This window comes from Zychaea mexicana, assembly GCF_025766255.1.
Source record: "Zychaea mexicana strain RSA 1403 chromosome Unknown BDB00scaffold_6, whole genome shotgun sequence".
Classification (NCBI taxonomy): Eukaryota; Fungi; Mucoromycota; class Mucoromycetes; order Mucorales; family Lichtheimiaceae; genus Zychaea; species Zychaea mexicana.
In genome coordinates this window covers 36,877-158,772 of record NW_026516669.1, presented here as the reverse complement: position 1 = coordinate 158,772, position 121,896 = coordinate 36,877, and the positions used below count along the sequence as shown (strand labels likewise).

The window sequence follows — 121,896 nt, the reverse complement described above, 5'->3', positions numbered from 1 at the left end:
AAGAATTTAAATTTGATTTTACAGTATCATATTTCCATAGCAATTCTGGATATATTTCGGTAGCCTTCCGCATATTAAGCTGCTTCGTAATTAATTGATATCCAAGTAACTGTTGGTGTATTTTTCTGGTCTTAACTTCATAATTTGGATCCATATTATAACAAATATAATCTTTTCCTTTCATACAGTAGCTAATGGACTTTTGTGGATTACCACCTGGTTTAATATTTGGAGTAACACCATCGATAGTAAAGAATTTACGTGCTGTTTTTGTGTCGAACCGCTCATTCATTTGTATCCATATATGAACATGTTTCTCACCAGTTTCTGGTGCAATTTCATCACATGCAATTGCCTTTTCAATTCGATAACCAATACGTTCATGTTTTATATACCATTCCATGATTTGTTCTTTTATTAAATGGAAGTCCTTACAAATATATGTGAACAGCCCTTTAGTGTTTTGGAATCGGAATTCTTTGCCGCCCTGCGAGGAATCTGCACCAGAGGTGTTACCCTCTAACATTGCATCGGAAAATTGAGGATTTGAGGATTTGAGGAATTTTGCAAAAGCCCTAATCTGTCCCATTATTGCAGTACGGTTCTCGTCCCTTACTTCCTTTGTTATGTTAGCCTTTTTGAGGTCCTTTTCGAGTTCGACCCTTAGTTGGTCAGCAATTGTTTTTTCACTAACATCTTAATGATGTTCAGCAAGATGCTTTGCTCTTTCTATTAAGAGCGTCAATGTTATTCCTAATATAGGAATAAAATCAGCCATAATGGCAATAAATGTGAGGAGGTTCATTTGGTCCATGTTGTGTTTTCGTTGGGGTAGTTTTGTTGGAGTGCTAAAAAAAATATAACAAATATATTTTGCTTTATATTCTGTGGTATTATTTTTATATTAAAAAAAAAATTCAATTTTTATTTTTTTCAAAAATTTAAATGTATGCATGCCAAGACATTCATGCATGAATTATTTCAATAAAAATGAATTTGGCTATCCTGATATATCTTAGCTAATAAGTCATCTAGGGTTACTAGATCGTATTAAAATCATCATAACCATGGCTGGTCCCCCTATGTGTTATACAGTGTTGATCGTATGGTATCTTCTCGCTTGACTACCACCTTGCCGTCGTGTTCCTCCTGCAATCCACTGAGATGCTTCATTTGGAGATCCAGTTGCACCATAAGATATGCCAGTAAGTCAACAATAGGAAAAAATTTGCTTCTGTGATCATCGTTGATGGGAATCTCCGCAGTTCGAACCTCCTTGTATTTGTATTTCAAGTCTTCACCCAGACTCATCTCAGAGAGTATCAGAGATGACTTTACTGTTTGGACGCCAAAAGCTTTCACCTTCCGGTATGTGCATAGACTTCCGTTGATATGCTTTCGGGCATCTCCTTTGAGAATACACATTAAACTGTGCACGATTTTCAGCGTGTCATCAATTGCATGTTGATGACTATCAGATGCATGCCCACCAGATGCTTCCAGCACCAGTCGTTCGTCATTGTTCTTATCGTACCCCAGTCCATCTACAAATCGCAGTATTGCTTTGTCGAATTGGCCAGTGCTAACCATTACCCGTGCTTGTTGAGTTTGCTGCCTTAAATAAGTTTCACACCAATTGAAGCAAAGCAAATCGGTATGATTGCCGAACGATTTGAAGATCGGAGCGACGTGATTTATCAGGAAAGCTCGTTCGCTGGAATCTGAAAAGGGCGCCTTCCAGGGATTGATGCAATTACTGGCAAAATCCGTCAATATGCATCGTATGGCTTGTAAGAGTTGTTTTTCAGTTCCCAACGCCTTTTTGCTGTCGTAAGTCCAAAGCCATTGCAGTAACTGTTCCAGTGGTTGGTCAATGGCCTCGATCAGCATGATATGTGTGGTTGGGAATTGCTTTAACATCTGGAGTTCGGCGTGCTCTGCTTTGTCTTGCCACAACTCTTCCAAAAGGTCCTCCGGCAATAGTTGGTTATAGGGAGCGATGATGGTAGCTATGGATGCCAGTGTTTGTATTGTCTTTGAAGTTATCCGTGGAATTTCAAGCTCGCAAAAGCTTTGCTGGGCAGACATGAATTTGAAAAGGTTGTTTTTGCTATTCACAATTGGCAGTGGCTCGTCCTCTTCTTGTATTTTGCGTTGTTTCTTCTGTGTCGGCTCATCTTCAGTAGTTGGGTGTGCATGCTCATTTGAAGGATCAGAGGCCTTTTCTGAGCTCATGTGTGACTCGTCGACATGTGCTTTAAGATCGTCAAGGTCCACATAGTGTGCTAGACAAGAGATACACGCGAAATGGGTTTCAACTGCAGGATGCGCCGTGTCGTTTTGTTGTGTAATGTATGTATACTCGTCCGTGTCATAGCAAGATCGGCCTTCCTTATGCGCGGGCAAAGAAGCATCATGCATTAAGGGGTGAGTCTTAGCAAAATGATTTTAGCAAAATGATTGTTAGCTAAAAAACTATAAGTAATATAATTTTTAAATAATTATAATAAATGATAAAATTAATTTTTTGTTAAAAAAATAATTTCTCAACCCCTAAATAATTCTTAGCTAAGATGATTATTCTCAATCATTAAGTTTAAATCACTTTAAGTGGCACAACGGTAGTGAGTAAATCCCTTCTCTAGCCAAGGAGCACTTGGACGAAGGCTAGCTTGACTGTGAAAGGAATAACTAAAATTAATTTACTGTTTACAGTAAAATTAATTATTATGGATTGAGCCTCATTTTGAGAAGGTGACCTTTCAATTTGGAAGCTTCGGAGAGAGACTTTCGACATATGTGGCAATGGTACCGCAATGAAACAAGTGTTTTCGTCATAGTGATGCATAAAAGCTATCCATCAAACTCGCTCCAAACTTGCTCCAAACTCGCCCTAACTCTGCTAAACTTGCTCCAAACTCGCCCCAACTCCGCCAAACTCGCTCCAAACTCGCCCTACAGTATTTTAACTTACTACTTCAAGCCGATCTCTTTTTGCAGGCACCGATCCCAATAAGTATCAGCATGTTTTATCCAACCTTGGCAATCAGCTTTAGTAACTGTATTGCATGCCTCAGCAATGCGTGGCGTGAGCATGTCAGATTTGTCGAGTGGGTTGCATCTAATATTCTTCTTGATCTTGGACCAGCATTCTTCAATGGGGTTCAAGAAAGGCGAATATGGCGGCATAAACAAAGGTTTATAGCCGCGCTTGTTGATAGTATCCACGACAAAGTGAGAGTGATGGATTCTGCAATTATCCATCACAATATACATATTCTTCATATTACGTTTATACAGGATGTCTATCACTGACTCCATAACTAGACAATGTGGTATGCAGTAGTGCCTTTCTTGAGTTTTACTGGTTTTACATCGGTTTGATCACCAGCTTTTCTTTTCTTAGGAGCCGACTCTGGAAACTCCTTCTCAATCTTGGCAGCATCACTCTTCTTTAATGGTTCCGCCTTTGAGAAGCAGATCGTCCCAAAGGAAGATGTACAGCCCACTATGCTGATATTTACGCCCTTTTGGGTGTGTACCTTTACAACTGCAGGATCTCCAACTCTTGACCATGCACGGCCTCTCATTAACTGTGAGTGAAAGCCTGCTTCATCAACAAACACGCAATTTTCTTGAAAGTTGACACCGGCAGCTTTCCACTGACCAACAATGTCGAATCGCAGTTGAATAGTCCTTGGGGCATCGCGTTCCAAAGTATACTTGGTCGCCTGCTTCAATGAGATCGCACATTTTTCCCAAATATGCTTGTAAACACCAAGAATAGATACTTCAAGCTCTTCAAAATGCTGACATAACCTTTGTTTTGCTTCCACAAGAACAATTGAAGGATTATCATTAAATAGCTTGATCAAAAAAGCTGTATGTTCAAGAAACAGCTTTTTTGGCTCACGCTGAAGTTGCTTCTTTACTCTTCCAGGAAGAACTGTGCCAGAACCAGCGTTGAACTCGTCCAGTAACCTGTAAGCAGAGCTACAAGGTATACCACACTGCTCTGCTGCTTTCGGCGTTGTGAGTCCTTCCTCTTGAACTAAACCAATGAATCGCGCAATCTGGTCTTCGCCGTACTTTTTGTATTTTTGCGGTGTTGTGATGGCAAATTCCTTAAAGTCTTTAAGAAGACTGTCTACTGCTTCGTCTATTGCAACCGGCTGTGTTTCATGTTCAGGAACAGTGTCAAATTCGACGAGCATCTCAAATTGGCCATGCTCGATCGCGAAATCCATCTCATCTGAGCTCTCATCGTAGGTTGAGATGGGGCTCTCATCAGGGTAGCAGTGAATGAAGTCCATTAGGTGTTAGATGTTAGACGAAAAAGATCTCAATAAATTGCCAACAGTCTCAAAAGAAATAAAGCGCGTCTCAAAAAAAATACATTGCATGTCGTACCTAATACAATCTCCGTTGACTCCGTTTCGACTTCAGATGTGGTAACTGCTCTCGGAGCCACGCTTTATTTTTCGTTTAAATATCATAATATAATTCAATCCCCTATTCCCCATATCTTTCGAAGCCACGCATCGGGGCAGTACTATGAACAATATCAACAACAATAACAACAATGAAGAAATCAGAGAGCTATTGGATCTCAGCAGACGCCTCAGACTCCAAGAAGGTCAATCAGAACGCAGAAAAGATAAAATTGAGCTCCCCGAGCAAATCCTCGAGGATTTGGAAGAGTCTACCCAGACTGACCTGTGGTATAACATTACAAAATACAAGTGGGAAGTCCAACAATACGAAGGAGGCAGCTGGACAAAACCAGGAGCTGTCAACTAAGTTTTCGTCAAGGACCTTAAGAGACACCAGATGGAAACCTATCAAGTCGTTACATCACTATACAAACAATCAGAAAGGCTCAGAGTGGCAGCAAGAGCTGCTACCGAAATTTTCACTGAACTACAACTCGTCCTGGAAAGAGGCGGAGACACATCAGATGGGAATATCTTGGGGGAATCCTCGAAAAAGCAAGAAGACTGGCCGTCTATGGATATACTAGTGGGAAAAGCGTCGATTAAGAAGCCAAAGAACTTTCAGCCAAGGCACTCAGACTCCTAGAGAATGTCAAACATATCGCAGAGGAAGACAGAGAAGAAGAGAAGGATCTGGCCTTCACTCCCAAGCTTGTCCAACGCATCCAGCAGGCTAGATATGAAGAGAGCGTCCTCAAAAATGCAGTATCATCGACCAAAGGAGGAAGCTACTCCTATGGAAGTGGACATTTCAGAGGAAGAGGCTACGTCCATGGATCCTCATCGTACAGACCACGAGGTGGTAGATATCATTCGTACTCAGGAAAGAATTTTTTTTGGCAGAGGCAAATCAGCGGGTCCTACACAGAGGAACAACGACAACTCAACAAGCACATCAACCGACCAATGAAATCACTCAAGAAAGTTACACCATCCATGTACTCACTTCCACAAGCCAACAATATGACACAATCACAACCAACAGTGTCACAGAAAATACACCAATCGAGCGACCATTACGAGATTCCCGCGGATGGCATCTTACCTGGTGGACGCCTAACAGATTTTCTGTCCCATTGGAAAGAAATCACGAACCACCCGTGGCCACTATCCATGATAACACAGGGATACCAGATCCAGTGGGCGAAGAAACCAATCCCTTGGAAGCAGAAGCAGATGAACATGGACAAAGAGGAATATATAGCAGTCGACTTGGCAGTAGAAAAGTTTATACGATCCGGAATTATAGAGGTGTCACCGACACAGAACGAAGATTACCTGTCAAATTTCTTCACAATTCAGGAACCAAACAAGAGGCGTCCAATTTTGGATTGCAAGAAGATCAACGCGTTTGTGCAGTGCAGCCACTTCAAGATAGAAGGTGTTCCAGCACTGAGGGAACTAGTGGAGAAGAACGATTACATCTGCAAGATCGATCTAAAGGATGCATATGTGGTTGTACCGATACATCAATGCTCACGCGAGTTTCTATCATTTCGTCACCAAGGGGTGATATACCAATACAAAGATCTTGCATTTGGATTGAGTGTAGCCCCAAGAGTGTTCTCGAAACTAATGAGATATGCAATGGAACCATTGAGGAAACAAGGCATCCGTCTGGTGTATTACCTGGACGACATATGTCTTCTAGCCCAGTCGAAGGAGGAGATGAAAATCAACACAAAATCGGTGATCGACCATTTGACAAGATTGGGTTTTCTGATCAACTGGGAAAAGAGCATACTGGAGCCGAAACATATACAGGAGTTCCTGGGATTCCGGTTCAAGACGAAGACAATGATGATCCACGTCCCGAAGGAGAAAATGACCAAGCTGAATTGGAAACTCAGACAGGCGAAAAACGAGACATCAAAGACTTGCAGATGGATGGCAAGTTTGTTGGGGAAGATGACGTCGATGATCCCAGCAATAAGGGAAGCGTTACTACACACACGCTTTCTGCAACGAGACCTAGCGAAATGTCTGAAGGAAAACGGCCATCAATGGGAACAAACATGTACACTGTCAGATCAAGGCCGGACAGAAATCGAGTGGTGGATACAGTATTCACAAGTGAAGAATGGTCTCCCAATCAGGAAACCAATATACAAGACTCCAGCAGTGACGATCTACGTCGACGCCTCCGACACCGGATGGGGGGTCAGTTCAACGATGATAGACACGTCCGGTTTCTGGACACAAGCAGAAAAAGACGCATCGATCAATGTGCGAGAGCTGAAGACAATCTTGTTTGCGTTACAGCTACACAAAGAAAAATACCGCGATTGCTCGATCAAGATACTGCCAGACAGTATCACGGCACTGAAATATGTCACTAAAGCAGGAGGAACAGCGTCAGTGGAACTACAAGAACTAGCCATCAAGATCCAGGACTTATGCAACCGATACAACATGACGTTGCAATACCAACACATACCGGGAGTACAGAACATCCAAGCGGACAAGTTGAGCAGAAGGAAAATCCCACTATACGAGAAAGCCTTGCCATTCAAATGGTTCAAACAGATAAAACAGAGATGGGGACCTCTAACGGTCGATGCATTCGCGGCAAGGCACAACAAGCGTCTGAAGCAGTTTTGGAGCTTACTCCCAGATCCGGAAGCGAAGGGGGTGGATGCATTCACTCAACGATGGCCGCGACGAGGTCTTTACCTCAACCCACCTTGGAAATTCATCCCAAGAGTCCTACACAAATTGAGAGCAGAGAAAGTGAAGGAAGCAGTATTAGTGACACCATTTTGGCCAACCCAATACTGGTAGCCCATGATTCTCAACATCAATCACTCACCACCCTGGATCATGAAAGTAAGCAACCAATGGACCTTAGTCGCTTGGAGGTTATTTCCAAGGCAAGACAAAAAAATTGGAATACAAGATGAAGCAAACAAGTTCCTACAAGGCGCAACAAGAGAAAGCACGAACACAGCATACGACTCAGCATGGAGTTTATGGACTAACTGGTGTAAAAACCAACATCCGCGGGTTAACCCTGAAGAATACAACGTACAACAAGTTTTCAAGTTTCTCCTCGCCCATCAACAATTTTCAATTCAATACTTGAATGTGATACGATCAGCTATCGCGTCAGTTTTCAACGTCAGCCATCCGAAGACAACACCCATTGCAAAACAACCATTGATCCAGGAATTCTTCAAAGCAAGAAGGAAGAATAATGTACAATTGCCCACAAAACAACAACTTGAGACATGGGATGTCAATGTCATAATTGATGCAATACGAACCTGGGGGACATCGGTCGAGCTAACCTTGACAAGACTACAACTGAAGGCCATTATTTTACTGTGTATCACCACAATGTGGAGACCGCGTTCTGATATTGGACTTTTACAGCACAGAGATATCCACATCAAGCGGGACATGGACGGAAAATTGGTGGGAGCGACAATCAATGCAAGAGAACCGAAGGAGACACAAGTAAAGACGATACAACTTGGCACCATCAACGACGACGATATTTGCCCAGTTCAAACGGTAGCCCTCTTCATGGAAAAAACAAACCATCTCCGCAACAATTTGCCCGTTGATCATACACTATTCCTAGCATATGTAGAGCAGCAGGATAAGATCAAGTCAATCCGACCAGCCACAGTGTCAAAAATGGTGCAGGATGCAATGAGAGACGCGGGTGTTGACACGGAGTTTTCCGCTCATTCGATCAGAGCAGCTTCTAGTACGAAAGCCGTCCAGTTGGGTCATCCCATAGACGAGATCAAGAAACATGCCAATTGGAGTCTCCATTCCAATACCTTTGAAACATATTACTACAAACCACCACATCAACAATCGATAAGCGCCAAGATTGCAAACTCACTTTTTTCAGAAACGGAGAACCATACCACATCTGAAGTCGAAACGGCAATTCGTCAGTTGACGAAGTGGAGACGGAGGATGTGGTAACTACCCGCCCATGGTTTCTCTCAGGATGGTGGAACAAATAACCATTTCCCAACCCCTATCATAGATGTCTTGAATAAAAAGGAAAAAGGGATGTTAGGTCAATTTTTGCATATCGTGGCCCAAACCAAATATGACTTGTGGCCCAATTTATTTTCATTGACCCAGTGTTTTTTCTGTGATTGACTCGGTTTCCCGTTTCGCTCTCAAAATGACTCATTCGTAGACACAAAGTTTCCCAGGTGATTTTATCCCGTGACATCCCAAGAAGGTGCTCTTTTTCTATTGAGCCAGAAATTACCACCTTTTTCTCTCTTGTGGCGAGTGCAACGACAAACATTGCAATGGCATGTTTTGTTTTTACCGATGACACAATAACATCATCCTCGCTGTTGTTGCTGATAGCCAGCTTCATCGCAGCTGCGGAAAGAGAATAAAGTCAGTGTAGCTGCTACCTTGGCCGTCGTAATGATGACGACTACTTCCAGGCATAAATGCCTCTTGTGTTCTTTGTCCCTCTATCTCTACACTAGTAGTTTTTCTCACAGACCTCATTACCCTACCCCTTGCAGATGATCTTATCAGAAACGGTGCCTGGACCGTATAAAAGCACCCGGAACGAAACGGGTATGGCTCGTGAGAAACCACACATCTTGTTTATGTACGCGTTCATTATCACAGCCGTATGATCACCGATCCTGTTGCGAAAGCCCGTGCATTTCGGGTACTGCATTTTTTTAATAGCGGAACGAGCCTATCAAAGCCTTTTGTTTGTTTGTATACAGATCACATAATAAGAGAAATAATTGCAACAGGATGATGCTATCATCATGCTGCGGCAGCGGGTTTCGTGCAATCGACTTAGAGTTTACCACTCGGATCACGAGAAACTCTGTGCTGCTTGATGCAAAAATTTCTCTTCTCTTCTTCTCCCAGGGTCATGGTAATATTAAAAATTGAAGGATGACTGTTAAACTTTGGCAGCGCTAATTGGTATGGTACTCGCTACTACTATGCTATCATACAACAGTCAGGAAAGTCGTGTACTACGTGTACGTCCTGTCTGTACTTGTCTATATTGGTAATTCATTGCCAAAACCTTTTCGCAACCGCTTAGGTATTCCGTACAGCCGATTGCTTATGTATACACTGATTGTTAGCGTATTTCGTTAAAACAGATGTGGAGAAAGAGAGAAGAACAAGCGATTTCCGTAGGGTATTTTGTAGCACATGTGGCTAATTTTGCCGAGCCATCACAGAAATGGAAACTAGCGTGTGGGGGAGCAGTAATCGTATGATTGGTTCCTAGATGATGCACATGCTGAGCAACTGTTTTTTACTTGAAAAGTCGATTTGCCGATGTATGTGCTTCGGAGCCTTGCGATGAGCACCTGAACCTCAAGTAATATGCACCACTATCAGTGGAACACTGTAATCCAACCAGCCCATAGCCTGCATTGGTGTAGTTTCTTTGCCAGAACAATCTTGCTCAATTCTATCAGTCAGCTTCAGGACAATTACTTAATCATGAAGAGACCATGGAAGTAAAACCATGAAGAAAACAGGCTCCGGCTTGTTGCCTAACGAAACTGACTATGTAAGAGATCTTGCATGCATTCTCAGTAGCTACTGGTATAATACCAGCTGTTTTATTATCACTGTACCTATGCATCATCTTGATACGACACGGCTAATACTGGTGCTGCGACATGCTGCACTTGCGCGCATCACACCAAAGTGCGTAACAACCATGGAAAAGCAACCCCAGTTACTGCCACAGCACTGCACTAAACAGTACAACGTAGTAGCAGTAGCGGCTGTAGCAGAAAATAAACAGATTGCCATGTACGTAATATGGGTCGCCATTTTGCCATATACGGGACCACGCATGCCCTCTTGTCTTTTTGTGGGTGTTGTTTTTAACCCCTAGAAGAATCCCTTATCGGACAAGTCTCCAAATTTAGCGTGTTGATGGCAAGCGCCACCCTCCAAGCACTGCGGTAAATTTTGAAACCCACCTATATTTTTTAGGCGAACTATAAAAACGACGAAACTCCATTTTCGTGGGGGGTTTCCCTTCTTACTTCTTTACCACAACGCACAAAAAAAGCATCGCTTTTTTTCGATTTCTTCATAACACTTCTTTTGATATCATCAGCCAACTTATGCGCTTCGGTCTTGTTACCTTTGCTACTGCGATCACTGCTGGGCACCTTGTTCTCCCGGTCGGCCACCTTCTTCATCTCCTTCGACCCTAAATACCAACAACCTCTGCACCTCGTCTTTTATTTTTGCTCCCTTGCGTTCTACACGAGAACAACGGCTGTGACTCCAACTTAATTATTCCACACTAAACAACGTCCACCTACACAAGCACGCGCACACGCACTTTTCTTCCTATTCATCAATCTATCACCATGGTGAACCGTACTTACGAACCACCCACTGCACGAAAGCCCTCCGCACGGCTCAACAACAACGTCGGACCAATGATGCTGTCGATTATCGACGACCCAGCGCTGCCCGTGCGTTTTCTGATATTGGATTGCCCAACAGAGAGTACACTGGGCTTCTATATCGAGCAGTTCATCAACCTGAACGTCCATGCCGTCGTCCGCTGCTGCCAGCCGACCTATAGTGCGATCCGCTTGTCGGAGCATAATATTGATGTCGTTGATTTGCCTTTCAAGGATGGTGGTGTGGTAAGTAGTGCAGTGTATACTTGCGCTTCTGTGATACTGTACACAGATTACATATCACCTTTTTGCGGGTCCGCCCCCCGGCCCCCCCCATTCTGCGTCTATTATTATCCCTTTTCCGCGACACTAACTGGTAGATCTGTCATATTTGTAGCCATCGCCAGCCTTGGTCCACGATTGGAACCTGTTGATAGAGAAGGTGCGACTGAATGCAGCTCCTTCTGAGCCAGTCAAGGCAACGATCGCCGTTCATTGCGTCGCCGGTTTGGGTCGTGCACCCGTGCTGGTTGCTATCGCATTGATAGAGGCAGGGATGGATCCTTTGGATTCCATCGAAAATATCAGAAGTAAGCGTCGTGGTGCTTTCAACAAACCACAGATTGCGTATTTAGTAAGTGCTTTCAACCCCTTGCTTTCTTTTCTCTACTATCCCCCACCCCTTCTTTTCCGTTCTTTCTCTTTTCCGGCCCTGACGATAAAGGAGAAGGTTTATTTATAAATGCGTTTTCTTTGATACATCAGGATTCCTATAAGAGAACCACGAAGCACAAGCCCAGTAGCCCTACTTGGAGAGCGTCCCTTGGTAAAATGTTTAGAATGTCATCCACATGACTGTATGACCCCTCTAGTGGTACTACTACTACTACCAAGAGTATTCTGTTTTGCATAATAAATACGAAAATAAGATTCCGATGGACCATTGAGAAGCTTGGTATATATTTACTAATAGTGTCATTATTTACTTTGTGAGTTACTGGAAATGAATGCGGGATCAGAGCAAAGACTGTGTGTGTGCGTGTCGAATAAGAGAATAGATACAACAGATTGAAGCGGGAGGGTACGACGAGGAGAGAGATGAGGAGAGTCTATGCATAATGTTGGCTCAGGGAGTAAGGGAAGTGTATGCTGGAGGCGGCTGCTCTGGTAATCCGACGGCATGCGAGTGGAAGTGGTGAATGTGATGATGATTATGTTGCTGTTGTTGCTGACCAGCCGTTCCGTAAATCAACATGTAGTCGATACTATCGCTATTACTATTTGAGGCTTCTATATCATTATGATGGCAGATATGTTGGTGTCCAGCACGATCGAGCTCCTTTGCCGAGGGTGCCGAGGGTGCCGGACCGTGATTGACTACGACAGGAGTGGGTGAAGCAGGCATGGATTCGCAGCTATTGTCAATGCTGTTGGCACCGCTGTGATTACCGTTATAGTGGATATTAGTGGGTGGTATTGAAGGTGGTTGTGGCATGGGCGCTATTACTGAAAAGTTCTGTTCAAGAGGTGCCGACTGCGCGGGCCGATGGGAAGCATGCTTGTCACGGGGTTTGTCATTGCTAGCGAAACTGTCTATGTCATCGTCGTCTGAGAAATAACCGTTCTGCTCGTGCGATAGCTTCTTCTTTTGTTGTCGACGTGAGGAACAGCAATGCCAATAGAGATAGATTCCAAATCCCAGTGTTAACGCTAACACAAGGCCGCCTGCCAGCGACAGGACGACGACAAGCGTGCGCAATTGGTTTTCATCGCTCTGAATCGACCGTACTACGGAGGATTCATCAGTTATTTTGTCGTTCAGGGAGGCTGTGGCATTTTGGATATCGTCGTTGGAGGTGTTCATCTGGTAAGCGGAAAACGTGGAAAGAAGTCTAGATACTATATATCACATTTATGTCGCTTGTCAAATGAGAGAGCAAAAAAAAGAGGAAGGAAAAAGGAAGATGAATAATCCGTACGTGAAGTAAAAAATAACCCGTTGTGTGCGTATATGTGCAAGCAAGGAGGATGTGCACGCTCCTTGTTCGTATAACGCTCGCTCGCACGTAAGCCCCCTCCTTTCAAAGATAATGTGATTGTTTGAAGAGAGTTTTAAGGAAAAAGAAACGCGTTGGCCGTTACTGTTTTTTTTCGTGAGCAATTGTATTGTAGCCTTCTTTGCTGAGTACTTTGGCTGGCTTATCCAGCACGAAGTGTGGGCCCACACTTGTACCTCTCGTATCTTCCAAGAGGACGCTCCCCTTATTTTGCATTAACCATCAATGCCGTTATATTTACAATAGTTAAAGATCAAAGAAATCAACATGAGCGCCTGATTCAAAAGTGTTGTTATGCAACATCTCCACAAGTTTATCGGCCGATGCATCCATGCCAACCAGCTTTTTCTACAGAAAACGGAAACAGTAAAGAAGACAATGGCATTAAGTTTCTGCTTTCTTTGCTGCTGCTGCTATTGATGGCGCTTTTCTTCCGTTCAACCGAATAAACACATCTCCCTCCTTATTTTCTTTTCTCTCTCAGTCTTCCCGATCCTCTTCACTTTGTTACCTCATATGCCATATCCGTGTACAGCTTTTTCTGCTCCGCATCACCCAGTGTTTCCCGAACATGCTGCTGCATTTCATTATCAAGGGGACCAGGGGCATACGACAATGTGCGCACAGATTCCTGCATTGAAATATGTAACATTTTTTTATAATTTATTGTATCGGGATCAGGTTGTAAGTTTGACTCAAAGCATACCTCTTCTTTAGCCACGATCCGTAATAGCATGTCCCTGGCAGCTTTGCCGCTAGCATAAAGCCCCCAATTGGCAAAAGGCTGGACTGCTAGGAGAGACGAAATGTTGACAATCGTCAATTCCGGGGCAATCGGCCGGGTAGCAGCAGTAACAGCAGCAGCAGCACTGTTGTCATCCTCCTCTTCTGGATGGAATAGCCGAATAAACCCTGATCTGATAACAAGAGCAAATCAATCACGGATTTACTAGTTAGTCAACTTGAACTTTTATACGGAAACAAGAAAGGTATCTTACACGAGTGTAATGTAAGAGGCGATATTCATGTCCACGTAGGCTTGTACTTCCTGAGCTTCATAGCCTGAAACCTTTTTGCTTAGATCGCCTGTCGAACCCGCATTATTGACCAGCACGGCCCGTGTCACTGGTTGCTGTAGTTCCTATTATAGCCCGCACGGTTCGTAGTAGCATAAGCAAACTGCAGTTACCCCTTTGCTACCCGACAAATAGCTCTTACTGTAACCATGGTTTCAAGTGGTTTGAGAATCGTCCTTTGAGCTGCCACTGCAGAGTCGAGCGACACGTCTGAAATGACGCGCGCGGTGACACTTGCATTCCCTTGTAGTTGATTGGCCACGTTCTCAAGCGGATCACGCTGTCGACCAACAAGGATCAACGTCGATTTGTGGTTAGCTTTGGAGGCAATGGCATTCGCTATTGCTTGCCCGAATCCACGACTGGCACCGGTAATGACATAGAGAGTATGAGGTAAAAGCATTCTGGGTGAGCCACTCTATCTTTGGGTTTCACAAAGGGAAAAAAGTGAAAGGCAGAGAGCGTGGTAAAATAGAAAAAAGTAAACAGGCAGAATCCAAAACGCGAAATTTGGTCATGATTTGTTATGCTTATAAGATATGCTTTTATTTGCCAAGTACATGAGACAACACATTCTTTACACTAGCATCCAGACGACCCATAGCTTCCTTTCCATCACCAGCTTTCTGTGAAGCCACCTCAGTGACCACCTTGGATCTCTGCTTGAAGCTTCGTCGCATTTCCTCTTCTGCTTCTGGCTGATGAGCATCGTCATCTGCAAGTTTGCGCTTCTTCTGGTTTCGTTTCTGCATGCCTTGATGCATCTTGGCTCTTTCGACGTTTTCAAGATAGATTCGGTTTTCACGCGTTGCCTGTGCAAGTTCTGCCTCCAATCGTCGTTCGCGTGCCTTTCTTTCGTATGCTATAAGGGAGCAAGATCAATACCTCTGCAATCTTTCTATAACCTTTGAAATTGTGAAGATCTTCTTACCCATTTGTTCGGTCAGATGCCGCCACTTGAACTTTGGCAGGTACTTGATCGTCCACGTCTCGTAATAGAATGCATTGCCACGCTTGCCACCCACTTGGCGAGCGTTCAAGTATTCTGCCAGTTGTTTTGCCTTCTTTTTATCCTTGAACTCGATCCATCCTTCACGATAATTGACACGCTTGTTTTTGTGATATTTTCGTCGCTTGGCTGTGATTTTTGGATCTGTGCAATTACGAATGTCCCGTCACCCGATATACGTGAGTTTATTTCTCTTAGAAAACCAGCAGGATTCCCTCCACAGCCTAGGCTTCTCTCTTACCTTCTTTCTCGAGGTATATACGGCCAAGTTCAGCATGCTTGCTCAAAAAGTCTCGTAGACGTGTAGGTGTCATAAACATAGGAATACGTGACATGTAGCACACGCCCGTGTTCTTCTGTTGTTTCTCAAATGCTTCTAGTTCTTCGGGAGTCAGCTTCTTCACCTTCTTTTTCTTCTTTTTGTCACTGTTGTCGCCTAGGTCAAGAATTGCGTTGCCATGTTTGTCTACTCCCTCGTCTTGTCCATCGTGAACGTTCAAATCCTCTTCTTCTTCAGATAAATCGTTATCGTCCGCTTCTTTATTGTCTGTTTCGTCTTCGCTAATGTTGTCTTCACTGCTATCATCGTCTTCGTCTGCATCGGAATCACTGTCTTCATCGTCTTCGGAATCTGCCATGTCTTTCTTTGTGCCGAATAGATCTTCACTTTGTCGTAATCGTCGTTTAGAAAAACGATCGTCTACTTCCTCTTCTTCATGTTCGTCGTGATCTAATTCAGATTCGCCGTCCTCTTCTCGATCAAGACCAAACAGATCTTCAGGTTTTCGTTCTTCAGCTGGCATAGTCAATTTGTGGTCAGAGTTTAGAAAAAAAGAAGTTAGTGCGGGCAAATTTTTAGATTTTTTTTCTGCAGCGGGGATTTCAAAAACGATATGGCATTCTCCCAGGACAAAGGTTTGCTACAGCTAAGACAGTACCCAAAAACAAGAGCAAGAACGTCAAATGACACAATAATGGAAGCAGCTTTGAAATCGGATATATACAACATCTTGAAGCAAGGAAATGTAAGAGGGGACTCTCGATATCCTAGAAATAATAATAATGAGTTGGGCCAGGCGGATTAAGCAGATACAAAATTATTACCTATCTGTGTGGTCTATCCATTAGGCTGTCCATATACATAGGCTCAATAAGTTTCGAGGATGCTGATGTGCATATCTATCAGTATACTTTCCTGAGCCTAATCCGACCGAGCACTTTAAACCAGCTGTCAAGAGTAAATAGAACTTTATGCACTTGTACCCACAGTGCCTGATCGTGTGATACAAAAGGTATTTTCAGCCACCATTTTTTAATTTTTTGCATAAAATCGAGCTGTCTTTTTTTCCCTCTTCTACTGATATACATATACACCAGTAATGGGAAAATCTCGACCAAGATACAATGAGAAGGCTCGAGCCTCTTCTCGAAATGCAAATCAAAAACCACACCCGCGAGCCAGAGACGGTGGACTTAGACTTCGACCGGAAGAATTGCAACAGGATTCCTCGTCCACAAAGCGATCCTCGACAAATACAGCACCAACTGACAAGTAAGCTTTCAAAAAGTTAAATGACAGGCTACAGACAATTGTTCCTATGGAATGCGTAGAGTCTGCACTGAAAAAAGCGCGCGATCGACTTGATACAATAACTGATCCGATTATATAGTAGCAATGATACAAACCAGCTAATGATCATTCCTGGCGAAACTAAAGAAGAGCCTGAAGAAGGAAAGAAGAAGTCCTTGCCCCCAGTAAGTCTTGTTTTGCTACAAGTATTACTGTGAATAAAAAAATATGGATACTAACAGAGGTTAACTTTATTTAGCCAGCACCATTCATGTCCAAGAAAAAGAGAAAAAAATTGGAAAAATATATTGTAAGTTGAGCAAGGATAGGTATCCCCGTACAGTTTAAGAAGATTATTTTCTGACAATCTAGTACAGGATCAAAAACTGAAAAAAGAACAGCGTGCTGGTCTCATGGAACAATTATCGTAAGCAGAATCATAACAAGTATCAAACAGTAATAGAACACTTGGGATGAACACGTAATATTTTATTAGATCGTCCGGATGGTCATCAGAATTACTACAATCATCAAAAACCATCGGTCGTGGAAGACCTACAGCACGGGAAAAGATTCGCCAGGCATACCTAGAAGATAAGGCGGGAGTCAAGGATATAGCGGATAATGAGGATGTTCGACTTTTCGTTGAAAAAGAAGAGGCCGATCCCGAGATTTTGCGAAAAGAACTTGAAGCCCAAGCAAAAGCGACCGCCGCTGCAGAAGCAGAAAAAGCTGCTGCATCAACTGCATCTGCCGTTGGTAGTGCTTTGATACAGTCCGATACCCCAGCAATGCCTATGACCAAGCGTAAGCGCAAAAAGAAGGTAAAATAACCATTACTCCACTTGTGTCTGGATAAACAGTTTGAAGAAGGAGTACGAAATTATACAGAATAACTTACACAATGTAATAGTCTCTTATTCCAGCAGCAGCACGCAAACGCTTCAAGCAACGGAAAGGAATCGAATCGGATTCTTCGTTTGACAGCTCGGATTCAGAGTACGACAGTGATAGCGGTGATGAAAAGCCACGAGAATCTGTAGCTGCTTTGCTTGAGCCAGAAAACATCGATGGACAACCAACAGCTTTGGAAGAAGTGGTAGAGGCTGCGAAGAATGTGCCAAAACCCGAATTACGTCGAGAAGAAACGGATGAAATCAAGGTTAAGCTGCTGAAAAGTCTCAATGAAGGTGATTTGAGTAACGATGTTGCCAAGGTAAACTATCGCAAAAAAAGCAGAAAATCCCGTTAGCATAATACTAACTAATGCCATTAACCGTGACAGACCTTCAATGTTCCTGTCAATCGCTTGGCAAGTGTTCAAGAAGCTCGGTCCAAGTTACCTGTGTGTAGTGAAGAACAAGTGATCATGGAAGCTATTCGAAATAACACTGTGGTCATCATCTGTGGTGAAACTGGTTCAGGTAATTTAATTTGCGTTTATGCAAAAAATCGGATCCATCAACTTCATTACTCACGATCCTCTTTTTCTTCATTGCGAATTTTCATACAGGTAAAACAACACAAGTACCACAATTTTTGTATGAAGCCGGTTGGTCACATCCAGATAGTGACAATCCTGGCCTCATTGGTATCACCCAGCCGCGTCGTGTTGCCGCTGTCAGTATGGCGAAGCGTGTTGCACATGAATTAAATCGTCCCGAAGGCGAGGTTTCTTATCAGGTAATGCATGAGCTATTTATCTTACAGGCCATAATATCTGTCATGTAACTGACAACGTTTGTTTGCTCGTCACCACACACAAAAAGATTCGTTATGATGCGACAACTTCTAGCAAAACGCGACTCAAATTCATGACGGATGGTGTCTTGCTTCGTGAACTTTCGCAAGATCTGCTGCTTACAAAATACTCGGTGCTTATTATCGATGAAGCTCACGAACGTAACTTGAACACTGATATTCTTATTGGTGTTGTCAGCCGTGTTCTTCGATTGAGAGCGGAACTTAGTAGGGAAGATCGGGAAAAAATCAAGGTAAAGCAGTTGGACATTATTGAAGCATTGATTATAGCCTGGGTCCTAATGCAAACTCGCATAATTTGCTATTAGCCATTACGTGTCGTGATTATGTCTGCTACTTTGCGTGTTTCCGATTTTACCGAAAACAAGACCTTATTTGATAAACCACCACCTGTGATCAATGTGGATGCCCGTCAGTTCCCTGTATCGGTGCACTTCAATAAGCGCACTCCTGAAGACTATGTCGGTGAAGCGTTCAAAAAGATATCCAAAATTCACGAACGACTCCCAACAGGCGGTATCTTGGTGTTCTTGACGGGTCAAAACGAAATTACGCATTTATGCAAACTTTTGCGACAAAAATACCCATCCTTGCCACCTAAAGCTACTCAAACGGAGAAAGTCCAAGAGGACAAGGCAAATGAGCTCGAAACACACACTGAAGATCTCCCCAATGGTCAAGGTAAATACATACCCAATTTTGGAATTTCATCAAGGAAATTTAGAGAAAGACGAGGCCTCCTTTCTTTCTGACACCTCCATTATGGCTTTCGTTTGCTTGCAGCCGATGTCGAGAACGAAGACGTCGATCTCGGTGAGAATGATGATCTTGCCGAAGAAGATTTCAATTTAGAATCGGAAGGGGATGATACAGATATCGAAGAAGGTTTTGATGAAGAAGAACTTGGATCTGTTCAGGATGGTAATACCTCTTTTGTCTATTTGGATAGTGTGTATTTGTTAAAGGATGTATAATAACTGCTGTTTTATCCATATATAGCACCCTTGCACGTATTGCCACTCTACTCTATGCTCCCTACGGAGGCCCAGCTTCGTGTATTCCAGCCACCACCCGAAGGCACACGCCTTTGTGTTATTGCAACCAACGTGGCCGAAACATCCGTAACCATTCCTGGCATTCGGTATGTCATTGACTGTGGCAAAGTAAAGGATGTAAGTACACCGATGATGCGATATCGGATAGAGAGTATGATCTTGGGCCCCTCTTGCCGACCGAAAAGCTGGTGAGGAACTGACACTCTGTTCTCCTTGTATCATAGCGTAAATTTACCGTCGAAACGGGTATACAATCCTTTGAGATTAATTGGACATCTAAAGCTTCTGCAGATCAGGTAAATATCAAGAGCATTAGAAGTTTATTATTTACTATATCAGTGTTCTAATTCAAATGAAATCTGCTTTAGCGTGCTGGTCGTGCTGGTAGAACGCAAGCGGGTCATTGTTATCGTTTGTTTTCGTCTGCAGTCTTTGATCACGAATTCGAAAAGTTCTCGCTTCCAGAAATCAAGCGTATGCCTTTAGAAGGTCGGTTTGCTGTATTTTGTTGATCAACTGTTATGTTGGTACTATAAAAAGTGGACTAGGCATAATGTTAACGTTTCCGTTGAACAAATAGGTGTGGTGCTGAATATGAAATCAATGAACATCGATCAAGTGGTCAACTTCCCCTTCCCAACTCCACCTCCTCGAGAAAGTCTGTATAAAGCCGAAAAGGTAAAAGTATATGTGTTTTGAAAGTCTAATGTGAAAACAAGAGAAGAAAAACTTACTTTTAATTGATATGTACAGCTCCTTCAATATCTTGGTGGTGTCGACAAGATGACCAAACATATCACTGATTTTGGTGAAGCCATGTCTCTTTTCCCGGTTACACCTCGTCTTGCTAAAATGTGAGTATATTAAATATACTTGTTGAGGCGACCATGTTATTAAAACCCTTTCTTTCAATAGGTTGATCATTGGTCAGCAGCATGGTTGTTTGCCTTACGTTATTATCATGGTATCTGCTTTATCTGTTGGTAATCCCTTTGATCCCAACGAAGGCCAACACCAGAAGCATATCATGGTAAGCTTTCGAAATTCAATGGATTCAAATTCCTACGTAGAAGCAAGAGAGAGACTTATTCATTAAGAGTGTATGTTATAGACATTTGTTTCAGAGGCGAGTGATATCTTGACATTAGTCACCACTGTCGGTGCCTATGAATATGCCGATGCAAGTGATTCATTCTGTCGTGAACATGGTTTGCGTCAAAAGGTAAAGTATAATAGCTATTTTCAAAGCACTGTGAACTAGTTGTTAATAATGCACTCCTTTGTATATGTATTTATAGGCCATGACCGAAATTCGTCAACTTCGACGCCAACTTACAAATATCGTCGCTTCCAATTTCCCAGGTGTCGATATCTGCGTCGATCCAAAACTCAGGCCACCCAACAAAAAGCAACTCAAGATTTTGCAACAAATTTTGACTGCAGGCTTCATTGATAGCATTGCCGTGCGCGCTGATGTTTTAGAAGCGGGCGGCGGCAAAGGAGCTCGACACAAGAATGCTAGTGGTGTGGCGTATAAACTCATGTGGAGCAACGAAGATGCATTTATCCATCCAACATCGGTCCTTTATGTGCAAGAGCCGCCGGTCATGGTTGCATACAGCGAACTGACCCAGACACCGAACAATACCTGGATGAAGAATGTTACAGCCGTAGAAGCCAAATGGCTATGTAACTTGGGCAAGGAGCTGTGTACATATGGTAGACCACTGAACTATCCTTTACCAAAGTAAGCTGTCTTTTCCGTTCTCTATCTTAAAAAGGCAGGGCTTTTGCTGATATGTAACATACTTGCAAATAGGGTGATTGGCGAGAAGAAGGATCGACGGATAGTTCATGTTGTTCCAAACTTTGGGCCCAAGGATTGGCCATTGCCAGCAATTGAAGTGGAACAGCGCCGAGAAGGCACACGATGGGTGTTGACGAAATAAAACCACTCACAAAACCAGCACCTATCAGTCATCATTAACTAGAACATTTTGTTGTATAATAGATAAAGATTATCAACTCCTATTTTCATGCATCACCTCCGACAATTTCAAATTAAAAGGTTTGCCTAGACACAATTCATCTTTCCTCGTTCTGTGTTTATGATTTTTTGGGGTTGTAATGGTTTGCTAATGTCGGTTTTGATGCAATGTGTATTACAAAAAGCGTGGTTATGTAACAATAAAAGATAATGGAAAATGGGATTGAAAAGAAAACAATGATAGAAGAATTAGGTATTACTTTTGTTTGAAGCTTCTTTTGAAGCAAAGAAATCTCTGGTTGTTCCACAGCTATCAAAGGTACAGCTCGGGCAGCGAAGATACCATTCCTTGGAAACCATCTTGCCACTGTCCAAATGTTCCTTTACGATATCAGCCATGGCCTTGACGAATGTTGGATCATCATTAAGTGATTCAGCTCGCTTGAAACCGGATACACCGGCCTATATTACAAAGATTATGCACACCGTTTCAGTCAATCTCGTAAAGACTACGCAATATTGCACATTCTTACCTCTTCTGCCTCCTTGCCATACTCAAGATCCAGCTCAAATAAAGTCTCAATATGATCAGATGTAAATGCAATAGGAACTAGCAACAGGTTCTTCTTTCCAGCCTCAGCATAGCCCTTGATGGCATCCGACGTTTGAGGACCCAACCAAGGTTGGGGGCCTACTTGCGATTGCCAAACCAGTCGGAAAGGATTCTTGTGTCCTAACCGCTCCATGACTTGATGTACTGTATACGCGACTTCACCCGGATAAGGGTCGCCTCGGTTCACGACGGCCATGGGCAGCGAATGGGCAGAGAACAGAATAATCGCATCATCTCGTTCTTCAGCGGGATATTCTTTCAGCTTGGCCTCAATACGACCTGCTACCGCCTGGCAAAAAGGAAACAGAGTTCAGACCGTTTAGTATCAACTTCCCATTATGCAATTTATCATACAGCCATTGCTTATACCTCGATGAAACCAGGATGCTTGGGCCATCGGTCAATAATACTCCAATCAAGTTCCTCCAGGCCATTCCGCATAATACCTCGATGAAGTTCATTCAAACTGCTTCCCGTCGTGGAGCAAGAGTATTGTGGATACTGTGTAAATACGACCGCACGCTTCACGCCATCCTCCTTCATTTGTTGTAATGCAGTATCGGTGTATGGTTCAACGTATCGGAATGCAATATAATGCTTGTGAGGTGCTGAAATAAGCAATTGTTTAGTTGAGTTCAGAAGCACTTCTTGAAAAAATGAAGCGATTGGGCATGGATGAATATGAAGAGGATGGATCACCTGTTTCCGGAGAGATTTTATCCAACAACTTTTCCATGGCTTCGCCTTGCTTTCGTGTCCACGACAAAATAGGCGATCCACCACCAATTTGAGCATACTGTTCTTTAATGCTAGGTGTTCGTCTCGTAGAAATAAATGTGGCCATGTGCTTTTGGAACGGCAACTTCATGATATCGCGGTCTGAAAACAGGTTATGAAGAAAGCTTTGAACATCGTCGAGTGTCTCAGGGCCACCCATATTCGTCAAAAGTACAGCTGTTGGTCTGTGTTTCACACAACGTAACGTTAGTTTTATTAAACGTGGATTTTTGCTTATTAACCAGGAACAAAATGACAGAGCGTTTGAAAGTTGGAAGAAACAACGTTAAAGCAAAGAGAAGTTGAATGATAATTACGTACGGCTTTTTGGTGGACACGTCGCTATACAATCGAAAGGTGACGCGAGATTGCCACGCTAGAGATCGATGCTGACGTGCTTTTAGAAATAACAGTCGTAGAGGTATTAAAGAAGGTCAAGGAGCACAGTCAGTAATATGTAGCAATATGCCGATCCGATCAAAATCGCTAGTGTATATACTAACCTGCATTCCGGGCGAGTAACGCAAATGGAGCCATGGGTTGAATCAAACACGAAAAGGTTAAGGGAAAGAGTGGGGAGCTACGGAGCAAGCAGTGGTGCGGGGAGAGTTCAGCCGAATATAACCTGTTTGACGACAAAAAAAATGCATCCAAATCGGGAAAAGTGCCATTTTCCGCTCATCGAGCAATTTCATAGACATGCACCGATGGAACGTTTGTAATCATACGATTGAAGAATGAAGGGGACAGTGCTCGGTTCTTGACTTCTTCATCATTATCCATAGCTCTTGTAGTATAGATGAATTGATGTATTTAGTGCTGTTCACCATTTATCATGCAACGGCAGCCATCTAATAGACATCGTGTTATTTTCTTCGATAATAAGTTATGTAAGACCTAAAAGCTGTAGCAGCCGATTGTTCTTCGCTACCATCTGTCAGTATATTTTAAAGGCAACTTGATGGCTGTACTGTTTTGTCACTGGTTCCTTTGGCTACACGTAACGATGAATATGGGATAATCACAACAGCATTAGTTTATTACTTACCCTGGAATTACCATACCAATACAACTTTTTGTGGGTTTACATAGGGTCATGAGAGCCTTTTGTTTAGCTTTCTGATCCAAGTACCGAGTACACTAAAGATAAAAAGCAAATGTTCAATATGAAAGAGAGAGAGAGAGAGAGCAGAGGTGTTATTGATTTAGATGACAGGTTTCAAAGGGTAACCAACAAACAGAGAGAGCCGGGCTTCAAAATCAGTATACGAGAGCGCCTACCTTTACTTTTCTCGGTTTACAATATCTTTACTAAATCACACAAAAAATGAGCCAAGAAATTGACGATCTTATTCTCGAGCTGGTCGATCAACCCAACAATGCTCAATCTGACGACGATGAAGGCATTGATGAATACGGACCCGACTTGTACAAAGACGAAGAAGATCGCCGACGGTATATTCACATGATGCCATTGAGACCCGATAACACATACAAATCAAGCGTGCACGGCACACGACCCTGATCTTTCTAATACGTTTGTATTTTTCTCTCTGCTAGACTACAAGCGCTTCCAGAAGTAGAGCGCGAACGCATTCTCAGTGAGCGTTCTGAAGAACGTCAACGCAACTTAGAAAGACTCGAAGTGCGGAAATTGCTCAACGATGGACGACGTGAAGACAGCACAAGACGTACGTGGAACATTGATCTCCTCTTGTCATGTTTGTGATTGGCGGGAATGTTGCGTACGGGAGTACTAAACATTGGGGTTGCATTTGTACCATGACTCAGGTTCCACGCGCGCTAAAGGAAGCAGAACTTCGGGCGCACTGAATGAATTGGCACGACGTCGCGAAGAAAAGAAACGTAGCACTCGGCACCGACGCTCGCCATCACCTACAGAACGACGGAAGAGAGCACGTGCTTCATACAGCGATGAAAGTGCTGCTGAATATACCGATGAAGAAGAGGAGGAGGAGGATGAGGGTCGGGTCAAGGTGCGTAAATATATATCAGCCTTGAGATGGTGCAATTTGGCCCGAATGTATTCGTAAAATCTCACAGTCATTATATATGTTTAAAATAGCGTACACCCACATTGGACGAAATCCAACCCATTGTTCTCACACGTCATCGGATCGAAAGATGGCTGTATGCCCCATATTTTGAGGATGTCGCGATCGGTAAGATGAATTTTGCTATAGGATAGTTTGTGTGGTTTATTTACTGAACATGCATGATTAGGCTCCTATGTGCGACTTTTCATCGGCCAGGACGAACAAAAGAAACATGTGTATCGATTATGCCAAGTTGTTGGTACGTACTGATTGTATACTTGTGGTCAGATGATGGGACGATGTATGATCTAACAAGTATCTGTCATTTTCAATATCAGATGTTGTCCCTTACCACAAGAAATACTCGATTTCCACTGATATATGGAGTAACCAGGCATTGAAGGTCAAACATGGAAAAGCAGAAAAGGCGTTCACCATGGATATCATTTCAAATCAACCAGTAACACAGGTATTTAGAAATGGCTCTACTGCTACCACTATCCGTTACTGTAAGTACTGATCAATCGCTAAACTTTCATAAAACTTTTAGCAAGAATACTCGCGTCTGCTAAGCACTTGCGAAGCTGACCGCGTGCCTCTTCCGGATTTGGATGATGTTAAGGCCAAGACAAAGAACTTTGAAGCTGCACGATCCTACGTATTGAACAATGAAGAAGTATCTCAGATGATTGAAAAGAAACAATCTATATCCGGTCGCAAGGTGAATGCATCCATGGAACATGCTGTGTTATTGGCGAAATTGGAGCATGCCCGTAACGTTCAAGATCATGCACTTGTGGAAAAGATTTTGGAGGATTTGAATGAAGTAAAGGATTTAGAACGATCGAGAGAACTGGAAGTGGAGCTGGAGCAAAAACGGCTCAAGGAAATACATCGTCAAGCCGCTGCTAAGGCAGAAATCAGATCATCGCAGTGGGAGGAAGACTCTATCAGAGCTAAATGGGTCGCTGAACAACTTGCACGGAGGAAGAAAGAAGAGTATGTCTCTGTTGTTCTCCACTAGATAAAACCACAATCAGGATGTGTACTCATGTTATTTTCATCTTCACATTTTGTCTAGGGAAACACCAACCGGACCTGTGGTTGGATTCCGCGAATTGTATCAGAAAGTTGCTGCCAAGACGGATATGATGTTACTAGTTTGACTGTATGATTTTCTTTTAACTCCTTATTATACGACGTCTTACAAAATACACCAAGTCACTTTCAGCATACTCCACACACGAACCCTCCCTCAGCCTCCGCTTTACGTTACCCATCCCAGTTTTTTTATTAAACTCTAAGCATATGGTTGACATTATTATAATAAACGCGTACTGCTCAACAGACATAGCCTCGACTAAAATAACTGGACTCTCTCGTGCTTTGAATTGCATATCAAGCCATTACATGCTTCTTTTCTTTTTGTCGAACCTTATATAAGCAAAATCAACAGCACACTTCAACAATAAATCTCGGTTGTATGTCGCGTACCTTCTTCATTAAAGGTGCACAGCGCTGTAAGATATACCTAGTATGTTTCTTTCCGTGTACCGTCGTCACACTGGTCTCATTGTTCCTAGCATAAATGAATCATACAGATAGTTAGCCTTAAATTCGTGCCATTTGTCAATATAATGGGAGCATACTCGATTGCAACCTCAAACAAGTGACAAACTACATTTGGCTGAAATGCGGTTACACAAGAAATGAACGTTCAACATCTCCTGATCTCTTTTCTTAAAGTTTTATTTACAAGTGGATGTGGCGTAGTATACACTATAACTGAGACCTGATCAGAGTGAATAGTTCTTCCGTTACGATCATCCTTAATTGAGACTCAATTGACATGAGCCGTATCCTAGCAATAAGGCATGTGATCAATCTAGTATTTTACCATGTAACAAACCTTTTGTGTCTATAAGAAAACAGGGGTACACTTGTACTATTTGTGTGTTGTGCTGAATTGAGTTATTCATTATTATCAAGAAATACACAATAATGAGGATTTGCAGTCTCTAATGCGAGGAAAGGCTCAATTATCATCTTTGAAGAAGATTTATGGTCAACGTTGGGATTATCAAAAATACGGATGTTGTCGCTATATTTCGCGTCCTCAGTGATGCTATTTTTAAAAAAATTGCAAGATGTTTCCTAGTGTCCAAAGCTTAACTCTGCATCCACACCATCTTATTCTTCCAACAGTCTCTTAGAATGGAATCAGCTATTAGTTTCTTTATCACAGTAGCATCGCTTTTTCTCCAAAACACACGCACTGCTGTGGTTGGATTCCGCGACATGTAGCAAGATATTGCTGTTGGGACTGTTGTGATTTTGCTAGTTCACTTGATAGAATCTTTTTTCACTTGCTCAAATCTTCCGCTGACAATGCGCAGGCTCTGCATGACTGGGATCTGGAATAAAAATGTGATGGCAGTTTAGAGGATACAGAGGCAATACTATTCTGCATGTTGTGCAAAGTTAAAGACAAAAGTTTTAAATACTTGGTGCTCGCCGTCACAGGTCTATGCATGTTGTTCCTTAATCAATAAAAATGTTTTGCAACATAGTTGTGTATGAAAGTTACGATCTCCCGACAGGAGCTGCGACGTAAACGCACCGCTAACCACTCATGTATATCACTGCCACACATGGTATGACCCGTCCTCATCGAGCATCGTGTTTGACATGCGTCGGAAACTCATTACTGCTTTATGAAATCTTCAAATGCTTCGACGCGAATAGCATACAAGTCATTAAGAACACGGCCATTTGCAAGCACGATGGTATCGAAAACATGCTCGCGAACTTTACATCATTTAGCAAATACCTATAGCATACCTGACTTCAACCTATAGACAAAAAGCCAATAACCCATCTGGGGCACAATATTTTTTGTGCAACAAACTGCTCTAACCACCCTGTCAAACGGAACGTGGTTACACAGAAAGAAACTGTCAACATTGCAACATCTGCTGATTTCTTTTGGCAAAGCTTATATCGCAGTATAGTTACCGTGCGGCGTAATAAATCTAAAATCGAGAGTTCTTCCCTCATTGCGATCGTGTATTTTCCAAGCATTCAAGTTGACACACACTATATCAAGCAATAAAGCGTATGTAACCAACATTGTTGCTTGATTCTTGGCAAAAGTTATCTGGATGGTACGACATGGGCACTTTTTTGCTTCTGGTGACTCTTGAAAAGATCTGGGTGCATTTGTACAACTTGTCCCGATTGCGATCGAGGCCGATGGTTCGTATCTATCTTGCGCTTACATACTACTTTAAACTTTTTTCCTTCTAGTACTAAAGTCACCAACCTTGTACATTTTCATCGAAGGAGTTTGAAGTCTGTTTAACAAACAGGTTGAAGATCCTTTCTATATTTCTCGGCTGTTCCGGGGGTTTCTTCTTTGGAACACAAGCCCAAAATGGGTTCTTCTCAATACAAATTAGGAAGCAAACCACATCAATATTTAGCCAAAAGTACACGGGCACTCTGACAACACAGCCTTTATTTATTATCCACTTTTGCATTTCCGTCAATTGCGTGTTATGCCACATCAGGCGATGTGTGCTTACTTCCATCATAAAAAGTACACGAGTAAAATTTTGTCCGTTTTAGGTTTTCTACATTGTTCACACTTTTCCCTTGAGCTATTTATGGTGCTACGCCGTATAGCTACTTGGTAATAATAAGAAACGAAAGTAGTACGCGTCAGCATTTGACCCTCTTATAGCTTTTCCCCCAACAAAATGTCATCCGTTACCGGGTCCCACTAAATTATTGCATGCCTGTGTTTGTTTTCCAACAACACACGATGAATGTGTATGAGAAAACCAGGATAGTGGTGAGAAAGAGCTGTGCTTTGGATTAAAAAGTTTCTAGCTACTCATAGCTGTTCCCCTCCTCTAGCCAAGCACTTCATAGCAACGTGGCAAAACTGCCCAAGCAGGATATGAAAACTGACACATGTGCACGAAAAACAAAATTGGAACTGTTGCTACTATATTGTGGTCAGTATTGAACGTTGATTACAATGGGTTCCCTACAAAAAAGATCAACTGTGAGTATTAACTCCAAGAGTTGCACTCGTGGTGCCTAGGTAGAACGGTGCTTGTTACAGTACAGTGATGCTCTTTGTAATAATTCATCATTGCTGAGGTACAGCACATAAATAAAGCCAAGGTCGATGAACAACAGATACTGCTTGTAACAGTTAGTAGGTAGGGAAGCAAGGCATGCTGAGTACTATTATTGTAAGCAAAAAAAAAATACAGCAGTTAAAGCTTCCAGATTCTTACCGATCCCCATAGGTGTGCTGTGTATCCTCTTATTAAAGTTTTGAGGACGACCCAAAGAAGAAAGCGCCGTGATTGTCAACGCTACTATAGGAAATTGCAGGCCGCAATACCCCAAGTGCTATGTACTGGGCACCTGGCCAGGAGCACCAGCTCTTCATGAAGATGTTGGCTGAGAGTTCTTGTGCTGGCAGTGCCCAGCGCTTAGGACCGTAAAGTTTACATTTTCAGTAGCTTTGAGTGTATCTCGAGGTGTCGTGATCCCAGAGTCAACTTGCTATGGCTCGCTTGCTTTTTTTATAGATAAGCATACTGCATAGACATCTTTGTCATAGATATTCCCACAACAACTGCACATCTCGTTTCGAGATCATCGTACAGTTGAACCCCGGTTTTTGCAACCCCTGAGTTTGCAATTCCTCGTATATCTGCAACTTTTTTTTTTGAAAAATCCAAAAAAAACTTGGAAGTTTCGCAAATTTGCAACTTGCAAATGAGTTTATACGATTTGCACGTTATCGGGGTAAAAACAGCTTCAATTTTTTTCAATATCAACTGAAAGAAGCATCTGTTGCGTATTATCGAGGAATAAAATCATACGGTTACTGCACTAGACAGCTTCAATAAAAGAACGGTCTTATATATGCAAGTAGTAACATTTAGAGCTGTGTGAAATCCCCACAGAACGTGTCGTACATCATCTTTAACAGATAAACAATGCGCTAGTGTTTATAGGATGACTTATCCAGTGTCTATTTGAAGCAGAATTGTTTACCCCGTTACTTGCAAATCCTCACTTTTTGCAAAAAAAAATCGGAAAACCCTCGGTTGCAAAAACCGGGGTACAACTGTAGTACTCCTCCTCTACAGCTATCTTTCAACCTGGCAGTTTGATGGAAGTTTTGGGATGCCCCGCCAATCAGTAGCGTTGACAGAAACGCAACAGCATACAGCAAATTCATAGTTAATAGAATATCCATGATTCGCTTAAGCACAAAGTATGTAGCGTAAAGGTATATCCTGTGGGGCAAAACTGGCGTATTATTGTGGAAGGAACATTGAAGAACGTTTCGATAATGAACTGTAAAATCTAAACTCTTGCCTCATATCAAATAAGTATACTTGCATCTACTTATAGATTCTCGCACATCTTCAGACCGCCATGATGAAAGTTTTTCTTCTCTTGTTTCCAAATAAAACGGGAAGCAAATTGTACTTCAAAAAAACACAATAACGTGTCAGATGGACAGCTTCAGATGGTGACAGCCTTGTAATAATGATGAGAGTCGTACGATGACAATTTATAATCTTGCGGTTTTGTATGCAGAGATTATCATAGAACTTAGTATGGATTACGAAAAAAAAAGTAGTGACCGCGTATATACCATTGGATCATCTTTCATTCTAAAGCAGCCTTTTTGGTTTGGACTAATTGTACGGAATACGGTATGCCATTGTTTGAGGAAGTTTAATATATAGTAAACGGTACAAAAACAAGCGCTCGCCTTTTTTATGGTATGCATGGGTAGCACATACGATCTAGTTGCCAAGAAACCAGATCCTCTCCAAGGCTATGCTGTATTAAGCACATCGCATGCTTAATCAAAGTGATAAGAAAAAGAAACAGTCTGTTGCTGTGCAAAAAGTCACTCTGTTACTCGGGAAAATAGAGTATATAGCCTTCGAAAAGCAATTTGCTGCTATGGTAGAATAGGGTTTTGAAGTCTCAGTTGGTAAGGAAAAAGTAAACTCGAGAGGTATGGGGTCTAAAGATGCATGTTAGCTTCGGTCTACTGATCTACAATAGTTTTTATGATTGCGTATTGAAACTGTCCCTAGCAAACGATTCATGCACCTCTTGAGTTACTTAGCGTTATGAATAAGAAACTCAACGTTTTGTGGTTTTAGTCAATGTAAAGTAAATAGGAATACGTGACTATAGCTGTTGAAGGAGGGAGATTCATACTATCTCACACTGTTGTAATGAGATATAGTACTATTTAGCTATACAGTTCGCAATATTGTAGTCTACTTACTAACATTAGTAATGATGGTATAACAAGCATAGAAAAAACAGATGATCAATGCAATTTAAGGATGTATACATAGCATATATGTTGTACGTCATTGTGGCGGTGTTTTTATAGTTATTAGTGTGGAAGCGACACAATCTTATCCAAGGTCTGACTAATAGAAGTAGCTTCCATTTTTTTCTTTCACGCTGCATCTTGCTTAAAAGTCGTTGACGGAGTACACAGACACAACAACAAGCAGCATCATAACAAATACAGCGGAAGCAGTATTATAGTGAGTATGTAATAAAAAGGAAAGGGGCTGACTATGTCACATATGCTGCCGGATTTCCGGATTCATGCAAATGTTTTCACTGGGAAGGTGATGTTGATGGGGGAAAAAACAAAATTGAGCTCATGCCAATAAATAACAACTTGCCGTCTTTGGTCTGTAACTATTGTATTAGTAGCATGTCAGTTTCCCAATTTGTCTTCGTATGCTATTACGTAAAAGCAAAACAAACCGATAATGCAACTTCCTTGTTATTTTGTTGTGAGCCTTATGAATATGTATCACCCGTTTACTGCTAAGAGCAATTCTCTTGAAACTGCTACGTAGCATAGAGGATCCGTTGGTCGTCATCATCCAACTCACGGAGAAAATGGAGTTGACTCCCACCAGCTTTCGTCGGTGGCCCAATACGGGGGCTAAGCACAGGCCAAAAAGTAAAAAGACACAAACACAAGCTCGGACCAACAAGTTTGTTGCGGAGGTTTGTGCTGTTCTACGAGATCGACTATTTTTGTATCGCTTCTCACGCTCAGATGCTTCACAATTCACTCACGCTTCAAGATGCTTTGCGCCGACTAAAACCAAGTTAAACAAAAAAGCTCACGCCAGCCTGTACAAGCTGCGTTGAAATAAAACTTTTCCAACAAAAGACTTTTTCCAAGAAACCTTGTTGATCGCCGGCCAAGCGTAACAGTATAGACAACAATACGCTATTCTTTTATGCATCACAAGAAATCACAAGGAAATCCACAGAATACAGTATTTTTGTGTACATTATAATTTGAACAGCTTCTTCTCAGTTCTCTTCCCCACCCCCCCCCTCATTTTGTAAAAGTTACAAGATCTAGATCCAGTACAATTTTCGTCTCTTCCCTGTTTTCCGCTTATCACTTATCACTTCCTAACGCATAAGATCTTTATTATAGAATGATAACATCAAAGATGACTAATGCTGTGTTTGTCGTTAAGGATTCATGTGCTTTGTTAATTGATACTACATATTTGATGACGCGTATGCCATCCTACCACTTTCTCTCGTACCAACCTTTATTACGAATTCGACCATATTATCATTGGTCATACTATTTCGTATCAATGCAACCTCTAAATTCCACTCAGTTAGAGAGTAAATACATAGTAGCAGGTATGCTGCTTAACATTACCATTGTCAAAATTACTCTAAATTACATTTTCTGGTAGGATAGCTTGATACGAGATGGTTTTGTGGTACTCAAGAAATGTACTACTACTTTTCTTGGTCGATGTTGATGTATCATATGAAAGCCCACCCTACAATAGCTTCTTTAGAAAGATAGTATGTCCATTGTCTTTGGTTCTATAATCGATTAGTATTGGTTCGAAACTTGTATCGCTTTGTGTTTGCATTACAATGTATACCATTTTTTTCTATTACCGCTGGCATAAGAAAAGGGTGACTCCCTCCAAAAGAAGACCCGCCCTTTTTTTATGCATTGAAAAAGAAAAAGTGTGGAAATGGGCTTGGAAGAATCCTTTGATCAACTATGTCGTCAAGTCTTTCCCGATGGACTTAAAGCTGGCCTCATTACAGACAAAGACGGTGTTGTCATTTTAAAAAGTACTTTTGATGCTTTTCTTTAATGGTGACCAATTCATAATCATATACTGACCACTTGTAAATGACGTAAAAAACCCCCTAGGCACATCTCCAGACGCCCCAATCAACGTAGCCGAATCAACAATACCCAGCACATTTGCCATTGCTAATAACCAGGTACGTTATAAAAAGATAATATAGATTTCGTATGATGCGTACTAACAAGATGAAATTTGTGTATCAATATTAGGCTTCTAAACTCGGACTGAAGGACAACAGATTTATCGTCAGCATGTTTGATCTGTATCAGGTTGTGCAACTGGATAGTAACCCACTCAATGTTACTCTGGTTGGCGATGCGGCTGCCAACACAGGCAAGTTTCATTTCGATAGAATGATGGGAAAAAAGATAATAATAATGCTAAATTATGTATGCATATGAAATGCAGGCCTGTTCATCAATCTCGGACATCAAATTGTGGATATAGCACAGCCTTTAGTCAAGGCTTTGCAGGAAAGACAGCAATAATAATAAAAAAGATGGGAAGAATGATGTGCGGAGAAGAGCAACGATGAAACACTTTATTAATAACAGAGCACGGGGCCAGCCGAAAAATGAAGATGTTGATCAATAATGCACAATCACATATGGCATGTTGCGTATGTCGAAATTGAGGGAGGTATCTGGTGGACATGTGTGGAATGCTTGGGGGTGGATGGGTGGAGAGAGAGAGAGAGAGGCCCAAGTGAAGGGAGGGTTGCATCGTTATTTTTGGGAGGGTGAGATGTGAATACAGTGCTTCCAACAACCGAAGTCGGTGCCGTTAGAATTGAATTCGCTGGCCAATTAAAATTGAAATCGCTAACCAATCAAAATCAAATTCGCGCTTTCTACCGTCCAGGATAAGGTTAGATTTTTTGACCTGAAGATTGAAATGTGTATGAGTGCTGCAGCAGCTGCTCGGCAACTTGGTATTCGCGTTCGAACTGCTCAGAAATGGGTAAAGCAATATAATACGTTCCCTGACAGTATTTATGAGAGTAGTGAAAAAGGAGGTCGTAAGTGTATCTTGACCAAAGAACATAAGATGACTCTCATTGACTTTATTGATGATAATCCCTCTGCTACTGTTATTGAGGTTACCGAGCATTTATTGAAGCGATTCGATAATCTCAAAGTTTCACGTAGCACTGTTTATAACTTTATGAGAAGTGAATGCAACCTTTCACTGAAAAAGGCTGATTTCCATTCTATTGAACGGAACAGTCTAGCAAAGATCGAAGAGCGGTATACGATTGGGTTCGTAAATGGGAAAATACGGACATGAACTTCTTGACGAATTGTGTGTTTCTTGACGAATCCGCTTTTGATATCAATATGAAACGATCAAGAGCATGGTCCACAAAAGGTACTCGTGCTATTGTTACCCGGCCTACAACAAGAGCAAATACAACATCCATATTGGGTGCAATCTCTGCCGTTGGTTTGATCACATTTGGTGTGAAAAAACCAAGGCCTGTCAAGAAGAGAAAAGCCGATGGATATATCAGCTCAGGATCCGTAACAGGTCATTACATTAGTTTCTTAAAACGACTCTAGATGAGATGGACAAATACCCGCATATGAAAGGTTATTACATAGTTATGGATAATGCGCCCATTCATACGCATGAAAACATAAAGAAATATATTGAATATCGAGGATACAAATGTGTGTATCTCCCTCCCTATTCTCCTGAGCTTAACCCAATAGAACAATTCTGGGCCGTGGCGAAGAGTAAGGTTAAGCGCCATAGGTTTTTGCAGGAAGACACACTATCAAAAAGAATTACGGAAGCCTGTAACAGCGTGGAAAAAGGTCATTTCAAAGGGTTCGTCTCGCATTCTTACAAGTGCTGGGACAAATGCCGAAACAAAGAATCTTTGTAATGCCTACAATAATACAGCGATAAGAATCAGGCAAGCAACAATCAGGCAAGCAATAATTTTATTTTATGTTCGACAAAAAAAAACTTCTCCACGCCCAGCTTTTGATCAACCACGTCCAAACCTCAGCCAATTTGTATGGGATTCTACGTCCAACATTTGACTGCCCACGTCCAGTTTCTGATTGGCCAACAGCCCTTTTTCAATAGGTCCCTTGGTTTTGCGCTTCGACGACGACGACGACGTGGCGGCCGACCACCAGGATGAGCAAGCATCCCTTTCTACATAACATAAACTGGAAGATATGTTTGCGCTAGTATGTCATGCATTTATGCTTGGTAGAGCAACGATTCAAACAAACATAGGCCCAGGTATGAGCACAAAAAAAATTGTCATATCGCTCTTCATTTTTTTTATTTTTATTTATTTTTTTGCGACATCGTTTTCTGAAAACAGTGTACTTTGTTATCTTGTTATCTTCGAAACAATATGCAGTGAAAGAAGGCAAAAAAAACATCGACAGTGTGTGTTTTACTTGTATGATGAAAAGAATAGGGTGGTATGTAAATGAAAATGACCCTGTTTAAGTGTCAAATTCGGCATGATATAGGTTGTGATTGTAAAATTTCCAAAGGAAGGTGGAAAGCATGTGCAAGTGGTGATCAGCTAGTTATCTCCGTAAAGTTGAGCGAGGCGTATCTTGATGTTTTCTTTCAATCTTGTATTACAATCGGAAAGTCGATTCAATGCTAGGTTTGCAATGCTACTGAAATCGTGTAGCATCGCAAGAGTCAGTGCTGACAATCCATGGTGCTCCACAATGAGCAGCTTGAGATCGGTCATGCTGGCAGCAAGCTTGTCCCAGTCCTTGCTTGATGCTCACACACATTCTCGAGTTTTGGCTGCTGCACCAAATACTGTCAACGCTTTGGTGAAATCAGGCGGTGTCGAATCCAGATGTGTAAGACACAAGGCTTACATGAATCGAGACGCTATTTTTTCCGTGGATGTGGCCGACACTCTATAGCCTTGGTTGTGGGGCAAGTCGCAAAGAGTAAAAACAGTAGCTGGCATAGTCAAAATACTTTCCAACACGTCAATGATGGCACGCCATGGTGCAAACGAACTGGCGTCATCAAATCCTGTTGATACTTGGCGCATGGACGAGATACTGTAAGGAGGGAACATGTATGACTTGTCCTCGAAAGAAACCATGAAGGATTCAATGCTGTCTCTACGTAAGAATAACCTTGCGCGTCCAGGTCTGACTGTGTCTATTAAAGCCGACGTCGCAGGTCCAATATCGATGCATGGATCTTGGTGTAAGTAGACAGACATAGTTGACAGAATGTTCATATGACGGGCGCCAATCTTGAGCTTGTTCTTTATACCATGACTGTCCACCTCTTCGAAAATACTGATCATCAATTGATGCACATCTTGAGGGATAGGGGTTATATAGAAGATAGGTTTCATATCACATGATTGATATTATTCAATAATTTTTTTTCTATTTTTGCCATCCATCCTACTAGTAAGTTTTATATCTTTACTAAGGACAGATATTTATAATTTAATCTGATTTAATCTTTTTAATATTTTGTTCTAATTTATTAATATCATCATTATTTACTTTTCTTTTTAATCTTTTTCTATCAATATTTTGAACTTTATTATATGTTTTAAAAGAATATACTTTTTTATAATTATCTAAAGACCCATTAAAATTTATTAATATCTCAAAAAATCCATTATTTTGTTTAATTTTATATTCTCTTATATTCTCTTTTTTATTTCTTTAATTACTAAATTTCTTTTGATATTATGTTTAAATGATTCATCAATGAAATCTTCCATTTGAAATGTATTTTTAGATGTAGTTTAATAAAGTCTAATAGTTTAATTTTGATATATATATAAATTCAATTTTTAAATTATTTTTATATTTTTAGAAACTTTTTCCATATATCATATTCTTTATATCTTTTTCTCCATTGGTATTCTTTCAAATGTAATTCTATACCATTTTTAGTTAGATTTCTTATATTAATGCTTCTTTTTAATCTACTCCAAGTACCTTCAATTCCATTTGTATGAACTTTGGTAATTAGATCTTTAAAGTATTTTTTATGATTTACTGTTTTATGTTTATACCCTATATTTTTTAAATTGTTTTAACCTTTCCAACAGTCAGTGTATATTGTTTTCCTTTTTTAACATATTTCTTAATGATTTTATTTATACTTTCACTATTTCTAATATTAATTGGTATGAAAAAAGATTTCTTATTTTCATTTTTAATTTTATTTTTTAATCTAGATCTTTCAATGCCACCAATTACCCATGCTCCTTAAACTTTATGGCCTTTATGATATTTTCTTTTTCGTTTCATCTATTTCTACTATTGAATTTCTACCTCCAATTTTATCAATCTTTATATTAATATTTTTTCTAAAAATTTTATGATATTTTATAGCTGTTTTATGATCAATACTTAAACTTTTAGAAGTACTAGTTATTAGTGTTTTCTTTAAAAATTCATATAAAATATGTAATTGGTAATGAATTGGTAGTTTCATCTTTGAAAATATTGTATCTTTAAATGGTGAATATGTTTTTCTATATTTATAATAATTACAAACATATAATTTTTGTTTATAATTAAATTTAATATTATTATTTTTACATTTGTCACATATATCTCTTTTTTATATATATTTATTATCTAGTAAATAATTTATTCCATCAACTTCATTATCAAAAGCTTTCTTTAATATATGGTAACTTTCTATAAACATTTCGTATTTTTAAAATATTTTCTATAAAGCTTTCAATTATTTGTTTTCAACTATTTTTAATTTAGATAGAAAATTCAATTTTTTTTTAAAAATTTTTTATAAGTAATTGAGTTTGAAATTTATATAAGACCTATAATGAATGTACTCCAGGGATAGTTTTCAAATTTGTCTCGCCATGAACATCCACAGCTTTTGCATGACTATAGGCCTCGGTGGCCAGGATCACGATCACTTCCTTGTCAACGACAATTGCTCCTACATGTAGTTTGGCCATGACTTGTAATAGACTAAGCCGTCAGCGAACGTCATAATTCAGGGCTGCTAGTAAATTGCCCGAAACCTCATCGTACTCGCTGTTGCAGAGTAATTTCGGTAACCACGACTGAGCAACCGCCTGCTTCATTTTCACTAATGCCTCGTCCAATGGCACCGAAAGGTTGTTGTGAGCGGCAGCTTGATGAGAGGCTGGGGTAATAGGGACCGGCCATGGTTATGATGATTTTAATGCGATCTAGTAACCTTAGAGGACTTATTAGCTAATATATATCAGGATAGCCAAATTAATTTTTATTGAAATAATTCATGCACGAATGTCTTGGCATGTATACATTTGAACTTTTGAAAAAAATAAAAATTGAATTTTTTTTTAATATAAAAATAACACCACAGAATATAAAGCAAAATATATTTGTTATATTTTTTATCTTTATTACTTCAACAATCGACATGAGCCAACTCAACCTTCTCACATTATTAGCCATTATGGCTGAATTTGTTCCTATTTTAGGAATTACATTGACGCTCTTAATTGAAAGAGCAAAACACCTTGCTGAAAACCATCAGCATATTGAGTATGAACCTCTTGTCACACAACTGAGGTCAGATTTCGAAAGAGACCTTACACAGGCTAAAGTAGATAAAAAAACTAAAGATAATGCACGCAATAAAATTATTAGAAGAATTCGAGCATATATGAGATTCCTCAAATCCTCAAATCCTCAATTTTCCGATACAATGTTGAATGATAACACTTCCAGTGCAGCTACCTCACAGGGTGAGAAAGAATTCCGCTTTCAAAACACTAAGGGCTTGTTCACATATATTGGTAAATATTTCTATTTAACAAAAGAACAGATATTAGAATGGTTTACTAAACATGACTGTATTGGTTATAAAATTGAAAAGGCAATTGCATGTGATGAAATTGCACCTGAAACAGGCGAAAAACATGTGCATATATGGATATAATTAAAAAAAAGATTTGATACTAAAACTGCACGTAAGTTTTTTACTATTGACGGTATCACTCCAAATATTAAACCAGGTGGTAATCCACAAAAATCTATCATTTACTGCATTAAAGGAAATAATTATATTGCTTATAATATGGACCCAAACTATGAAATTAAAACTAGAAAAATGCATCAACAATTACTTGGCTATTAATTAATTAACAAGCAGCTTACTATGAGAAAGGCAACTGAAATATATCCAGAATTACTATGGAAATATGATACAGTAAAGTCTAATCTTAATAGCTATTTTCATGATGCTGACATGGAAAATACTCCTAGAAATGATTTCTATATGTGGTCTATGTTTGGTATTGAAACTATGTTTAGCGGTAAAAACAAAATACCACAATACTGGATTGTTGGTCCATCAAATGTTGGAAAAACATATAACATTGATATGTTAGAACAAGGTAGACACAGGGCATATCTAATGAGTAAAGACAATGATTAGTCAGATTATAAAGATGATGATTATGACTTTATGTATAATGAGGAAACTGGTTCTGATTTCAAACTAGCATTTTTAAACCAAATGTTTAAAGGAACACGATAAAACTTAATGGCAAATTTACCAAATCAATCACAAAAAAAAAGAATATGCCAATACTATTAAATAGTAATTATATGCCCCATATGCTTTATAAAAATAAATCAGTATATGAGTTAGAGCCAATACTTAACCGTTTATATATAATTTATATTGATAAGAACCGCAAAGGTCATATCATATGGAATCCATATACGATGAATGTTAAAGATTATGAAGATAAGTTCATGTATTATGAAAATATGGATATATACAAGGACTTATATAAAAATGAGTATGGAAATGAGTACTAAGACCAGCATACGTTTATCCGATATGCAATTAATAGTGGCCAAGATGGTATTAAAAAGTATAAACCTATGGATAAAACAGTAGAAGATTTACAAGAATTGGCTGATTCAGATAAATATATGAAAACACAAGAGGAAAAATATAATAATAATAATATACAAGATAACAATCAATATGAACCACCTCAACAAACAAACAGAGGATGGTCAACTGTAAAGGTACCACCATCAGCAGATTGTAGGCATTGGGAAGATGTGTTTAATGATATAAAATGTGATGATGTTATAAATGATACTACTGATTGGGAAAACCCACCAGAAGATATAGAGAAACATAAATACATAGATGTAAGTACATCTGAATCAGAGAAAAGCAGTGACTGCAACATACCAAATAATATACCAAAATGTAAAAAGAAAAAAAGACACAATAAAAATAAACGGAGAAACAAGCAAATAGTAGAAGAAATACAGCCAAAAGAATATTTTAAAAAGCATAAGGATATAAAACAGGCTATAATAGATGATATAGATATAACAAAAGAAACTGATGTCAAAAATAAATCAGCAGATACTAATATAAGTACAAGTATAACTAATGAATGCATAAAACATAAATATAATTGGGCAAGTAAACGAAAGGTTGATATGATCAGTTTCAATATGAGATTTTTTAATAAGCAAATAAGTAAGAAATTAATTTAGAGCTGAATACCATGTGTGGCCATAAAATTCATGTAGCATTTCCCGGAAATTAAACTTATCAACTGTTAACCAACTATTATCCTTTACACTATATCCAACCCACCTAGCCTCAAATATGTACTTATTATCAGTATACATATGTCCTACAATCTTCTCAATTTCATATGAATTACTATGTTCTATATTTCTCTGTTCTCTTTGATTTTTTCTCTTGCATTTAGATGTATTATTTTCAGCTTCGTCCTCACTATCTATAGCCATATTTATTGATTGATTAATGTTAAGCTGTAGAAATTTCTGCTGCATGTCAACCATTTCGTTATATTCAGTATTTACTTTTTGCTCATTTGAAAATACCAAGTCAAGTTTGTATTTCTTACTTGGGAATTCAAAATCTTTTCCATACCATAATTTATGATGTGGTTGTACATCTATATTATACTTATCTACAAATCGCCATATATTAGTAAGAATACAAGCAACACGAAACTGGATATTATAATATCTTATATCAGATATTTGCAATGCTGCACGATTATTATTAAATCGTTCAAATTTAGAGCCTAACATAGAAAACTGTGCTTCTATTGCCAAACGAAATGATCCAAACTTGTTATTAAAGTATGTCTCATTGATTGTTAACTTTTGTCCTGGTTCTTTTCTTATGGGATGTAAAAAATTACGATCTTAAAAACTATATCCAGCATCTGTCGCATTATCTTTAAACTTTTGTATAAATAAATTATATCCACCATCCATTCCTAAACAATCTGCCTCACTTATTTTTTTATATAGTTTCATATTAATAAACATAGTACCATCATTTCCGATAGCACATTTTTCAGATACTGAAACATGTGTAATTATTTCATTCATATCCTGTATAACTTGTGTACGTACAGCTGGCCCTTTTGATTTATATGAATATAATTGTGAATGTGACTTTTGGTTTATAATACTTTATTTTACTATCATGTCCATCAATAAATAGTGTAACATTCTTAAAACCATCTGGATTGTTTATTATTGCTGATAGAATGCGAATACATGGTGATGAGAACATACTATCTAGATCTTGTTTTACCTTTTTATTCAATTCATTATAGTTTGTAATCCAGAACCGCTTATTATATAAATCATAAAATGTTGCATATGGCATAACAGTATGCATATCCTTTCCTGATACACCTGATACCATATGATATAATAATGCAAGTCCTTTTTCAATCTCACGGTATGGCCCTGGATATTCAATATTTCCATATAAAACAGTAAGAAGAAAATAAAATACAGGTATAAATCCAAATCTATTAAGTAATACATCCATTATATCATTTATTATATTATTCTTCATATCTTTAATAGCTGTTCCATGATTAAATCCATGTTGCATTTCAGGCTAAGATTTATCAAGAAAGTCCATTTATTATCAATTAAATTTTTAATTTCAATATCGAGTTGTTCAGTGTGTTGTGTTGTGTTCATTTTTATTTGTTGTTATGTGCTTTAAACAATCGCTCTTTATTTTCTCGTGGGAGGCTACCAATATAAATAAAAAAAGTCAATTTTTATTATTTTTATTGTAAATCAATAATTAATTCGGCCACTGATGGTTATACCGATCATAGCAATTTTATTATCTATATTACAGCTAGTAGGTTATAATTGGTTAGACAACTAATAGCAGGACGCCGATGGTGCACTCGTCGTCATGCAATTGCATAACACATTTGACCTGGGTGTCACGGAAGGCGATGCGAATGGAAGCTTCAAACACACACCATGAAGCTTGGACGAATTTATCAACGTCTGCATGCTCACTGGATCTTTCATAGATTCGTGGGTAAGGTGGAAGGCCACTGGGATGCAGCCCATACCAGTTGCCAAATGGGTCGAGCGCGCTTCGTTGCCCATTTTGAGCGTAGCTTCACATCCTTTATTTTTGGAGAAAGCTAAAGCTGTGATCCTGCGTCTCTTGGCTGCTGGAGATTCGTCTGTTTTTGCCACCGTGATGTTGCTGTTTGGGTGTTTCAAGAGCGCGTGCTTGCGAAAAGATGACACATTCAGGTACTCTTTTTTGCACTCGACTAGAGGGCAGCGAAATTTTCCATTCACCTTGGCGACGCAAATAACGACTATGAAAAAAATAATATTAGAAATCTGTTACTGAAATAGACACATTGTTTGCTTACTACCATGACCCAAGTTGAAAAGAAGCTCGTTGCAGTGATCTCTCGAGCGGTGGGCGAAGAGTGCATTTGCCGTTTCAAATGATTTCTGGCATGGAACGCAGTATGCATATCAGATCGTGAATGCTGGTCAGTCATTGTCAAGACAGGCACGTTCACACGGTGTTGTTCTGTTGCCATGATAACAAAACAAAGTAAAACCAAGGGACCTCCTGAAAAAGGGCTGTTGGCCAATCAGAAACTGGACGTGGACAGTCAAATGTTGGACGTGGAATCCCATACAAATTGGCTGAGGTTTGGACGTGGTGGATTAAAAGCTGGAGTTTTTTTGAATATTTCTCAGCAGAGCAAGCAACGGATTAATGCCGCCATTGTCTCCAATGTGAATGACATTCAGTTTTTGATCAACCACGTCCAAACCGATGGATTGCTGACCGATCAGAAGCTGGACGTGGAACGTGGACGTGGGCAGTCAAATGTTGGACGTGGAATCCATACAAATTGGCTGAGGTTTGGACGTGGTGGTTTAAAAGCTGGAGTTTTCATGAATATTTCTCACCAGAGCAAGCAACGGATTAATGCCGCCAATGTCTCCAATGTGAATGCCATTCAGTTTTTGATCAACCACGTCCAAACCGATGGATTGCTGACCAATCAGAAGCTGGACGTGGAACGTGGACGTGGGCAGTCAAATGTTGGACGTGGAATCCCATACAAATTGGCTGAGGTTTGGACGTGGTGGATTAAAAGCTGGGCGTGGAGAAGTTTTTTTTTGTCGAACATAAAATAAAATTATTGCTTGCCTGATTGTTGCTTGCCTGATTCTTATCGCTGTATTATTGTAGGCATTACAAAGATTCTTTGTTTCGGCATTTGTCCCAGCACTTGTAAGAATGCGAGACGAACCCTTTGAAATGACCTTATTCCACGCTGTTACAGGCTTCCGTAATTCTTTTTGATAGTGTGTCTTCCTGCAAAAACCTATGGCGCTTAACCTTACTCTTCGCCACGGCCCAGAATTGTTCTATTGGGTTAAGCTCAGGAGAATAGGGAGGGAGATACACACATTTGTATCCTCGATATTCAATATATTTCTTTATGTTTTCATGCGTATGAATGGGCGCATTATCCATAACTATGTAATAACCTTTCATATGCGGGTATTTGTCCATCTCATCTAGAGTCGTTTTAAGAAACTAATGTAATGACCTGTTACGGATCCTGAGCTGATATATCCATCGGCTTTTCTCTTCTTGACAGGCCTTGGTTTTTTCACACCAAATGTGATCAAACCAACGGCAGAGATTGCACCCAATATGGATGTTGTATTTGCTCTTGTTGTAGGCCGGGTAACAATAGTACGAGTACCTTTTGTGGACCATGCTCTTGATCGTTTCATATTGATATCAAAAGCGGATTCGTCAAGAAACACACAATTCGTCAAGAAGTTCATGTCCGTATTTTCCCATTTACGAACCCAATCGTACCGCTCTTCGATCTTTGCTAGACTGTTCCGTTCAATAGAATGGAAATCAGCCTTTTTCAGTGAAAGGTTGCATTCACTTCTCATAAAGTTATAAACAGTGCTACGTGAAACTTTGAGATTATCGAATCGCTTCAATAAATGCTCGGTAACCTCAATAACAGTAGCAGAGGGATTATCATCAATAAAGTCAATGAGAGTCATCTTATGTTCTTTGGTCAAGATACACTTACGACCTCCTTTTTCACTACTCTAAAAAATACTGTCAGGGAACGTATTATATTGCTTTACCCATTTCTGAGCAGTTCGAACGCGAATACCAAGTCGCCGAGCAGCTGCTGCAGCACTCATACACTTTTCAATCTTCAGGTCAAAAAATCTAACCTTATCCTGGACGGTATAGCGCACATAATCTCGTCTGGTATTTGCCTCCTTCATACAGACATCTTCGTTTTTTGGTTTTTGTATCAACATTGGACAGCTCGGAAACGACTCATTGATGGGTGCATCGTTCAAGTATTCAGTATGAGTTGCAATTGTCTCAACAATGAATTCATTCTCAGCAACGATGTAGTCCATAGGCTCAGGACCACCATTCTCATTGACGACGTTTCCATGCCCATCTTCAAATAGAAATATTGTACTCATGTCAACTTGTAAGGAATCAGAAAGAAAAGAAAGAAAATACTTGCAAAAGGAATCTCTGCCTTCCACTTGTGAAAGCGCGAATTTGATTTTGATTGGTTAGCGATTTCAATTTTAATTGGCCAGCGAATTCAATTCTAACGGCACCGACTTCGGTTGTTGGAAGCACTGTATGGCTGGACGCACCCTTTGAGTCAGCCTATTTATTTTTTCACATGCGGAATAGGAAAAGTGGCACACCACACACAGACACAGAGGCTCTTTTTGACAGACAGAAACGGAACAAACGAGTAAAAGGAACAGAGGCGGTCGGTCGGAGGTACCGGGGCTTGTGTCTATCTTCTTTTAAGGAAACGATGTGCACAGGTAAAAAGATATTTCGGAGATAGGCTTTATGGTTCGACACACTGACCATCCGTCCATCAAAAGCAAATAGAAGAGAGCGAGAAGGTGGGTGCTTGGGGGGGATGGGCGGGGGTGTGCTATAGGAGGATAAGAGAGAAAGCATAAGCGGAGAAACAATATGAGAGCAATATAGGAAATTAGCATTACATTGCCCTATATGTCGGTTCAAGGTTCATCCTTCATTATAATGCGCTTAATCCTAACAGCAGCAGTAGCAGCAGCAACAGCAGCAGCAGCAATAGTAGCAGAAGAACCGGGTGTACTGTTTAAAGTATATACCAGAGAGAGCAAACTATGCCTATTGCAGAGCTGTTGAAAAGATGGGGTGAACCCAAAAAAAGACCCGGAGCGGTAAGACATACCCAGCTTAAATCCAACAACACGATTCTACATGTACGCCACGGCAACAGCCGCAGCTGACGGTAATAGCAGCAGGATACTGCAGCAGCTAGCACTTGGTGGTAATAGTAGCTAGCTTCTAGTAGCAGCGACAGTTATGGTTTAGCATTCTCGGTTGGCACAAAAGTATACCGGCGGAAGGATCAGGAAGGATGATGAGAAGGAGGTGGGGGGGGGGTTACATAGTGCACAAAGAGCCTCTTTTCGAGGTGTGTGTGTGTGTGTGTGTGTGTGTGGGGAGGTGGGGGGCCTGTATATATAATCTTATTAGAAAAAAGGTCAAAAGGGAAGGATGATCGCTAATTCCGACACGTAACTAAAAAAGCATATGAAGTAGGGGTCAGCATAGCAAAAAGAACGAGGAAACCCTTTTTCATAGCACGCAGCGAACACAAATGACTAATTTGGTAATGATGCTATGCTACTAAACTCTTCGGGCTCCCCGTCCCTGGCAGCTAATATAAAAGGCCTGTCGAGAAAATGACTTTTGGAAAAATCATGCCTCTTTGTTTCTCATCCTTTTCATCATCATCATCATCATAAAAAGAGCCTCTTCTTCTTCTTCTTCTTCTTTCTTCTTTGATCTACAACAACAAAAACACACAAATTAACTCTGTATAAGGAAATCACAAACCATGGTTGCCACTCTCCAAACACCTCCACTCAACAATGGTTGGATGTACATTCGTTCCGTGGCTACTGGAAACGTCATTACCGCCTCTTCCAGCAATCAAAGCGACGCCTTACGATCACAGGTCATGGTTGCTCCCGCCAAGCGAAACGACCAGGAATTGTGGCGCTGGGACGGCCAGTTCTTGCGTAACAAGTCGAATGATTTAGTCCTCGATATTCGAAAAGGTAGTGTACAGCGATCTTCTTTTATGCAGCAACAAACGATGGTATGATATTGACATCGTCATTACAATCAGGCCGCCTTCGACTCATCCAAGAGACCGAGATCTGCTTATACACACCCAAATCCGAAAAAGAAGCGCATAACCAGCTGTGGGGCGTACGAGACGGAGCACTTGACGCATATGGCCGACAACAGCCCGGCAGTATGATCCACTCGCTCAGCAACGAAGATTGGGTCTTGGATATTCAGCACGCAACCCATCCGGACGACAACGTTGCAGCAGGCAGCAAGCTTATTCTCTTTCCGTTTCAGAACATGGACAACGACAGCCAGCAATGGATCTTCATCGACGAAAGCGACAGTGCGTTATTAGACGAGCCACCGGCGCTCCAAGCAACTGCGATGTTCAAGTCACCTTCTTCCTCTTCCACGATGAATCCGACTCCGTCGACGTCTTCCGCTTCCAGCTCGCCTGTGGTAGCCAATAGCAACAACGATTTGTCGGCCTCGGCAGAGTTATTTGCGCACGGGCTCAGTCCGGCTAAGCGAGGATCACAGAGCTCGGTTACATTGATATCCATCGAAGCTTACCGTGAAAATCATCAAATGGTCTATCTTGAACGGAACCCGCGTCTCAGGTAGGACATTCTCGCATACACACACACACACACACAGAGAAAGAGGGAAAATATAAGGTTGTGGGGGGGGGGGGAGGGTAACAAGCGGACACAGGGGCGGTTACTGAATTTGCTTTTTTATCTTTTCTCGGTTGCACAGCGACAAGGCGATTGCCATGGCAGCAGCTTACGAAACCTGGCAAAAGTGGAACCAAGAGCGAGTGAGCAGTCTTGACTATCCGGACCGGCCGCAGTTCCATGAAGTTGACAAGATCCGCGCATGTTTGCAGTCGACAGCGCAATCAGAGGTAAAAGGTCGGTGTGTGGTGTTGTGTGAGAGTGAGACTGACGCTGATGGATGGATGGATTATGGACGATGATAGGCAAGCCGCATATTTGATCAGTGCGATCAGCTGAGCAATCACAAGGAAACCGCACTCTGTTTGGCAAATCGTCTGGTCATCCAGCTCTACGAACAAGTGCTGACGACGCCCTAAGCAAAGCAACTCCGCTCCGCACAGACTGCCACCAAGCAACCAACCAAACAACAACCCCTTTCCTTTTCCTGTACCATATTGCGCGATTCTCACCACGGTCATTCGATTCTTTTGCACACACACACACATTCCCTTTTGCAATTTCTTCTCCCTTTTCTGGCATTACCAAGGACCCTCTCGCTATCTTCTAACGCCCTCATATTCACCCACCCAACCCTTCTTTACTGCACGCTCTCACATCCATCCATCCCCGCGCGCTATCATGTTTCTATCGTGAATTGTTGAATTTGTTTTTTCTATCAGCCAGTTTCTCCATGCTCCCTGTAAATCCCCCCCCCCACTTCCCGTTTGTTTATTCGCCTTTCTTATTCTGTTGTATGATATTATTTGCCTCCTACTTCTTGTATGATTTTCTTCTTCTTCTTCGTCACTATTTCTTTCCTTTCCACAAGGGGTGGAACCAAAGGACACAAAAAAAAGTTTATGTTTATTTTTGCGGCGCACCATCCATCCAATTTATTTTTTTGAAAATAAAGAAAAAAATACCCCAATTATCCATATTGGAAATAAAAAAAGCACAGGGCAATTTCGGATCGATCTTCGTTGTGTTAGTTTAACCGTGGCCAAGAAAATTGACAGCTGCAGGCAAGAAAATATTGGATGCATAAACATGCTGCAGCATTTGTAATTAAAGATGCGCTTTCTCTCGATGCATAGACGACACTCTGTAGGGGCAGTCTTTGCTCTATTATTACCGCATCTGCTGCTGCTGCTGCTATGTGAGTGGTTTGCATTACTACGCATCTTGCATGAAATTAACAAACTCGGCAGAAATCATCCCATTCGCGAGGCAGAAGTTCTTTTAGCGCAGTAGTGGCGGACCCAGTTTAAATTTCTAGCTATTCAGCCCAGTAGTGGGAAACTTTTCCTTTCTAGTAACACAAATCTATTCTTAGAAGGTTTTTTTTTGTGGACCGCAAGATCGTTGGTTTGTTTGTCGTAGTATAAGCATTCGTAAGCACCTTCGCTTTGCGGAACAAGAAAATTTGCACTTGTGCCCGATATTTCATATGTAGGGCTCATGGGTATCTTACGATACGGTCAAGGAAAGGATAAGCAGAAAGGGCAGGCGAAAATAAAAGAGAGATCCTATTGGTTTTCACTTTGGCCGTTCCTCCCCTTCCCATCTACTTGGCCAAGCTTAACTTTAAAGGCTTTCTGTTCACCGCTGTTACAAGTTTGGTGCTGGGTGCTGGTTTGCTGCTAGCACTGCTATTGCAACAGAGATAGAGTTTGGTGTCTCTGTGAAAGGTGGTCCAAGCACGTACCCCCATATGATCTCGGCCTCTCCCCCCACCAAAACATTGGCGTTTTGCTTCCGGTTAGCAGTAGCAGTAGGAGAAGCCCACTTTACAGCCAAATTATAAATATCAACGACAGCGCATCTTTTTTTTTTCACTTACACGATAAAGTCGACAGGCGCTGGTGTGAACAGTGTGCTACGTTTGTGATTCGGTATTTGTATTTTGGGTCTTTTGAAGCTGCATTATTATGATATTTTTTGTCGGTCAGTTCCTGCGGTTTCACTTTTGCTATCCGGCCGGCGTCGGGCGCTGTGCCCGGCCGCTACAAAGTCCATCTCTATACTGTAGTGCTGCTAAACCACAATAGTCAACAGTGAATATCAAATGAAAATCAGTGGTTACACACATGCATTTACCCCGTTTGGCGGGCTAGTCGGCGAATTCCTAAGCTTTTGGGTTTCCGTATGTGTGAGCCCGTGTAGTACCTTATTTCTCTCTCTCTCTCTCTCTCTGTGTTCTAAAAGCTGTAGTCTAGGATGGGTTCTTACCATTACTATGGAAAGCTGTTACTCAAGTCAGTGATACTAGTAAGAAAAAGAACTACTGGGCCGGAACGTTCTTTCTATTACGCGCACATGTACATGTATTATACGCGAGATCCTTCTTATTACTACTTGCTATACGTCCTACACATGCTATTAAAAGTGCGCGCCGTAAACTTTTTTGTGATAATAATCGTATTACTAATCTGAGCTTTGACAAAAAGAGAATGACCCATATAGAATATCAACGTTGGGGTCCTTTTGCCTTCTATCATTACAAGTATTGACCACGTCTTTATATTACAACACTGCATCCTACCATAAGCATGAAGTGAAGATAACTTGAATGATGTAGGATATACCTATTATACTAGTGGAGCCAAGATTGCGTGCAGCCAATCGGGAGTACTAAATCTAATACTATTGAGAAGCAGCCTTAATTCTGCTGTTAGTGTTGTTGGCGTTGTTGAGACGAGCAAGAAGAAGGTGAGACGAAAAGATACCACTACACAAAGGGAGTTGCAATGCTGGTACCACGTTGAAGGGTCTACATACACTATCCCATAAAATGAAACGGACGACCAAGGCAGCTGGTTCCTAGAAATCGGGACCCGCTGTGCATATATTCCACATGTAGCTTATTTTGAACCTGATCACTCTTTTCTTTTGGAACTCCCGCCGTCTTTTTTAGTATAACTTAAAGCTCGTTTTTCTTGTTTATACTATCATACACGGCATAGAGCGAGATATAAACCACGATTTTACGATTTGTCTTCAACAACAAGGCCATGATCCAGCAAAACCAGGGATTCAGGATCCTATAACAGTACCTTGGATTTATACACATGATGATGGTAGTGTCATTATAAAAACGTAATTGGAACACACGCACTCGTTGTTTCGTTAGATATCTATGATCAGCACGGGAAATTTTCTAGTCAATACCTGTCAATACTGATGAAGACTGTTATTTTATGTCAAAGCTGGTTAGTAAGAGTGATACTAGGCTACCACCAGGTATAGCTAGAAGTTTTTTTGTTAAACCTAGTTAAATGCTTTTGTTTATGTGGTTAACCATTGTGAAAACTGGTTAAAAAAGTGGATTTGAGTAAAACATAGCAAATAAAGGTTGCAATCTAAAATAACATTTTTTAACATTGTGAAGAACGCTAAGCAGTAGTGGAAGAATTCAGGTGTAATCTAGTAACAGATTTTCAAAGTATCACCGAGCCTTGAGCCATATGGTCTAAAGTCAGGATACACATGATAAACGTTATGTTGAGGCGATTTAGCTGACTGCAAAGTTCCAACCACACAATCAATGTTATCTGCTTCGGCAACATAGAGCCTGTTGTTTCGTCCGTCATGTGGCGGTGGTCCATAAGGCATTCCATACTGGGCTGTCTTGTGCATCAATTCTCTGGCCCAAGTCATAGTTTTTCAAACGAAACACTGTCATTGCTTTCAGAAGAATCTCGTGCATGATTCTGATATGGTCGTTTTGTTGATCCTGATAGTTGACTCGAAAAAGAAATTGTGCGCGCTCCTGCACTGCATATTTTTAGGAAGTTGATGCATTTATTAATTCTTTGAACGACAAGAAGTAAACCCAAGGAAAGAAAAAGTCAATGCTTTTCCTCATTTTCTTGTTGTGGTATGGCTTGCCGTCTTTCTGCAAGTCGTTCTTGCCAGTTCCTGAGACACCAATCAACAAAAAAATGGTCGAATTGTATTGTCACAGATTCCGCAGTATGTCATTAATGTGTCAAACGGGTTGTTTCAGAAGAAAAAGAAACGCGTCTCCTTTTCTCCCTTTCTCATCTCCCTTCTCCTCAACCAAGCTTACTGCCTTGTCAGATCCACCAACCCAAACAAAAATCCTAAAAGACCTTGCATCGGCTGTACGCGATGTATGATCCCAGCTTGCCAATTAGCAACAGCAACAGCAGCAACCATCACCACTACCGCCGCGACAGCCACGCACACAGCCAACAGAAATAATTAGACAACCGAATCTTTCAAACAGTAAAGGCCGTACTAATCTCAAAGCTATAACCAAGCGTTACATTGTCGCTAATACAGCATGAATGAAGGGACAAAAGAAGCAGTTTACAATACACTCGAATCTTACGCCAACTCCTCATTAGCAAACGTGCAAAAAAGTATGGATCGCGTGGCGAGTAAGTTTATCTTACTACGTGGAGCAAACTGGATGTCGACGACAAGGAAGAAGCCATCGCTACATTGAATTCACTAGCACAAGAAAAAAAGGATGTGGCGTTTAAAAGGTGTGAGATCATTTGGTGTGCTGATCACTTGCTGTCTGAATGCTGGAACAACAGATATAGGCAGCGTAAAGGCAAACAACAACGCAAGTAAGCATAATGACTGGTATAGTTGCAAGGCTACATTAGCAGGAGTATGATATTTTTTTGCCTTGTCTTTTCTATATCTTATTTGCACTGACGAGCATTACAATCAAAATCTAGAACGACAGCCACACCACCCATGTCCCCCAGTGAATACACAACTGCAAGCGAAACTGGCGACCGTGCTACATTGACAGGGTAAATAACACTTTTTAAATGTATGAAGTCAATAGATTTTAGACTAGTAGGTAGCTGCGTCTTGGATCAGTATTTACACTTTATGGATGATTCAGACCGCCCAGACCTGAGCTAAGCAACGACTCACGGTAAGATAGTTTTTACTTTTGTTCCTTAAACTTTTCATGTCTTAAATACTGCGAGTAGTATATAGATCATCAGGTACGAGGTCAATTCACACCGTTCCTGTCACGTAAGTCATGTACTTTTTGGTGCTTAATTCGACACTCTATATGTGTCCTCACACGACCTCAAACCCAATCTAGATCATCCTCTCCACAAGAAACCACTGCTCAGACTATTCAAAATGCTGGCGAGTATGTTTACTATTTTTTAAGAAAGAAGATATCGCTTTTACACATATCGTTTTTAACGATACTGTATACTATATAGTATCTCAGATGCGCAAGAAACTGTTGCTCCCTTAGACAAAACCGTTTGCAAGTAAGTATATAATTTTAGTTAAGAAAAAACAAGACAACTCCCCTAACCAGCATTTCTCATTGAATTTCCATATAATCCCAGTGATGCTCTTAGCTCGAACCAACGATGCCGTCGAACAAGACAAGCAACGTAAGTCACGTTTTCATAAAATGTAAATTCAAGGCATAAGAAGGAGTAACGTATGTACATTTCATTTACACTGTTTATCATAGATCTGTACAAGACGGACAGCATCGAGAAGGAGGAGCAACAGAAGGATTAGACAGCATCAAGCAATCGAAGAGCGGGACGTGGACGTGGCGGTAAAAAACGTCGTAACAACGTCATAGTAGCAGAAAGAAATTCCTCCACAATGTACACAAGAGAGCAGTGACGGTGACACGCCTTTGAAAAAGAAGAGCCGCATGTAATAAAGGTGTAGTAGTGATAAGGTTTAGTGTGGTAAGTTCGCAAAAGAATAATACGTAGTTCATGTGAGGAGGTCTTTGTGAGTTATAAGTGATGCGCTTAATATGGGTTTATTTGGGTTACTTCTGGTGAATTACTAGTAATGAAGGCTGGTGAATATCGGTAGATTCTTGTGAAAGTTATATTTGGTGGATCTGGGTGAAATTGTCATTTTCACCTTAACAAAAATCAACCACGTTTAACGAAATTCAACTAAATATCACTAAAATATTTACCGTGGTGTAAAGACGTGTCATATTTGTCCTGATGATGGTTAATGATGTGTCGAGCTTATATATGATCAAATTTATAAATTATCAGATAGTAGCGATGGTAGCTCAATCAAGAAGCAAAACAACAAGAAGAATCCTGACAGCAATGATAATACCACCGCATTAATGGAATCACATATTCACCAGGTACAACTTCATTTGGAAGAATAAGAAGTAGGAAAAGGCGAGCAAGATGGCTCCGTTCGTAGATGGCTTGTTGAATTGAAGGCGTCCATTTGCGCCCTTCAAACTTCAGTAATTTTATTAAGCAGGTATCTATACATAAAACAAAAGTATGCAAGGGCGATCTACTCACTATTATTGACCTTAGCACTGCCGATTCTTTGTTTCCCTTTAATGTTTTATTAGCACACTGACATAAGCACCACTCAGTAAGATTAAACTACATTTATAATACAGGCGTCATAATCGATCTACTGTACTCAAAGGATACAAATTCGAGCAGACCAAAGTGTTTAAAACGCGGTCAACATGCATAAGAACTATTTGCACGGTCATTGCGCAAGCTTTATCGCCTTCTTGTCGCCTCTTGGAAGTGACGTTTGGTTCAAGAATCACGCTTTGAAAACAGGCGCAATTTTCTGCATCTGAATCAGGTGAAAACCAAAATGACAAGAAAATCGTGTTGTGATAAGCTACGTGCAAGAGAGAGAGAGAGAGAGGAGCAGCTGAAAACAGACTTTCCAACTTTAAGATCTAGCAGTTATACTAGCCTGTTGGCGTATGCTCTGGTGTTGCCTCTTATAAAATAACCCCTTTTCACAAGAAGGGTCGCACCATATCCGCGGTAACAAGCAATTTAGGCGATCACAGAAGGTGAAAAGGAGTGTCAAAGTGTGATAAAGCGCGTTGTGATCGTGTTACTGTCGTCTGTCATTGTTCTGCGCTTTGTTTAGCACGGAGCTGTGGGTGGGCAAAAAAAATAAGGAACTTGTCAAGCACATGAAAAAAAAGGCAAAGCAAAAAAAAATAATAAAGCGGTAAAAACGTATATGAGAAGAGTGCGAAAAGAAAAAGATTGTTTTATTTTGTTTATCATTTTGTTTATTTGTGTGTAATAATGTGTGTAATAAATAATCTGTTCGTTCCTCACCCTCCACTGACCCGCACTGGTACATTGCAGTCATCTCTTCATGGCGGACCACTGAGCCCATCCAATCATCAGAAGAATCTGTACAATCGCCAGCACTGGCACGGAACTGATCATAGCACGGACAGTGACTCCCGCGCATACAGCCCAACGCCTTTCCAAAACGAACTAAAGTGAAGAAAAAGAAAAAGAAAGGAAAAGCGAAACTGCTCGCTTTATATAGACGTTTTTTGACTGTCACGCTCGGGACTTCAAAAAGTTCCACCAAGTTCCATGGATTTTCATTGGCTTTTGCTCAATAGTATGGCTTTTAGCATATGGCTCAAAGGGACTATCACGAAAGGAAAAGAAAGGGGGTGTGCTTGGTGGTCAAGTAAACAAATGTGCTGCGGCGGTAGTGGTACGTGTCTCTCACCATGGGCAGCTGTACCTCCGACGACGACGTCGCCGCTTGGTTGCGAGAGGTCCGTGCACGGCACCGTGTCAAGCGAAAACAAAGACACGAATGCGAATGAGCAAGTACATTCACGGAAGAAATGCTTTTCTGTGAGCAGTAAATGACGGAAATATGAGTGACTGACAAGGTAGACACCTCACCATCAGTGAACATTGAGAACACCATGCACTCAGCAGCCAGGTTACATTCCTTCACCCAACAAGACAAACAACGTGTGTATATAGCGTAGTTCACAGTACTTTTAATATTGTCTTTTGACTGTGTGTGTGGTACGTAATGTTATGTGTGTGCAGAAAAAGATGCCCCCATCGCTGCACTTTATAATAAAGACTCGTTATCTTCTATGCTTAACCGTGCTCGTCAACTGTTGCTTTACCATCTTCGCTATCCGCCAACAGTTCTCTGAACCACGCCGTGTAACCTCATCCTTCCATCCTCCATCCCAGTTTATGCTACTGCGAAAGTTCTATCCTCCATCCCAAGCATGTGCTGCTGCAGATACGTTGGCCCGCTCATAAATAAGTATCCGCTGCCGCTAGTGAATTCGACTCATTCCTTCATTGTTTTTCATTGCTGCCGATAAAGTGAATCGGTTCGTTTGTTTTTGTGCGGTTCTACGTTCTTTTAAAACAGCGTTCAAGATCCATTGGGACGATCAGAAGAATAACACTACAAACGATGACTTCTTCCAACGTTTGACACTTTTGCGCGTAATTCGTTGCTCCATTTATTACCTTGTTCACTCGCCATCCCATTGTGCATTTCGAGTGCGAAGTCAATTGGCCAAATCGTTGCGTCACAATGCGCTTTCACTCTACATAGTTTTCGTTTCAGGGGAAAGCTGTTGGAACGTTCAAGGTTTGACACACGCGTAACTTTGTCACTATTCAAAAGAGAAAGATCTGTGTTGCACTCTTTTGCTTCCTTGATGATTTGCGTATGCTATGATTGTCAATAGTGTGGGTTTGTGCGTACGTGATCGGAGCCTTCGTTATGTGATAATAAAAAAGAAAAGAGAGACGCAGCGAATTTACCCCTACTGTTGCCTGTTTTCACAGCAAAATTCACATTGTGTCTCTGATCGTCTCTTTGCAGACTTCTTGTCGTTTCCGAATTAATGATGTTATGATAAAACCCGAGAGAAAAATCATGCTCTTTTGCAGTTGCTTTTTATATACGTTAAGAGCACCGTTTACTGTGCATTACGTCCCACTTAGCTTAACATATAGTCCCTTGTAATTACGATCCGCTTAATATTCTATTATGTGTTGTCTTTAGATGCCACCGAAAAGTGTGCTGGGGACGAGCAGCTTCTTCGCTACAAGACTTTTCCCAGCAATAATTTCATTCACGACTGGTGCATTGATTGGTGGCAAGGTGGCATATCAATTTAAAGTTGGCAGGGGTAGTAATATGTGTTTGCTCTTGGACTACATGCGTTTGCTTTAAATCATGTAGTTTCTCCCCGTATAATGGACGCTCCAAGGCTATATTTTTGGTTTGAGCCACTGATCCGGTCAAGTGTACGAAAATGTTCACCAAGCTCATGTCACCTTTACCAATAGGTCAAAAAGAACTTCGTTTCTGGATCGCTTTCAAAGGCATTGCATACCGTGGGCGATAGCTGATAATGAGCGCCGAAATGACTATCTGTCCCTCCAATAGGGATCGTCGCTTCACAGAAATACTCATAATTCCTAGATTTCAATGGAAGTTTTCCCAACAGTGGATCATGATGTTTGGGGAATCGTTTGGTCATATAAATGTGTGGACAGTAGCATATCATCAAATAAAAAATTAAAGGAACAAGATGGGCGGTGGATTTGAGGAAATCACAACGTTATTTGCCCGACGTTGGTCAACATCCAAACTTGGGTTGAACCGTTTTTTAAATGCGGTGCTTTCCGTCTTTGCACCATCATCTCATCGATCATACACGGCGCTCAATGTTGTTACTGTAGGTGGAAGTTCAATTTCATCCTGTACGTGGCTGGACACGCTGATAATTACGCCTTGCGGTATCAATCGACGCTCAAGCGAGGCCTGCCCTTTCCCCATCATGTTATCGAACAGCTAATGAAACACCTTGTAGCCAAACAAATTGCAGAGTAGATAGTCTGCAAGAGAGACATTACCGAAACTACAATAACGTTTATGTGCAATACAGTAAAGTGTATAACAATATAATAGAATCTTTTTAAAAGACCAATCTGGACGCATCACCAAAACAAAGAGACCCTCGATATGTGTACAAGCAATGATGTATGGCGTGAAGGTGGACTACGATGCCCTTGTGCAAACATAGCCTGGGCGAAAAGGAACCGAAACTGGAACACTAACAAACATGAAGCAAGGGTGAGTGTTTCTCAGCATTGATTCCGGGGACAAAATAGCTGTAAAAGATAACGAACAACAGCGCAAAGCATGTGTTATTTCCATTTCTATATATAAAAGACGTAGAATTTATGCATTATTTTGGGCTACAAGAATCTTTCTATACTAACTCGGTTCTTGCAACCATTTATCTTATCACGTCATTTTCTCTAATAAATTTTGATTCATACTTTTCAATGCATTGTATAATATATCGCTGTCAATAACGTTTCGAGGTTACGTTCCTCAGTTTGCCCCTTAGATTTCGATAATCTGGAGGTTTAACAGATATGCTACCGTACTAGATGACGAAGAGCTATATAGTTATGCAGGAAGGGAGATGGGTTAGTCTTTTCGGCAGTGCCCACATGATCAACGCAGCGGATGCCTTTTTTATAACCAATCTTTTGCAAAATAAAGTTAAGGAAACGAGATCACGGATACAGTAGTGAAAAAAAATTGTGTATATCAATAGTACAAGCACATTTTAAAATGACAAAAGTTAAATTTACAAAGCTAATTACGATATTCTCCAAGAACAGAATCTATTGCAAAATCCACATGCTGTTGCTGTTGGTCCCTTATACTACATTCAGCGCTATTATTCGTCGTCAGACAGGTTGTACTAGCAGTAGTATCAGTTGCCATGACCACATCTGTCGTCCCAAACAGACCCATACCCGCGAATAACTCTACCGGTAACGTTATACTAGAATCAATCGATGCTTCCAGCGGTGCCATAGCTTCATCCAATAATAACTCTGTCGGTATTCCGGCTACATCAGTGGACAATGATGACGAAGCTTCAAAAGCAGTGACAGGATTGTTGTTACTGCTGTTGCTAGGTTCGTCAAAGAAATATGGAACAGGCGAAACACTCGATTCCAAACTTGAAGCGTTGTTCGAGGTATCAAATAGTTCTACTGACGGTACTGGAGAAGCGGTTGACCTCAAAAATAGTGACGATACAGTTGTGTCGGTGTTACTATTGTCGTTGTCGTTGTCGTTGTTCCCTGAAGGCGGGGCCGGGTATTGTTCGAAAAATTCGGAGAGTTTCTTTTCAATCAGGAGCATAGATGTCCAAATAGCCCAGCGATGATTCGATGTAATCGTACGCACGGCTTCCAAATGGTGCCAGGTCTGCAAATCCCATGGATCACGGCGATACTTGAGCATCAGAATCTTGGCACTCGTTTCCAGAGCAGAAGCAACAAGGCCATGGGGCAGCCATGCTGGTTGATTGTTGTAGTTGGCAGGTGACGCCAGATATATGCGCGTCTTTTCCAATAAGTCGACCGCCATGGGCACAACTAAATGCATCCGGATCACGACTTCTATATCGTCTAAATCGATCGGCATCTCCATGTCAATGTTGGTAGTCGCTACAGGTACTGGTATTCGTCCATGTCGTCGATTCCCGGAAAGCGGCCTGCTTTCATAGATGCCGTCAAGCTTGGCTGTTAATACATACAGTTTCAGGAACGAAAAGTGGATCTTGTAGAGTATATATGTAGATTCGATTGTGTATTGTTGTTGAGTAGACCATCGGTGTCGGTTTGTTTCGATAAATACGCTGAATTGGTTGAGAACGCTGTTCAAGGCCTCTTCAATGTCGACCTGCGCGAGTGATAACGCGGTGCTATCTGAAAGGGTTGTCGAAATAAATGATGGCCGGCGTCGAAAGATGTTTTGTTTGCTTTCAGGAAAGTACATGAAAAGTCTGCTGCTGAATTGCGATATGACGGATTGGCAGTAAAAGCTTTCGATCAGGTAATGATATGACTTGAACATGCGAACGTTATTGTTTTCTTGGTCGAATCGATACGATGCAGATTCTTCGACTCGCGCAGGTGGGAAAGGACGCGTGAATTTGTTTAGTACTTCTCGGGGTACTTGGTCCACTACAAGGGTTACACAGATTAATCCGTGATGCGGGTAGTGTATGGGTCCAATAAATGGAACCGTCCCTCGTTCTTGATTAATCCAATATGTGTACATATATACATACTTTCGATACACCCTCGCATAGTGCAGTTGTATGCTGACCAAAATGTCATTAAACACGACTCTTCTTCGACATCCGACATCCTCTGTCTTGTTTTGAGAAACAATCCAACCCGCGTAGCAATCATGTGTCCCAATGCAAACAGAGACATGCCCCGCTTGGCATATCCAAATGTAACCTCGAACAAGGCCAACAGAATAAGTGCCTGGTATCTGCTCAAGCTTGCCTCGGCGGACGACTTGTTGATGAGGACGTAGGCGTAGTTGAGAAATGCATTGCGATGGGTTTCCGTAGTTACAGTCTCCCACAATGCGACGGGTTTGCCTTCCAAAAGCTGAGAAATGTATGCAGTTGTACCATAAATGACGGTCATCAGCAGCGGATCTGCCGAATCTGTCCAGTAACTCTGCATGATCATGGTCTTGTTGAACATGAGCGAGTAGGGATGGATGCAAAAGAAACATTCAATGAAGCGCATAGCCTGCTGAGGTGGTAAAGAGTTGAGTGGATTGACTGCATTATCGGCTGCATCCCCAAAAAAGTCCTTGCTGTGATCAATTTGCAAGCTGTACAGGGTGAAATCTGGCTCAATGTAATTGTCCAGCGACAACCTGCTGAACCGTCGAATCATAATGTTGATCAAGTCGGACGTCATCCATGTAAAGTACTGGAGCATATCGTACATTTTGACATTGCTCACCAACTTTGCGAGTTCGCCAGCTTTGGTCATCTTTTGTCCTTCCACGATCTCGTTACAAGCACTGTTGTCCGGCCCGAAGAAGGCAGAGAATATGTCTTTGATATAGTACTGGAGACCGATCTCTTTACCGCTAAACAAATAGGATGTGTCGTTGGGCGTTTTGGTGTAGGAAACATGCTCAAAGATGAACTCTTTGCACAGTGATGACGACAGGGACGGTATCGGTTCTTCGTTCCGGGCCAGCACAAGTTTGTTGACTACAGCGTTCTTGGGCGGACGTCCGACGGGTGCCGGCTTGGCATACAAACAGTTTGTGTCTTTGGCTTGGCATCGTTGACATGGCCTGTTGCCATCGCATTTCACTTTCTTTAATCGGCACGGTAAACAGCTGATTTTGCGCTTAGTCGTCGTCTTTGTCGTTGTCCTGGTTTTTGAGGCGGAATGATCCTGTTGGGCATTAGGTTTACCCATTCTTTCTATTCGGTGTTGGCTGGATTCAGCGGGTTGTTATGGAAGTACAAAGGGGTAGGCCAAGGGAGAAGAACACAAAGCGTAGAACAACGGGAACAGATAAAGAGAGAGCCAAGTGCTCAGCAGCAGTAACAGATGGTATGTTTGGAAGACCCAAGGTGTCACCTGGTCCATAGGGTAGGTCGCGTTGCATTGTCTGGAGTGAACTGGATTTGCAAATATTGCTGACCAAGCCTGCAGCCTGCACATATAAGGCAATTGGTCGCCACAACATGTGGGGATATAGACCAAGGACTTCTTCAACACATCAAATGCCTCATGGGTCACTTCTTTGCCCGATATACTATAGCTTCTTAATGTATATGTCTCTTATTCAATAGCAATGTATCGTGATAGTGGTTTAGTGGAAGAAGAACCATGTCTAATTTGAACTTGACATAACTTCAAGTGTCACGTGTTTCGAAACTTCCAGCAACTCAAAGAATGATTTGCCCTCACCAATATGCTGACTTGCCATCTTTTAATGGTTATTCTTACTCCACTGCTACATATAAGTGACTTTATGTATGCATGGCATGAAGGGCTCTGTAGCAAATATAGCACTAAAAACAGTTATTACGATACAAGCCGCTCCTATATAAGCTGTCACAACCATGACAACATTTTCTAAATGAGCATACTAGAGTCATGTACAACGCCCCATTAATCATAATATAACCAATTGTACATAACTGTTTTAGAAAGCTTATTGTATAGATCCACTGATATTAAAACAGAGCTTTGTAGTGCGGATGACACATGTGGTATTTCTTAGCTTATGATCCATATAGACACTGTAGTAACGTGGAGTCAGTGCTACCACTAGCATATAGTGTATACTGAGTCCCTGTAAGGGCTTAGTCTCAAGGCCAGCATCAAGAGCTCTCCACTGATATCATTCACACCTTTAAAGATTATAGAATCCCGTGGATGAAAAAGCGATATTAAATGAGCAACAACAAAAATGGAGGGCACGACCCAGCCAATCAAATATTAACCGGCCGCTGTCCCGAGCTTGATATTTATTATTTAAAACTCGGTTCTTTGGCATGTCTTTTTCAATGCATGCATCATCCTTCTTCCTCTCTTCCCTTTCCGTTCTACCATCACCACCATTAGCAGCAGCAGCAGCAGCATTACCGCCCCACCACCACCACCACTACCATTCCAGCAACTGCGGCTACAACGTGATTTATAAAACCGAGTCAAAAGATGCAGAAACACTCAAAGGAAGGCGAGCAGTCCAGCTACTACCCGCCTCCTCCACAACCACAACAGGGTTACTCAAACCCACCAGACTATCAGTATAACAATTACTCGACACCACCGCCACCGCCATCGTCAGATCAACAGCACCCGATGCCGCCGCCACAAGAACAGCAGCCCTACTACGGCGAGCAAAGCGAAAAGGCGATCCGTCCGGCCAGCGGATGGCGAGACTTGTGGGCGCTTATTCTTTGGCTCTTGAATCTGGGTGCATTCATTGGCGTGTCTGTACTGGCGTTGCGTACATATAGTCAAAACCAGTCAACGTATGGAAGCGTTCAATCATCCACCCAATACTCGAGTACAGTGTTTGGTACTGGCGCTTTCCAGATCTTTGGTTTGGCTGCTGTGGTAGGGTTTGGTTTAAGCTTTCTCTACCTACTTCTTGCCAATGCGTAAGTATTATCACAAGCAAGCACATGAAGCAAATTGTTTGTTGTTGTTGTTGTTGCTTTTTTCTTGGCTTTTCCAAACCATCCTGTCTTGTATCTGTATCGGAATTCCCTAGCTTACCGTTTTGCCTATTCTGCCTTTTTTTTACCATATGATGATATCACCCCAACGCCAGGTTTCCTCGATTCATGATTATTGCGACCTTCATTGGCAGTATCATTGTTTACTTTGGTGTCACCATCTACTACTTTACACAGCACTACTATTCTGCCGCAATTGTATTTTTGATTTTTTCATGTCTTTGGCTACTCGCGTTTTGGTGGTGGAGAAGTAGGATACCTTTTGCGACAGGTAATGTACGCATGCACCATGCACCTGCTCCAACGACAAAAAAAAAGTCCGATCTGTGTCTGTTTATATTTGTTTATGGCATCTGACTTTTTTTTTTGCATTTAAAAAACAGTGATGCTGGAGACTATTTGTTCAATCTGTCGTAAACATCCAAGCTCGATCGTAGCCGGTATTATCTCTTTGATCATTCAAACCGCCTTTGCCATATGGTTCTCACTGGTCGTTGTTGGTGCGTATCAAACATGGTCCAGCAATACAAGCAACAATGCGCGACTGAATCTAGCCATGGTTTTTCTTGTCTTTTCATACTATTGGACTTCTCAGGTATGATAGTATGCTCGCAGAAAACGAGGGGGTCGCGTATATGCGCGGTTGGAAAGAATGAGAGCCGTAATATGTAGGGCATGTGACAGGAGACACTGTCTTGTTTCTCTCTCAAACATCAATTAAACTGTTCATGGTTACGTACATAGGTTATTTCATATGTCACGCATGTCACTTTGGCTGGCCTTTATGCCACAGTCTACTATCTGAATGACACTGTACGCCACCCAATCTTGGGCAGTTTCAAGCGCGCGGTGACGACCAGTTTTGGATCCATCTGTTTTGGTAGTCTGCTTATAGCCATTGTCAATATGGTGCGATATTTCCTGCAGATACTCCAAAGTAACACTGACAACCCTATTTTGAGCTGCTTGGTCTTCATTGTGCAGTGCATTGTCGGGTGCTTCCAAGGAATTTTCGTATGTACCGCAGCTAAATATGCATGCCAAGGAGATGACAAACCGATAACCATTCACCTCTTGTATTGCTTTAGGAATGGTTCACATACTATGCATTCAGCGGTGTGGCTATCTTTGGCGAGGCATTTATCCCTTCTGCACGACGAACCTGGAATCTGATGAAGGATCGCGGTATTGACGCTATGATCAATGATTCCCTTATTGGAAACGTACTTTTTATGGGTGAGATCTCTTACAACATGAATTCAAAAAGGGTGCGAGGAGAAGAGGAAGATGGTCAATGTGTGTGTGTGAGAGAGAGAGAGAGAGAGCAGCTAAACAATATCTTATACTTTTTGTACGTAGGCGGTTTACTTGTGGGTGTACTGTCATCCCTGCTTGGTTTTATCTACTTGAAAGCGGCCCAGCCAGCATTTAATCAAACAGGCGGCATGACACCTGTCGTTGTCATGGTATGCTTCTTGATCGGCTCCTCAATGTTTTCTAGCATCGCCACTGTGATTTCCAGCGGTGTGGCTACCACATTTGTTTGTTTGGCCGAAGATCCAGATGCATTGCGAAGGTAATACTTACCTATTCTCTGTAAATGTTTAGAGCAACTTGTACTTACTAACAACTACGGTTTATCTCTACGCATACAGAACGAGACCGGCACTTTTTGAAAAGGTAAGAAGCAACTCTAGCAAGAGAACGAGTACAAAGAAGACTAACAGAAGGTTATGCATGATAAACACTCGTAGATCCGTGAGACGTATCCTAGAGTGGTACAAGGTGTCTGAATTACAGCCACAATACTAAACGAATAAGAAGGAAGAATTGTATACTTACACTCTAATATCTAAAAACTAGCAAAAAAGAACCTTTATGACATATAAACACTAAGCTTGTCGTTCGTATCATCTGAATAATAAAAATACTGCTCAAACAACAATAACATGCAATCGCTCCAGAGCTCATTATTTGCGAGTGCGTGAACGTGTATGTATTCCTCTTTGCTGTTGTTTTGAGCCGGCTCATTCATGATCCTACTTGTTGGAGATAAAGCGATTTGGCAGACCAGAAGCGCATATCCAATCAAATTCAAGCAGCGAGAGAGAAACAGAGATTATGAGAGAGAGAGAGGAACAGAAATCCGATTTCTTTAGTTTCACTCGATCTTTTTTTCTATATAAACCATGCAATCGAATCGTCTTTCAAAAGAAGAATATCGTAAACAAAAAGATCTGGATGCGGCTCGTAAAGCCGGTACAGCACCTGCAGAAGTCGACGATGAAGGCAACGAAATCAATCCTCATACCCCCCAGTTCATGTTAAAGGCGCCATGGTACGTTGATACCGGCAAAGTCTCTCTGAAGCATCAACGTGCTCCAGAAAAACGAAAAGGCACAAAGTTTGGTGCAGAAGACAATTACTGGTATGCCAGAGGTCAACGAGCAGTAAGTTTCTCTTTTTCTCTGTTAAAAGAATTCCTTTTACAAAAACTCACACAGTTTATAATATGTGTTGTATAGGGACCAGCAGCAACTAAATACCGAAAGGGCGCATGCGAAAACTGCGGTGCATTATCGCACAAGACCAGAGATTGTGTTGAACGACCACGCAAAAAGGGTGCCAAATGGAGCGGAAAGAATATTCAAGCAGACGAGATTATTCAGAATCCAGATTTAGAGTGGGACGAAAAGCGGGATCGATGGAAAGGCTATGATCCTCGAGAGCACGACAAGGTTATTGAAGAATACGAGAAAGTGGAAGAGGCTCGACGAGCGAATAAGGCAACAGAGTTGGATAAGCAAGGCCCAACAACGACGTCAGAAGTCAAAAAGCTGGCTCGTTTATCCGACGACGAAGATGACGACGAAGATAAATACGCAGATCAAGCTGATATGCCTGGTCAGCATGTCAACACAAAGACAAGAACGACGATTCGTAATTTGAGGTATGTGCCAAAGATTAATCTAGAGATTCCGTCTCTGACATTTACTATTGTGCAAGAGAGAAGCTTACACAGGAACAACAACCTTGTCATTTTTATAATGTAGAATTCGTGAAGATACCGCCAAATATCTGTTGAATTTGGATACTGAGTCAGCATACTACGATCCCAAGACACGTTCTATGCGTGATAATCCACTCAAAGACAAAGAATCCGACGAAGTCCCGTTTGCTGGCGACAACTTTGTACGCTACGGTGGTGACGCGCCGGACATGGCCAAGGTGCAACTGTTTGCTTGGCAAGCTGCCGACAGAGGCAGTGATGTTCATTTACAAGCCAATCCAACACAAGTCGCCATCCTGCACAAGGAATACGAGTCAAAGAAGGACAAGGTGCGCGATACAACACACAAAAATATTCTCTCAAAGTATGGTGGCGAGGAGCATTTGGAAGCGCCGGCCAAAGAATTGCTATTGGCGCAAACAGAAAACTATGTTGAGTACTCGCGTACCGGTCGGGTCATCAAGGGCCAAGAACGGGCAAAGGCACGATCAAAATACGAAGAAGATGGTAAGTTCCCTTGTGGATAGTGCATGCGATGATGAAAAATGTTTGAATGTGGTTACTGACACCCTTATTTTCCTGCTTTTTTTTTTTTTAGTGTTCCTCAACAATCACACAACTGTCTGGGGTTCATACTGGCTGGATGGCAAGTGGGGATACAGCTGCTGCAGATCGTTTGTGTACAACTCGTATTGTAGTGGTGCTGCTGGTATTGAAGCCCATAAAGCATCAGAAGAATATTCTCGGGGAATAGCAGCTTAGATATGATATTTGTATCATATGTGTCATTATGGAACGAAGCAATAAATCTGCTATTTTCATTTGAGTTACAAACAAGTGTTACAACACAAACGGACAGAGCATAATGCATTATTGGCAAGGCGGTTGTTGCCAAGGCATGGCACTACTGCTAAAAAAAATACTCCGCCTCGTTATAGCGTTGTGCGACTATATTATACAAGCCGAGTGCTTCTTTTCTTCTTTAACAACTTCTCCTACATATTATAATGAGTTTGCACGTCAACTTTTCAACGCACGGTCAAGACCTCAAGAACGCCTACAACGCCGTTCTGAGCGACAGCGACCCAACCGATTGGCTTATATACTCGTACGACAAGGGCACCAATGACATTCGCGTACAGGGCACTGGCGGTACTCGACGAACCACTTTACAGACTTTGAGAAAGTAAAAAGTTATTGGAAATCCTCATCAATGGTTTTATCTGTTTCTGTTAGATGGCGGTCTCGAGGAACTCAACGATGAATTTAGCGACGGCAAGATTCAGTTTGCTTATGCCCGGGTTCTTGACCCAAACACCGAACTGCCTAAATATGTCTTCATTGCTTGGGTAACGTCTTTTTATTTCCCCACTCGTTTCTACGATTGCATAAAATGTGATAAGAGAATGTCGACTTTAACGTCGTGTGTTTGCAATATAACTGTTAGTGCGGCAGTGGTGTTCCAGAAACGCGTAAAGGTTTCTTCAACTCGCACTTGGTTGAAGTCTCAAACTTTTTCAAGGTATAACAAGGCGAAAGAGGATTTTGATTGACAAGTTAGACTGATATCTTTGCTTTGCCGGATACATGAATAGAGCTTCCACGTTCAAATCAATGCCCGTGATGAGGTCAGTATAAACTGCGAGAAAAGAGTACGGTCTATTTGTTTCATTTGACTCAAAAGCAGGGTGGCTACGTATTTAGGCGGACGTCGAGCCTGAACTTATCGTAAAGCGTGTCTCCGAATCATCGGGTGCCAAATATAGCGTGCATAAAGAACAGCGTCGAGCACAACCTGCTGTCACTCCCGTGGTAACGTAGTAAAATTACATATTGGGGGAAAAGTTCGGAACCTGCCTTGCTAAAGTGACATGGACATTCTGTAGGGCTCGGTGTACAAGAAGACCGAGGTTCCAGATATCGCTGCTATGCAACGCGAATCCATGAAGAAGGATGGTCCACCTGCTCCTGTGGTAAGGTTTTTTTTTGTGTTAAGGATTAACCCCAAGTGATCTGTGTAAGATGGCTATTAACGATTATGCGGGACGGGGGGGGTACACATATACAGGGCACCAATTACAAGCCTGTATCAACGGCACCCAAGCCATTAGCGAGTCGATGGAACGCTGCTACACAACAGCAAGATTCTGGAGCAGCTGCTGTCCGTGCTGAACGTGAAAAGGCTGAACGCGAAGCACGCGAACGTGAGGAACAATCGGCACGCGATCAACTGGAAAGAAACAGAGCGGGAGAGGAACAGGAGCGTCAGCGATTGGCACAGGAAGAACAAGATTCACAGCAACGCGCTGCTGCTGCACGAGAAGCCGCCTCGCAACGAGAGAGAGAAGCTGCTGCTGCTGCTGCTGCTCAGCGTGAACAAGAGGAAGCTCAACAACGTCAGCAACAACAACAAGAAGCAGAGCAGGCAAGATTGCATCAGGAACAAGAACAACGTGAAGCTGAAGCTGCCGAACAACGACGTCGGGAAGAACAGGAAGCTAAACGCCAGCGTTTGAAGCAACAGCAATTGGAGGATGAAAGACGAGAACAAGAAGAGCAAGAAGCAGCTGCTGCAACACGTCAGGCAGAGCAAGAAGCTACTTTGCATAACCAGTTGGACGAAGTGTGTGGTCTACCAATGATAATAAGGGTTATTGAGCGATGTAAAAATACTGATAACTTCTCTTATTTTTAGACTGCGGATCGTGCTGTGCACTCTGCTACCCATGCAGCTAGTGCTGCCATTGCTGGTGACGGTCAAGACGATGGAGCACAGGGTGTCTCTGCAGTGGTGCTTTTTAATTATGCTGCAGGAGAAGCCAACGAAATGACCTTGGTTGAAGGCGAAGTTATTGGACAAATCGATCAAGTGGATGAAGGTTGGTGGTTCGGTGTCAGTGAAGATGGCAAGAAGCAAGGTCTTTTCCCAGGTAAGTTTACAAGGAACAAAAAAAGTTAACTCGCAAAGTGGTTGAATTATAAAAGGTTCCTAAATAAATCCATAATGTTGTTTATAGCCAACTACGTACAGCTTTTGGAGGAAGAAGAACAGGTAAGATAGCAAATGACTGCCGTCTACAGCTTTTTTTCTAATACAGTTCGCTATTAAGCAGGCACAAGCACAACAGCAACAACAGCAACAACAGCCTCAAGCAGCAGCAGCTGCAGCCCCTGCAGCCCCTGCAGCCTCTGTCGCTGCCAATGGTGTTCAGTCGCCTCCTGCTGCCAAGCAGGATCAAGGCAACACGGCCATTGCTTTATACGACTATGCCGCTGGCGAGGATAATGAGATTTCCTTCAAGGAGAACCAGCTTATTACACACATTGAATTTGTCAGTGACGACTGGTGGCAAGGTGTTGCTGCCGATGGCAAATCCGTCGGCTTATTCCCAGGTAAGGAAAAAACAAAAGTGGACCGAGAGGGGGACCATCCTTGCTTCTTTTCTGTTTACGATGAGTTGTATATTCGGACTGACACCACCTCCACCCAAATTCGTATCCAATAGCCAACCATGTAGAGCTTCAACAACACTAAAGAAATCAGATATGAAAGACCAACAACCCAACATTCCTCTTCCTTTTCAATGTACATCTATCTCACACCCTTATATCGTCTCTCTCTCTTCATCTTCTCCTCGTCATTACATAGGAAAGATGTCGCCCATCCACCAAAATATATCTGCCGTCGTTTATCCTGATATAAAATAGAAATGTAAAACTTACATGGTACTGTATACCTCAGGAAAGAGAATTATTTCTAGCTCTTTTTGCGGATGTTCTTAAGCGCATTCAGGCTTTAAAAGCACCCATAGAAGCTGAATGACACTTAAAAGATATACAAAGGCACTTAGAAAAGCCTAAACAAGGTTGTACATACCATCCAGAAACCCACCCTTCGGGATTGAAGGCCCGACCCCCCATCTATCATTCATGCATGCTATATCGTCGCTTGCGAATGGATGCATGAAATAAGCTTATAGCAAGCGTGTGTAGAAAGCGTGTTTGAAAGTTGAAAGAAGTGGAGGAAATCAAAGCTCGCTCTGTGCGTCTGGTTACACGATCGGTTGGTTTCTGCATTCTTCTTCTTTGTGATGAGGGCGGATGATGAAAACTTATATTACAATTATATTTATTAAGCATCTTACTTATCACCATGTAATGAATGAGCGTATAATATGTACAACAGCGAGCTTTTAGAAATGAGAGCGGAAAGCGTTCTCGTTCCAGGGGTGGTGGTACGTCGTACAATCCTCAGTCGTCATCCATGCTGTGTTCGTAGTCCACGTCAATGGCCAAGGTAGTTATGCTGCTATTCATCACAATACTTAACCTCTGATCCAGCTTGTGTATTCTCTAATAGATACATGCCCTTGCTTCTTAGAAATACAGTGATGCTCGGTATTACACTCAAGAAGGTGTAGCACACCATACCGATTGAGCACCTTGTATATATATTTGCTTTCGTCAAATGCCCAATAACATTCCAATCAAATAGAAAAGCATATCGTGTGCCACCGTAGCACAGTTTTCATCATTCTTGTTATTGCGTCTCTTTTCACCAATCGGACCCGATTTCTCGTCACTATTACATTTACTGCCAGCAAGAAGCTGCACTAACTACTGTACCATTGCTACATGTAATAGTACATACCGCCAAGCAGTATCCGGAAAAGCAAGATCGGACATTGTGACAGTAACAGCAATGATAGCAGCAGCGTCTTGCTGGGCTACGACACATAATATTCATAGAAGAAAAAGAAGAAAGAACGTGTTCTGGTGGCGTTTCTTTTTCGACATTCGAGAATGAAAATGATGCATGGCATTTTTCGCTCGCAGCGGGGTGACGGGACGGAGCTTGTTGAGATATTGATCACAACAGTTATATGATCAAGAGCGCACCCTGTGCCCAGAACATGGACCGATTTCAGTAGCTTAGGAGAAAGAGGACAAGACAAATCGGGGGAAGGTTTGCGGTGCAAGAGGACCCGCTTTGCTTTGCTTTTCTTTCTGCAAAACTCTTTCACTAATTAGACTTTTCCGGTAGCTCTTTTTTTTTTTACTACCTTGTTTAGAGAATTTCTGTGCGTTTAATATATCTTGGCTTTCTTCTCTACCTGCCTCGTACTTTCAAGAAGTCTCTCGCCTCTCCCTTTTCACACACACACACACTGTCCGTGCACCGCTCTAACCCAAATAAAAGAAGAGTTGCCTTTGGTCGGTCGAGAAAACTGGATCGTCAAATACACGTGTGCAACATCTTTTTCTTGCACACCTGTGTGACCAAACAAATCGACACCCCGCTCTCGCTTTCTCTCTATTTCTCTTCATAGCCAGACCTCTCATCGTACCTTACCCTTATTACTACTCTTCATACCTTCTCTTTTCCCGTCGTTTCTTCTTCCTCTTCTCTTCCTCTCTCTCTCTCTCTCTCTCCTCTCTTTTTCCTCCCTCACACCCCTCTCATAACACTTATCCCACCCTTTCCTACGCCATCCAACACCTTTTCCCTGACTCCCTTCCTTATATCCACCGTCTTCCTTCCGCCCTCTATTCTTCCTATCCTCCGTTCATTGATTACTTTGCTAAGCAACAACACCAGTAACAACAACCGCCTTATCTTCTTAACGTATCCCCACCCCTTTGTTTATTTGTTCTTTATGGCACCGCCACGATCTTCAGAGAGTGCACCAGAAACGACCACTGTCGCTTCGCGACCAACCAAGTCCGGATTTCATCAACGCAAACCGTCATTGACTTCAGCATGTCCACCTACTGGCGCTCCTCGATCATTAGACAGCAAATCGCGAAACGCATTTCCTTCGTCATCCTTAGGTCAATACTGTAAACGATTGCTCCGGCTACGTATTGTTCGATTGTTGGGCTGGGCCTATGTATTGACAAGCTTGATATTGTCTACGATGCATCTTTTCTCGTCGTTCAGCTCTAGCAGTGGTAGCAACAACAACCTAGCAACAACAGGCTCGGCTACTGCATTAGGTAAAATGCGAAAAAGAAACAGACGTGATTGGATTTCTCTGAAGGAACTAAAACTAATGGGATGATAGTGCAAGACCTCCATATAACACAACAACAATCCATCATGCCAGACGGCTTATCGACCCTCAACTCCCTCACATACCAACTTCGTCTTTCAAAAATGTTTTCCAAATCCTTGATCCGCATGGATCACTTACGTCCACACTGGTTTACAGCCACCGCTACGCCTACACCCGATCAACTCTCGATTGCTACGATTTTGACCATGGATGAGTGGCCACACTTGGTGCGTTTGGCCGAGATATGGCAAGGTAAAGATGAAATGAGGGTTTGGACGGGATGAAAAGGGATCGACAGCAGTTTGTCAGCCTCTCTCTCTCTCTCTTCCATTGCCGACTTAGATAAACAAACATCTTACCAAACACAATGTTATGTGCATCCCAGGTCCTATCTCCGCTACTCTGCAGATCCCATCGGATATGGGTGGTCTTGCCTCTGGCGCCATCCTGCAGCACTTGTCAACAATCCGCCGCGAATACGAAACGCAAACCATGCTGGCTCGACACGTCGATCTGCATCTCATTGTTCGCCCGACCAATGGCGAGGCTGTGGTGCATGGCGGTTTCCAAGACAGCCGTAACTTGGCACGCTTATTTAGTCGCACAGATACCGTGGCCCATGTGCCTGTCACCACTCTCTGGATAACTGACCTTGCTACAACTGCCAAAACGTATCGTGATCGGTTATTAGATGGCGATGTTCTTATTGTCCCTACGTTTGGCTTCCCTAACAGCAAGAATGCCATCACAGACACTTGGCCAATGACCAAGCCAGAAATGGTCGAATGGGCTGATGAAAAGCGTATCGGGTTATTAGACTATCATTGGAAATTGAGCGATGGCCCTACGTCGTATCATATTTGGCGTGAAGCTGATGAACCTTATCTTGTCCCTGAATATGATTATCACTATACTCCAATCTATATCGCTACTCGGGATGACCACCCTTGGTAAGTGGTGATACATTTTCTGTTGGTTGAAAAAAACGCAGGTTTGGCTTGAAAGGCTGTTGTATTAACGTAAGCACAAACTCGGTATATATTAGGTGCGAAGAGCGTTTCGCTGATGAGCCATCGGCATGTTTATATTCGATCTACCTGAACGGAGCCAATCTCTGGGTACTTCCCAATGATTATGTCGTACGCACTGGCCGAGAGCCAGAGAAACAACTGTCACAGGAAGAGGTGAGGGATGCTCCAAGATATTGCACGATACACATCAAAACTTAAAGAAGACTTATTAATGTGTTATTTTTCATGCTGAACAGGGCCAGTTGCAAGTGCCCATGTATAAAAACTATCGTATCGAACAATGTGTATTCTATGCACGCCAGTTCGATCAAGCTGGCATCTTTGAAACTGATCGTGCAAAGCACGTTCAGCAGGAGTGCGCCAAGGCTCTGGGTAGCTTGCGCAAAGAAAAGATTATTGGCCCCAATAGCATCAACCAACATTAGAAATTTTCTTCTTTTTCCTTTCTTTCATTTCTTATCATAGGGCTACAAAAAATAGGTTCAAACTTATTGGTTCTCGGAACCGAATGTAATATATATCTTTTACCTTTTCTTTTTACTTTTTTTCTTACGTATCTTTCTATCCATGTATGTGCGTGTGCTGCGGGGATCCAGAAAATAGGCCGAGATGTACTATATTCATGTATGCATGCATGCTGTAGGATACGTCTTGCAGCTTCTCCCACACTCACGCACTAGTAACTTGTCCATATCAAAGTTGCCGAAAGAAAACAAAGGTGAGAAAACCTATACACGACACAGTGTGCTTATACCATATAGTCTAGCATTTCCGTTTTTTTGGGCAGATGATCTTTTGGGCACGTATGAAATGTATGTTTATTAAATGTTATGTGAGAGAGAGTCTTGCTGCTAATCTTCCTCAAGCCCTCTCTTCTCGCACACACAGTTTCTTTCTCTGTGAAATCCCCTCAATACTCAAATATACGCAGTTACGGTTTATGGAAACCCCCATCCCCTTTTTCTTTTTTTTTTTTCTATAAAGAAGAGAATCCTCTCCGTCTTTGCGTTCTTCTCTTTTCCCTCTTGCCCTATTTTTGGCACCGCCGTCAATACTTTGTCGTCTATAATACCTCTTCTATAGTTTACTTTTATTCAAGATGAGCATCGTGGTCGACAAATTAAAGAAGCAAATAGAAATGTGGCGTGTGGGCAAGTACACTAAACGGCGATCCTATATTCCCGCATATGAGCCGAGAGGTATATTACCATATCAATATTGATTTACTACTAGTACTAGTACTACTATATGAACCTATGTTGGTACCGACAACATCATCCTCAGGGCATCCTCCCTCGAGATTACGAGGAAAAAGCAACACAACGAAAAGATGCTGGCCCCTTTCTCTTTTATTTTGGCAACTGACATCATCGCTCATGTAAAATTGTTCATTTTCTAGACAAAGATTATTATCGGCAAACCTATCATGATGGTGTGTATACTTCTTCGCTCAGCGATCGACCAACATCCTCAAGTAACAAACTATTTCCTTTGAAAAAGAAATCATGTCGGATGCCACCCCCTCAGTGTTCAGAGACCTATAACATGGCGTACCATTATCATGGCCGTACCTTCTGAAGACAAAAATATATACTACATACACTCACTTAACATCGTATATACTACTATTAGAGACTAATAAAACTACCCTTGTTCTAATGTTTTTTTCCCTCACCTTGATGTTTCCTATAGCTACCACACGCATGATAAATGGTTCTTTTCCTTTCCTTCTCAAATACATTGTGCTTACCTTCTCTCCTTCCCTTTCTTTCTCTCCTCGAAACTTTATGTTGTTATGTTCGTACGAATTCGAGACCAAAAAAAGGTTCGAGTTAATAAAACAAGGCGGGTTTTGTGACACAATACTACTATTTGAACATACATTTAAGGGGTAAAAACAAAACGCAAATTGATTCTTTGAATACTTACAATAGCTACTACTTATACCAATTATCGCACTGCTGTTATGTACTGTATGTGTCATTAGTAGAGAACAAAAAAAAGTATGGCCGGTATATATATAAATATATTTGGACAGCAGGTGCATCATTATATGTACAGATGTTTCACGTTGTCATCAGGAAGCAAGATCATTTGTTCATAAGTAATTGGAAGCAGCAAACAGCAGCAGCAGCAGGGACAACAGCATGCGTGTTCTGCATTAGCTCTAATAAACGAACCTTGGGGGGTGTCAGGGAGAATGAGGGACAAAATCAAATACTCATCGTCTTCTTCGTAGAAGAACTTTTAAATAGAAATAGAAGATTAAAAAAGTGGCGCCCAGTTAAGCATCATTAGGAATCCCACATGGAGCTTTCTCTGTGCGCGCCACGTTGTGTGCGTGGAGGTGGGCCGGAAGGTGGAGTAGACAGTGGGAACTAGGGGTTCGTGGTTGCGTAAAGGACCGAAGAAGAAGAGATGAAAGAGAGTAATATTCATTGTTGATACAATCGGTCATCTACCTATACGCAATGTCCAGGCAGCCGAGACAATCACTGCTTTATGATCCCAAATAAGAAATCTCACATTTCCTTTAATGAAAGCATAGCCGCTGTTCTTCCTACTTGCTCGTTTGTTCTCTACTAAACTCTATGCTGTGGAGAAGGATTACCACGGCATCCCACGAATACATATATAGGAGTATGTTCGATGTGATATTTTCTACTGGGTATACTGTGGATTTTTCCTCCCAGTAAGCATCGTAATAAAATCAGTTTGCGTTGCTGGGAAGGTAGATAGTAGTGCGCCAGCATCCATTTTACGTTTCTGTACTTGTGCTGTTGGCTCTGCGCCATTTCATTGCGCTTAATACAAGATCGACTCACGCTTTGACGCAGTGCACTTCTATTGCGCATCGTCTGCTGTTCCTCAACACTATCTTTTGTTACGCTTCTAAACACAAGTGACGCTCACAAACATTTCTTAAAACTCTTTACAGTGCAATTGATCATATTTCTCTGAGTAAATTAGAGACAAACCAAGCCCATACCTTAATTCTTCAAGTTCCTCACTTTTCTGCTTCCCAAAAAAAGTCATCCAACCTTCCTAGTCATCAATCTTCGTGAATTTTTGAGCATGTCTTATTTCCTTTTTTCCTGCCTGGTTGTGGTTGTGGTGGTGGCATCCTTGGTTTAAGGTCCTGGTCACCGATGCTGCCGTTGGTTTTGCTATGTTTGCAAGTGCCCCCAGCTTCGCCGGTCGACAGGCCATCAAAGAAATAGCCTTGTAGCACTGCAGTCTGCTCCGTCGATGCTGTATTCGCGCTGATTGCTGCTATTGACAGACATGCTGCGATTGCAAGTGGTTTGCTGTTGCTGCTACTGTTGTTGCTGTTGTCTTGAGGTGTGTAAAAAAAGATGCGAAATAACGGAAGTGTGTCGATTTCTAAAGTAATGTGTTTTGCATTGTGGAAACGGGTGGAACCACCTTGTCACACTGTGCACACAACCTTCTTTTCTTTCTTTGCATCTCGGCTCAAACCCGTTACAGCCCGTATGTGCTTACAGCATAATGGGAGTGCCGACAACAAGAAGGATAAAATTCACACTTATGTCATGGTGTGTATGTATGCTCTTCTTTTAGCTTTCCATCGCGAGATGCAAACGCGTACCACACAATTTTCTTCATGTATGTACTGTCTCCAGATGCCTTATCGCTTATCTTGCGTAAAACATGAATACCAGATTTATCCCCTGAAAAGGTCCGTCCGCTCTGTTGCTGTCCGGCATGAACATTGCATGAAGAGCCCAAAATATATGCGTAGATTCATAATGATGAAATCGGGTAGTAGTCCGCGCAAGATCGAGCACAACCACCGAGGCTCGGTAAAACGAGGATGTACACTGTATGCTATCTAGGCCACAAATCAAATTATAGTAAATCGAACGATCACATACTGTGTTAGCATAACAAGAACCACTATAAAGATAGAATCATCTATTTCTTTTTCTTTTGAGCGAGGGCGTGTTTATGCAATACATGAGGAACCTTGACAACTGAAACCAGCAGTAGATCCCATTGTGTAATAAGGCTTTTCTCAACTATCCGGCATGGTTCTCGCTATGCCAATTATATTATAGTAAGTGACTTCATGATGAGTGTGTACTTGCTGAAATTACATTTGCTAAGTAATGTCTTTTACTATTACTTATTATGATCATTATCAGCCTCCCTGTGAGCAGGTATGTTACCACCTACATTCTTTTACCGTGACAACACTAGTTTTCACCCTGCTAAAGCAGATGTCAATTTAAAACAGCACTCCTTTTCATCAGGATCTACAGTGCTTCCAGGCAATGAAAATAATGTCGCTGGCCAATAAAAAATGATGTTGTTGGGCAATTAAAATCTGCAGAAATTGATGTCGCGTTTTGTCACGTTTTTTCTTCTTTTTTTGCCTTTGTTTATTTCCTAGCAATCATAACGGATATCAGTGAAGAGCTTCTTCAATACAAACTACCAGCTCCAGATTTTCGTTCAGGTACTGATATAGTCAGTAAGCTTATGTTGCAAGATCAGTCCATCCCGAACCTTGTCTCAAAAGCTATTGTCAGTAATCCCAACAACACGTATGTCGCTTCATTTACATCGTTTAGTGATGGTGCAATTTGTGATGGTTCGTACTTTTTCGGCAAATTCCCACCAATCGTAATAGAAGTACAGCAAATCGTCAACGAAAACTTCATGAGCCGAGCCATCTGTTATTGCCTAAATGTCTATCAGCAGTTCAAGGAATATCTGGTGCTGGTGATTTACTGTGTCAAAAACGTTGCATCAAAATCACTGGCGTCCAAGTTCATCAGCCACCCTCAATTTCCATATTAGATATTAAATATTAACAACCAAAGTTATTATATTTAATAAATCCTACATGTAAGGGTGGACCATACCCAGTCTACCTCTTATATCTCTTTATATAAATCAAGAACACCTCGTCATTTCATTTCTGATATAGGATAAAAAAGAATATTCATTCTTTTATTATCCTAGGTTTAATAAGAATTATACATAGTTCTTTAAAACCCTTTGATGAATATTGATCTTTTAGAATTATAGATAACAAAAATATTAAAGTTATTTTTTTTATTTTTATCTTAATTATTTATAACAATTATAACTCAACATTAATATTAATTAATTACAGTTCTTACAAGTAATTAAAATCTGTTGAACATTAAATTATTAATAATTAATTTCCGTTGCTTACAAACACCCAGTGATCACTTAACCAAGGATGTAACTCTCAGAACATATGTAACTGCATTCAAGAAGAATTAAAGAAGGACAAGTTGCTTCTGATCTATGCTGCTCTTATCAACTTTCTTACATCAGGGGGGGGGAAAGAAGCATCCTGACAATCTCCACTATGAACGATCCACTCATCATTCATCTATAGGGGTCGCAATTGGACGGGTCGGGTCAGGTCAAGGGTCTGACCCGTTGACCTGTGGGTCAAGAAAGCACTGACCCGACCCGACCCGACCCATTCAACCCGACGGGTCAAAACTCGGGTTGACGGGTCAAGACTGATTTCAATGTAGTGATGAAGGAAGTGTCAATCAGCCTGAACTTGAGCGCTGGAAGTGCAAAGCTCTATATATATATAGCTCTCTAAGATGATGGCATGCAAATTCCTAGCAGTGCTAGCAACATCTACGTTTTGAGTGATTATTCTTAAAGGTAAAGGGTTTCGTGCCATCACAAAAGAAATCGCTTGGGCTCACATGCTTTAAAGAAAGCATAATATTTAAAGTATGGTTGAAAATCGACTTCCCTATATGCCCCTTATCCTTTTCCCTTTTCCCTTTTCTTTTCACTTCTTTCTTCTTCCTTCGATTCTCTTTTCTCAACTCCTTTTCTGTCTTTTGTTAAATCGCGTCTCTTACTGCCACCTTCTATTGTATATTCTCATTGCGCTATTGCTACTTCTTTACTCCTATCATATATATTGCTTATAGCTTACTTATCCCATACTGTTGAATATAAAGTATAATCCCACAATAAAAAGAATTAAGTACGTTTTATGCTATAGTTCTATAGCAGACATATTGACAACTAATGATGTTTCCCAACAAGAAAATTGACTACTTAAATATAAGTACCTCATACATATTATATGTATACACGGGTCACGACGGGTCAACGGGTCGGGTCAAGGGTTGGACAGGTCGACCCGAGGGTCAGAAAAGCATCAACCCGACCCGTTGACCCGTCCTCAACCCGTGGGTTGTTGGTTTTGACCCGCAGGTCAGATTGCGACCCCTATTCATCTATACCAAACAGTAATGAAAATTGTTGGTGACAGTGTAAAATACGACAACTCAAGCAAGAGCAAGTTATCTGCACTTCGATCCATCTGTGGACTTTGGAGGACAATTTGTGAAGATCACAAAGTTCATGTCAACCGATCCAAAGCGTGCTGCTCAGTACACTAATAACAGTCAAGTATATTGCACTCGCCTGAAAAGGAAATATGACGACATGGCTGCTGACAACAGGTAATTCTAGGGATAAATGTTATGGCCTTGACAGAACTGATGTATTTGCAATTTCATATAGATTACTATTTTTTTTTGGTAGTGTGACACTATTGGAAGATCCAGAGCAGGTTGAAGTTACCCAACTAGATAAATTGCCCTCTAAAACTGATAATGACGATACTGAAGATTGGGAGTTTGTGGAAAAATTCATGTAGGTCGAATGAATTGGTCAATGTGCTTTGATGCTGGACGAGCTTGTGGCCACTTTACAAGATATTTCAATTGCCACAGTCTGAAAGTCAACTACAGAGGTTAAACATTAATTTGATGATTAATTTCATAAAGTTCATAAACTTTCAAGATACTAAGAGATTAAAATCAAAAAAATAAATTGATTTTTTAATAAACGTAGTAAATAATATACAGGATTTTTCATCTCCTAGTGGACGTTTGAACTTTTATTTAGGCAGAGTGGACATGAATGTTAGTCTGAGTGGACATGAATGAAAGTTAATCTGGACATGAATAATAATTGATCTGGACATGAATGAAAATCGAGCTGGACATGAATGAAAATCGAGCTGGACATGAATGAAAATCGAGCTGGACATGAATGAAAATCGATCTAGACATGAATGAAAATCGAGCTGGACATGAATGAAAATCGAGCTGGACATGAATAAAGATCGATCTGGACATGAATATAAAACGATCTGGACATGAATATACATCGACCTGGACATGAATATAAATCGATCTGGACATGAGTAAAATCAATCTGGACAAAATAAAAATCAATCTGTACATGAATGAAAATCATTCTGACAAGAATAATAATCAATCTAAACATGAATAATAGACAACCTGGACATAATAACAGTCAACCTGGACATAGTTTTAGTCAACTAAGACATAATAAAAGTTGAAGTAGATAATATATTAAGTGTAGCAGAGCAGAATATATGAGTACTTTAGATTTTCAATTCAAGTCAAGACATAATAGAAGTTAAGCAGTACAAAGCCAATGTCAAGATATAGTAGTATGGCTGTTTCACTCGTGACAAGAAGCTTGTAGGCTAATGTACAGGAAATGGCAAGGGTGCGTCAGAGACTCACTACTGTGCGCATAAGCCTATTTTGCTGCTGTGGGAACTGGGCCTGAGCGTTTCCCCTCATTTCACTTTACCCGGGTTGAGTTTGAAACAAATTGGAGGCTGGTGGCAGAGGTAGGTGGAAAGTGTGGGGTTTGTTAGCAGCAGCAGGGAGGAAAAAAACAACAACCAAAGATCCTTTTTTTTCTCATTACCATTCGCCATGGCAAATCAACAGCTTCGACGCACACTTGTAAATGGCTCCTACTCTCTTCACGATGAATAAAAACAAAGAAAACAAAACGGCACAATCCACGGATTTATTGAAAAACGAAATGAAGGTAACTGTTTTCTTAAAAAAAGCATGTGCTCAAGATTTATAAAGGAGTAGACCGCCGTTACTGCTGCTTAAAAAAACGCTGGATAAGTGAACAAGGGAAGGAAAAGGTTATCGGTTGTGCTTGAGGTATAGCTTTAGTGGAGATATTATCATCCAGAATTACTGCTTCTTTCTCATTTTCTCTGTATATACTTGATGCACCATCTTGCACCAATCCAACGTCAAACTTACGTGCGTAATACAACATCGTCCTCTACCTGCACAAACCATTCGTACTCACAACAAGAACGACGCAACAATTTTCTTCTCCATTACTCATACACAATTATATACAACATGACGCTGATCCGCCATTGACTTGCAAAATATACAGCCTGACGCGATTACTTTTTACCTTTTGCATATACCAATGTTAACATCGCCGGTCTTTATGGAAAATGAGCTGTAGATAGCAGGAAGGATAACTGACGGGTTTCTTTCCTTTTGTGTTGCTGTGAATTGGATGAAAATAAAGTATGTTGACCGTTATATAAGAAAGACAACGAAGAAGGTTCTACAAGAGTCATACAGGTGCGAAGGATGTTGTTTCGTGGTGAAGGATGGTTATTGTAATTATTGATATTGCGTGGCAGAGCGTCTGGTGCCATGCACAGTCTCGCGTTTGTGAACCCATTTGTAGCCACACAATTCCGAGATGCGATCCTTGAAGATCTGCCATCGAGCAGCAGGAACGCACACGATTTCATTAGGAATGAGTGCAAGAACTCCACGTACAGTCGAGTGAGAGAGAGCGTAGCGAGTCGTCAAGGGTAGTAACTTGTCGGTTGTTCATAGTTGTTGTTATTAACAACAAATAAAGTTGCTGTTGTAATAGCAAAGAAACTTCCTCCTTCATAACAACAAACGCCTTTTCTTCTTTGTCCCTGCCATATTATCATCACCGCTCAGAGCTATATCTATAGTTTTTATAGAAGCACTTGTAATAACATGCAATCCCATCTCACAACTGTTTATGCAGACAACTGAAACATGATGACTACATAATGTATGATCTTTTACTTTTATTTTTTTCATCCCAACCATAACATCTACAGTAACAATAATAAAACCCTACATACCACCCATCAGCATATATAGCTACCTTATCCATCAAGACCGGCAATGTTCGTGTTGGCATATGCTAAAAGAAAAAGGTTATCGTTGTTGCCATCGTGTGTGGGCGAGTACAGCGAATTGCAGAGGAGGATTATAGTTGTGGTGGTGTGTATGCATCATAGGAATATAATTATCATCGCATTGATGTGAATACAAACAGCAAAGAAAGAGATGACCGTCATTACGATGATGATGTGCTTGAGCGTACAAGTATTAAAACAAAAAGACCGGCGTCATAGTTGTCATCGTGTAATATGGGCGTACATGATAGTGGAAAATAAATGCGTCAGGCTGTATATTTTGCAAGTCAATGGCGGATCAGCGTCATGTTGTATATAATTGTGTATGAGTAATGGAGAAGAAAATTGTTGCGTCGTTCTTGTTGTGAGTACGAATGGTTTGTGCAGGTAGAGGACGATGTTGTATTACGCACGTAAGTTTGACGTTGGATTGGTGCAAGATGGTGCATCAAGTATATACAGAGAAAATGAGAAAGAAGCAGTAATTCTGGATGATAATATCTCCACTAAAGCTATACCTCAAGCACAACCGATAACCTTTTCCTTCCCTTGTTCACTTATCCAGCGTTTTTTTAAGCAGCAGTAACGGCGGTCTACTCCTTTATAAATCTTGAGCACATGCTTTTTTTAAGAAAACAGTTACCTTCATTTCGTTTTTCAATAAATCCGTGGATTGTGCCGTTTTGTTTTCTTTGTTTTTATTCATCGTGAAGAGAGTAGGAGCCATTTACAAGTGTGCGTCGAAGCTGTTGATTTGCCATGGCGAATGGTAATGAGAAAAAAAAGGATCTTTGGTTGTTGTTTTTTTCCTCCCTGCTGCTGCTAACAAACCCCACACTTTCCACCTACCTCTGCCACCAGCCTCCAATTTGTTTCAAACTCAACCCGGGTAAAGTGAAATGAGGGGAAACGCTCAGGCCCAGTTCCCACAGCAGCAAAATAGGCTTATGCGCACAGTAGTGAGTCTCTGACGCACCCTTGCCATTTCCTGTACATTAGCCTACAAGCTTCTTGTCACGAGTGAAACAGCCATACTACTATATCTTGACATTGGCTTTGTACTGCTTAACTTCTATTATGTCTTGACTTGAATTGAAAATCTAAAGTACTCATATATTCTGCTCTGCTACACTTAATATATTATCTACTTCAACTTTTATTATGTCTTAGTTGACTAAAACTATGTCCAGGTTGACTGTTATTATGTCCAGGTTGTCTATTATTCATGTTTAGATTGATTATTATTCTTGTCAGAATGATTTTCATTCATGTACAGATTGATTTTTATTTTGTCCAGATTGATTTTACTCATGTCCAGATCGATTTATATTCATGTCCAGGTCGATGTATATTCATGTCCAGATCGTTTTATATTCATGTCCAGATCGATCTTTATTCATGTCCAGCTCGATTTTCATTCATGTCCAGCTCGATTTTCATTCATGTCTAGATCGATTTTCATTCATGTCCAGCTCGATTTTCATTCATGTCCAGCTCGATTTTCATTCATGTCCAGCTCGATTTTCATTCATGTCCAGATCAATTATTATTCATGTCCAGATTAACTTTCATTCATGTCCACTCAGACTAACATTCATGTCCACTCTGCCTAAATAAAAATTCAAACGTCCACTAGGAGATGAAAAATCCTGTACATGGCAAATAATATATATGAAAATGAGATATTTGAAAATAATAACTAAGTATACATATCATTTTTTCTACCTATAATTTTAGCAATTAGAATAGTAGTTAGTAATTTATATAATAATTAATATACTAGTAAATAGTGTTCTATCATAGTAATTATATTTGGATCAGAAATGCCAAGGAAATTATAAATATTCTATTTCTTGATTATAATCTCTTAACATCTTAAATATTTACAAGATTTGGGAATTATATAAAATATTTATAATAATCATTAGATTAATGATTAATCACCTAGATGAATATCTATAATATTCACTAATAAGAGGATTATTAATTTCTAATAATAAATAATTCCAAGAGTAATAAAATTTTCTCAATCATTAGATTGGTAAAATTTCTTATGATTTCTTAAATAATTATCTGCTGGCAGCAGCACACTATTCATGCAAGTACGGCACTCTATATCATCAGAAAGTACATGGCCAATTTAATATGACGCAAGTACAGCACTTTGTATCAAAAATTACATAGCCAATAAATTGATATGAACCTATATGCTTCATGTGTTGTTTATTGAATTTGTGATTAAAAGTAGTATATAAGGAGGATGGTGGCGAGAAAGAAAAAGGGCTTCGCAGATCTCGACTTTTTACCGCGACTGTAATCAAACCTGCAGCAGAGATAGCACGTCGGTTTTGCTCGCGTAGCAGCCCTGGTAACAATGGAACGCGTTCCTTTTTGGACCAAGCTCTCCACCGTTTCGTTAAGGAAAACGCAATTCGTCAGAAAATTCATGCCTGTCTTTTCCCATTTGCAAACCCACTTTTTCCCATTTGCAAACCCACTCGTACCGCTCCTCAATCTTTGCAGGACTGTTTCATTCGATGGAAAGTCAACTTTCTTCAACGAAAGATTGCATTCGCTTCTCATGAAGTTATAAATAATAATATGTGAAACTTTCAGATCTTTGAATCGCTTCAACAAATGCTGGGTCTCTTCAGCTACAGCAGCAGAAGGGTTAACATCAATAAAGCTGACAACAGCCGTTTTTTGCTCTTCGCTCATGATACGGCCAGTCTGCTTACAAACCGTCAAAGTGCTGTGATATATGTAATTTTCAACATATGCTACTCAACAATTTCAGTTACACAGTATTTACTGCGTATAAAAGCTCATTCAAGTGTTTCAGTTATGTTAAGCCAAGCAGTGGTTTGAGAACATCCCAGTTGATGAGTCAAATATTGACATTCAAGTTTCTGTTGCTAGTACACAGTATTACCATAGCAACCGTCAATATCGACGGCATTGCTATGGTAATGGCGGGCATTGGCCAGTGTTTCGAAGAAAGGCGCGCAAAGAAAAAAAAATCGTGACGCCACCAGCAGCGAAACCCCCCCAGCTGAAGCAAATTTTGGCAGTCGGCCACACAAAACAGCTTTCCTTTACTTCTCCCCACTCTAATGGCATCACGGCTTCTTTCCAATACCCTTCAGAGCCAAGCCGGCTTGACCAAGCAGGTAACTTCCAAACCGACATTGCACGCATTTAGTCAGGTGGAGAAAGTCTCATTATACAATTACGGCCCTCCCTTAAAAAAACAAATCTATATACACATATTACCAGTTCGTCCGACCTTTGGCCACGGCTGCTAAGCAGGTCGCCGCCACTCGCACCACAGTCCTTTCCAACGGTTTGACGATCGCCACCGAGGAAAACACGACTGCCAATGGTGCTGCCACTGTTGGTGTTTGGATTGACGCGGGCTCCCGTGCTGAATCGGCAAGCAACAGCGGTGCCGCTAACTTGATTGGTCGTATTGCTCTTAAGGTTAGCATTCTTTCTCATGTCATATTTCACCTGCGTATAGCGTACATGTATGTGTGCATGTGCGTTCTCATATGTCACTCAAGAGAAAGAAAGAAAGAGCGGACGATAATTGAATCTATTTTACGGTTTGGTTTTTTACAAAAAAAAACAATAGAACGGCAAGCAAACTGGCGGTGAATTGACAGCTCGCACCACGCACGATCAGACCTACTACGCTGCCAAGACGATCGGATCAAACGTCGAAAAGACCGTCCAGAGCCTTTCTGAAATCGTTCAGGACTTGAAGCTCGACAGCTTGGAAAGCGAACGCGCTGCCGTTTTGAACCAACAACCTAGCATGGAGGATGTGACCTTCGAGCACTTGCACGCCACCGCTTTCCAGGGCACCAGCCTTGGTTTGCCCGTCGCTGGTTTGAACGTCGAGAACTTGACCTCGCAGGACTTGACCAGCTTTGTCAAAGCCAACTACACCGCCAACCGTATTGTTTTGGTCGGTGCTGGTGATGTCGAGCACGATGCTTTGGTCAAGTTAGCCGAAAAAAGCTTTGGCTCGCTTGCTGCTGGATCTGCTGCCGCTGGTGTCCAGCCTTCGTTCACCGGTTCCGAGATCCGTCTGCGTGACGATCTTGCCCAGCAAGCCCACATTGCCCTGGCGGTCGAGGGTGCTCCTTTCATGTCCTCGGAATACTTGAACTTGTTGGTCATGCAAAGCATCGTTGGTTCGTGGGATAGCACCTTGGGCGGTGCCGCCAACTTGTCGTCGCGTCTTTCTACCGTCGTCAACAGCCACCATCTCGCCGATTCGTTCGCTTCGTTCACCAAGGGTTACAAGGATACCGGTCTCTGGGGCTTCTATGCTGCTACCCAGAACCGCGAACAGATCGATGATCTTGTTCACTTTCTGCAAAAGGAATGGAACCGTCTCTCGACTACCGTCACTGCTAGCGAAGTCGAACGCGCCAAGGTCCAGCTCAAGGCTAGCTTGTTGTTGAGCCTCGACTCCACCTCTGCTGTCGCCAAGGATATCGGTAGCCAGATCTTGACCACCGGCAAGCGATTGAGCGGTGATGAGTTGGCGCAGGCTATTGACAAGATCTCCGTCTCGGATGTCCGTAACACTGCCAACAAGTTCATCTGGGATCAAGAACTTGCTGTCATCGGTGCCGGTCCTATCGAATGCTTAACCGACTATACTCGTGTACGAGGCAACATGGCTTACAACAGGTAATGTATTATGTGGGTAAAAGTCGGGAAAAAATCTTTAGAAAGAAAATTAACATGTCTTTTTTCTTCACTATGTAGATTCTAAGCTTAGGTCCTTCTTTATCATACTGTATTCATTTTTTCCCTCCTTTTCCCGCCCCCGCCATCATTTTCTCTCTCATCTCGGTGCACATTATAATACTAGAATTTGCAAAAGTCTATTGATAATGGGTTTTTAGTTTCGTTTTGTGTTATATATACATAGAAGGTGTCTCATCCATTAGTAGATGGTGACAAGGTTTTACTTGCGGCACACACACTTCCACCCAGGACAGCTTCCGTGCTCGACGTATATGTTTTCTACGACCTTGGTCATTTAATAACCTTTGCGTACCAACCCTTCAAGTACTAAGAAGGAAAACGCTGCTGCATTGCTGTCCTTACTGGTGTTAGCCATATTGGTTTTAGGGAACATGATGCCGTGTTGAAGAGCTATACACGTACCAAGAAGCTCCATCAGGGCTGCTATATCACGCGCTACATACAATGTCACACGTTCTCTGCACTCCCTTTAAATCTCTCCTACGATGGAGCAAGCAACAAAGCATGCGGTGCGAAAGAAGTAATGTCACAGTAATTGATGAATCATCAAAACTGGTGAATCTCTGAAAAGAATTACTAGTATGTAATAGAGACTATTAGAGCGAAGATCAAGTGACAATCATATTTAATGATGTAGCGCAATGGATATACTTGCTGAAATACAAAATCAAACCTTCTCCCACTTTTCAAGTTGAGATCAACCATTTGGGGCAAGTTTAGCAACTAGTCAAAGGATCACGCACGCAGTGCTGCTACGGCAAAAAAAAAGGGTCAGAAACATATCTATATCTCACGTTGTCGTGCTTTAGCCTCTTCCCTTTACGACTTCGCGAACAACGGCAATATGATAGTAAACGCCGATGGGGATATGGGCGCTGATAGCAAAATTGTAATAAGCCGAGAAGAAATGCTGGATGCTTACCTGAAATACACACTTGGGAGTAATTGTGACTCTTATAAAGGGGGATGTAAAAACATATATGTACACGATATCCAGCACACGTGAATATAATTTTTGTTTAAAGCAAACCCATGGAAAAGCTTTTAAGGGTGCCTTTGAGGATAATAAGGCAAATCATTTGCAAGTATCATACTTGTTGACGACAATCAAGGTCGAAACAAGGTAAAAACCGTTTATTGGAATTGGCATCATTCCTAATATCCAACGGGTCAACATTTCATCGTCAGCAGCACACCTGTACTCGACCAATACCATCGCTGCCATGTCTCCTTGCATCGATAGTATTAGCGGCTACTTCACTTAAGCATTATAATAACAGGCAGGACGATCTGAAGCCAACAGCTTCACCGAATATTATGGCAGGCTATATCTCTGGTAAATCATCTCTGCAAACCACGAGATCGACGATGTAGATGGGTGCTCAAAAAATAACATGTCAGCAACCTAAGAGCATTAACAAAAGCAGAGCACCAAAAAAAAAAGACAGCAAAGAAGGACAAAACATCAAGTACACGAATCGCACTTCCAGTTCATATAATTGTCGATTAAGAGAATTTTTATCAGATGCCAGTTGGAGGCAGGATTGATGGCTTTACTGTTAGTTCTGAATGCACTAAATCTCACCGTCATCATATATGATATGAGAACGTACAAACCAGGCGATTTCTTGGCCGCAGTTTCTCCTACGGTTCGCTGTACCTTTCGGTCTCCATGCGCTACCATACTAATCCGGTAGTTTGGCAAGACACACGGAATGAATGCATTGTTTGTGGTAAAAACTCGATTACAGGGTAACAAGTGTGCGGCGTGACATATGGTACGTATTTTGGATAGGCTATGCTAACATGATTTGTGTACACTTCAAAGCGGACCAATTTGACCGCTCAAGTGTATATCATCTGCAGCTTGCAAAGTGACCGAAGAGCAGAGCTCCGGGAGGAGAAACTCTACGTCTCATTCTCAGAACCGAAGAAAAATCTAGAGGATAAGTATACTATATATAGAAATTCTAGCAAAGAACTTCACGCGAAGAATATAACATTCCAAGACCAAAAGCGCAAAGAACGTCTTGTTGATAGACTCAATGTAAGCACTCCCTTTCAGTTGATTTTGGCTGTTTGTGGTGAAGCAGTTACTCGAGCCACAGATATATATTCATAAAATAATCATCTTTTATTACAGAGCTGGTGGTCAAAAGTACTCGAATAAAATAGAAGGAAAGCCCGAAACACCTCTACTTCTACGTGTAAAACATATAGGAAAGCACTGTTGTCTCCCATCGCCCAATTGGATGGATGGGCGGATGCAAAGTGGTACACGACGTGCTTGCTTTATTCTTTCACCGCTAGAGCGAGAATAGTGACAAAAGCATTGATAAAAGATATGCATGGAACCAAGTGAGAAGAGAAACATGTCGTAGGTGCCAAATGTGTTTCTTTGCATTCTTTCAAGTGCGATCGACACTTTGTCGTGTCGTCTCATTATATCAGTTCTGTTATTCCTCATGTCCTTTTAATTGCTATGTAAATATCAAGCTCAATTTCTTTTCTTCGCTCCTTTGCTACCTCTCTCTTTTTCGTCGCTCTCTTTCGGCATTCTATCCCATCCATGTTCAATGACTTTCTGTATTTGGTTTTTTTTTTGCATCTAGGGAGCACCTTATAATAATACAACTTTGCAACAAAATCTATGGATAATGCTTTTTTAATCTTTTACTTTTTTGAAATACGCTTCATGTTAAAGAAAATATGTTCAAGAAGGATGGATCATCCATTACTAGATGTTTTGCGACACTTTATTCGTTACTATAATGCAAAGGCGAGATGTGAAACGTTAGTAGTCACTCTCGGCTAATGGCGCACGCACGGAGCTAGAGCTGGGTTTACAACTACACCACCACCTTTGCGCCCTTGGTCGTTTCATAACCTCTTCGTTCCAACCTCCTTCTTTTTCTTCCATACCGCCATGAAGATATACGCTGCCGCAATACTGTCCTCGTTGGCATCGGCCGTAGTTGCTTTTGAGAACACTGTGCCATGCTTGATGTGGTCGCCTAAAGAGTTAGTGTTCATTAACATTACACCTTTTGAATTATCTATAAAGAACTTTGGGAAAAACTGATACATCTCGAAAATCTTTATATATAAAAAAAGCTATTTGACACACGTCGCTGGTCAACAATTCGTCGTCGAAAACGAGGCGGCCGTTTCTACCATCTGGTCTTCTCTTTCGTCCGACATTTGCGATGCCAACGTCGTAGCTATTATCGACCAACCCGGTGTATGTTTTCTGTTAAACGAAAGAAAGCGAGCGAATGAAGTACTTAATCATGTTTCTTCTGTAGATTCATTTGAACGACCTTTCGCGTTCGGATTCGTTTACGGCTATTAAGGTAGTGAAAGATTTGAGCATGAAAACAAGAACGATATATCTTTATGCGCACTTGTTAAAGATTACATTTCACTTTTTTGGACTATATAGCAATACCGTAAAGATGCTGTTACGCGTACAGAAGTCGAGTATATCGCTGATCATGTCAACGTGAACAATCTAGCAAATCTGATTGCGCAAGAATGCGAGGGCTCTATTGTATATGGAGATCGTAAGTTCTTATTGCATATTAGTATCAATAAAAGGACAGAGAAAGGATTAACTGATATGACGATTCATGCAGACTTGTCAAATGGCGATAATGAAGCTCCTACCGTGGCAGTCTTGTCCTTGCCCAATGCAGAAGATACAGATGCCTTGCAACAAAATGGTAGTTTGAAAATGAAAGAGCGTAGTATTTTATTAGGGTCTGAAAAGTTATGTTGAGCTAACAATAAGAGAAAAACACTTTTACCTAGATGCCAAGGTAGATGCGTTCATTCAATCTGTCCAAGAACACGCTACTGATAACTATGCAGTCATTTATACCTCGAGCTCGGCCAAGAAATCGGTAGGATACTACTAGAATTGCTGTAAGGAAAAAGCACGAAAGAAAAGCTAAACTTTTTTCAATCTTCTATTTGTAGCCTTCCCACATGCGAAAGCGAAGTGTGCTTCAACGCCGAGCACCACCTGCTGAAAAGAGCAGACCTATCTTTGCCAAATACCAGTTGTTCTCGCCAGCCGTGTTCATGACCTTTGCTATTGCCTTTATTGTGATTGCTATTGTTTCCGTTGGCCTTACCTGGCTTACTGGGATCCAGACCCCTATCCGTTTCGAAGGAAAGCCAAAGAAGAACTAAAGGACCGTAAATAAAATATAATACCTGGTTGTGTCTGCTTGTCTTGATTGTACCTTGCTATATTGTATTGTGCTGTCTGTATTTAAGGATACTTCCATGAGAAAATATACACACTGACATGACGGATAAACACAAGTGCATTATTGCGATTATCGCTTTGAAACAGATGTTGTAGAGAGCGACACTAGTGTCACCTAAGCATCGAGACTCAGAGCCATACGCGAGCACAACCGCTCTATAGTTACTATTTGTCGACTCAGAAAAAAAGCGTTAAGTCAAGACAGACGCGTTCATCCAAGCACCCTCGCGATAAAACGCCATACATTCCGTATACATAAGCATGTCAAAAAATGTTTATATTTTTGTACAAAACATGGAGGCGTCGTGTCTTTAAAAGATACGCATCTACTAGCAGCAAATAGCGTGCCATCTATTTCTTTTCACCCTGCAAGGTCACTACTACCTTACGACTACCACCGTGATGACGATGTTCACACAAATAGATACTACATAAAAGAGAATAAAGCAATACGTGTTCTTATCTGCTGCTGACAGTAATAAAAATTACAAGGTATACTAGATAGCGCTGCAGAAACTTACCCTTGCCACATGCCAGTGTTGAGTTGGCCGTTCGTGATTGGGATATTTAGCGAGACGCCAACGATACCAGACTTCAAATGACCAGGCTATGGTTGAAAACACAGTATATACAATTTGTTAGCCAAAACAAAACAATGTAAAATCCCGTATCATTATTTTATTACCATATCGTCCGGTCCTTCGTCCGTATGTATATATGGAAGAGTTTCGGGAACAATCTTATCCAAGCCCATATGCATGTCCTTTCTTACGTCCGGATCCGCATTCTCGTTGAGCATGAGGGATGCGGAAGTGTGCTGCACTAAACACAAATATAAAACACAAAGTAGTTGGTATTCATGATTACAAGAAGAGCAGCACGATTGCTATTTTTCGCATAAAATAACACGTACAAAAGATGTTGGCCATGCCGACTTTGTAGTTTTTAATTTCTGGGACTTGGCTTACAATCTCATTATGCACGAGAAAGCAACCTAAATAAAAAAAAGAGTTAATGGACGTGTTCGACTTGGTATCGTTGTGTGCTTGCATACCTTGGGAGCGAGCTTGCAATCGGATTTGCTTCTGGTACCACGACATTGAGTTCGATGTGAAACAGAGAAACGGCCGCACTACTGAGTTATAAGTTCCACACAAAAAAGATGGCTGATGGTGCCCGCCGGTTTGGATGATGGTGTCACGTCACTCCAGGCGAAGGACCGACGGGGCGCGCCCAAGGTCGGCGAGTACCGACTCCATCACGTACTTTTTTTCCCCATTTGGACTCCGGGGTTGCCCTTTCTTGGTAAATTTGTTTAAAAGTAGGTGGGTGAGAGGTGGGCGAAGTAATCTTTTCTTTATTCTTTTTATTTTCTTTTAGGGCATAAACCCGCAAAGCTTCTCGTCCTTCTCTTTTCAATCCTGTCGTCGTATCATCATCAACAGTAGCAACAATAGGCGACGATGCCCAAGCCTGGAGAGAACAACAGTGCCTGCACATATCGATTTCTGTCAAGCTCGCTGGCCGACCTTCCACAAGACAGGTGCATACCTTTTTCTGAGGCTTTTCTGCTTCTTTCTCTGTTATTCTTGTTAGTACCGTTGACCTGGGCAGAAGGAATACAGTGGACTGACACATTTGAGCTTCTATAGAGACTATCATCTAAGCATACGACAACAGCCAAGGCAGGCCAAGGTGTGTGCAGGCACCAGTCTTTTGGAGCGTCGATACCCCGTCGAGCCAGCACCGATTCTCCAGGTCGACTGGATAAACTGCTCACCAGAACGCACAAAGTAACACCAGCAAATCGATTTTATATTTCCAAATACTTTCCCACTTACATGTAATATCTCTTTTTTTAGAAATTGCCTCCAGAGTCCCTTTTACTTTGCTGTTGCCAACATCGTCGATGGCAGCCATGGTGACAGCAGCAGCGACATGTATCATCGCGACAGTCCTCCTCCACCGTTGCTAACCAACCATCTGGTCGGCACTACCGTTTCGTCACTCCATCGATTACGAGATACAAATAATACAGGTACCGCAATATAAAAGAAATATAACCCAGGTGCTCCCGCCACAAACTATATCTTTTTTTCCATATTTGCTAATAGAGGAGCGGGGGAATCTTTTTTTTTTCTTCAGATGGCGGTTTTTTTGTGTTTGGCGACTTGTCGGTACGTAAAGAAGGCAACTACAAACTCCATTTTAGCCTCTTTGAGATCGTGGAGTAAGTTAATTCCGGGCTACGGGTTGTGCGTCGGGAGAAAGAGAAAGTGTGTGTATGTGTTTTGGTGTGCGATCCAGCTGACACTTTGCCTTTTTTTTTTTCTGTTTTCTTTTACAGGGGATCCGTCCAGAACAGGAAAACTGTCCTGAGCGACGTGTTCAGCGTTTACACAGCAAAGAACTTCCCAAGCCCGTTGGAGACTACATTTCTATCAAGGACATTCTCTGATCAAGGCGTCAAGATACGCATTCGTAAAGAAAACCGGCTACAGACCTCGTAAGTTTTGTTCTGAGGATCGAAGCAGTGACCTACAAGGAAACATCGTTAAATCACCTTAATACTTCAATTAGTGCAAACTCACGCAAACGACGATTGGATGTTCAGATGCTCGTAGACAATGCTAGTAGTCCCACCGTCACCCTGGACTACCATCATACTCATCATACGAACAGCAATATCATCGATCATCATTCAAACGAAAAGCGGTTCAAAGAAGACGAAGACGATTTTTCACCACCACCGTATGCCTCGTCAGCAGCAGATGTCTACTTCGGTCGATGGCAAGCAACGCCACCTTCACCGCCAAAGTCTGTTGTCTCATCACATTCATCACTGCCGTCACCTCCTATGCCTTCCCTGATACCTCATAAAGATTGGGGCGAATGTTTACCACCATTGCGTGCGATTATGGCAGATACCCTGATGGACGATCGGACACTACCCCCGTTACGTCGTTAGTAATAAGCTTTTACTTTACCTCCACCCTCTACACATCCATCCAATTTCTCCAACTTACGCAACTGTTATACGACTACATATCATACAAACCTGTCACCATATTTCACATCTCATGCCTCATCACTGCGCTATCCTTTTTTAAATTCAAGCCATACTCCTCTGTACATATCATATTTTTTTCTCTTTCTCGCTTTCTGAACAAACCAATCTTTTCGTAGTATATACTTACAAGTCTATTAAGAACTTATACTCTTTCCTTTGCCTCCTTCGCTTGCAATAATCACTTCGTATGCTTTAACTACTAAATCCCCGTTATTATCGTTTGTCTGCTCGCGCCTACTTCAAAAATAAAGAGCTATAATTGTTGTTTTACGTATGCTTTAAATAATCTTTTTAATATATTATTTCCTTATATGGGTATTTTAAAATAGGTGCCGCTTTTCTCTCGATAATGAAGCTTTTAACCCGATTGAAATGTTAGGTAGCAAGCTGGTTAGAGATAGTGATTGGATCCAGCATGATTTGTTCAAGTTTTAATGGAGTAATTACCCACGAGGACAAAGCAGAATAATGTGGCAAAGTGGCTCGGGATGATGTCTAATTATGTGCGTGTATAATCCATGTGGTAATACGGTTCGCGATTACGTATGATGTCAGATATGGTAACACATTCACACCGTCATCACAACTCTTCCTCTCTACACGGAGTAATTTTTTTTATATTGGATGAAAATGCTGTATATAGACATAGACTGTCTAATTATCTTTCATTTCAATGGCAACAAACTTTGAAAGTATCTACCGTCGCCCCGCATCCTTGGCAGTATGTCAGGTAGCACATGGTGCGTTAGCGTTAGAGTAGTGCGTAGTGCTAAAAGAACCAATTTTTTTCTATTATTCGGGCCAATGAGGATTGATGGGATAGTATAACTTGCTGAGAGCAACGACGCGATCTGAGAAGTACATCACTGGTATGTCGCACTCGCCTTTATCCAGGCAGTGCGCAGATCAAACTAGGCATAAATTATTACAGTAATCTTAAAAAGGCAACAGTTAAATTATGAACGATTCTCATGTACAAAATTCAGTTTTGTTTATTTACAAGCGAAATCTAAGACAGAGCTTGATAATACAATCAGCTAACTACTTATTCGCTGCTCTGGTTGGTGTTGCCTGAGGCACGGCCACCCTTGCGTCCAGCTGCTCTGGCCCGCTCACTACCAGGTTCGAAAGAGCCCGAAGAAGCTTGGCCTCCTTTGGAAGCGATATCATGCTGTATATTGTGCAACATAAATGTATGTCAGCCCAGCTACCGAAAATGAGAATTTGATATGTACATACCTGCTTCTGAGGATCCATGGATGCGAATCCTCCACTGTGGCTATGGCTACTTTGACCGCCCTTTGATGCGATGTTCTGAACTTCTTCCTTGGAGCGGTTGGCAAAGTTACCGGGATTGTTGTTTTGAGTGCCAGACATTATGAAAACGTTGATAGAAACTACAATAACTGAATTTTGAGCAGACTTGCAGACGTATATATATCTTTCAAGTCTTATACATAGTAAATCAGAAAGCAGCATACTTCGTCAGCATCGGAAATCGTGATTTGTCGAGCTGCATAAAATCAACGTAAATAAACCCCAGCGCATAATACTAATCTTGAATGTGTCAAGTTTCAAGTATGCCTTTATGCCCGTATTATACCATCACACTGTCGCTTCTTATTTTGAAATGATCCGCAGGCTTAATGCTGACTATTGTACAACTGCATGAAAGTATGGAAATCATGTGACGGGGTACTTGAGATACTTGAAGCCGTTGGAAAAAAATGCTCAAACCCTTGGTGATTGCGTCCGAATTTTGAGACATGACATATTTATGAGCCAAGTTTAAACACGGTGAATTAGGCCTCAATGGTTTTAGTAAAAGCAACAATCACTTAGCTACTATCAACTACGTAACCGATGACTTTTAACTTCTGGCACATGTAGCAACCAAGAACACACTATGCTACGGTGATTTCACACAATGCAAACCGCTGTATGATTTTGAAACATTGATGATAAGAAGAGCATGTAATAAACTGACATCGCGAAGCTTATTACACGATCGCCAGTCAATGACAACATCATGATTAAAGCTTCCTAAACTGGGGCTTTTATGAAAGTATATAGCTACTGCACATGTAGCAACCAAGAACACACTATGCTACGGTGATTTCACACAATGCAAACCGCTGTATGATTTGAAACATTGATGATAAGAAGAGCATGTAATAATCTGACATCGCGAAGCTTATTACACGATCGCCAGTCAATGACAACATAATGATTAAAGCTTCCTAAACTGGGGCTTTATGAAAGTATATAAAGTACCATCCGTCAACCACTGAAATCCATAATCAGGTGTATCGTTTTCTAAAAATGTCTAACCGTCAAAATAATCCCGCTAACTTCGCCAACCGCTCCAAGGAAGAAGTCCAGAACATCGCATCAAAGGGTGGTCAAAGTAGCCATAGCGGTGGATTCGCGTCCATGGATTCTCAGAAGCAGGTGCGTTAAGAATATCTGATTTACGAGTTTGGAAAATGCTACTGTTTTCCCAAAAGTTAAATGTACTGACATGCAATACTCTGCGTGAATCTAGCACGACATCTCTTCTCAGGGTGGCCAAGCCTCGTCCGGATCCTTTGAACCTGGTAGTGAGCGTGCTAGAGCAGCTGGACGTAAGGGCGGTCGCGCTACTGGTAACACCAACCAAACTAGCTATGAGGAAGATGAAACCTATATGGATGATGAACAGTAAACAATAGCTTTGGGTATCTACTGGCTCAGTTTTGTCGAGCAATCTGTAAATAAAAACACCTTTGTACATTGTTATCTATCTTCCATTTTTTTGTTGTGGCGCCTGTCTCAGTTATCCAAGATATTTATCGTCACATCCAAAAGTATGTTTGATAAATCAATTTGCATACAGTCAGTCCCCGCTTTTTTCAGGTGCCCACATTTTGGAAAGAAAAATACGAGGGAACCTTCAAGAGCGGTAAAGAAAATGGCCGTATCATATAGTAAAGTGAACGATGTCCAATTCACTATGATACACATATCCCAAATATCCCAAGCTGCAAAATCTGTACCCCAACTTTTTCAGGCCCTGAAATATGAAAAAACCGAGGGAACCTAAAAAATCATTAAGTGGTGAGCCCAGATTTTTAAAAAAAAATGCTGAAAAACCTAGGGTGTGAAAAAAGTGGTGTAGACTTACAACGAATATCCCCTGAGTTAACATATCACACAATATTCAGAGCATCGTCCTTCAATAAAATCCTTGTACTATGCCTCGGACCCGTGATTATACAGGACTATTTGAAAATCTGATATCATAGACAGGCATTACCGTTCTTTGTAATAGACATATTGTAACAGAAGAACTATCATCATGAATTGCCATCGCGTACGGCAAAGAATCGGTATATCTACATCCAGCAGATATGATATACAAAGATATCGAGAGTATAAAGGTTGGTAAAGATTAATGACCGCCGAAACTGGTTTATGTGCGTGCTACAGGACTTTCCGATAAGCCTGAATGGATGAATCATTAAGCGAAAGAGCTAGTAAATGATCAGAGCAGACAGCAACGGTACAAGGGTATCAAACAGTAAAAAATCAGAAGAGCAGTTATTGTTCTAAAATTTTTTAATTATCCACTATTGTAACACACTATTTCAGTGGATTTAAAAGCAATCTGCTTCAAAGCGCAAATGTTGGTTTTGTACAAACACGCATTTTTTTTATTTACAAGTGCTCAGCAATTCAGAGCCAGGATTGACGACAGTATTAGCTAAACTATTACTGATCTTGGTCGATGTAGTCTTCATCCTCCTCATAGTTAGTTTGGTTGGTGTTACCAGTAGCACGGCCACCCTTACGTCCAGCTGCTCTGGCGCGCTCGCTACCAGGTTCAAAGGATCCGGATGAGGCTTGACCACCCTTGGAAGCAATATCATGCTACGTAATGTTCAAAATAGTATATGTTAGCGCATTTTGAAACCTAAGATCTGTCTTAGCGAGAATAAAACTACATACCTGCTTCTGGGAATCCATGGACGCAAAGCCACCACTGTGGCTACTTTGTCCTCCCTTGGACGCGATGTTCTGGACTTCTTCCTTGGAACGGTTGGCAAAGTTACCGGGGTTGTTGTTCTGAGTGCTAGACATTTTGACTTGATCTGAATATGCTTTTTCCGTTGATCAACGGATGTCAGTTTATATACCTTTTATAAACCCAAGTTTAGACGTATAAACATTTAATTCGTCATCAATTCGTAAGCTGCATGACTTAGCATCTCGTCAACAAAGTCAAAGGAGTGTCATCGTTTCAAAATTTTAAGACCAGTAGCAGCGTCCCATGTATCAATGCATAAATTTACCAAATAGGTAGCAATTTGACGTTTAGCATTGCAAAAATTGTAGCTGATGAATGATTGTGAGTGTTGCTTGACGCTTTCAAAGCCCTGAAGTAGTTTGCCCCCGAACTTTGAAACATGGCACGCATAGAAGGGGAATAACTGAATCATACTATGAATAAAATTTTAAAGCCAAATGAAGATAATGATGATGAAACTCTTGCATAATGATGATTAGTATAGCACATCCCTGGTATACAAAGCGAAAAGAAATCCGATATAACGGTTGGTAAACGTGAGATTTATTGCAAATTTTGTTCCCCTTCCGATCAAAAGCTTTTATGCGGTGTATGCAAGCACAAGCGCAGAAGATGGGACCAGACCTGTAATTACAAGTTCAAGAAGTAAGCAAGCGGATAACCCATAATATAGCGATGACTTACTAATGGAATAGATGAATAGCACTTACCCAAATCCTTCAATGTCTTGTCCAAATCACCTTCTCCGAATGTTTTCCTATTTAAGAGCGTGCCTCCGTTTTAGCCAACCATTCTCAAATGATGTTTCAATGATATAATCGCTTACCTAGGGAATGTCATAGAAAGCGTAAAAGGTTTATCGCAGCCGTTTGATTGTAAAAATTCATTGACCTGCGTGAGGGTTGAGTCGGCTGGGAAAGTGTGGGTGATGGGTGATGCACCAGGAACCCGGAACTGTAACCTTGCTTCATTGTATAATCGTTTTACACCAGGTGCAGATGAAGCTGGCTGAGAAGCTGCGGCTGCGGCTTCTTCTTGAGCATCTTGCTGTCTGGCTCGCTTGGCTGCCTCTTTCTGTTATATATGTTTAGAAATGCAGTACCTCGTTGTCACTAATAAATCATCCTCACTGCTTTTTGTTTTCGTACCTTTGCAGCTCGTTCCTTTTTATCAGCGTCAATCTGGGCCTTGACCTTGGCCTTTGCAATCCGATCTAGTTCTTTTTCACGTCTCTTTGCATCAAATGCCTTCTTCAACTCCTTTTCCTCCATTTGTTGTTTAGCAACCGAAATGTCCTGGCCGGCCTTTCTTCTAATCTTTTCCTGCTGTCTACGTTCCTCAGCCTCTTCTTTTGCTTTACTGGCCTGCTTTTCAGCAAGACGTGCCTTCAACTCAGCCAGCTTTGCCTGCTTTTCTTCTTCAGTCAACGGGGCAATAACTTCGGTGCTCTCGGAAAAGTTTTGATGGGATGTTTTAATCGCGTGTCGTTCAGCAGTGGCGGCTAGGTGAAACGAGAGAAAGGAAAGTTGAGCTTCTTTCCTCAAGTATTTATACAGGCTCTCTCCCCTGCCTTTCATTCTTTGCTTTCTCTTACCATCGCGGAACAGCTTTTGACAATCGTTACAAATCAAACTTTGAGCCGTTTGCTCACCATTTTGAATTTCACCTATTGACAAGTCATTATTAGAATTCCCCTTTTTGTCTACCTGGAGTTGCAAATCTTAGTTTTCTCTCTGTGAGTAATTTCAGATACCTTCTTCACTTTCTCCTGCTCCTGCTGCACTGCCACCTGCTGCTTGTTCACTGCCACTAGCAGGTGCTGTCTTTTCACCGAGTGTATGCTCTGACGGTTCTTCTGGTTCATCGGACACATTAGGATTCGCTAACAACCTATGGCACGAAAATATAGAGTCAGAGTTGCCTTTCAGAAAAAAGTGAAATGGTGTACGTTATTGCTTCTTTTACCAATCCATCGCCGGTTGAAGCCCTGCGCCATTGGTAGCTCTCCAAGCTTTCTGTCTATAATAAAGAAATATTAAGAGTGGCCTCGGTTTGAAAACTCAAAAAGAACAAAAGCAATGATTGAATGCACTTACACCTTGCCACGGGAAAAGCCCATGTCAACGAGAGTATCAATATCGTTTGCCATTTTATATATGTTATATGACGCGTTCTCTTTCTTTCGTTCGGGAAGAGAGTGGTGGAAAAGACAATGCGGATTCCATCAGATTTAATCACAGCGCGTACATCAACCAATTTTGGAAGTGATGTCGCCCTTTCTTGCCAAAACACGATACCGTACCCCGTTTATCACGTTTGATGATAGTATCGTTCAAGATATCCATTACGATAGACTATGCCAGCGATATGTTGCCAAGTAATTACATATCACTGGTGGCATGCCGTACGACTCGAGATATCTGGCACAGTGTGTCGGTATCAGGCAGGTAATAATAGGCTTCTCTATTACACTTTTCTAAACGACTGCAAATCTTATAGAAGTAGATCGAGTGCAAAGCATAGTAGCTGTTAGATATACAGATCAAATGATAACGCATCAAAACTACTATTTAGCAGCACAAACAAGCAAATCGATCATTAGTGGCTGCTCTCATGTACTTCCATCCCGCTATTATTGCAACCACTTTTTTCTTCGATAACCAAGTCTTCATATCTTTTTCGGGCTAGACACGTAATCAGTAGCCATAAAGAGGTAATATAATATCTACTACAGCAGAACTAGATGAGGCGCCAGGTTACATATGTCATTCTAGAGAGCAAGCTAGTAACAAGCCTCGTTGGATGCGTTTATCGTGCCGATTAGCGAAAAATGAGGGACGTTTTCTAGTGCTGTCGGCAGAGCGTATTATTGTTTCAAAGAGTAATGTCGTTCCAGCAATCTAGCTGACTCTCCGCTATCTTTTTCCTTTTTTTGTCCCGTCTCTCTTTCCCCTTGTTGTCACTACCACCTTTACCCTCTCTTCTTCTTTATTACCAGCAGTGCAATTCAAATCATGACGACTTGTACGATCTGTGTTACACTTATCGAAGAAGATATTGCTGCGCTGCCTTGCCGTCATGTATTTCATACTTATTGGTAAAATACTTTAGTCAAGAGTGCTTTTTTTTGGATCCCTGTCATTCATTCAATGGTCATGCATTCCAACTTTATCCTTTTATTGTAGCATCAATCGTTGGTTTAGCACAAAGCCATGCTGTCCGAATTGTAATAAAAAGATGCTACCCACGAGCGTTATTGGCCCGTTATACATCGAAAATGCTTCTGCCCTCAAAGGCGATCTACAAACCGATTCATCGGACGATCGGAATAAAGAAGTTGATCGACAAGAGTTATCCGTCTTACACCTCCAACTTTCGCAACTTCAACAAATCAATCAAAGCCTTGAACGAAAAGTGAATTATTTGAAGTCTCTTCGAAGGTAAATATTGAATGTTTCGTTACCTCAAAAAAGAGGGGGGAGGGGGTAAAAAATGGATGGGAAAGATACGAGGAGAAGAATCATGTTCTATTTGTTACTCATGCTGTTTGTCCAATAGTATCAGTGAACAGGATGGTCGTCTAGAATCTCCTACTGCCTTGGGCCGGATCCGATTCTGGGAAACGCTAGAGAAATCCGATATCGTGAAGCTTCTGGCAACCGCGACTGGAATGAAGGAGTAAGTTTTCTGGTTTAGCGCATATCAAAGAAACAACACTTCTGCTAACTCGTGATTTTAAAAATGTTCTCATTAGGGACTCAGAGTGTAAGCTTCGTGTAGCAAATGAGGAGCTGGAAAAGACTAAGGTCAAATTATCAATTACCGAGGATGAAAAAAGTTTCTTTGAGAAGAAATTCAATAAACTCAAGGTAAAGAAAACAAACATGATTATCAATGTCCAAGGTAGATAAACCTGTAATCTCTAATATGTTACAATTATTTGACAGGACAAGCTGTATGCTGCGCAAAAGTCCAAATTCCGAGCAAGTCATAATAATACTAGTCGTGTACACAGCGAGGCTGGCCCATCGAGTGCACGAGGTAGCAGCAGTTCAAGGGCAGCGGATACAACAGCGAAGAGGAAGGAGGCAGTGCCGCCTACCGTCGACTCGGATGAATCTACAGACGATGAATTGCCTATAAAGTAACGTATTCATAATTACGGGATGTTTGGTCTTGTTGTACACCCTTGGCTAACATCTTCATTAACTTTTCAATAGCTCACGAACCGTGCCCAATAAAAGAACACATTCTGAATCTAGCCACCGTAACCACAACGAACGCATACCGCCATATGCAAATCCAGCTTATCGTCGATCAGCAGCGCACTTTAAACTACCAACAAATTCGCATAATAAGCATTCCAATGATTTATTGATAAGGTATATGCAAGTGTCCATGTATGTATGGAAGTGCATTATTATATTGTGTTAACATGATTTTCTGGTTGCACGTCAAATAGAGACAAAGCAGCAAGAAAAAGGCGTCGAAGCGAGACGGATGAATCGGACGTTGATGACAGCATCCAGAATGATGGTAGCCATGATAGTGGCACTGCCAGAATACTAGATTTGAACAATGATGACGATGAATTAAATGGGTACGTAACAGTATTTAGATTTCTATTCTTATGCTACATACATAGACAGAATATCAACTCAAAATATATTTGTAGAAACGACAGTTTCGATGATGCAGAAATTATTATGAGTAGTAACCGGGGAATAAGGTAAGACTACTGTTATTTGTCGGTGCTTTCTTCGTAACAGTTGCTCATCTTTCTCTTCTCGTCTTATTGTTAGAAAGCGTAATGCAACGTGCGCATTATCGCTCTCCATCACCTCCGGTCATTGGTAAGTTGATGGTATCAATGTATGTTTGTATAGAAACGCATCTTTGGACTCATCGGTTATATATATATATATATAGAAATAAGCGACGAAGAGTAACTGGTTTACATTTCCGAGACGTGATATGATATACATATCTGACGACACCAGCACCACCCCTACTATACCAAGTAAGGCATCATCGTAATTAAGAGCTATCATCTATTAGTATCTTGCAATCCTGATTATGGCCTTATCTGTCTATTCTACGCTCTGAAAACTTAGTCTGCATCATTTATCATCTATGTTTTCCTGCTTTCTACTTTGTATATTCCTCACCCTTTGCCACACAAAAATTGTCTTCTGCAAACCTTTCTAAAATCCACCCTTCCCTCTTTTTTCTTTCCTTCTCGTCCCTGTTCTGTCCGTTTCCCACAGATATACACATAGCTTCTAAGAACACACGCATATACATAGTACTACCAACCACCACCTGTGATCCACTGCTACAGTCCATCGTTAGACTCACGACGCAAAGTTTAGTTTGGCTTTTGTATAAGACTCGTTTTTTTTACTTTTTTCTTTTTTATGTAACATAAAAAGATTTTTTTTACAAAGTTCAGCCAAGCCGGGTAAATCGGGTAAAGAGGAGGAACAGTCAATAAAAAATGGAGGGGCGTCTAGGAATATAAAAAGAGGTTTAGAGGTAAGCGACAAGATTGGAAGAAGATGGAGCAGGAGGATCTGTGGTTTTGTTATCGAGTAAGTTCGGATGCGGGGATGCTTTTGTGACTTGTAGGGTGAGGAATTGTTTCTTTAGTTGTAAGTATCGTTCTTCAGAGAGCTATAATGGAAAGGAGATAAAAGTCAGTAAGAAACTAGCCACCATCGCAAACGAATAAAAGAAAGCTTACCCTTCAATATCAGCGACAACCATCTCAGTTACCAGCTCGTCAAAGCTGACCTGTCGCTTCCAGCCCAAAGTGGTGTTAGCCTTGGTGGGGTCACCTAATAACAGTTCGACCTCGGCGGGACGGAAGTACTTGGGATCGATACGGACACGGACCTTGCCAGTCTCTGCGTCCTTGCCGATTTCATTGACACCTTCACCTTCCCAGACGATCTTGCGACCAGTGACAGCAAAGGCCTTTTCAATATAGCTACGGACAGTGTGGGTTTCACCAGTAGCCAAGACGAAATCGTCGGGCTTGTCCTGCTGGAGCATCAACCACATACCCTCGACATAGTCACGGGCGTGACCCCAATCACGCTTAGCATCAATGTTACCCAGGTAAAGACAGTCCTGACGACCCAAGTGGATATCGGCAACGGCACGCGAGATCTTGCGAGTGACAAAAGTGCGGCCACGACGGGGGGATTCGTGGTTGAACAAGATACCGTTGCAGGCATACATGTCGTAGGATTCACGGTAGTTGACGACGATCCAGTAACCGTACAGCTTGGCGACACCATAGGGCGAACGAGGGTAGAAGGGCGTGGTTTCCTTTTGTGGGGTCTCGACGACCTTACCGTACAATTCGGAGGTCGAGGCCTGGTAGAAACGCACACGGTCGTTCAAACCGCAAGTGCGGATGGCATCCAAGAGACGCAAAGTACCAAGGGCATCCACATCACCGGTGTATTCAGACATGTCAAAGGAGACCTTGACGTGCGACTGAGCAGCCAAGTTGTATACCTCGGTAGGCTGGACCTGGGAGATGATGTGCACAAGGCAGGTCGAGTCGGTCAAATCACCGTAGTGAAGGAAGAACTTGACATCTAGAAAGAAGGGTAGCGGTAGCAGTAAAAAAGTCAGTTCTGGGTGCTAATCGGAAAACGGGGTGGTGATGGAGGAGATCGACGACGCGGAAGTTCAAAAAGAATGGACCTTCTGCTCGTTCCAGCACATACAAATGTGCAAAGCGAAGAGACGCGCGAAGGATCTCACACTTCTCTGCCGTCTCCCCTGCCCCCTCCTCCCCGCTAAGCAAAAGACGAGCCGAGCAAAGAAGAAAGAAAAAAAAGAGAAAAAAGCCCACACAGAGCAAGCGTTCCGCTCCTCCCCAAGCCCACTAATCACCGAACACACCACGCATATTCCCAAAAACGTGTGTATACAAAAATAAATAGAGAAGAGTGCTATTTATATACCTTGGTCATGTCTGTCCTTGTAGATGTGTTCGATACGGCCAGTGTTGAACGAGGACGAACGGCGAATGATACCGTGAACCTCGTAACCCTTGTCGAGCAAGAATTCAGTCAGGTACGAACCGTCCTGGCCAGTGACACCTATACAAATCAAGGTTTATCAGTGCACTGCACGAGAACTCACCATCATCTCGAAAGGAATCACCGAGATCTCGTCTATTCTCCTCGGGTTCTCTCTCTTTTCACGTAAAACTTCTTTTGCTAATCCCCCCCCCCGACATCTTGTAAAAATAAAAGCACATACCAGTGATAAGGGCAACCTTGCGGCTTCTGTATTCTTCGAGAGAAAGAGATGAGTTGTTGGTGATTTTGACGGCAGCAATGCGAGCTTCAGACATGATGATGTTGAGGGAAGGTGGTAGTTGATGATGAAGTGAATGGGGGATAAAGCAGTTTAAAAAAGGTTGGCAGACAGAAACTTATTTAAAGAAATTGAGCGGCGATGGTTACACAACCTAGCCAATTACATCTCGTTGATAAAGAAACACCCTCTTCAGCCAGCGACACTAGTGAAAAGGGGAGAAAGAAGGAGTCTTGCACAGAGCCGAATCAGTTCCAGTTCTTTTACCACACTGTCTTTCTTCTTGGTAGTGCCAAAGAAAAAGCACAGCTCCTTGGAGACAATTCTATTTAACACTAGCTGTGGCGATATAGAAGGAGGAGATGCTTTTTACTTTTGTTATAGATCTTGGATAGACCAAGGGCTATATACAAAAACCACTATTATAGATCGGTTCGTTCGTACGTAATCTGGTCGGTCCGTAAAAAAAACGTGCAATGGAGGATCGACAGTCCCTCCAAAAACGGTCTAGCCATTTAACCATAGTAGCGATCGGATCCTCATTTCGGCCTTTTGATTAGAGTCCGTCCTCTGTTGACTTGCAATGGGAATCACTGTTTCTTGCTGCCTTATTGTGCGTAGTGATGGTATCTTCTAGACCCGTGCTCTTGCGATCAAGTCGGAGGTATTCTCAATATCTGACACAAATAAACTGTCATATTTCAGGAACACCGTTAAAGCTCTGCGAACCAACAAAACGCATAAAGTTTCTTGATGATGACAATGATATGGTGCAAATTACAGTACGTACAATGCTAGAGCTTGCTAGCAACAGTAAGAAAATCAAATACCCTTACCCTAAAACGGGATTGAGATCTTCGTAGACTCTTAGCATGCAGACTGCTTGCAAAATATAAAGTTGGTTGTCGGTTACACATCTTTGAACCGCTTCTTTATCCGCGGAAAAATGATATTCTTTTAAGGGTTGAGGTAGGATCCTGCACTTATCCGCGGAAAAGGTATATCCACAATGCAGTAGTGGCTCACACTTTGTCTTTTCTTTTACAAAGCTTCAATGACACAACATCGAATATGATTAGATAATTCTATACTACATGTGAAAAGAATCCTCTTCCACTTCTTTTTTCTCTAAAACCAGTTTGTTTGGAAATGATATAGCTAGCCAATCTTGCAGTTTTCAGATGCACCGTCCGATAGACGAGGAACCGCCTTTCTCTCTCAATTCTATGCTGTTATACGTACCATTACCCATATATTAAACGGGTTCTTGGTTTGAAAAGGTAGCTTAGCTTCTCTTCATTATATGACTGCGCTGTCTGCTAAACCATTCAAATGCGATCAATTCTGCTGCTGTGTACAGACAGCTTTGATTTTAATTCGCTCTTCTGTTTGCATTCTAAGATCCCAATTTTTTCTTCAATAAGGAATAGCAGCACATGTACATACATCTGTATTAAGTGCGAGCCAAGAATAACTGGCTCAGAGCTGATAGTTGGTACGTCATCTACAATAGTGTGGCGTATGGATGGCCTCCACGTAATTTTAAGGTAATACGTCAACGTAGTGAGTGTTACATTGTGCTCTATTCTCGATATTCCTCCACCGAGGTTGCATTAGCAGTAACTACATATATTACGTTCTGAAAAAGCACCTGTTACACTAGAACCAGTGATGTGCATAAGAATATAGCCGCGGATGAATTAACTTGATTGCATATATCAGCAAGTGACAGTGGAGACAACGGGTCTCTTCTTTAAATGAGCTATGTAAAATTAGAAGAGATAAAAAGATTGATGGTGGGTGGTGTTGACAAAATGAACGGCAGCTAGGTGTTACTATTAACCTTTTAACATAAACAAAGGACTAACAAAAGAGAGAGGGTGTATGTTTAGGTGTGCGTGTATAGTGGGGGACAGGAGGGAGGGAGCAAAATAATCGATACGGATCCTTTTTGTTTGTTTCTAACAAAGCAAGGATCGAATACTCATTTCTGCCTTTCGCTTCGAATCCGTCTTGCCCACAGCCTTGTCATTGTTCGCCATGGTGTCTATAGCAATGTTGTGATGCGCTATTGGTCGCGAACTGCTCTGCGCTGCAGAAGCAGCTGCATTGAGTGTACTACTGGACGTTTGCAGAAAATATTGGGTCGTTGGATGCGTATAGGATGGCGGTCCTCCACGCAGAGAACCATGAACACTGCCGCTGCCGCTGCCACTTCTTGCTTTATCGGGGATGCCTGAAGACGTTATCGGTGCAAATTTGTACGCCAGTGTCGAGTATGGATTGGTCGATTCTCGAGCCACGGGAGGAAGCGGGCTGCTATTCCTAGCACTACTGGCTGTCGTTGGCGTTATATTATTGCTGTTCCTGCTGTGACTTTTCCCATAACTCCCCATGGTGGTAGGCGTAGCAGTAGTGGTAGTGGTAGTAGCAGTAGGAATGGCTGCTGCTATTGGTCGGAAATAGGGGACACCAGTCACACTCGTGTTTGATCGCTTTTTACCCGTCATTGGTGCAATGTTGATCTTGGGTATATCGAGTTTTCGGCTTGGTAGTGACACTGTGTTGAGCTGGGAGTTGGCGGCAAAGTGGTTTGGAAGGGACCCCTGTCTGGCCTGCAGTAACCCGCCGCTCCCGAGTCGTCCAAAGCTGTATTCTCTTGGTTTTGTTGTAGTGGCAGTGGTGGTGGACGATGGGCCGTTACTGCTGCTGGTTCTGCTGCGAGCAACAGCTGTTGATTGAGATGGAAATGATAATGATGATAGTGATGACGATGCTGCTGTTGTTTTTGTTGCTGTAGTTGATGACGAGGAAGAAGTAGGGGAAGAATGTACAAATGGAGAAAACAGTCGAGACCGATCAAAGCTAAGACTAGCCGGTAGTCCTGCTGTTGCTGCCGTGGTAGATGTATTCGCGGTTTGGACTTTGTACTCATGCTTCCGCAGCTCTGCAACAATATAAAGCTTTTCTAGACTGGGTGGCATGGTCAGATCGGCACCTAGACCGCCGCCGAGATAGACGAGCATTTCGTAAAGCTCGTGTTCATTTGATTGTTTTTTGAAATGCAGCGTATCCGAGAATGTGTTGGATCCATTGGCCCTGCGGACAAGTTTCTCCGGATCTGTATCGTAAAACAGCGAGGAGGATGTGCGTTCTGCGGGCGGTGGACGTACATCGGGCCCGATTGAACGATCGTGTTGTCTTGCTACTTCCATGATATTGTCCAGAAGCAGTCGATGCAGTCTCCCAAGACGATCCGCGTCATGTGTCGAGATCATTTCATACAGCGATCGGTGGACTAGATCTTGAGGATGGAAGCCCCAAAGGTCTGTTACTTCATCTGATGCTCGCGCACAGCACATTTCCATGGAGAGGAACAGTGTAATTGTGACGCATTCGCGTGGTTGTGGTTGCTGTGCTACTGTCGTCGCTGCCGGGGTGTTTCGTGGGTTTGTTGTTCTCGTCGTCGTCTTCGTCGTCTTCGTCGTTGATGTAGGACAAGGTAGTTCACATGACAACCGAATTTGTGCTTGGTGACTAGGCCGTGTCGTCGGAACTACTGCTCTTTGAAATGGTGGTGATTTGGGATTCTTATTGTTATCATTGTCTTTACTAATAAGCGTTGGAGATGATTGATGGTGAATTACTGATGTGGTGGGTGGTGGCTCCGGATCTCTCAAAGTCTGTTGACTCCGCGTTCCGGTTGTATGATTGACGTCCTTTTTCCGGTGTCGTTGCTCGTCCTGCTCGCGGAAAGCTTCAATCGGTTCATGAACAAAGGAGATGCTCGTTGTTTGAGGCTTGGGATGGTCACGATGTACGACTGAAGTGGCGACAGTAAAAGTCGGTGTCTGGATCATGCCATACATCATGTCGCTCCTGTGGCTGTTCGTATTATTGCTATTGTCCAAAATCATCGATCCACCATACACGTTCCCCAGTCGCTTAGTTTCGTGAAGTCGAGGTCGGCCGCGCTTTTTGTGTTTTACATCCTGACAAGTGTCGCCTTTGCCTGCTGATACACATCGTTTACATGGTCTGGATACTATACACGCAACAACGATAAATTCGCCGGCGCCGGCACGTTTAGTTAAATATTTCACCTTCTCGCCCCTCCTGCACCTCTGCAATTATCCAGATCATCGATTCAATAGTTACCGTCACAAGCCAAGTGTGCTTTCTTGCAGTTTACACCTAGAGCAAGTAATAATGGAGAAAGTTGAAGGTCTCGTTTCGTATATAAACTGGGGTTGTTATGCCACAATGTGGTGTGCCAGAAGGAATGGGAGGCTCGCGGAGGGATAATTTAAAAGAACTTACAAGCACTAGGCACATGCGATTTATAACCACGCTTTGCAGGAACGACCATGGGAGTCAACTGGTGTTGGTATTTGTCTTGTTCTGATAAATGTCTTGTAGGCTCGTTGTCGTCGTCGTCTTCTTTTGAAGGCGTAACAGGTGTTGGGGCTTGCATGACGATGGCAGAACAGCAAGGAATGGCGTTGGCATTATTGTTGTTGCTACTGGGCGACCCAGTGAATAATGACGAGGGAGACGATGGTAACGTGACCATGTCGGCGGTGTTCGTTGGTTTTAGTGTTAATTTTGAAGTTGGAATGGTTGCTGTTGTTGTTGTCGAATCATCCGCTGGAGTACCGAACTCTTGATCAGAGTCTGGCGATGGCAAGTCTTGCGCTGCTCTTATCAAAGTAGAGGTAGCGGGTGCCTGCATAACAAACAACCACTTGTAGGGGGGGGGAAGAAGTGTGCTACTAGTTGTAACAGTAGTTGTGTCCAGCCAGCCTAGTAAGAAAAAAAGAAGCCAGTTATTGTTATTGGGTGGGAGTATTGGATAAGAGAGAGTGAAAGAGAGGAAAGAATCAAAAAGGACTTGTATTGGAAAGTGATACAGTGGAGGCAGATGTGTGTGTGTGTGTGTGTGTATTGCATCGTACAGTCGTCATCGCATATCAGCCATATATGCTCTGCATGCTTAACGTTTTCTTTCTCTTCCTTCCCTTCACTCTCTCAGTCTCTCCCTTGTGTTTTCTTCCAAATGTATATTCTTTACCTTAAAAGAGATACAATATGGGATTTTGAAGCGGAACTTTTTCCCCACACACTTTTCTTAACAATTAAATTCTCCAGACTTGTTTAACGGAGAGATCGGTTTCTTTGTGTAACGATTTACACTCGCCCTTTTTTGCGAAGCAAGGACAGGGCAGGACGGCGAAGTAGCAAACCTTGTTTTCTTGCGAATGCAGGTTTGTTGGTATGGCTTTCACTAAATGGTTCCTCCGATGATATTACTTATTGATAACAACAAACAACAAGGTGACGCACCAGTCGTTATCATCATCATCATCATCAATGGAGTGCTTGTGCTGCTGCTCTCTTATTACGACCAACATTGTCATATTATATACGTACGTACACTCTAGACAGAATCGACACCTTGACTATACGCATGTGTGGATGTTCTACCACCCCGGATCAAGTCGAACTAACTCACTTGTGCAGCTGCCGCTGGATTGACGTGACTAATATGCTATGTTTGTACTCAAAGCATCCCCTATTCTATCCTTTCATTTTTTCCTTGCTAAATGATATCTACCATATATTTTACGAGTCTACTGATGGTACAATAGCGAAAATAATGTACCACACAAAGTTGTTACTACCATTGTTTCATCGTCTGGGCTTGATAGCCGGGTGATATTGTGCTGGTGACCTATTAGACCTACATGCAAGAAGCATTTGAAGCTATTCGTCTTGTGCTAATTGGTATATCTGAACTCAATTTCTTCATTTAAGTCTTGAACCCCTCCATATATTAAATGAAAATGCTTCAGATGCATGAAAACAAACATATGCACGAGCGTACCCTGAATATCGCTTGTATCGTATACCTACATATATGCTACAAGCTATGAGATACCAATATATAAACAATGTGCTGGTTTGTCAGTGATTCACAGTTTCTGTCGAGAAACAGATGGTTAGTGTTTACCAACTCAATATCTCCCTTTGCATGTCGTTTTTAAGATGATGTAGTAAAGAAGAAAAGCCGCTCTGTGTATACATTTATGCACTATAAGTCCTCTTACGACCTATGATATCGTACCTGTTGCAGAAACGTTATTGGATAAAACATTGCAAGCAGGAATCATGAAGCCTAACTCTGCCAGAGCCGTAAAATGAGGAAGAAAATTCAGTGTCCGACGGTTGATTGCTCGCTGTGTCGTTGCACTATAATTCGCTGCTTCTGGTCTGCAACGCACATAATAGATATACTATACTTCATTAACTTTTTATAAAGTCAAAAAACAAAAGCACTATCGTTTCAATGACAATCACCCATCGGCAACGGCCCAGCAATGCCACTACAGCAAGCTCTACCAACAATGAAGGCGGACAAATCGACGACAAAGAGCCACCCAAATACCACTGCGATGCGTGCAGTAACGATGTGACGAATACTGTACGTATACGATGCGCCGACGATGATTGTCCCGATTTCGATCTATGCATCACTTGCTTTAGCGGCGGCGCCGAACCCATGAAACACAAGACATACCACAGCTACCGCATCGTCAAACCGCACAGCTTTCCCATTTTCAGCGAGGATTGGGATGCCGATGAGGAACTGTTGCTAATCGAGGCAGCCATGAAGAATGGATTGGGCAATTGGCAAGCGATTGCCGACTATGTGGGGACAAAGGACAAGCAAGAATGCGAGCAGCATTATCTGGACGTGTATGTATCTAGTCCTGACTGGCCACGGCCGCGTATGGATATCAAATTTGATGATATCAGCGAAAGCGAATGCAGAGAGCGTAAGCGACATCGATTACAAAAGTCGCGTGGCATGGGACCACGTACCAAGGCTCAAGTCAACAATAACAAACCAGTGACGAGCGGACCAGCGTACCACGAGATCCAGGGCTACATGCCGCGTCGTTTTGAATTTGAAACAGAGTACGAGAATGATGCGGAACAGTTTGTGAAGGACATGGTGTTCAACGACGACGATACACAAGAAGAAATTGATCTAAAAGTGATGGTGCTGGATATCTACAATTCGCGATTGGATCGACGGATGGAACGCAAGCGGTTGATCTTTGAACGTGGCTGGCTTGATTTCAAGAAGCAGCAGGCACTGGAACGAAAACGACAAAAGGAGGAGCGAGAGCTATACAATCGCACGCGTGTGTTTTGTCGGTTGCAGACACCTACAGACTATGAGACGCTGGTGCAAGGGCTTGTGCGCGAGCAGCAGCTGCGAGACCAGATTGCAATCTTGCAAGAGTGGCGAAAGGCGGGCCTGACGTCCTTGAAGCAAGGCGAGCAGTATGAAAAAGACAAGCAGACACGGTTGGCGAATCTCAAGACGCTCGTGTCGTTGTCGAGTGATCGGATGGGCACTGCAGCAGCGAATCAACGTAATAACTACCGCGCACAGATCGCCGCCCTGTCAGCGACACCGAGTGCAGCAGGCTATTTCCGCGATGGACCCAAGGGTTCAGGAGCAGCAGTAGCAGCGCACATGAATGGATCGACGGCAGCAGCAGCAGCTGCATCAACATCATCAGGAGCAGGAGCATCAACATCATCATCATCAACATCGGCGGCAGCAGCAGCATCAGGAGCACGCAAGCCAGCCAATCCGCTTGACATCAGCGAGGCAGACGGTGTTCATCTACTGACAGAACAAGAACAAATTTTGTGTTCCACACTGCGCATTTTGCCACGGCCGTATATGGTAATCAAGGACACAATCCTCAAAGAATATGCCAAACAAGGGTATTTGAAGCGGCGGCAGGCTCGTGCACTCATCAAAATCGACGTCAACAAGACGAGCCGGATATACGACTTCTTTATTGAAAGCGGATGGATCAAGGCGTTCAAGGAACCTAATGCGTCACCGTCCCCTGTTCCCCACCAACAGCATCCACCACTGCCTCCTTCTCACTCTTCGTTGTCATCTTTCCCTGCCACCGTACCAACCACTCCATCATCATCGTCCCAGTTTCCTTCCGCAACCACTCCAACCACACCATCCGATGCAGTGGCACCACCGTCATCTTCGTCTGCTGCTGCTGCTACTACTACTACTACCACTACTGCTAATACTGTTATATCCAAGTCCTAGTCTGCGCATCCTTTTTTCCAAGAGCATAACCCCATTCATCCATCCATCCCTCTGATAATAATATAGTCATTATGTATAAAAAAAGGCTACATCAGGGCAATAATCAAAAACTGAGCCAATGTAAATGCGTATAATAATAGTTCGTTTCCAATAATCAATTGACGCAGCGAACCCGGCTAATTTTAGGTCCAGACCAATTTTTTACCTCCCGTCTCCTCGATACGCTTAAGGCGTTGACAACCCTGTCGCATTATCATTCAGGCACCTTTTCGTTTGTCAGGTTACTTTTTTTTTTTTTACAAGCTGAAGCCTGCTGAGAAGGAGGGAGAAAAGAGGGGGTGTTCTCTATAAACACACCATCTTACTCAGACTAAAAGTTCTTTATTGGTTCTTGGCACGTCGTAGCCGCAAACTCTATGGGTTCCCAGAATATCTACAACGCTTTTGCTTTAAAAATAACAACTTGCGGGTTTCGGTGAAAATCATAAGGTTTTTGCAACAGCATGGGGGGGTTGGATGGGCGTCTTACCAAGAAGTTTTCTCCTAACCTGTATGGTATATTGTACAAAGCGTACGAAAACACACAGCGAGAGCACGAACCCAATAACCTCATAAAGGGTGCAATTCGTCAAATGTTCTTTTTAAAGGCAAAAGGGAAAAAACCCTATCAGTTAGGCCACGTTTTTTGATTATTTCTCCCGAGCTTCTATTTTGAGCTTGGTCCAGTTTTTCTATCAGTGCTGTGAAATGCTGGATACTACACCTCAGGTGTGGCAGTGTGGTGACTCGGTTTCTATATTATTCACACAAAGCTGCTCCAAAAAAAGGTCGCTTTAATATATAAAAGAGCGATCTCCGCATATCTTCGCCTTTTCTCTTTCTTATTTTTCCTTACCACACGTATACCTCTCAAATGATGACCAGCACCCGGCTCTTATCGCAGCAACAACAGCAACAGACCACGCCATCTTCGTATCTCTATTTACACCAGCAACATGCATGCAGCAACAATGCTGCTGCTGCTGCTGAAGACGCTGATAATAACAACACCACATTATCCAGTTCCCGCCATATGCTGCTTGGCATGATCAAAGAACACCATGCCTCCTTTTTGATGGAGCATCGAGACCGTCCAAATGTTCTTATCAGAGTCCTTGTAGGGCTTCATGAGTTTGGAGGTAGACTACACTCCATTGTTTCACCACTAGTACATTATCAATGCGATGATGATGAAGCTGACCCTTTGCTTTCGTCTTATCTTGATGATGATGAACAATCGATTGTAGCCAAAGATGACCAGCTTGCTCAAGTGTACAGCCAGCTCTATCCCGAGCTCACTCCATTGAGAAGAGCCCACGTTCACATCGACCGAGATAACTGGCTCGAATTTCTAGGCAACTCAGGGTAAGAAATGAAGTAAATTGGACACAAAACACTGGCGCGGGACAACGACGATCATTTCCAGTCATTACCACCTGTCCCCGTCGCCCCCAAGCACCAAAGCAACTAACCATCCCTTAACAACAGATACTATGGTGACTACCTTGCCTTTTTCGACCAGCAGCTTGACGAACTCGGTATGAAAGGGTTGTTGGAGCAATATTTTTACACCAGTCCCTTGCAACACTCGCTGGGTTCACAGCTGCAGCCGCTTGTGCATCTGGCTTTTGGAATTGAGCAGAATTTGCCGCACGTCGTGACACAAGGTTTAGCTTATACAGCCAGCACGTATTTGGATGCCTCGGAGCTATGCGAGCTGACGCGTCAGGAACAAGAACAAAGGCAGCAACAACCGGTGACGCTGACGACCACGAATGACGAATTGTTGTTTGACTTGGTAGGCGCCGATCAGCGCTTCGGCGGCAAGATCGATGGCCGCAACACGTTCCATTCTTCCGTTAAGGTTTTGCTAAAGAGCAAAGCCGATCTTCTGAAAACATACATGGCTGTGTGGCAAAACATTAGCAGTACTGCTACTACTACTACTGCTACCAACACGACTTCATCAATACCGCAGCACCAGCAAGCGCTAAACCAACTCATTGCCATGGCCACACGTCTCATCACATATAGTAACCATGTCAACCAGGGCCAAATCGAACTTGACTGGTTCCTTGGCGGCGGTCAGTTGCTTGCTTCAGCACTTGCCATCCAAACAATGATCGACCATTGTCCTCCAACCTTATCAGTGGACTCGCTCGTCAACCTCCAATTCCTTGCCACGCTATGCACCTACATAGTTCAGGGCCGCCCTCCTCGTGCCCATTATGCTCCTTACAACAACAACAACTATACCAGCGCTACTGCGCCTCTACCCTCACCGCCTTTGGACTGGTCTGATTGCGTGGCTGCTGTCGTCCAATCCGCAGATCCCAAGGCTATCCTCACTATGCACTCGCTCAAGCGTGCCGCACATTCCATTGGTAATGACGACCATCTCTATCTCGACACAGCCAACTTTTTGGTCAACTTTGTGCATGATGGTATCTGGGTCAAAGGTGGCATTGGTTGGTAAAAGGTTCCGATTATTGCATCATTTTATATTTATTGTCGCTCCTATACCCCAGCCTCGTCTTTTATTATGTTTCCCCCGGTCCCTCCCCCGGTCCCTCTCCCATGATATAATCCGTCTGTATATTTGCCTCTCTCTCTCTTTCATCTACAACAAAACAAACAGAACAACATACGACGCCACACAAAGCAGCTATACCAAATCTCAATGTTCCTCTTTGTATGTAATTTTCCTTTCCAGAGTAATCTATCTTTTAACACACCCGTTTTTCCATCTTTTTAACTTTAGTGTACCCTGTTGTATATATTCCTAAAAGAGTCAGATAATAAACCTGGTTTCCTCAAGCAAGCCTGTTTCTCCGAACTTTAATGAATAAGGAGGGCGATCCCAATGGCTTGATAGGGCTTTATTTGAATTAATCGTCGTACACATAATCAAAGTCGTTAAACAATGAAGGATGCAGCACTTTATATTGCTCAGCCACGTTTTGGTGCATTCTTCTCGGTAATTCATCATCTGCTTGTTGCTGCAGGTGCAACATTACACATTCATTTGTGTAATTGGTACGCAAAGATCAAGCTTATTTCTTTAGAAATGGCAGATGATTTATGGCATGATAGCGCTGAGTGGGGTGGGGGTGGGTACTTGGCGCGACCTTTTTTTTATTGGGCGTCACTACAGTATTAACATGGCGCATCACGAATTATAATATGGCGGCTTGCTTTTTCAACAGGGCGTAAGGATAATATTATCATGGCGCATGCTACATTAAGACATGGCGCACGATAAATAACAAGATGGCGGCTTACTATCTCGGTATTCTTTTTATCATGGAGAGCACCGTTAAGTGATGCCTAGTAACTCATAGTATTAAATCAAAGCGCAGAGCATAACCGTGCTATATAAATAAAAGTGTAACCTTTTACTGATACAAGATACAAAGTAATTACAATAGGCTTGGTCAAAGGCCACTGAAGCTTCAAAACTGAATAAAAAAATCTTAGCCAATTCACACTGAAGAAAACGTATTACTTGAAAAGGTAGCTTCAGCTGTGATCATTCACCTCCAAGGATGAAGGACCTTCAGCCTCTCGCTCACGTCAGGTTACTTTTTAGGTAAAGAAATTATTGTACGACCTTCAGATTGCTTCAGCGTCCTTTGACCAGGCCTAATGTACGCTTTCTACACTCCCCAGTTATCCATGTAGGACGATTGTTCTGGACGAAAATACGGGCAAGACAGAACGCATTGACGAAGGGAAGTACAGGATTATCTTTCCGGCCAGGACAATACGAAAAAACCACGAGGGCGAAAACGCATTCGTCGCAAGGTTAACTTTGTCAGTTCGAAGGCATCACCCAGCAAATGTGCAAAGGTTTCAACATCAAATATATTTGGTATGACTGTGCATCCCGCAAGATGATCCCGAGGCGAAGAAACACGAAATACACGGATGCATCAAATATACAGCAACGCCTACTGCAATTTGGTATTGATTCAGAGTATGAAACGAAAGCCAGGCGCTGTGAAAAAAAGACTTAGTCATTACGACCATAATCTTAAGAGCGTGGAATGGTCGCAACTGAAACATTAGATATTTTTTGGAAGTCATTCTGTAACATGATAAATTTGATTAATTTATATATATCAGTTGTGGAATGGTAATGAGCATATCCCTCCTAACATGAGGAGCTTGTGACGAATGTTGATAAAATCATTTAACTAATTTATTGTTTACAATAAAATTAATTGTTAATGATTGAATCCACAATAAAAGAAACCAAGAACAAGCAGGAAATGCTATTTAACTTCTAAGCGGTAATATGATAGTGTAACTGTGTAACTGTTTATTTCTATTTATATTCAATAGCGCGAGGCCTTTTTCTTGTTGTGTGATTGATCGTACAATAATGCACTGTTAAGGATGAGGGACAAGAGAGGTGGATATACTATAAAGTCATATCTATATACATTCGTGCATAATCTATGTGGTATTGACAATGAATTAACTGCTATTGCTATCATCGTTGGTCATTCTTCAACTTATCAAAACACTTACTACTGCGCGAAAAGTCAAATATCAAGGCCTTTTAAAAAGTGTACTTTGAGGTTTTGCATGTGGATGTGATATACGAAAGAAGATCTGAATTTTGACGTATTCAAAGAAGTGTGTGTACAGCATACTACAGCCAGTAATGTTATCCTCCTTTCTTTTCTGCTACTGCTGTAGGAGTTTCGACTTTTGATACGGTTGGTTCGGCTTGGTGTTTGCACCTCACCCTTCAGCACAAGCAGCAACTTCAAGTATGGTAGGGAATGGAATGTCAGCATGAGCTGGAGAGACGTCGAATGTCTGTTGGGGGTGCTGATGATGCCATGACGTGTCAAAACTCAAAAGTAGCTGCATTTAAAGAACAGCCTGCTCATTATCTTTCTTCTTTTCTTTCTACTTCAGATTACGCCTTATGCTGGTTGGGTTAATCGTGGCCGGCGGACAAGTATAGATAGTATGATAGTAAGCATAAGCAAAAGGGGACTTAATAATTGGTAGGTGTGTAGGATGGCCGGGGTGCTGAAGATGACGTTTCAAAGGTGCAGTGGTGTGCGCACAGCGTGACGGGAAAGGGTTCCTGACCATTACATGTCTCTCTAATTTAAGGCTCTCTTCCTCCAACCGAAGGATGTCAAAATAGCTGGAAAGGATTTTGTGCTTGTGTTTGTCTTTACGTGTTTAAAAAACCAGAAAGATGTCTGCCATGACACGTCAAAAAGTGTACGCAGCTGCTCATAGATGCTTTTTTTTCTGATAGAGGCAGGCTCTGCGGTGATCTTTTTGGATTTGGATTGGTTTAGAGCCACCTCTCTCTATCTTCATTTTTTCCATAGAACGCTAAAGCAAATGTAAGTCAGCTTGGGATGGAGGAGGATGGCCATGCCGTGTCAAAGATAAAGATGGCATAGTGGGTGCAGCTCTCTAATGATCTTTTCTTTTTCAGCTATCATAGAAGAAGTGTTTTTGTCTTGGCTGTGATTTTCTGCTCTGCTCTGCCGGGTGTTCGGCTGTCCTGTGCCTCATCGCAGAAATATGGGTAAGTGTAGCACGATAGAATTTTTTTTGTGCGTGTGTGTGTGTTTTAATAATTTCCATTATCTATTCGTCTCTTTTGCTTCTCGGAATGGCGATAGTGCACAGACACCTCCATGCTGGTCAAGATTGATGCTCTACTGTCATCTCGCTCCTAGAAGCCGATCTGTCAAGTAGTCCATCGGCTGTGGTCAAGATCTATCCATCCATCTAGACGGTGGCGTGTGCTTTTGCTTTGACTTGGACCTGAGGAGGTCGTTAAAAGCCTCATCTTCTTCTTTGCTACATATATATATCTCTTCTTTTTCTGTGTGTTTCTATTTTGCTTTGTATATTTTATTATTATTGTTTATCCCCTCTCTCTCCCCTTGCACATCCGTAGCGCCTCGTTGCCGCTGTTCCGTATCCATCTTCGGATGTTGCATCGCCTCATGCGAACGGCATACTCCCCACCCCAGACAGCCTTCGGGCGTAAGTCCTGTCATTACCATTTACCCCAGCCACGGGTCAAAAGTGCGCTGGTGGTCCCCTGTAAATTCAGGAAATGCTTTGCGTAAGTACTTGCTTTTTCTCTTACTCTTCGTGTGCGGGTGGAATTACATGGAAAGGGTTGAGTTTCCTTTTTTGTGTGTTACAAAAGATAACTCGTAACCCTTGATTTTTCTAATAAATAAATATAAAGTAGACTTCGAAACTTCTCGGACAGACGGTCAGGTCTTTATTGAAATAGTGTTAATCCTGGCAGACATATGTCAAAGACTTCTGTTTTAATTATACGTTTTAATTCTTACAGAACACACATAACTTGGGTCGTTTTCGGTATCATAAGTTGCGCTTTTACGAGAGTGAAGGACATTGATTTGGTCGCATGCTTTTCTAAAAGCTCCATATGATGATGTTACTGTACGTAGGTAGTTGGATTGTCGTACTATGAGTAAAAAGTTAAGAACTAGCAAATGCTAAATGATATTTTTTAGATATAAAGCTGCCATGTTGGTCTGCCTGCCAACTGTTACTTAGAGCGGCAGCGTGGAAATCAGTTCTATACAGCATTGATCCTGGATACGACGACATCTTCGATCTTTTGTTTTAATATCTTAGCATAATTTATATGGGCTGTACGCCAAAAGCATTATTGGGTCCCTCGAATCTTGGTGTTTTTGGATGCCTTTAACTACTAGCTGTAACAGATTCTCGTTGCCGTAAAAATTTAGAGAATTTTGGGATATAAAACTCATCGAAGCACTTACTACGATTGTCTTTACATCCCCATTCTGTCCACTAAGACTCCTTACGTAATCTACATTTCAAACCATTCATTCAAAGCGCACATTGGTTTCTGTCACCTTTTCTAGCATTGCTTTAAATATTATGTACTACATGAACGTTGTCGAGCAAAATTGTCACTATAAGCAAACCCCTTCATTATTGTCCGTTTGATTTTAATATCAAGAGTAGTATGCGGATTGTACCCATCAAAGATACTAGGAAGGAGTTCAGTGTTTGCTTTATTTTATTGATGATTAGAGGTTAATAGTGTTATATAATGGCTAATCGCAAATTTAGTGTGAGTGAGCGTCAGACCGTAGCTTGATACGTGAGACCAGGGACTATAGCAAACTTAGGGACCTTTTCAAATACCCGATCCATCCGGATTGTTTCGAGCATCACATGCAGGTTTGCTTACAGACTCGTTCTTAGGATCTACCGTAGGCGAAGTTTGGGCAATTTCGATCCCTCGAAATTGGCGATTCTTGATGTTCTGCGCTCACCGGTATCGGTAGGCATTTTGCCCATAGTTGACCTGGCGCAGAAATTGCCGCTGTTTAAGTACATGCTGAAGTTCATGTGCTGTCCGTACACCGTGGCCTCATATATAATGACTTTCGTCGTAATTTCGCTATATTCTTTGCCGCATGTATTACAGCTATGTATTCGATACTAATGACACTTCTTCTGGATCTCTTCCGAAAAGTATGGTTTAAGGTAGACTTACGTGTGTCTTTGGATAATTGAAAAAAAGGTACGACTTGTACTTCTTTTGCAAGCGGTGGGTTGCTATTAGCCCTACAATACACGTTGGCGACCAAACAAATGCAAATTTAAACTTTTTTTGTTACGCAGAATTAGCGAGATGCATAACGACATCAGATAACACATCTTCTGTATAGAACACACCGTCGTGCAGATTATGAGAGAATGCATGATGCGAGCATGAAGTACTCAGCCCCATACCTTGTGTATATTCACAAGAAGCTCTGACAACATTCCGACTTTAAGGTACCTTGTGGTTCTTGGTGTCAAGAAAGGCTCCTTAATGCAACACCTCAGTTCCAGTCGTTGCATCCTGACCTGAGGTCCAAGTCTTTGACCGTCATGGTGTTACATACATTTCATCAGCCTTTTATTGCCAGCACTTGGTTTCGAACCGGCACTTTGTTAATAACGACGATTTGAAAGGACCAGCTGGGCATTAGTATGAATACGTTCGGTTGTTTTATCCTAACAGCTAACAATGTTCTTCTTGCTCTAGGGCGCCTTTTACCTTTGGTCATGGGTATCGTTTTCTTGTTGGTCATTCCGGTAGGCGTCTTCTAAACGTATACAGTCTTTGGTCTTTTAAGCGATATTGGCAAAAAAAAAAATGAATTGTCGATCATGGATGTTGGGTTATGTTCTTTCTAAAATGAAGAAATAAAAGAGGATCTTTTGTTAAAAAAAGCACTGTTGTTTTGTATGAGCTTGCCTTTGGGCTGCCCAAATGAGGCAAACTGTGAATTATCTCCGTGTCTTAGCATTTATAGAGACCCCCACTACTATCTTTACCACCACTAGTACCTATGGGTACACAGGTGACTATTGCTGCCGTTCTTTTCTCCGTGATACGGTTTCATTTTTCAGGAGAGGATCTAGCTTGGCTGTAATCTAGCATTGTCTCTCCGTCCCAAAGCTAGGAGGTTCAATCGAACGGAAGGAAGGGCAATTACCACGCTCACAGCTGTAGCTTATTTTTTTCAATGACAGTCTTTTCTTTTCATCTATATCCCTTGTTTTTTAGAAGGGGCAAAAGACTTGATGCTTTACTATTACAACTGCTATTCTCCAACAGTATGCGTTAGGACGGTGCCTATATATATTGTCAATACTAGAGGTCGATTTCGAATGAAAGAATAGAAGCGATTTAATAGTTGTGTCCATGCAATGAATACAACAAACTATTCTAACATACATCAATCCCT

The 121,896-nt window shown here is 41.7% G+C and overlaps 38 protein-coding genes across 38 annotated transcripts; 22 read left to right on the top strand and 16 right to left on the bottom strand.

Annotated features, from left to right (window-relative positions):
• Positions 1–1,080: 1,080 nt before the first annotated feature.
• BDB00DRAFT_755563 (uncharacterized protein) lies at positions 1,081–2,088 on the bottom strand (the record flags this gene model as incomplete). Its single annotated transcript, XM_053118842.1, has 1 exon — positions 1,081–2,088. One exon carries the CDS (start codon positions 2,086–2,088, stop codon positions 1,081–1,083), a length of 1,008 nt encoding a protein of 335 aa, XP_052984332.1.
• A 1,478-nt stretch (positions 2,089–3,566) lies between these two features.
• Positions 3,567–3,806, bottom strand: BDB00DRAFT_743823 (uncharacterized protein; the record flags this gene model as incomplete). The annotated part of the gene is made up of 1 exon (XM_053118502.1): positions 3,567–3,806. A coding segment is annotated over one exon (240 nt), but the record flags the coding sequence as incomplete, so codon positions are not given.
• A 9-nt stretch (positions 3,807–3,815) lies between these two features.
• Positions 3,816–4,049, bottom strand: BDB00DRAFT_750174 (uncharacterized protein; the record flags this gene model as incomplete). Its single annotated transcript, XM_053118602.1, has 1 exon — positions 3,816–4,049. A coding segment is annotated over one exon (234 nt), but the record flags the coding sequence as incomplete, so codon positions are not given.
• Positions 4,050–10,921: 6,872 nt separating this feature from the next.
• Positions 10,922–11,849, top strand: BDB00DRAFT_913734 (protein-tyrosine phosphatase-like protein; the record flags this gene model as incomplete). The annotated part of the gene is made up of 2 exons (XM_053128682.1): positions 10,922–11,131; positions 11,283–11,849. The coding sequence occupies 2 exons, from the start codon at positions 10,922–10,924 to the stop codon at positions 11,625–11,627; spliced, it is 555 nt and encodes a 184-aa protein (XP_052984329.1). The 3' UTR covers positions 11,628–11,849.
• Position 11,850: 1 nt separating this feature from the next.
• On the bottom strand, positions 11,851–12,953 carry BDB00DRAFT_496933 (uncharacterized protein). The gene has a single exon (XM_053117595.1). It carries the CDS (start codon positions 12,747–12,749, stop codon positions 12,012–12,014), a length of 738 nt encoding a protein of 245 aa, XP_052984328.1. The 5' UTR covers positions 12,750–12,953; the 3' UTR covers positions 11,851–12,011.
• A 488-nt stretch (positions 12,954–13,441) lies between these two features.
• BDB00DRAFT_755268 (uncharacterized protein) lies at positions 13,442–14,421 on the bottom strand (the record flags this gene model as incomplete). Its single annotated transcript, XM_053118825.1, has 3 exons — positions 13,442–13,859; positions 13,941–14,083; positions 14,161–14,421. 3 exons carry the CDS (start codon positions 14,419–14,421, stop codon positions 13,442–13,444), a joined length of 822 nt encoding a protein of 273 aa, XP_052984327.1.
• Positions 14,422–14,563: 142 nt separating this feature from the next.
• BDB00DRAFT_755403 (uncharacterized protein) lies at positions 14,564–15,665 on the bottom strand (the record flags this gene model as incomplete). Its single annotated transcript, XM_053118835.1, has 3 exons — positions 14,564–14,880; positions 14,950–15,171; positions 15,269–15,665. The coding sequence occupies 3 exons, from the start codon at positions 15,663–15,665 to the stop codon at positions 14,564–14,566; spliced, it is 936 nt and encodes a 311-aa protein (XP_052984326.1).
• A 699-nt stretch (positions 15,666–16,364) lies between these two features.
• BDB00DRAFT_496647 (uncharacterized protein) lies at positions 16,365–16,969 on the top strand. The gene is made up of 3 exons (XM_053117594.1): positions 16,365–16,579; positions 16,698–16,782; positions 16,857–16,969. The coding sequence occupies exons 1-3, from the start codon at positions 16,407–16,409 to the stop codon at positions 16,914–16,916; spliced, it is 318 nt and encodes a 105-aa protein (XP_052984325.1). The 5' UTR covers positions 16,365–16,406; the 3' UTR covers positions 16,917–16,969.
• A 41-nt stretch (positions 16,970–17,010) lies between these two features.
• Positions 17,011–21,164, top strand: BDB00DRAFT_881339 (P-loop containing nucleoside triphosphate hydrolase protein; the record flags this gene model as incomplete). The annotated part of the gene is made up of 16 exons (XM_053128071.1): positions 17,011–17,024; positions 17,094–17,421; positions 17,511–17,813; positions 17,883–18,021; positions 18,111–18,280; positions 18,367–18,591; positions 18,667–19,039; positions 19,142–19,279; positions 19,358–19,530; positions 19,638–19,709; positions 19,782–19,902; positions 19,994–20,091; positions 20,167–20,267; positions 20,329–20,443; positions 20,525–20,635; positions 20,712–21,164. 16 exons carry the CDS (start codon positions 17,011–17,013, stop codon positions 21,162–21,164), a joined length of 2,934 nt encoding a protein of 977 aa, XP_052984324.1.
• A 485-nt stretch (positions 21,165–21,649) lies between these two features.
• BDB00DRAFT_784147 (ferrochelatase) lies at positions 21,650–23,327 on the bottom strand (the record flags this gene model as incomplete). Its single annotated transcript, XM_053120441.1, has 6 exons — positions 21,650–21,862; positions 21,934–22,302; positions 22,383–22,621; positions 22,713–22,975; positions 23,112–23,166; positions 23,294–23,327. 6 exons carry the CDS (start codon positions 23,325–23,327, stop codon positions 21,650–21,652), a joined length of 1,173 nt encoding a protein of 390 aa, XP_052984323.1.
• A 488-nt stretch (positions 23,328–23,815) lies between these two features.
• BDB00DRAFT_496631 (uncharacterized protein) lies at positions 23,816–26,220 on the top strand. Its single transcript, XM_053117593.1, has 8 exons — positions 23,816–24,245; positions 24,351–24,481; positions 24,582–24,787; positions 24,877–24,973; positions 25,035–25,106; positions 25,186–25,316; positions 25,398–25,846; positions 25,929–26,220. Exons 1-8 carry the CDS (start codon positions 24,118–24,120, stop codon positions 26,011–26,013), a joined length of 1,299 nt encoding a protein of 432 aa, XP_052984322.1. The 5' UTR covers positions 23,816–24,117; the 3' UTR covers positions 26,014–26,220.
• Positions 26,221–32,927: 6,707 nt separating this feature from the next.
• On the top strand, positions 32,928–33,779 carry BDB00DRAFT_800905 (mitogen-activated protein kinase). The gene is made up of 4 exons (XM_053121821.1): positions 32,928–33,052; positions 33,135–33,208; positions 33,282–33,405; positions 33,481–33,779. Exons 1-4 carry the CDS (start codon positions 32,950–32,952, stop codon positions 33,558–33,560), a joined length of 381 nt encoding a protein of 126 aa, XP_052984321.1. The 5' UTR covers positions 32,928–32,949; the 3' UTR covers positions 33,561–33,779.
• A 1,844-nt stretch (positions 33,780–35,623) lies between these two features.
• On the bottom strand, positions 35,624–36,433 carry BDB00DRAFT_867711 (uncharacterized protein; the record flags this gene model as incomplete). The annotated part of the gene is made up of 2 exons (XM_053126376.1): positions 35,624–35,828; positions 35,937–36,433. The coding sequence occupies 2 exons, from the start codon at positions 36,431–36,433 to the stop codon at positions 35,624–35,626; spliced, it is 702 nt and encodes a 233-aa protein (XP_052984320.1).
• Positions 36,434–42,261: 5,828 nt separating this feature from the next.
• BDB00DRAFT_867709 (uncharacterized protein) lies at positions 42,262–42,961 on the bottom strand (the record flags this gene model as incomplete). Its single annotated transcript, XM_053126375.1, has 3 exons — positions 42,262–42,359; positions 42,470–42,679; positions 42,760–42,961. The coding sequence occupies 3 exons, from the start codon at positions 42,959–42,961 to the stop codon at positions 42,262–42,264; spliced, it is 510 nt and encodes a 169-aa protein (XP_052984319.1).
• On the top strand, positions 42,962–43,610 carry BDB00DRAFT_800897 (uncharacterized protein; the record flags this gene model as incomplete). Its single annotated transcript, XM_053121820.1, has 1 exon — positions 42,962–43,610. A coding segment is annotated over exon 1 (526 nt), but the record flags the coding sequence as incomplete, so codon positions are not given.
• A 920-nt stretch (positions 43,611–44,530) lies between these two features.
• BDB00DRAFT_496509 (uncharacterized protein) lies at positions 44,531–45,933 on the top strand. The gene is made up of 6 exons (XM_053117592.1): positions 44,531–44,787; positions 44,839–44,920; positions 45,036–45,275; positions 45,339–45,359; positions 45,530–45,665; positions 45,750–45,933. Exons 1-5 carry the CDS (start codon positions 44,764–44,766, stop codon positions 45,628–45,630), a joined length of 468 nt encoding a protein of 155 aa, XP_052984317.1. The 5' UTR covers positions 44,531–44,763; the 3' UTR covers positions 45,631–45,665; positions 45,750–45,933.
• A 538-nt stretch (positions 45,934–46,471) lies between these two features.
• BDB00DRAFT_755289 (uncharacterized protein) lies at positions 46,472–47,683 on the top strand (the record flags this gene model as incomplete). Its single annotated transcript, XM_053118828.1, has 4 exons — positions 46,472–46,574; positions 46,643–47,207; positions 47,347–47,494; positions 47,570–47,683. 4 exons carry the CDS (start codon positions 46,472–46,474, stop codon positions 47,681–47,683), a joined length of 930 nt encoding a protein of 309 aa, XP_052984316.1.
• A 4,354-nt stretch (positions 47,684–52,037) lies between these two features.
• BDB00DRAFT_867705 (uncharacterized protein) lies at positions 52,038–52,885 on the top strand (the record flags this gene model as incomplete). The annotated part of the gene is made up of 6 exons (XM_053126374.1): positions 52,038–52,096; positions 52,192–52,224; positions 52,402–52,452; positions 52,529–52,579; positions 52,661–52,708; positions 52,792–52,885. The coding sequence occupies 6 exons, from the start codon at positions 52,038–52,040 to the stop codon at positions 52,883–52,885; spliced, it is 336 nt and encodes a 111-aa protein (XP_052984315.1).
• A 4,482-nt stretch (positions 52,886–57,367) lies between these two features.
• On the bottom strand, positions 57,368–60,808 carry BDB00DRAFT_800847 (uncharacterized protein). Its single transcript, XM_053121819.1, has 2 exons — positions 59,248–60,808; positions 57,368–59,140 (listed from the first exon to the last, which is right to left on the bottom strand). Exons 1-2 carry the CDS (start codon positions 60,413–60,415, stop codon positions 57,756–57,758), a joined length of 2,553 nt encoding a protein of 850 aa, XP_052984314.1. The 5' UTR covers positions 60,416–60,808; the 3' UTR covers positions 57,368–57,755.
• A 710-nt stretch (positions 60,809–61,518) lies between these two features.
• Positions 61,519–64,331, top strand: BDB00DRAFT_800845 (plasma-membrane choline transporter-domain-containing protein). The gene is made up of 8 exons (XM_053121818.1): positions 61,519–62,115; positions 62,289–62,464; positions 62,577–62,788; positions 62,938–63,207; positions 63,282–63,429; positions 63,553–63,769; positions 63,849–63,873; positions 63,948–64,331. Exons 1-8 carry the CDS (start codon positions 61,667–61,669, stop codon positions 63,984–63,986), a joined length of 1,536 nt encoding a protein of 511 aa, XP_052984313.1. The 5' UTR covers positions 61,519–61,666; the 3' UTR covers positions 63,987–64,331.
• Position 64,332: 1 nt separating this feature from the next.
• Positions 64,333–66,030, top strand: BDB00DRAFT_969016 (Pre-mRNA splicing Prp18-interacting factor-domain-containing protein). Its single transcript, XM_053129829.1, has 4 exons — positions 64,333–64,643; positions 64,719–65,143; positions 65,247–65,710; positions 65,802–66,030. Exons 1-4 carry the CDS (start codon positions 64,383–64,385, stop codon positions 65,963–65,965), a joined length of 1,314 nt encoding a protein of 437 aa, XP_052984312.1. The 5' UTR covers positions 64,333–64,382; the 3' UTR covers positions 65,966–66,030.
• Positions 66,031–66,210: 180 nt separating this feature from the next.
• On the top strand, positions 66,211–68,709 carry BDB00DRAFT_755309 (uncharacterized protein; the record flags this gene model as incomplete). Its single annotated transcript, XM_053118829.1, has 10 exons — positions 66,211–66,355; positions 66,440–66,552; positions 66,651–66,725; positions 66,799–66,831; positions 66,908–67,015; positions 67,090–67,176; positions 67,272–67,826; positions 67,899–68,133; positions 68,221–68,255; positions 68,332–68,709. The coding sequence occupies 10 exons, from the start codon at positions 66,211–66,213 to the stop codon at positions 68,707–68,709; spliced, it is 1,764 nt and encodes a 587-aa protein (XP_052984311.1).
• Positions 68,710–71,303: 2,594 nt separating this feature from the next.
• On the top strand, positions 71,304–72,715 carry BDB00DRAFT_755207 (uncharacterized protein; the record flags this gene model as incomplete). Its single annotated transcript, XM_053118821.1, has 4 exons — positions 71,304–71,528; positions 71,713–72,209; positions 72,305–72,443; positions 72,527–72,715. 4 exons carry the CDS (start codon positions 71,304–71,306, stop codon positions 72,713–72,715), a joined length of 1,050 nt encoding a protein of 349 aa, XP_052984310.1.
• Positions 72,716–76,793: 4,078 nt separating this feature from the next.
• BDB00DRAFT_867699 (uncharacterized protein) lies at positions 76,794–77,114 on the top strand (the record flags this gene model as incomplete). The annotated part of the gene is made up of 1 exon (XM_053126373.1): positions 76,794–77,114. The coding sequence occupies one exon, from the start codon at positions 76,794–76,796 to the stop codon at positions 77,112–77,114; it is 321 nt and encodes a 106-aa protein (XP_052984309.1).
• A 7,346-nt stretch (positions 77,115–84,460) lies between these two features.
• Positions 84,461–86,222, top strand: BDB00DRAFT_800784 (Metalloenzyme, LuxS/M16 peptidase-like protein). Its single transcript, XM_053121817.1, has 4 exons — positions 84,461–84,545; positions 84,652–84,855; positions 85,010–86,079; positions 86,158–86,222. The coding sequence occupies exons 1-4, from the start codon at positions 84,489–84,491 to the stop codon at positions 86,162–86,164; spliced, it is 1,338 nt and encodes a 445-aa protein (XP_052984308.1). The 5' UTR covers positions 84,461–84,488; the 3' UTR covers positions 86,165–86,222.
• A 2,864-nt stretch (positions 86,223–89,086) lies between these two features.
• Positions 89,087–90,354, top strand: BDB00DRAFT_784135 (uncharacterized protein; the record flags this gene model as incomplete). Its single annotated transcript, XM_053120440.1, has 7 exons — positions 89,087–89,181; positions 89,275–89,401; positions 89,466–89,513; positions 89,603–89,723; positions 89,796–89,882; positions 89,971–90,062; positions 90,139–90,354. The coding sequence occupies 7 exons, from the start codon at positions 89,087–89,089 to the stop codon at positions 90,352–90,354; spliced, it is 786 nt and encodes a 261-aa protein (XP_052984307.1).
• A 266-nt stretch (positions 90,355–90,620) lies between these two features.
• On the bottom strand, positions 90,621–91,688 carry BDB00DRAFT_495895 (uncharacterized protein). Its single transcript, XM_053117591.1, has 5 exons — positions 91,488–91,688; positions 91,347–91,427; positions 91,119–91,255; positions 90,955–91,040; positions 90,621–90,860 (listed from the first exon to the last, which is right to left on the bottom strand). Exons 1-5 carry the CDS (start codon positions 91,531–91,533, stop codon positions 90,785–90,787), a joined length of 426 nt encoding a protein of 141 aa, XP_052984306.1. The 5' UTR covers positions 91,534–91,688; the 3' UTR covers positions 90,621–90,784.
• Positions 91,689–92,371: 683 nt separating this feature from the next.
• Positions 92,372–92,943, top strand: BDB00DRAFT_755409 (velvet factor; the record flags this gene model as incomplete). Its single annotated transcript, XM_053118837.1, has 3 exons — positions 92,372–92,471; positions 92,579–92,663; positions 92,781–92,943. The coding sequence occupies 3 exons, from the start codon at positions 92,372–92,374 to the stop codon at positions 92,941–92,943; spliced, it is 348 nt and encodes a 115-aa protein (XP_052984305.1).
• Positions 92,944–94,533: 1,590 nt separating this feature from the next.
• On the bottom strand, positions 94,534–94,889 carry BDB00DRAFT_969001 (uncharacterized protein). The gene is made up of 2 exons (XM_053129828.1): positions 94,743–94,889; positions 94,534–94,674 (listed from the first exon to the last, which is right to left on the bottom strand). Exons 1-2 carry the CDS (start codon positions 94,878–94,880, stop codon positions 94,549–94,551), a joined length of 264 nt encoding a protein of 87 aa, XP_052984304.1. The 5' UTR covers positions 94,881–94,889; the 3' UTR covers positions 94,534–94,548.
• A 936-nt stretch (positions 94,890–95,825) lies between these two features.
• On the top strand, positions 95,826–96,207 carry BDB00DRAFT_755617 (putative conidiation-specific protein Con-10; the record flags this gene model as incomplete). The annotated part of the gene is made up of 2 exons (XM_053118845.1): positions 95,826–95,954; positions 96,049–96,207. 2 exons carry the CDS (start codon positions 95,826–95,828, stop codon positions 96,205–96,207), a joined length of 288 nt encoding a protein of 95 aa, XP_052984303.1.
• A 964-nt stretch (positions 96,208–97,171) lies between these two features.
• Positions 97,172–97,891, bottom strand: BDB00DRAFT_800769 (uncharacterized protein). The gene is made up of 2 exons (XM_053121816.1): positions 97,491–97,891; positions 97,172–97,412 (listed from the first exon to the last, which is right to left on the bottom strand). Exons 1-2 carry the CDS (start codon positions 97,620–97,622, stop codon positions 97,254–97,256), a joined length of 291 nt encoding a protein of 96 aa, XP_052984302.1. The 5' UTR covers positions 97,623–97,891; the 3' UTR covers positions 97,172–97,253.
• A 151-nt stretch (positions 97,892–98,042) lies between these two features.
• Positions 98,043–99,769, bottom strand: BDB00DRAFT_800767 (ubiquitin-related domain-containing protein). The gene is made up of 7 exons (XM_053121815.1): positions 99,535–99,769; positions 99,323–99,459; positions 99,164–99,235; positions 98,718–99,070; positions 98,396–98,643; positions 98,280–98,326; positions 98,043–98,193 (listed from the first exon to the last, which is right to left on the bottom strand). Exons 1-7 carry the CDS (start codon positions 99,540–99,542, stop codon positions 98,150–98,152), a joined length of 909 nt encoding a protein of 302 aa, XP_052984301.1. The 5' UTR covers positions 99,543–99,769; the 3' UTR covers positions 98,043–98,149.
• A 944-nt stretch (positions 99,770–100,713) lies between these two features.
• BDB00DRAFT_495753 (uncharacterized protein) lies at positions 100,714–102,561 on the top strand. Its single transcript, XM_053117590.1, has 8 exons — positions 100,714–101,247; positions 101,324–101,438; positions 101,517–101,713; positions 101,790–101,951; positions 102,032–102,169; positions 102,245–102,298; positions 102,372–102,422; positions 102,499–102,561. Coding segments are annotated over exons 1-8 (945 nt in total). The 5' UTR covers positions 100,714–101,020; the 3' UTR covers positions 102,500–102,561.
• A 381-nt stretch (positions 102,562–102,942) lies between these two features.
• Positions 102,943–105,032, bottom strand: BDB00DRAFT_800756 (GDP-mannose 4,6 dehydratase). The gene is made up of 4 exons (XM_053121814.1): positions 104,851–105,032; positions 104,550–104,687; positions 103,313–104,177; positions 102,943–103,242 (listed from the first exon to the last, which is right to left on the bottom strand). The coding sequence occupies exons 1-4, from the start codon at positions 104,942–104,944 to the stop codon at positions 103,215–103,217; spliced, it is 1,125 nt and encodes a 374-aa protein (XP_052984299.1). The 5' UTR covers positions 104,945–105,032; the 3' UTR covers positions 102,943–103,214.
• A 1,687-nt stretch (positions 105,033–106,719) lies between these two features.
• BDB00DRAFT_495614 (uncharacterized protein) lies at positions 106,720–109,733 on the bottom strand. Its single transcript, XM_053117589.1, has 3 exons — positions 109,228–109,733; positions 109,066–109,101; positions 106,720–108,952 (listed from the first exon to the last, which is right to left on the bottom strand). Exons 1-3 carry the CDS (start codon positions 109,637–109,639, stop codon positions 106,869–106,871), a joined length of 2,532 nt encoding a protein of 843 aa, XP_052984298.1. The 5' UTR covers positions 109,640–109,733; the 3' UTR covers positions 106,720–106,868.
• Positions 109,734–111,253: 1,520 nt separating this feature from the next.
• BDB00DRAFT_742834 (uncharacterized protein) lies at positions 111,254–112,840 on the top strand (the record flags this gene model as incomplete). Its single annotated transcript, XM_053118482.1, has 2 exons — positions 111,254–112,427; positions 112,500–112,840. Coding segments are annotated over 2 exons (1,515 nt in total), but the record flags the coding sequence as incomplete, so codon positions are not given.
• A 676-nt stretch (positions 112,841–113,516) lies between these two features.
• Positions 113,517–115,939, top strand: BDB00DRAFT_495571 (uncharacterized protein). The gene is made up of 4 exons (XM_053117587.1): positions 113,517–114,237; positions 114,346–114,463; positions 114,587–115,577; positions 115,860–115,939. The coding sequence occupies exons 1-3, from the start codon at positions 113,973–113,975 to the stop codon at positions 115,572–115,574; spliced, it is 1,371 nt and encodes a 456-aa protein (XP_052984296.1). The 5' UTR covers positions 113,517–113,972; the 3' UTR covers positions 115,575–115,577; positions 115,860–115,939.
• BDB00DRAFT_800732 (uncharacterized protein) lies at positions 115,768–116,686 on the top strand. Its single transcript, XM_053121813.1, has 2 exons — positions 115,768–115,790; positions 115,888–116,686. The coding sequence occupies exon 2, from the start codon at positions 116,022–116,024 to the stop codon at positions 116,256–116,258; it is 237 nt and encodes a 78-aa protein (XP_052984295.1). The 5' UTR covers positions 115,768–115,790; positions 115,888–116,021; the 3' UTR covers positions 116,259–116,686.
• The last annotated feature ends 5,210 nt before the right edge of the window (positions 116,687–121,896 follow it).

Coding starts and splice junctions, on each gene's coding strand:
- BDB00DRAFT_496933 (XM_053117595.1), bottom strand. CDS start 12,749: ATGAACACCTCCAACGACGATATCCAAAATGCCACAGCCTCCCTGAAC.
- BDB00DRAFT_496647 (XM_053117594.1), top strand. CDS start 16,407: ATGGGAAAATCTCGACCAAGATACAATGAGAAGGCTCGAGCCTCTTCT. Junction 16,580..16,697: donor AATACAGCACCAACTGACAA/GTAAGCTTTCAA, acceptor CCGATTATATAG/TAGCAATGATACAAACCAGC. Junction 16,783..16,856: donor AGAAGAAGTCCTTGCCCCCA/GTAAGTCTTGTT, acceptor AACTTTATTTAG/CCAGCACCATTCATGTCCAA.
- BDB00DRAFT_496631 (XM_053117593.1), top strand. CDS start 24,118: ATGAGCCAAGAAATTGACGATCTTATTCTCGAGCTGGTCGATCAACCC. Junction 24,482..24,581: donor ACGTGAAGACAGCACAAGAC/GTACGTGGAACA, acceptor ACCATGACTCAG/GTTCCACGCGCGCTAAAGGA. Junction 25,317..25,397: donor CAAATCAACCAGTAACACAG/GTATTTAGAAAT, acceptor TAAAACTTTTAG/CAAGAATACTCGCGTCTGCT.
- BDB00DRAFT_800905 (XM_053121821.1), top strand. CDS start 32,950: ATGGGCTTGGAAGAATCCTTTGATCAACTATGTCGTCAAGTCTTTCCC. Junction 33,053..33,134: donor CGGTGTTGTCATTTTAAAAA/GTACTTTTGATG, acceptor AAAACCCCCTAG/GCACATCTCCAGACGCCCCA. Junction 33,406..33,480: donor CGATGCGGCTGCCAACACAG/GCAAGTTTCATT, acceptor TATGAAATGCAG/GCCTGTTCATCAATCTCGGA.
- BDB00DRAFT_496509 (XM_053117592.1), top strand. CDS start 44,764: ATGGGTGCATCGTTCAAGTATTCA. Junction 44,921..45,035: donor TATTGTACTCATGTCAACTT/GTAAGGAATCAG, acceptor TTAATTGGCCAG/CGAATTCAATTCTAACGGCA. Junction 45,360..45,529: donor AAATAGAAGAGAGCGAGAAG/GTGGGTGCTTGG, acceptor CAGCAGCAGTAG/CAGCAGCAACAGCAGCAGCA.
- BDB00DRAFT_800847 (XM_053121819.1), bottom strand. CDS start 60,415: ATGGGTAAACCTAATGCCCAACAGGATCATTCCGCCTCAAAAACCAGG. Junction 59,141..59,247: donor TATGCGAGGGTGTATCGAAA/GTATGTATATAT, acceptor TAACCCTTGTAG/TGGACCAAGTACCCCGAGAA.
- BDB00DRAFT_800845 (XM_053121818.1), top strand. CDS start 61,667: ATGCAGAAACACTCAAAGGAAGGCGAGCAGTCCAGCTACTACCCGCCT. Junction 63,430..63,552: donor TGGAAACGTACTTTTTATGG/GTGAGATCTCTT, acceptor TTTTGTACGTAG/GCGGTTTACTTGTGGGTGTA. Junction 63,874..63,947: donor GACCGGCACTTTTTGAAAAG/GTAAGAAGCAAC, acceptor AAACACTCGTAG/ATCCGTGAGACGTATCCTAG.
- BDB00DRAFT_969016 (XM_053129829.1), top strand. CDS start 64,383: ATGCAATCGAATCGTCTTTCAAAAGAAGAATATCGTAAACAAAAAGAT. Junction 64,644..64,718: donor ATGCCAGAGGTCAACGAGCA/GTAAGTTTCTCT, acceptor TGTGTTGTATAG/GGACCAGCAGCAACTAAATA. Junction 65,144..65,246: donor ACGACGATTCGTAATTTGAG/GTATGTGCCAAA, acceptor TTTATAATGTAG/AATTCGTGAAGATACCGCCA.
- BDB00DRAFT_800784 (XM_053121817.1), top strand. CDS start 84,489: ATGGCATCACGGCTTCTTTCCAATACCCTTCAGAGCCAAGCCGGCTTG. Junction 84,546..84,651: donor AAGCCGGCTTGACCAAGCAG/GTAACTTCCAAA, acceptor ACATATTACCAG/TTCGTCCGACCTTTGGCCAC. Junction 84,856..85,009: donor TTGGTCGTATTGCTCTTAAG/GTTAGCATTCTT, acceptor AAAAAACAATAG/AACGGCAAGCAAACTGGCGG.
- BDB00DRAFT_495895 (XM_053117591.1), bottom strand. CDS start 91,533: ATGTCGTGGTACCAGAAGCAAATCCGATTGCAAGCTCGCTCCCAAG. Junction 91,041..91,118: donor ACGAAGGACCGGACGATATG/GTAATAAAATAA, acceptor TTTCAACCATAG/CCTGGTCATTTGAAGTCTGG. Junction 90,861..90,954: donor AACACTGGCATGTGGCAAGG/GTAAGTTTCTGC, acceptor TCTTTTATGTAG/TATCTATTTGTGTGAACATC.
- BDB00DRAFT_969001 (XM_053129828.1), bottom strand. CDS start 94,880: ATGTCTGGCACTCAAAACAACAATCCCGGTAACTTTGCCAACCGCTCC. Junction 94,675..94,742: donor CCATGGATCCTCAGAAGCAG/GTATGTACATAT, acceptor CACAATATACAG/CATGATATCGCTTCCAAAGG.
- BDB00DRAFT_800769 (XM_053121816.1), bottom strand. CDS start 97,622: ATGTCTAGCACTCAGAACAACAACCCCGGTAACTTTGCCAACCGTTCC. Junction 97,413..97,490: donor CCATGGATTCCCAGAAGCAG/GTATGTAGTTTT, acceptor AACATTACGTAG/CATGATATTGCTTCCAAGGG.
- BDB00DRAFT_800767 (XM_053121815.1), bottom strand. Junction 99,236..99,322: donor AGCAGGAGAAAGTGAAGAAG/GTATCTGAAATT, acceptor ACTTGTCAATAG/GTGAAATTCAAAATGGTGAG. Junction 98,327..98,395: donor CTTTCTATGACATTCCCTAG/GTAAGCGATTAT, acceptor GCTCTTAAATAG/GAAAACATTCGGAGAAGGTG.
- BDB00DRAFT_495753 (XM_053117590.1), top strand. CDS start 101,021: ATGTTTCGTTACCTCAAAAAAGAGGGGGGAGGGGGTAAAAAATGGATG. Junction 101,439..101,516: donor AGAAATTCAATAAACTCAAG/GTAAAGAAAACA, acceptor ATTATTTGACAG/GACAAGCTGTATGCTGCGCA. Junction 101,714..101,789: donor GACGATGAATTGCCTATAAA/GTAACGTATTCA, acceptor ACTTTTCAATAG/CTCACGAACCGTGCCCAATA.
- BDB00DRAFT_800756 (XM_053121814.1), bottom strand. CDS start 104,944: ATGTCTGAAGCTCGCATTGCTGCCGTCAAAATCACCAACAACTCATCT. Junction 104,688..104,850: donor CAAGGTTGCCCTTATCACTG/GTATGTGCTTTT, acceptor TGATTTGTATAG/GTGTCACTGGCCAGGACGGT. Junction 104,178..104,549: donor CAAGGACAGACATGACCAAG/GTATATAAATAG, acceptor CCTTCTTTCTAG/ATGTCAAGTTCTTCCTTCAC.
- BDB00DRAFT_495614 (XM_053117589.1), bottom strand. CDS start 109,639: ATGCAGGCACCCGCTACCTCTACTTTGATAAGAGCAGCGCAAGACTTG. Junction 109,102..109,227: donor ATCGCATGTGCCTAGTGCTT/GTAAGTTCTTTT, acceptor TACTTGCTCTAG/GTGTAAACTGCAAGAAAGCA. Junction 108,953..109,065: donor AGCACACTTGGCTTGTGACG/GTAACTATTGAA, acceptor TTGCGTGTATAG/TATCCAGACCATGTAAACGA.
- BDB00DRAFT_495571 (XM_053117587.1), top strand. CDS start 113,973: ATGATGACCAGCACCCGGCTCTTATCGCAGCAACAACAGCAACAGACC. Junction 114,238..114,345: donor AGGGCTTCATGAGTTTGGAG/GTAGACTACACT, acceptor AATCGATTGTAG/CCAAAGATGACCAGCTTGCT. Junction 114,464..114,586: donor GAATTTCTAGGCAACTCAGG/GTAAGAAATGAA, acceptor CCTTAACAACAG/ATACTATGGTGACTACCTTG.
- BDB00DRAFT_800732 (XM_053121813.1), top strand. CDS start 116,022: ATGAAGGATGCAGCACTTTATATTGCTCAGCCACGTTTTGGTGCATTC.